Genomic DNA, 144179 nt, shown 5'->3' with positions numbered 1-144179 from the left:
TGACTGTTCCTGAATCTCTTCTCTCTCACTTGTGTTCCAAAAGTCTTCAGTTGTACAAACGCTTCTCCTTACTATTTCTTTTTTTATAGAGAGAAAATAACTTCATCTTCTCATCTTCAATGTTTCTGTTTCTACCGTGCCTCTCAGCACAATGTCCTGCCGAACAAACCAAGCAAATCCTATATCCTCTGAAGTGAATGAAGAGGGATACCACAAAAACTTGTAATTTGATATGTTCCTTCTTGTCACACTTTATTTTCAACTTAAAGATTAAAATCTCTTTGCTATATGTCTTGGAATATAAATAGCTGCCACATATCATACTTTTAAGTTTGTGTACCATACTAGATAACAATTTTTATAAAAATGTTTTCTGAAAAAGGATTCTTAAGCTTTTTCTAAATATTAACTGGATTTCTCTCGACACTCTCAAAATTCAGGCAGGCAGATGGACTATATTTGTTTTCTAGGGCTACTATTACAGAGTACCCCAGATTGGATGGCTTAAACAACAAACTTTGTTCTCTCCTAATTCTGCAGGCTAGAGTTCCCAGATCAGGCTAGAGTTCCAACCCTGAAAGGGTTGCTTTCTCCGGAGGCCCCGCTCCTTGACTCGTAGTCTATCATCTCGCAATGTCCTCACAAGGCCTTCCCTCTGTGCGTCCCGATCTCCTCTGCATTTAAGGACACCGATCACATTGGATTAGGGCCTACCCTAATGATCTTGTTTGAACTTAACTCTCTCTTTAAAGACCCCATCTTCAGACACAGTCACATTTTGAGGTAAGGAAGCTAAGATTTCAATATATGAATTTTGCAGGGCCATAATTCATCCCTTAACAAGGACTGTTCTTTCTGTTGCAGTAGAAGATGAATGCCAGGTGTTCAGGAACTAAGTGACTTCTGAGCAATCTAAGGAACACAGATAAACCTCTAACTGATAACCTGTACTAAGGATTTTTTTAAGTCATTCTTAGGAGAAGACCTTAAAATTTCAGAGTTGGTATTAGAGAACAAGAAAGCAATGCTCTTCTTTGTCTTTAATTTAAAGATATAAATGATGGATATATGCCAAACTTATAAATATGCTTCATGGTATCTAAGTTAGCTATTTCCATAGCTGGTCTAAATATTGACACAACAGTATTATAGGTATTTTGTGTGTGTATTTTGACAATTGTATTGATATATAATTTACATACTACAAAGTTCACCAATCTAAAGTGTACAATTATCACGAGTACAATCATGTAGAAAAGGATTCTGCACTCTGTTGATTGATTATAATCTCTATGATATCTCTGCAAGATTGACATCATTGGCATTTATAGATGAGGACATGAAGTTTAGAAATGGAAATAATTTTCTCAGATTCTCCCAGCTAATAAGTAGAAGAGTTGGTCATTCAAACCTAGGTTTATGTGGGTCTAAAACCTAGGCCCTCTATACCATACCACTCAGCTTGCCCTTCCCCATTTTACCATAGGTAATATTTTCTCATTGTATGGAAATCAAAGAGCACAGCTAAAGAAAAAGAAAATAAGAATCATTGGTAATCCTTACCCAGAGTTCACCATCTATAATCATTTTGATATATATTCTTACAGTTGTTTTTCCATTCATGTGTTTCAAGCACATATGACTTCATATAAACAAACTCATTGTGTCTTTATTTATTTCAAATAAAATTAAGTGTATTTCTGATCTTCAACCTACAAGGTTGTCCAGAGATCCTTGTAAGTATTGAGGCTCCTGACTTTCCTTGAAGTCAAAGAGAAAATTGAGAGGCTTAACCACTACTTGCAGAGTTGAGAAGGCCTTTGCCCTTCTACCCACTGTGGTATCCTTCATCGTTGTCTGTTGTCCAGCAGATCAGGAGGACAGGAGCTGTACTATTTCAGAGTCTGGAAGAGCACTGAGAGCTCTGCTCCAGTGGGAGGCTCATCACCCGTGTAAGCTTCCTTCTGAGGTCTTGCCACCACCAAAGGGTAGGTGGCTCAGCGGTAAAGAATCGGTCTACCAGTGCAGGAGACAAGGGTTCGATCCCTCTGTTGGAAAAATCCCCTGGAGAAGAAATGGCAACCCACTCCAGTATTCTTACCTGGGAAATCCCATGGTCAGAGAGGCCTGGCAGGCTACAGTCCATGGGGTCCCACAGAGGCGGACACAGCTTGGTGACTGAACAACGGTAAGAACACACAGTCCATGAAGCATGGGCCCGAGTCCTCCGCTCTCTGTGCACCCGACTCCCCTTTAAGGACTTTCCTTTATCTGCCTGTCACTCTTGCTCCTGCAATTCCTTCTTCCATTGTGTAATCCCGTTTACGCCAGTTTAGAAAAAACAGGATCTGGAAATGAAATATTTTCAGTTTACAACTCCCTTTAGAAAAAGGAGAGAATAAAGGATTTGGCTACTGAAAAAAATTTATTTGTTATGATTATTATTTATAAAATCAGGATCATATTCTACCTGCTGTTTTTATCCAGTATGACAATCTTTATAGTTTTTAATTGGATTTTTTTATTATTGAGCTTTAAGAATTCCTTGTATATGTTGGATACTAGTCCTTTATCAAATATGTGTTTTACAATTGTTTTCTTCTATTTTGTCTTTTATTTCTTAAGTGTCTTCTGTAGAACAGGAGTTTTAAATTTTAATAGAATCCAATATATCAGTTTTGGTCTTACAGCCAAAATCTCAGTCTCTCAACCCAAGGTCTTAGAGATTTTCTCCATTTTCTTCTAGAAGATTCATAGTTTTTCACTTTACATTTAAATCTATCACCCACTTTGAGTTAAATTTTGTTAAAGTGTTAGGTCTGTATCTAGTTTCTAGTGTCACTTATTGAAAATACTGTTCTTTCTCCTTTGAATGGCCTCTGAGCCCTTGTCGCAGATCAGTTAGACTTTGTGTGATAGGTATTTGGCTATACTCTGTGGGTCTATTTCTGGGCTCTTTATTCTGCTTCTTTGATCTATGTGTCTATTTTTTTCACTGGTACCATGCTGTCTTGATTATGGTAGCTATCTAGTAAGTCTTAAAATTGGGCAGTTTAAGTCTCTGTTCTTTTCCAATATGGTGTTGGTTATTCTAGGTCTTTTCCTTTTTGATATACATGTTAGAATCTGTTGATATTTACAAAACAGTTGCTAGGATTTTGATTGGGTTTACATTACATCTACAGATGAATTTGGGAAGATTGACATCTCTGGCCAAGACTGTCACTGACTCAAGGGAGTTGGTTGATGAATGCCCAAGTTTTCCCACTACTCAAGTGTGACATCTCTGTGCATTTTCCAGAGAGCCTCCTAGAGGTCCCCAACAGGTTCAAGCACTGGTTTCCCACAGTGAATACTAAAGTGAGTAGCTATTCCCATCTCCAGGGGATCTTCCCGACTCAGGGATTGAACACAGATCTCCTGCATTGCAGGCAGATCCTTTACCATCTGAACCACCAAGGAAGCTCCCAACTTCTCATTAAAGCATCTGTTATTAAATATCTTCCCTTCCCTGCTCACTCCCCCACTAGAGTTTCCTGTGTCAAAATAAGATACTTTTCCTCAAAATATCTTCTTAGGGTTTGTTTCTGAGGGATATAAACTATGACAGACCCATGGTAACACCTGTACACTAAAAGGCATGTTCAAGTAAGTCAACTCCATTTCCTACATGTACCTAGTTTTCAAAGCGGCATCAGACCTAATCAATTTAGATAGAAATCACTTAGTCAGATGACTTAATTCCTACCCCGGGTGCTCAAATTTATTCTTTAAGAAATAGAAAACAAGTGCCCTCTGTTCTCTCTCTAGAAGGAAAAAGAGGATAAAGATGAAACACATTTAATTTCAACAAGCACGCATGTGTTAGAAAATCTACCTCAAAATAGCTAAAATGATAAAATATATGTAGCTATTTTAAAGCTAGAAAATTTGGATTTGCCTCAGGCAGCTTTTAGCTCCTAGGGTTTTATGGCTCACTAGCTTCAGGTTAAAAAATTAGAATTTTAAAGTATGTTGTAGTTTTAGTCTCTGCCCATCTTTTATAGTTTTGTAGTATAAGGGTTTGGGGGAGGTGGGATACAGGAGGAGGGATAAAGTTAGGGAGGGAGGAATGAAATGTACCAAGGAAGCTGGTCCAACTATCTGTCTTGATTTTTAACAGCCTTCAAAGCAAGTCATGCATGCTGAGCACTGCAGAAACACCAGATGCTTGTTGGGGAAAAAAGTCTTCTGGGAATGCACTCCTTGAGGGGAGAAAATGGCTTCATAAAGAATGATGCAAACACTGTACATTGCCCTGCCAGCAACTTCTCTCTTTATTTGCAATTGTAGAATGAAATCTCCCCTACACCAAAGCCTCAGTCAGCTGCAAAAACAATGTGTTGTAATATGATATTTATTTTTGCTGAAATGGAGCCACAGCCCTGCTATTCCAGATTCTGCAGCCTTGCAAAAGCGTCCAGAGAGCCTTCACTGACCTTGGGAAAGGGCAGAGGCTAATGAAACATCCTTGCTTTTGCAATTTAATTTTTCTTCAAGAATACAAGCCAGAGCTAGATGATTTTCCAGCCAGCTTTTGAAGTGAAAAACAAAAATGAATTAATTAAGATTATCAGACAGCCGTTACAAAATGTAATATCAGCCCTTTATTATGATATAGTATCAGCCAATATTTGCTTCACTTTCCCTGGGAGGAATCGGATTGGAGCTGCAGATCATGGAAGAAGTCATACTTTGTTGTCTCAATGAACATTCAAGCAATTTAAATCTAGTCTCCCAGAGACCTGACATCATAAAAGGAAATTATGTTCAGGTCTTCTAATCTAAGGAAACATTACCTCAACACTGTTCAACTCAGCCACTATCATGATTTTCTCTTTCCCTGAAGCACCAAACGTTATGGCAGAGACATTATTGTTTCACCACCTAATATTTCCTTAATTCTAAGATCTACTGCCACAGAACACTTGAATTATGTTGTTCTTTGGAAGGTCATCAAGGACCTCACCCTCTCCGATCCAGTAAGCATTTTTCAGTCCTGAGGGCTGCACCGTTGGACACTGCTTACCTGCTCCTCCTTTCCTACTGAAGCCTGTTCCCTTGACAGTGGTGGGCACGGTGATTCTTTCCCCTGGGCATCCTCCCAGGTCTCCCTTGTGGTCATTCTTCAAAGGCTGTTTCTTCCAGCCTCCTGTTCTTTATATTCAATAAGCATCCATTCTCATATTTTCTAGCTATCACCTCCCTGATGGCTGGGGCTTCAGCAGCAATCTTGAGTGCTGAGGTCCCTTGAGGATGGAGTCCCCCAGTGTCGGATGCTGAAGAGCACTTTAGAAGGAACTTGACTCCCCCGGTGACTCTGTTGGCTGTGACATATTCGTTCAGCCTTGCACTTCCTGATTTTTTCTACATGCTAAAATAAACTCTATGTGTTTAAGGCATTGTTATCTCAGATTTTCTCTATATGCCACAGAATCTTAATTTAGGTAATAAAAAATGGGTATAATAATGCTTCTCACAAAGTCAGTGTGAGGTTGACTCGGTTGTAATATAGGTCATGTGCTTAGCCAGGCAGAGCCCTATGCAGCTGAAACACTGTAAGTATTATAAACCCTGTGCATGCACTCCCAATTTCATAATGACCATACCACAGAGCCTTAAGCACATTCAGAACAAATCCCTACCAAACCCAACTCCGCTTCCTGATTACTTTATTCTTTGGTTTATGACTTCACTAATCTCTTGCTGTAAATCAAGGTTGCAATTTGATTCTCCTTATTCTTTCCCTCCTAATGTAGAATTAGTTGCTAAATCTTATTGATCTAGTCCTTCAAATTTTCTCCAATTAATTTCCTCATTTTTCTATTTCTGCTGAAAACTCCCTAGTTGAAGCTTTTTATTATCACCTACCCAAACCATTGCAATTGTCATTTCAATTGTTTCCCCACTTCTCACCTATCTTCCTATGGAAGATAAGTTATCTTGTGGAAACCCTAGATGAATCTTCCAAAAACAGCACTCTAATCTTATTACTCTTCTGATTAAAAACCAGAGTGGCTTGTCATTGCCCACTGAATTAGGCAGCTCATTCCTCAGCCTGGCACTTGAGACCCCAACCTATCTTCTGATCCTATCCTCCATCTCCCTCCATGCTCATCAATCAAGACTCTTTGATTTGCCTTCTGCTTTCTTAATGCTGTTTCTTCACTTCACTTCACTCACCGAGAATGTCCTCTTCCACTTCACTCCCTACATTTCAATACCTTAGCAAACTTTCAAAGCTTTATAGAAATAGTCAATCCTGGATGTCCTCCTTCCAAAACAGATGTGATTTTTCCTTTACTCAAAGCACTTTGTATCTCTCAAACGGTATGATGGCCCTATTGCTTTTTTAGCAGTGATTCTCAAAGTTTAGAGAGCATAATAATCACATGGAAGAATTGTGAAAATCGATTTCTGTGCCTGCCTCCCAGAGATCTGGACTCAGAAGGTCTCGGGGGGAGTCTGAGAACTTGCATTTCTAACAAAGTCCTGGGTGATGCTGCTTTCTAGTTCTCCTTCCATATTTGTAAACTTCTTGAGATCAGACAATATGGTTTATTCTAATCGTGTATTTCCTGAGGCTCCCAGCAATTGTAGATAGTTAATAACTTTATGTAAATGGAATCAAATAGAACAAGAAACCAAGTTTCTATTTTCAAAGTTGGCACTGTTCAGAGTTACATCAATTTCTGGTATCCATCATTCAGATAGAACACATGTAAGTGCTTTTGCTGAGAGCATAGCCAAATTCTTCCTAGTCTTTGCTGTTGATCTTGGTCTGGGCAAGTGCCCTCATAGCATATGCTTGGAGGAATGTTAGGTTTTTAAGGCAATGACATGACAAGGGTTCGGGAAAGCAGTAGTTGAAGGGCTCCCTCAAAGGAATAGGATGACAGGAGTTCAACGGTTGGGAAATTAAGTATGAAGGTTGCCATGGTAAAGTAACAGCAGATTTCAAATCTATAATTGTACCTGGAGAGAAGCATGTTAAAGACTCCTCCATATACTTTTGTCCCTGCTTATGCTTTTAATGCTTCAAAAGTTAGTCACTCTGCATTCAAGTTGTGCTTCTAATTGCCTTTACTATTATTAGAATGTTATTGAGAACCAACACAATTTTTCTAAAAGGAAATTAATTACACCTTTTCTTGGTTTAGAAATGTGGGCGACTGGGTATTTTGGCAAATTCATGTCCTGTTTTCCTCTTCTATGTAGATAACAGACTGACAATCTCCTTCTGCTTGTCTATTCAGTTATCCAGTAAGGGTATTTTTTTGGGGGGTGGAGGTGAGAGGAAATTTTGCATATGGAAAGTATTTTTGAAATGACAAGAAAATAAAGAACAAGTCAGCCAAAGAAACAAAAACACCACAGTCATCCCCCAGAGGCCTTCATTCTTAGCTTTTAATATTTCATGTCATATTTCTCATGAAATAAACCCTACAGAAAAAACAAAGAATGGAGACCATTACAAGAAAGTGTTTATATCAAAGAAGGATATTTTTTTATTTTAAAGAGGCAATTCAGTTATACCCAGATGGAACATTAAAAAAAAAGTCGCATTTATGCATCATCATTTTCCAACAACCGAACAGATGGTGCCTTTTCGTTTGTGCTGGGTGCCGACAGCCAGTGCATTCAGCAGCCGTCCGCCCCACCCTTACCATGAGTCCAAGTTTACATGGAAGAAGACGGGATGGTTGAGTTAACTCAGAGACCCCTAAAACTGCTGTGCCTGGAGCCCTGACTTTACTGTTTTATAATATTTCCCTCTTCAAGGAAGCAGATGGGATAGCCAGACCATGACTTTTATCTCCTGTTCTTGAGCAAGGTGCCCCAAGGCTTCCTGCTTCTTCCCAGAGACAGGCCACAGATCTACAGTGCTGGAGAGAAGCAGACAACATCTGCAGACCTAATGTTAAAAGCTCTTGTTTGTTTAAATGTCCTATTTCTTTGTTATTTATGCTTCTAGTAATTTTAGGGAGATGCTTGCTTATCCTTTCTTGTCTCAATGAGGTTACATGGAAGAAGACGTTGTTGGTTGAGTGGCCGTTAAGGATCTATATGCCCTAAGTGAAAAAAAAAAAAGAGTGACAATACATCATCACCACCACCACCCTCACCTGACTGTTGGAATGGTTTGCCTGAGCATAGTAGTAGAAATTCTGCTTCCTCTAGAGAAATTACTATGGGCTTTGCGAGGCTGGGGGTGTGGGACCTAGGAAAATCTCACTCAGGTAAAAAAAGTGAAAATCGCTCAGGTGTGTCTGACTCTTTGGGATCCCATAGACTATACAATCCATGGAGTTCTCCAGGCCAGAATACTGGAGTGGGTAGCCTATCCCTTCTCCAGGGAATCTTCCTGACCCAGGAATCAAACTGGGATCTTCTGCATTGCAGGTGGATTCTTTACCAACTGAGCTATGAGGGAAGCACTCAGGGAAGGCACCTGAGAAGGACTTATAGTTTAACTAAAGGGAAAATCAAATTGTCTGCCTGCCTATCTTGTGTTGTCCCACGATTACTGCCTCACTGAGATAAAATAAATCTGGTCAGAGAGCAGAGAATCCTGAATTTTTGGCATACCCTTGGACCCTAAGGCATTTCACAGACTAGCATTTATTTAATCACTTTAATCCTTGGCTTCCTAAGTGACAGGCACTTATCACTTTCAACATTTCAGGACTATGTTAACCTCTGTTGTCTCCTGCCCCCAGATGTTAAGGTAGCGTTGCCAGTCCTTTGAAAAACTCTTATCTTCCTATTCTTCAGCCCTTCTGGTGTCCATACCTTTGGCCCTGTGGCTTTCCAGTGTCTTCCTTCCAGAGGCTGAGCTTGCTCCCCTGCGCTTTGACTGATTTCATCCGTGTTACCTGGCCTTAGCCAATAGAATATGAGCAAATGTGACTCAAGCAGAGGCTTGAAAAGGAGCTTCTTCCTTTCCACTGTGGTTTGTGTCTCTGCTGTCTTCAGAAACATATGCCCAGGCTATCTTGCTGGAGAATGAGAGCTGTATGGAGCAGGCCTGAGTTGTTACATTTGTCTCAGTTAGAGACAATTGAGATCAATCAAGGGCCGACTGACTCCCATACTAATCTTATATCTTTTAATCCATGGTCTAGTTCTTTTTTTATCACAATGTCATTCTCCAGTTTGCTCACTCCTTTCCACCTCCACAGTCACTGCCCTAGTTTAAAGTATCTGTGCTAGGGACTCTTAGAAGCAGCCCCACTTCCCCTCACCGTTCCCAACAAGGCTGTTTCCACTCAGCAGCCAAGGGATCTTTTAAAAACCCATTTCAGAGGGTGTTATTCCCCTAGACAAAACTTTTGATTGTTGCTGTTATTCAGTCTTTCAGTCAGGTCTGACTCTTTGTGACCCCATGCACTGCAGCACACCAGGCTTCCCAGCCATTCATCATCTTCTGGAGCTTGCTCAAACTCATGCCCATTGAGTCCATGATGTCATCCAACAATCTCATCCTCTGTTGTCTCCTCCTCCTGCCTTCAATCTTTCCCAGCATCAGGGTCTTTTCCAATGAGTCAGCTCTTCTCATCAGATGGCCAAAGTATTGGAGTTTCAGCCTCAGCATCAGTCCTTCCAATGAATGTTCAGGATTGATTTCCTTTACTATTGACTGGATTGATCTCCTTGCAGTCCAAGGGGCTCCCAAGAGTCTTCTCCAACACCACAGGTCAAAAGCATCAATTCTTTAGTGCTCAGCCTTCTGTATGGTCCAGCTCTCACATCCATACATGACGACTAGAAAAACCATAGCTTTGACTATATGTACCTTTTCTGGCAAAGTAAGGTCTCTTCTTTTTAATATGCTGTCTATCTTTGTCATAGTTTTTCTTCCAAGAAGCAAGCATCTTTTAATTTCATGGCTGCAGTCACCATCTGCAGTGATCTTGGAGCCCAAGAAAATAAAGTCTGTCATTGTTTCCACTGTTTCCCCATCTATTGGCTATTAAGTGATGGGACCAGGTGCCATGATCTTTGTTTTTTGAATGTTGAGTTTTAAGCCAGCTTTTTCACTCTCCCCTTTCACCTTCATCAAGAGCCTTTTTAGTTCCTCTTTGCTTTCTGCCATAAGGGTGGTGTCATCTGCTTTTCTGAGGTTATTGATATTTCTCCCGACAATCTTGATTCTAGCTTGTGATTGATCCAGCTTGGTATTTTGCACAAAGTACTCTGTGTATAAGCTAAATAGTCAGGGTGACAATATACAGTCTTAATGTACTCCTTTCCCAGTTTGGAAACAGTCCATTGTTCCATGTCTGGTTACAACTGTTGCTTCTTGACCTGCATACAGGTTTCTCAGGGGCCAGGTAAGGTGGCCTAGTATTCCCATCTCTTGAAGAATTTGCTACAGTCTGTTATGATTCACATAGTCAAAAGCTTTCGCATAGTCAATGAAGCAGAAGTAGGTGTTTTTCTGGAATTCTCTTGCTTTTTCTACGATCCAATGGATGTTGGCAATTTGATCTCTGGTTCCTCTGCCTTTTCTAAATCCAGATTGTACATCTGGAAGTTCTCAGTTTATGTACTGTTGAAGTCTGACTTTGAGAATTTTGAGCATTACTTTGCTAGCATGTGAGATGAGTGCAATTTTGCTATAGTTTGAACATTGCCTTTCTTTGGGATTGGAATGAAAACTCACCTTTTCTAGTCTTGCGGCCACTGCTGAATTTTCCAAATTTGCTGGGCTATTGAGTGCAGCACTTTAACAGCATCATCTTAAGATCTGAAATAGCTCAGCTGGAATTCCATCATCTCCACTAGCTTTGTTCATAGTGATGCTTCCTAAGGCCCACTTGACTTCTCACTCCAAGATGTCTGACTTTAGGTGAGTGATCACACCATCATGAGTATCTGGGTCATGAAGATCTTTTTTGAAAAGTTCTTCTGTATATTCTTGCCACCTCTTCTTAATATCTTCTGCTTCTGTTAAGTCCATACCATTTCTGTCCTTTATTGTGCCCATCTTTGCATGAAATGTTCCCTTGGCATGCCTAATTTTCTTGAAGAGATCTCTAGTCTTTCCCATTCTATTGTTTTCCTCTGTTTCTTTGCATTGATCTCTGAGGAAGGCTTTCTTATCTCTCCTTGCTATTCTTTGGAACTCTGCATTCAAATGGGTATATCTTTCCTTTTCTCCTTTGCCTTTTGCTTCTCTCCTTTTCTTAGCTATTTGCAAGGTCTCCTCCGAGAGCCAGTTTGCCTTTTTGAATTTCTTTTTCTTGGGGATGGTCATGGTCACTGCCTCCTGTACAATATCATGAACCTCTATTCATAGTTCTTTAGGCTCTCTGTCTATCAGATCTAATCCCTTGAATCTATTTGTCACTTCCACTGTTGAATCATAAGGGATTTGATTTAGGTCATACCTGAATGGCCTAGTGGTTTTCCCTACTTTCTTCAATTTAACTCTGAATTTTGCAATAAGGTGTTCATGATCTAGCCACAGCCAACTTGTGGTGGTGTTTTTGTTGGCTGTATAGAGCTTCTCCATCTTCAACTGCAAAGAATATAATCAGTCTGATTTTGGTATTGACCGTCTGGTGATGTCCACGATGTTCTTAGGATAAAATCCAATATGTTAGCACAATTCTCAAGACTGGCATACCATTCTTGCTCATCTGAGTTTATAAAACACTGTTCCATCCTTTTACTATAATCTATTCTACTGACCTGTTCTTTTTGTCCTCACATGAGCCCAGCCCCTTTCGTCTCCGAGCCTGTGCCTGTACTGCTCCCTCCGGAATGCCCTTTCCTTAGCAACACGAGTCACCGCGCTGTCCATCAGTTTGTGCTTAAACATCTCCTCCTCCCAGAGATCCTCACTGTCCTTTATCAACAAGCCTCTCCCAAGTTGCAGTCAGCCCATTTAGGTAGTTTCTTTCATAACATTAATCACCATCTATAATTATCCTCTTTATGTATTTGATTCTTTGTTGGCTGCCTTCTTAGAAAGTATATTTCTCATACACAAGAATTTGATGTTCTTATTTTCACTGATATCCCAGCATCTCACCTATAACCAGTATGTGTGTATGAGAGGTTAAAACTGGAGAACTCTTACACATGCACACACACACACATACACAGTATACAAGTAATAATTATTTGTGTTTCTATGTTAATGAGTCCTTTAACTTCACACAGCATGTAATGCATATGTGGAACACACATAGGCAATGTATACATATGTGTATAATGCACATATACATGCAACGTCTTTTTTTTTTTAACTACACACACAAACACAATTTACTCTTCAGAATCTTATGTTACATAAAAATACAAGTTGACCATTTTTTTTATAGCAACAGATATAAGCCCACCTCATTCTTCAGGTTGCACAGTATTCCTCTGTACCATGGATGAACCACAATTTATTTATGCAGTGTGAGCTAGTACTGAGATTATTCCCATTTCAGTGATGAGAAAACAGAGGCTGAGGGAAGTCATTTGCTGAAGCAGCCTGTGTTGGACATGGGGTCTGAACCTCGGCGGCAGAATGGGGCGGCACTGGCCTGGCCCAGCACTCCTAAGGCAGAACACAGTTGGAGGCAAGTTTGGGGGCAGCGTCAGCTCCTGCTGCTCTTCACTTCTTTGTGGCTTTCTGTCCACAATCGTCTCTCCAATCTATCCATTGCTAGTGGTTTCCTGCTGGTTCTCACTCAAGCAGATCTGGGTTGTGGGCTGAAACTCTCCATTTCTAACAATCTCTCAGGTGAATCTGGTGCTACCAGCCCACAGGCCACACTTTGGGTATATGAAATGGTCTGTAATCTCTAAAGCCCACATAAACTCAGGTGAATGTGAACTTTGAGTGTTAGTGAAGTGCCTGATTGAATGGAAGTTATGGTGACAGGCATTATGGGGGAAGAACCCTACGACATAGCCCTCATCCACAAAGACTTAAGAATTTAGTTACTGAAAATGAAACATGTGTTGCAAAAACAAATTTTCAGCGCAAGGAAGAATGAGATAAGTGCCAAAGGAATAGACTTTAATTAGAAACCAGTTATGAGGAAAAGGAAAAAACACTCTACTTTGTGAAGACCATTGAATTTTTGGCATCTACTAATGCTTACTGAATATCAATTTTGTTGCTAAAACTTTATTCCTTCATTTTAGTGGGTATAGAATTAGCGTTCTCCCAGAAGTCATTGACAACTGTTTTGAACTTCTGCTTGCTGATCTCTTAGCTAAGATCCACATCATCATAAGGCAAAGAAGCTATCTTAGGTTGAGCTTGAGATGAGGATTCTTACTTAGGGAGAGCACTAAGGAGGAAACTGACCGAATGAGGAGAGCAGGGCAAAGCCAGGCAGGAGTGGGACGGGGATGTGGTCTCATCTGTAGCCTCAACCTGCGCCCCTGGGAGCTCTGGGGCATGAAGAGCACTAAGAGACATGCCACTTTAAGTCAGGGGACCACCCTTCACTACCCCAATGTCACTCAAGCCTTGGGATGGATTGCCCTGGGTCATGTGGCATCACTGGGTGGGGCACCTCCCATCAGGGCTTTCAGTAAGAATTTGCAGGCCCTGGGGCCCCTGCACTGAGGTTCACTGACCTCCTGACTTTCCCCGATGTCCTCAATCTTTGTAAATATGTGCTTCATGCTCAGATGTCTGCCTTCCGCGTTGGTCACTCTTCCTTCAGCTTGAAGGCTGCTAAAACACCCACTCACCATGGTCTTAGCACATGTAAGTCTTAGGTTGTGGTAGCACATGGAATAATGGTTACTCGAAGATGTTAAGTACTAATCCCTGTAAACTGCTAGTCTTACAAGGAAAAGGATCTTTACAGATATGATTGTTCAGGATCTTGACATGGATGATTATGTAGATTATTCAGGTGAGCCTTAAATGCACTGGTGTGTCGTTATAAGACAAGCAGAAGGAAATTTGACCCTGTAAAGACGGAGGCAGAGATCAATGTGGCCTTAAGCCAAGGAGCGCCTGCAGCCACCAGCAGCTGGAATGGCACCTCTGTAAGGTCCATGGCTCTGCCAACGCCCCGATTTCAGACTTATAACCTCCAGACCAGTGAGACAATAAAACGCTATGGTTTTAAGTCACCCAACTATCGTAATTTATTATAGAAACCATAGAAAAGTATTGCAACTGGAATTACCTTTTTCTGGTATTACCCGTCCCCCCAACACATGCTCCAACAGAACGATACCTCTCTGCAGCTCAGGTGCCGCCTTTCCAGGTAAACTTCTAGACCTCTCTTCTCACCACCTCCAGGCCCCAGTCTGAGTAAACACACCTCCTCTGTCTCCCACAACTTCTTTCTTTTTTTAAAAAAATTATTTATTTATTTGGTTGCACCAGGTCTTAGTTGTAGCATGCAGAAACATCTATCTTTGTTATGGCATGTGGGATTTTTTTAAATTTGTGGCATGTGAACTCTTAGCTGCAGTTTCTGAGGTTTAGTTCCCCAGCCAGGGATGGAACAGCCGGCTCCCTGCATTGGGAGCACAGTCTCAGCCACTGGACCACCAGGGAAGTCCCTCCCACAATTCTTTGAACAATCCTCTCTCATCGCTTTTGCCCTATTATTTTCCCCCCTATTCTCTTGTATGAATATTCCTAAGTCAATCTGCCTGTTAAGTTTTGAATCCCCAAGGGCCTGATTAATTTTTATATTTTTTAGGTTAGATACCACACTGAGTGCAAAGGGGCATCTTAGCAAGTGTTTGTTTCCTGGCATGAGGAGAGGTAGATGCTGCTGCTCTGGGGCTCAAGGGGAGATCTGAGGGTCCCCAAGGCCTCACATGACTGGCCAGAGCTGCCTGTACGTGGGTGGGTGGCAGCTGCCCTGTGAACCTGCCCGTCCCCAGCTCAGCCTGCTTGGAAGCTTCCCGAGGCCTCTGACCTGGGGCTCCCCTCAGCTTTGCACCTACAGAGGCTGTGTTTATTTTCTGCCGTGGTCTTTCTATAGTCTCCTCCTCTGCCCGTTTTCCTTCTCCCGCCTCGGAAACAACCGTGACTTACAACCACAAACGCGGATCCCCTTTCCCATTGTTTTTAGGAGCTTCACAGTTTCCCTCATTATCACCTTTGGTTTAAAACAGGCGTTCTCCTGCAGTGTTTGATCTCTCAGAGCCAAGCTACGGAGCACAAAGCATGTGACATTTCAATAAACTGGGCGTCATCTCAGAGTTCTGGCAGTCTAGTTGTTCTGAAGGGGTAGTGCATATATATGGAATCTGCAAAATTAGGAGCTGGGTTTCAGTCAAAGGGATGATGCTAGAGTTTTTTTAGTTCTTCTACAAATTCAGTGCCCAACTCAGACTTCCTGGACAGTGTTTGCAGTCAGATTTAACAGTCCCTCCTAAAACTTGATAGTTTTCCATTAACCTCCAAGGAAGGTAGGGAGATATTTTGTCTCTCTCTCTCTCTCTCTTTTTTTTTTTTTTAAATATTAGGTAGAAGTCTTCCAGAGACTTCCTAGGTGATTTAGCAGTATAGAATCCACTTGCAATGCAGGAGACATAGGAGACTCAAGTTCGATCCCTGGGTCAGGAATATCCCCTGAAAAAGGAAATGGCAACCCACTCCAGTATTCTTGCATGGGAAACTCCATGGACAGAGGAATCTGTTGGGCTACAGTCCATAGGGTCATAAAAGAGCTGGACATGGCTTAGTGACTAACAACAACAGCAAAAGAGGGCTTCCAAGGTAAGGGTTTTGCTGCTGTGTTTTCTCCCCTTTATGCTGTTTAGAAGTCACCATAAGGTTGCAATAATGGAACCTGGTTGCTGGGGGAAGGTGCAATAATTTATTCACAATTATTTGAATTTGTTATTCAAATAACAAATATTTGTTAACTGTTGCTGTGTTACAGTTCAGTTCAATTCAGTTGCACAGTCGTGTCCGACTGTTTGCAACGCCATGGACTGCTGCACACCAGGCCTCCCTGACCATTGTGAACACCTGGAGTTTACTCAAACTCATGTCCATCGAGTTAGTGATGTTATCCAACCATCTCATTCTCTATCATCTTCTTCTCCTCCTGCCTTCAATCTTTCCCAGCATCAGGGTCTTTTCTAATGAGTCAGTTCTTCGTATTAGGTGGCCAAATTATTGGAGTTTCAGCTTCAACATCAGTCCCCCTGATGAATATTCAGGACTGATTTCCTTTAGGATGGACTGGTTGGATCTCCTTACAGTCTAAGGGACTCTAAAGAATCTTCTCTAACACCACAGTTCAAAAGATCAATTGTTCGATGCTCAGCTTTCTTTATAGTCCAAATCTCACATCTGTACATGATTACTGGAAAAACCATAGCCTTGACTAGACAGACCTTTGTTGGCAAACTAATGTCTCTGCTTTTTAATATGCTATCTAGGTTGGTCATAACTTTTCTTCCAAGGAGCAAGCATCTTTTAATTTCATGGCTGCAGTCACCATCTGCAGTCATTTTGGAGCCCCCCAAAATAAAGTCTGTCACTGTTTCCCCATCTATTTGCCATGAACTAATGGGACCAGATGCCATGATCTTCATTTTCTGAATGTTGAGTTTTAAGCCAACTTTTTCACTCTGCTCTTTCACTTTCATCAAGAGTCTCTTTAGTTCTTCACTTTCTGCCATAAGGGTGGTGTCATTTGCATATCTAAGGTTATTGATATTTCTCCCGGCAATCTTGATTCCAGCTTGTGCTTCATCCAGCCCAGCGTTTCTCATGATGTACTCTGCATGTAAGTTAAATAAGCAGGGTGACAATATACAGCCTTGACGTACTCCTTTGTCAAATTGCAACCAGTCTGTTGTTCTGTGTCCAGTTCTAACTGTTGCTTCCTGACCTGCATACAGATTTCTCAAGAAGCAGGTTTTGCTGTGATCCACACAGTCAAAGACTTTGGCATAGTCAATGAAGCAGAAGTAGACATTTTTCTGGAACTCTCTTGCTTTTTTGATGATCCAATAGATATTAGCAATTTGATCTCTGGTTCCTCTGCCTTTTCTAAATCCAGCTTGAACATCTGGAATTTCACAGTGCACATACTGATGAAGCCTGGCTTGGAGAATTTTGAGCATTACTTTGCTAGCGTGTGAGATGAGTGCAATTGTGTGGTAGTTTGAGCATTCTTTGGGATTGCCTTTCTTAGGGATTGGAATGAAAACTGACCTTTTCCAGTCCTGTGGCCACTGCTGAGTTTTCCAAATTTGCTGACATATTGAGTGCAGCACTTTCGCAGCATCATCTTTTAGAATTTGAAATAGCTCAACTAGAATTCCATCACCTCCACTAGCTTTGTTCCTTGTGATGCTTCCTAACGCCCACTTGGCTTCACATTCCAGGATGTCTGGCTCTAGGTGCATGATCACACCACCATGATTATCTGGGTCATGAAGATCTTTTTTGAAAAGTTCTTCTGTGTATTCTTGCCCCCTCTTCTTAATAGCTTCTGCTTCTGTTAGGTCCCTACCATTTCTGTCCTTTATTGAGTCCATCTTTGCATGAAATGTTCCCTTGGTATCTCTAATTTTCTTGAGGAGCTCTCTAGTCTTTCCCATTCTATTATTTTCCTCTATTTCTTTGCACTTATCACTGGGGAAGGCTTTCTTATCTCTCCTTGCTATTCTTTGGAACTCTGCATTCAGATGGGTATATCTTTCCTCTTCTCCTTTGCCTTTCACTTCTGTTCTTTTCACAGCTATTTGTGAGGCCTCCTCAGACAACCATTTTGCCTTTTTGAATTTCTTTTTCTTGGGGATGGTCTTGATCTCTGTCTCCTGTACAATGTCACGAACTTCTGTCCCTAGTTCTTCAGGCACTCTGTCTAACAGATCTAATCCCTTGAATTTATTTGTCACTTCCACTGTATAATCATAAGGGATTTGACTTAGTCCTATCTGAATGGTCTAGTGGTTTTCTCTACTTTCTTCAATTTAAGTCTGAATTTGGCAATAAGGAGTTCATAGTCTGTACCACAGTCAGCTCCCAGTCTTGTTTTTGCTGATTGTATAGAACTTTTCCATCTTTGGCTGCAAAGAATATAATCAATCTGGTTTTGGCATTGACCATCTGGTGATGTCCATGTGTAGAGTCTTCTCTTGTGTTGCTGGAAGAGGGTGTTTGCTATGTTAGAAACTCTCCCCAGTCCTAGCAGCTTAAAACAACAAGCATATACTGTTTCACAAAGTTTCTGAGAATCAGGGGTTATTCGGGCTCAGGGTCTCTCGTGAAGTTCCTGTCAAAATGTTGTTTGGGACTGTAACTGAGTAGGACGCTATGGGCCTTCCTGGGACAGATCCACCCCCTTATCCTTTGCTGTAGCTCCTCTCTGAAGCACCAAGATCATAGTGCGTGCATGTGTGCTAAGTTGCTTCAATGTCTGACCGACCCCATGGACTGCAGCCTATGAGGCTCCTTTGTCTGTAGCACTCTCCCAGCAAGACTGCTTGTGTGGGTTGCCGCGCTCTCCTCTAGGGGAACATCCCAACTCAGGGACCAAACCTATGTCTCTTTACAGTCTCCCTGCACTGGCAGGCAGGTTATTTACCGGGAAGTGCACCCAGATAGTCATATCTCATGCATACTTCCTAAGTTTTTCAGATGCTAAAACCACCACCACGTGGAAGAAATTAACTACTTGAAGATCATTAGCACTTAGCCCCCAGACCTCCGGGGGCCTAAGGATTAACAATGTTAATTACCCAGTTGCCTCACCATCAACCAGAGAATTGAGCACGAGCTGATCACACACCTGGTGGTGCCCCTCCCTCACCTGGCCTTTAAAAATGCTTTCCTGAAGCCTTTCCAAGAGTTCAGAGATTTGAGGGACATGACCACCCATTTAACCTTGCATTGCATGGCCCTGTAATAAATCTTTCTCTGCTCCAAACCCCAGTGTTTTACTGTTTGGCCTCACTGTGCACCAGGCACGTGAACTTGTGGTTGATAGCAGGATACTGCAGCCTTCAGAAGGAGCTGGGGGATCCGCTTTCAGGAGGCTGACTCCTGTGCCCCTGGGCTGGAGGCCTCAGTTTCTGGTCACGAAGCCCTCTCTACAGGGATGCTTGAGTGCCCTCATGACCTGCCAGCTGCCTTCTACTCCTAGAGCTGGTGATCCCAGAGGAAACAGGGAAGAAGTCACAGGCCTTTGACAAGCTCGTCTTACAAGTTACACACTAGCACTTCAGCCTTATTTTGTTCCTTGGCAGTGAGTCACTAAATGTTCACTAAAATGGAAGAGAATTAGGCTTCACCTACTGGAGGGAGCATCAAAGAATTTAAACCACCAGAGTAGTTTCCTTCCAGTAGCTCCAGAGAAGGCAAACAAGTCCTTGTTACCCTGTGGATAAAATACCAGTATGTGAATAAAATACCAGTATGTGAATGTCCTACTGAGAGGTTGCAAGGGGTAAAAAGTCTTACATCATAATCATGGAAATAGTGAAAAAAAGTCATACTTATGAGAATAAGAGTAGGGGGTACCACCGGCTTCAGTTTAGGGCTTTCTGTTTAACATACTCAATATGAACTAGCTATCTTGCTAAGTCCTTCAATTCAGCAATTCAATATCAGGTGCCATGATGAATGAAATCAAATCCTTACCTTCAAGGATAAGATACAGATACAGATGGAACAGTGCTATCCCAGCTAAACTGTTCCAGCCAAAGTAAGCCAGAGGGAATTCCAACAGACCCACAGAGGCATGAGGGAGCCCAGCAGAAACCAGCAGAACCACCCAGCTCAGATCTGCCGAACTGAATGTGAGACACTAATATTTATTGTTGCACACCACAGAGCTGGTGTGATTTTTGTTACACAAAAATAGTAACTGATACAAGTTTATAGTGTCAAAAAAGAGACAAATACAAAGGCAAACTTTGCAGTGCAACATGATGCATGTCATATGTGAAGATTTAACAGGGTACTCTGGAAGAGTGAGAAGGCAGTGCCTCAATCTGCCTCAGAGCAGTCAGGGTGGTGGAAGACTTCAGCTCATGCCTGAATGAAGTCCTCAGCATGAGCAGGTGTTTTCCAGAGTGGGTTGGGAGATTGAGGTAGGTGCAGGGGACGCACATTTTTTTCGGAAAACTTAAGCATCTTAGTAAGCTAGGGAGCAATAATGATAAATGAGTCCTAATTCTTGGCAGTCATTGGGTCATGAATAACTTTCTATGTCCTGTCGAAAACCTTCTTCTTTATCTCAAAGGTAACCGTTGAAGGATTGAAGGTACATAACATAAACAGATTGATGGTTTTTTAAGTTCACTCTGGGAGTGATATGAACCCAAGCAACTATCCCTTGGGGGAGGCTAGTCTTGAATAAGTGATCTTCCAGATATGGCCACAGATAAGAAGAGGGCAAGAGAAGGGAGATATTAGGAAGTGGTGTAAACAAGACTTGGCAACAGACTTAATGAGGGAGTGAGTGGTACCTGGCTTCAGTCCCAAGGCAGAAAACTTTGTGAGGGGGAGTGGTAAGTATTTCATTGTGGGTCATGACAAATTTGAAATGTCTGTGGGTGAGCTGGGAGGAGGTGTTTAGTAGGCAGGCAGATATGTGATTTGGAGCTTCAGAAGAGAAGCCCCAGTTTTAAACATCTGCCTCGAGGCTGTAGCTGAAGCTTTTACAGGGAATGTTGGCTTTATGTAGAGTGAGAAGCAAACCAAATTTAGTACATTAGGGAAACATCAACTCCTAAAAGATGGCAGAGGAAGAGAACATTCAGACACTAAGAAAAGAGAAAGGAGACTGAGAAGGTTCAGAAGAATGTGGTTTCTTAAAACAGAAAGATTGAGTTTTGAAGTCAGAGGTCAAAAGTATCAAGTATTCCAGAGAGGCTGGAGCATTGCAAAGTTTTTTTTCTTGGTTTTGTATCCAGAAACTAGGCTGAATTTCATGGTGTTTCTGCCCAAGAGTTGAATTGAAGTTCAGGAAGGGTCAGAGATATACTGCAGAGAGTAGGCAAGAAAATGGAGACAACAATGGTTGTTAACTATTCCTTAGTAGAAGATCAACCCGTGGTCTCTTGGCCTCAACTTTGACTGCAGCCATGGCTGGGTAGATAGTCCTGTATGGTCTTTTCGAGCAGGCGTTATCTTGCCTCTAGTTTGTACTTGGAGTATTCCCTTCTGTCCAGGGCTTTTCCAATGCCATGTTCACCAGTGAGAGCTTGCTCAGTACAAGCAATCTTAGAAGGATTGGGGAATTAACACCTCTGTGGGGGAATCAATCACACCCATGTGAATGTGAATTAATGAATTAAAGGCTTCTGCTTGCATTATTCATAATTCAAGACATGGAAAAAATCCTAAGTATTCATCAGCAGATGACTACATTAAAAACTGTATTTATGCATAATGGAATATTATTCAGCTATAAAAAGAAGAAAATCCTGTCAATTGTGACAACATGACTAAACTTTGAGGGCATTATGTTAAATGAAATAAGCCAGATAGGAGAAGACGAATACTATGTGATCTCATCTATATGTGGGACCTGAAAAAAGCTGAATTAACAGAAACAGAGAACAGAATAGTGGTTGTCAGGAGCTCCAGGTGAGGGTAATCAGGAGGTCTGGTCAAAGGGTCCATCTTGCCAGTTATAAAATGAATATATTCTGGGGATATAATATTCAGCATGGTGACTATAGTTAATAATACTGCATATATGTTTGAAAGTTGCTAAGAAAGTAAATTTTAAATGTTCTTACACACACACAAAATTTTAATTATGTGAGATGATGGATGTGTTAGTTAACTTTATTGTGATAATCAGTTTGCAATATGACCACATATCAAATATCACCTTGTACACTTCAAACTTACAAAATGTTGTATGCTAATTATATCTCAGTAAAGTAGGAAGAAAAGAAAAGAAAAAGCATTGCTACTGCCTCTCCTCTTTAGAGTGGAGGATTCTGAGAGGCATTCTGTAAACTTTTCAGAGGTGCCCATGGGACTGAGCTCCATTGTTGAGAGTGGTGATGTTGACAACACATACTTGTATCGGATTTTCTTCCATACCAAATCCCTCATTCCTGCTCGCTGGGATGACCTCCCAAGTCCCTGACTCAGGCTCTGTTTTGGGAGAATCTAAATTAAAAAATAAATCTTTTAGACTAAAGATTTAAGGTGAATTTATAGATATAAAAATAAATTGGGACTTTCCTGGTGGCTCAGATGGTAAAGCGTCTGCCTACAATGTGGGAGACCCGGGTTCAATCCCTGGATTGGGAAGATCTCCTGGAGAAGGAAATGGCAACCCACTCCAGCACTCTTGCCTGGAAAATCCCATGGACAGAGGAGCCTGGTAGTCTACAGTCCATGGGGTCGCAGAGTCGGACAGGACTGAGTGACTTCAACCTCACTTTCATAGATAGAAATAGGTACTCACTGCACTGCACCCTCTTTCCTTAAAGCTCCTGCCGCCTAGGTGGCCATGTTTGCATCATGTGATCTAACTCCCCAGTATTGGCTAAGTGGAGCAAGAGCAAGCATGTGACTTAGCTCAACCAATTCAAATGTAGATGAGTCAGCAACCTATGGTGCTACTTGTTGTAAACATAAGAGAGAAGGTAAACAGATCCCTTGTTTTGCGAATCTTACTACAAAGACTTAGAGAACACAGCACCAAGTGATGAGGGCAGAAGCTGAAGGGTCAAGATGCAGGTTGGTCCCTGGCAGCAACCTTCAGTTCAGCCGCTTGGCCATGTCTGACTCTTTGAGACCCTGTTTACTGCAGCGTGCCAGGCTTGCCTGTGGTTCACCACCTCCTGGAGGTTGCTCAAACTCATGTCCGTTGAGTTGGTGATGCCATCCTCTGTCATCCCTTCTCCTCCTGCCTTTAATCTTTCCCAGCATCAGGGCCATTTCCAATGAGTCAACTCTTATCAGGTAGCCTAAGTATCAGAACTTCAGCCTCAGCATCAGTCCTTCCAATGAATATTCAGGGTTGATTTCCTTTAGGATTGACTGGTTTGATCTCCTTGCAGTCCAAGGGACTCTCAAGAGTCTTCTCCAACACCACAGTTCAAAAGCATCAATTCTTCAGCACTCAGTCTTGTTTATGGTCCAACTTTCTCTATACATGACTATAGCTGTGACTATATGGATCTTTTTCAGTAAAGTGATGTCTCTTCTTTATAATACACTGTCTATGTTCGTCAGAACTTTTCTTCCAAGGAGAAAGCATCTTTTAATTTCATGGCTGAAGTCACTGTCAGCAGTAATCTTGGAGTCCCCAAAAATAAAATCTGTCACAGTTCTCATTGTTTTCTCATCTATTTGCCATGAAGTAATGGGACTGGATGATAAGACCTTAGTTTTTTCAATGTTGAGTTTTAAGCCAGCTTTTTCACTCACCTCTTTCACCTTCATCAGGGACCTCTTTAGTTCCTCTTTGCTTTCTGCCATAAGGGTGGTGTCATCTGCACATCTGAGGTTATTGACATTTCTCCCCACAATCTTGATTCCAGCTTGTACTTCATCCAGCCCAACATTTCACATGATGTACTCTGCATATAAGTTAAATAAGTAGGGTGACAACATACAGCCTTGATGTACTCCTTTTCCAATTTTGAACCAGTCCATTGTTCCATGTCTGGTTCTAATTGTTGTTTCTTGACCTGCATACAGGTTTCTCAGGAGGCAGATCAGGTGGTCTGGTATTCCCATCTCTTGAAGAATTTTCCACAGTTTGCTGTGGTCCACACAGTCTAAGGCTTTAGCAAAGACAGTGCAGCAGAATTAGATATTTTTCTGGAACTCTCTTGCTTTTTTGATGACCCAGTGGATGTTGGTAATTTGATCTCTGGTTCCTCTGCCTTTTCTAAATCCAGCTTAAACACCTGTAAGTTCTCAGTTCTCGTACTGTTGAAGCCTGGTTTGGAGGATTTTGAGCATTACCTTGCTAGCATGTGAAATGAGTGCAATTGTACAGTAGTTTGAAGATTCTTTGGCACTGCCCTTCTTTGGAATTGGAATGAAATCTGACCTTTTTCAGCCCTGTGGCCACTGTTGAGTTTTCCAAATTTGCTGGCATATTGAACACAGCACTTTCACAGCATCATCTTTTAGGATTTGAAATAGCTCATCTGGAATTTCATCACCTCCACTAGCTTTATTCATAGTGATGCTTCCTAAGGTCCACATGAGTTCAAATTCCAGGGTGTCTGGTATACCATCATGATTATCTGGATTATGATGATCTTTTTGTATAGTTCTGTGCATTCTTGCCATCTCTTCTTAATATCTTCTGCTTCTGTTAGGTCCTTACCTTTTCTGTCCTTTATTGTACCCATCTTTGGATGAAATGGTCCCTTGGTATCTCTAATTTTCTTGAAGAAATCTCTAGTCTTTCCCATTCTGTTGTTTTCCTCTATTTCTTTGCACTGATCACTGAGGAAGGCTTTCTTATCTCTCCTTGCTATTCTTTGGAACTCTGCATTCAGATGGGTGTATCTTTCCTTTTCTTGCAGCAACATTATGAGAGAGCAGTAACAACAGACAGAAGGGGAACTTCCACAGAGCTCATAACTATGCTCCTTCTGAAATTTCAGTTTTCGTCTTATAATAAAAGGTAAAATCATGATAGTAGAAAGGAAAGGAAAAGGGTAGGCCAGAAGGTGTTCATTTATATTTAAAAGACCCTTACAGCTGGAGGAAGAGCCAGATGCATTTGGGGGCTGCATTTTGTTGTTTTTATAACTGTTTGGAGACTTCTTGTTGAGGTATATAAAATACGTCCCCCAAATTGCACACATATCATGTACAGCTCAGTGAATTTGTGTAAACTGAATCATGCATGTAACCAGCATTGATATCAAGACACAGGACATTATTAATGCCCCAGAAACTTCCCTGTGTCCTGGCTAAGTTATTAACCCTTCACCCCAAGGGTAATTACTATTCCAAACTTGAACTCTGTGGATTGATTTTTTTCTTTTTAAAATTTATATACATAAACTCAAGTAAAGTGTTCTTCAGACAGAAAAGAAGCATATGGTTACCAAAGGGAAAGTGGGAGGAGGGATAAATTGGGAATTTGGGATTAATGTATACATTCTACTATATATAAAATAAACAACAAAGACCTACAGTGTGGTACAGGAGCTATAGTCAAGATAGCCTATCTTTTGACAGCCTGTGATGAGAAGTATCTGAAAAAAAAACATAATATATATTTATATAAATATATATTGTGATTCATATAAATGAACCACTTTGCAGTACACTTGAAAATAACACCTGAAACTAACATGGCTTTGTAAATCTAATATGCTTCAATAACATGTTTTTGATAAAAATGTTCTCTATACTTGGCTTCTTTCATACTGCATTGAATTAGTAAGGTGCACGCATATTGCTTTAGCATGTAGTTGTTATCAGTAGTTTGTACATTCCTATTGCTGTAAGAGTTCCATGTGTAAACAACCATCATAGATTTCCTCATTCTACAGTTGATGGGCATTTGGGTAAATCCCACTTTGGGTCTATAGTGAGTACTTCTGTTATGAATATTCTGGTACATGTTTTTGATCAATGAAGGTACAGTACATATCTGATGGGTAGATATCCAGGAATGGAATGACTAAATCATAGTGTTTTCCTGTGTTTGCTTATATTTAACTTTTGTAAACATGGTTGTTCCTCTTTATTCCCAGTGGATTTGTTTCAGGACCATGGGATACCAAAACCTGTGGGTGCTCAAGCCCCTTACTGAGAGATTTGTGTTTGGTTGAACCTGCAAATGCAGAATCCTGGATATGGAGGGCCAAATGTACTGCCAAATTGTTTTCTAGAGTGGTTGTACCAATTGACACTGCCACCTACGTGCATGAAAGTTCTAGCAGGACCATTTGTTTTCATTGGCACCAGTCCAGGAATTTGTATGATTTTACCTTGTGTTCCCAAGGACTTCATACAAGTGAGACCAGGCAGAGAACTGTATTATCCAGAGTTGGGGCTTCATTATCAGAGAAGGGCAGGAAATTATAGATATTAACACAAGAGTGGAGAGCATTGTATACCAAGCATCTTGGTGACATTAGGAAGTTGAACTTACTGAGAAAGAGCAGAGGAGGAGCAGCTAAAAGTTTAGATGAATTTGAAGGGCATGAGCAGATACATAAGAACATAAGACAGTGAAGTGTAAAGTTTTGGGTCAGAGATGAATTTTTCTCTGCTTTGGAGTGATATTAGGTGAGACTGAGGATGAAAGCCACTTTGCAGTGTAGAAGCTTATATTCAAGGTCACGTTGACGGCTGTGAGCACAAAGGTAGAGACGGACCAAGGACTGCGGGTGAGGTTATTTTCAGAAGATGCGAGAGAAGCGGCAACAGGGACCTGAGTCTATAATCAGCCCCTGTCCTCTAATCCTTCAGGTAATAGTATTGCCTAAAAGTTCTCTTTCATATTTCTTTCTTATTCCCTTTTGACTAGTTACATCATTCTCTGCCCCCACCCCCTCAATTTCTTCTCTGCTCTCATTTTGCCAGAATCACTCAGCTTTATCTTCTTTGATGCCACTTTTCCTTATCTCCCTCCTCATGCTAAGCTTCCTGGCCCTTTGTCTCTGGGTCTTCAGGACTCAAAAACAAGCCTTCCTTGTTACTTTTCTGCTACCATCCAAAACCTTTGATCCACTACCAATATTTAGAACTTGATTTTTTTCCCCCATCTATTCTTCAGTTTGGTCCTCCAAACTATTTCTGTTGGTCCTCCAAATTATAGTAAAACAGAAGCTTTAAAGACATCATCTTATATTATTTTTGCTTTTTTTTTTTTTAGCAGTGGAAGCTTTTTCAAACAAAATCTCACTGTGACCCTAATTATAAAGCAGGGAAATAGGGAGTTGCTGCTATGATGTGAATGACGACCCCTATAACTGAGCAGTATACAACACACAGAACTGTATGCAATACACATCAGATTCTTCTTAAACATACCTTCCAATACTCTCACTACAGCCACGGAAGTGGTGAGCAATGTCATGCAGGTTTCAACCAGTTTCACACAAAGACAGACAGTACCCACCTCAACTTCACCTCTCACTTCTGCCTGGAATTCTCTGACCCTCTAGTGTGGGACATCCTTGATAAGAACCTCTTTGACATTCAAGAGCATCACTAAGAAGTACAAGGGAGTTGATGCTCTGCCCTGTGGCTACCCTTGACCAAAGGGAGATGAAAGCTGATGGGCAAATCTCTCCTTCTTGCCCTAAGAAGATGGCCCTGATGTGCATTTCACAGGGCTTCTCAGCTTCCCCATGGAAATCAAACATCCAGGTGCCTGTACTTGGCTAGTTGGTATGCATTCTGGCATTTGCTTCCCTTCCTTTGCTATTCACTCTCCTATCCCTTTTTCCTGCTCTCTCGAATCACACTCCCAGATAAACTACTTAGACTTCTGCATCAATCTCAGCTTTGTTTTCTGAGGAATCAGCCTGGAATGCCCCTGATTCAGCCCCTAGAGTTTGGGGGAAAGCATTTCCAAGGCACTCCGTGTTTCTTCTTGGTTTGAAATCACTGCTCTGGAATAATAATTATATTGAGATAGTTGGTAGGGATATCTTGACTGTTGTTCTCAGAGCTGAGCAGGTTCTCCATATTTAAGGTGCAGAAATGAAATTCTGGAGGCTAGGAATTCCAGTGGACCATTGCCATGGTCAAATTGACAGGTATGGAAGATAAAGTGGATTTTCAGTGGAGACAGATAAAAGCTTTAGCCTCCTGGAGAATATCATTGGTTTAGGCGCGAGTTTTGCCTTTAATAGCAAATGAAGATATGGGTTTAGGTCTCTTGGGCTTTTTCTTCCCCCAGCCTCTGAAAGTCTAAAAACACACACCCTTAGCACTTGTCTCATCTTTCCTAAACTGGTGGTTGTCACAGTTCCCTCAGAGAAGTAAGACAGTGTCTTGGAAGGCAGCAGTCACCTCCCACACCCCCACTCCCCTAGACACTCAGGATACATCTTGTGTGTACTTAAGCTGTCTCTGACACACATAATTTCTTTTTCATCCCTGAGTAATCAGTCTTTTTTATCCTCTTAGCAAAGAGAAGAGTATATTTTTGTACATAAAAGACTGGGAGGAAAGGAAAATTAAAGAAAGCACCATCCTCCTGAGAAATTTCAGTGTAAATTCTCACAAAATAGCAACAAATAAAAGATGACAGGAAAAACTACGGAAGTTTCTAGAATAAGGGTATTTGCCAGGTGCTGGCCAAGGATCCAATTCTATTTTGAACATTTTAAAGTGTTTTCTTTCCAGTTCTGGTGTGTAGGGGTTAATGACGGTGCTGAAACCCTATTGCTTTGAATAGGAGGGATTAGTTTCATTATTTCAGGATTAAGGTCAGTCTTACCGACTGGCTGCAACATCCTGTCAGCAGTGCCTGGAACTACAGTCATTCTGCTCCGGGTTCTCAAATCTTCCCTTGGGCAGCTACATGCTGAGTCCTCTGTTATTATTATTATTATTTTTAATATGATTAAAGGGGGAAAATGGGACTTCCCTGTAGCTCAGAGGGTAAAGAATCTGCCTGCAAGCAGGAGACCCGGGTTCAATCCCTGGTTAGGATGATACTCTGAAGAAGGGAATGGCAACCCACTCCAGTACTCTTGCCTGGAGAATGCCACGGACAGAGGTCCCTGGCAGGCCACAGTCCGTGGGGTCACACAGAGTCAGATACGACTGAGCGACTTACACTACTACTACCACTAAAGGGGAGGGATACTGCATGGACCTACCCTAGGTTACACAGAGGGTCTGCCCTGAACTTCTGTTTCTCTGTGAGAATAAGGATGCAGAGGAGGAAAGGAAAATTCCATACACGTCATAGACAGATGGCCAAGACAGCCGTGTTCACTTCTCTCTGTATCCACACCCTTTGTGGTGTGACTTTAATCTTTTCCTAATAAGAAATGTATTTCCCTATCTCTTGAATCTGAATTGGTCTTGTCACTTGCTTTCGCTAATAGAAAGTAGAAGCAATGAGCCTAGGTCTCAAGAGAGTTTGCCTGCTTCCACCCTTTTTCTTAGAGGAAAACAATAGAATGGGAAAGACTAGAGAGCTCTTCAAGAAAATTTGGGATACCAAGGGAAAACTTCATGTAAAGATGGGCAGAATAAAGGATAGAAATAGTATGCACCTAACAGAAGCAGAAGATATTAAGAAGAGGTGACAAGAATACACAGGAGAACTGTACAAAAAAGATCTTCACAACCCAGATTATCACGATGGTGTGATCACTCACTTAGAGCCAGACATCCTGGAATGTGAAGTCAAGTGGGCCTTAGGAAGCATCACAAGGAACAAAGCTAGTGGAGGTGATGGAATTCCAGTTGAGCTATTTCAAATCCTAAAAGATGATGCTGTGAAAGTGCTGCATTCAATATGCCAGCAAATTTGGAAAACTCAGCAGTGGCCACAGGACTGGAAAAGGTCAGTTTCCATTCCAATCCCAAAGAAAGGCAATGCCAAAGAATGTTCAAACTACCACACAATTGCCCTCATCTCACACACTAGCAAAGTAAAGCTCAAAATTCTCCACACCAGGCTTCAACAGTATGTGAACTGTGAACTTCCAGATGTTCAAGCTGGATTTAGAAAAGGCAGAGGAGCCAGAGATCAAATTGCCAGCATCCGTTGGGTCATCAAAAAGCAGGAGAGTTCCAGAAAAGCATCTACTTCTGCTTTATTGACTATGCCAAAGCCTTTGACTGTGTGGATCACAATAAACTGTGGGAAATTCTTCAAGAGATGGGAATACCAGACCACCTGATCTGTCTCCTGAGAAATCCCTATGCGTGTCAGGAAGCAACAGTTAGAACTGGACATGGAGCAACAGACTGGTTCCAGTTTGGGAAAGGAGTAGTCAACGCTATATATTGTCACCCTGCTTATATGCAGAGTACATCATGAGAAACGCTGGGCTGGATGAAGCACAAGCTGGAATCAAGATTGCTGGGAGAAACATCAATAACCTCAGATATGCAGTTCACACCACCCTTATGGCAGAAAAAGAAAAAGTGAAAGTGAAGCCACTCAGTCATGTCCGACTCTTTGCGGCCCCATGGACTGTAGCCTACCAGGCCCCTCTGTCCATGGAATTTTCCAGGCAAGAGTACTGGAGTGGGTTGCCATTCCCTTCTCCAGGGGATCTTCCTGACCCAGGGATTGAACCTGGGTCTCTCGCACTGCAGGCCAGACACTTTACCATCTGAGCCACCAGGGAAGCCCCTATGGCAGAAAGGGAAGAACTAAAGCGCCTCTTGATGAAAGTGAAAAAGGAGAGTGAAAAAGCTGAATTAAAACTCAACATTCAGAAAACAAAGGTCATGGCATCTGGTTCCATCACTTCATGGCAAATAGATGGGGAAAGAATGGAAACAGTGACAGACTATATTTTTTGGGCTCCAAAATCACTGCAGATGGTGACTGCAGCCATGAAATTAAAAGATGTTTGCTCCTTGGAAGAAAAGTTATGACCAACCTAGACAGCATATTAAAAAGCAGAGGCATTACTTTGCCAATGAAGGTCTGTGTAGTCAAAGGTATGATTTTTCCAGGAGTCATGTATGGATGTGAGAGTTGGACTATAAAGAAAGCTGAGCACTGAAGAATTGATGCTTTTGAACTGTGTTGTTGGAGAAGACTCTTGAGAGTCCCTTGGACTGCAAGGAGATCCAATCAGTCCATCCTAAAGGAGATCAGTCCTGAATATTCATTGGAAGGACTGATGCTGAACCTCCAGTATTTTGGCCACCTGATATGAAGAACTGACTCATTGCAAAAAAGACCCTGATGCTGGGAAAGATTGAAGGCAGGAGGAGAAGGGGATGACAGAGGATGAGATGGTTGGATATCATACTGACTCAATGGACCTGAGTTTGAGTAAATTCTGGGAGTTGGTGATGGACAGCCTGGCGTGCTGCAGTCCGTGGGGTCGCAAAGAGTCGGACACAACTGAGTGACTGAACTGAACTGTGTTTCTTGGACTTATACGATTTTGCCATGGGAACAAATCCTGATTGATGTGGAGAAATGAGAGACCACAGAGAGAAAAGGGGAGCAGCCTCAGCAGTCAGCTGCCAATTCGCCCAGCTGACCTGCCATTGACTATAGCTATGATAACTATAGTTACCATTTTTTTAAAAAGAGCATCTTCTCTCCCACTTCCTGCACTCTTTACCTCCTTCAGTGTTTTACACTTCTCTGGCACACTTACCATTGGATATACTTCATATTTAGGGGTTGACTTATCTGAACAGACAAACCCTCCAGCTTGAATGTGTGTGTGTGTGTACTCAACTGCTTCAGTCGTGTCCCACTCTGTGTGACCCCATGGGCTGTAGCCCGCCAGGCTCCTCTGCCCATGGGATTCTCCAGGCAAGAATACTGGAGTGGGCTGCCATACCCTCTTACAGGGGTTCTTCCCAACCCAGGGATCAAACCCATGTCTCCTATGTCTCTTGCATTGGTGGGTGGATTCTTTACCACTGAGCCAGTTGGTAAGGATTATCTTCTAGGCCTGTCTACAGCTTTGGAGGCACACATCTGGCTAGAATCATGCCTACATCACTTATCAACTTTAACAAAGTAAGTCTGGTTCAGGTAATGTATTAATTTCTTCTGTAAAATGGGGCTAACAGTGTCAAGGTTACAGAATTTTTAAGAGAGTTTAATGAGTCATCATAAATGAGGCACTTCACACAGCACCTGGCATGTATTAGCTGATCAGAAGTATGAATTTTGGTCCATTTTTCTCATTTTCTAGTGTGGCTGTCAACGGGCTCACAAATGAGTGCCACAAAGCCTGCGGCGAGGTGGTCAGAGCAGAGGCCTGTGTGGAAGGAGAACCAGAAGAGAGAGGCAGACAAGAGGAAAGGGCTCTGTCGCTGGGACCAGGACCACCTTTATCCCTTCTAGTGTTTTTGTAGAGGATTTAGGTCTTGCAGTATTCTGCCTTGCCCCAATAATTGTATTTCTATCGTACTTCCTGAGTTGGTGCATTACCCAGATCTGATTCATCCCTGGGGAATACGTCTTTCTTTAGCCAAAAGGAGCTGACTGCATTAGAGCTGAGGCTAGACAAGCTCAATTATCCAAGGAAATACACTTCAGAATGAATTATGTGTTGGATCTTAAAGCAGGATGCCCATGTCCTACTCTTCATGTATCCCGTATGACATTTTAATTATTCAAACAATGTGGAAATGCACTCACTTCACTAAAAACAGATGGAGTTGGGAAAAGAATTTTCTAACACAGCCCATACATCAACCCCTTAGCTGCTTTGACATACATGGTATGTTTATTTTCTGCATCTTTGAGCATCCTCTCTACTACCTAATTTTAAGGCATAAATGTGTTGCTAGAGTTGGTCCTTAGAATAACTTCCCTGAGCATCTGGGTATCCTAGAACCTGTTCTAAGACTTGGGGAGAAGCTAAAGAACTGCAAACATTTCCTGAGGATGATGAGTTTGTCATCACTGGTTTTACTTCTGAACTGCTCTCACCTAACCTCCGGAAATACCGGTGAAATGACCTGGCAGTCAACCAAGGTGATCAGGACGAATTCACCGGCATCGTCTCTGAGGGGCAGGAGAGGGAAGCAGCGGAGGTGGCAGAAGTAAGGAGATGACGGTTGTGCTGGTGACAGCTGCGGAGGAGGAGACAAGGGCTGGGCGGTGACTGGGGAGGGAGAGGTGGGAAGGGAGGTGTTAGCTAGGATGGTTCAGAGGCGGCAGAGGTAGCGGCGAGGTCAAGGTGCTGGTAGTCAAAGCAGTGGTGGTGGCGGAGCTAGAAGGGTACAGGTAATGAAGGAGGTGATGGTGGCAGAGACAGTAACGGGGGTAAAAGTGGTGACATCAAAAGAATTGAAAACACATGTCTGCACAAAAACCTGAGCATGAATGTTCAGAGCCTCATAACTGATAAGAGTCCAAAAGTAAAAACAACGCACATGTCCAGCAATGGATGAATGGATAAACAAAATGTTTTCCATACAATAGATATTATTTGGCCTTAAAAAGGAAAACTCTGATACATGCTACAACATGGATGAAATCTTGAAAACATGATGCTGAATAAAAGAAGCCAGTCACAAAGGACCACATATTGTACCATTCCATTTATAGGAAATGTTCAGAATAGGCAAATCTATAGACAGATCTTAAATCAGTGGTTGCCTATGGCTGAGGGAAGAGAAATGGGAATGACTACTAACTAATAGGTATGGAGTTTCTTTGGGGGATGATAAAAATTTTCTAAAATTAGATTGCACAACTGTGAATATACTAAAAACTATTGGATTATACAAATATTGAATATATTGGCTTCCCTGATGGATCAGATGGTAAAGAATCTGTCAGCAATGTGGGAAACCCAAGTTTGATCCCTGGATTGGGGAGATCCCCTGGAGAAGGAAATGGCAAACTACTCCAGTATTCTCGTCTGGAGAATTCCATGGACAGAGGAGCCTGGCGGGCTACAGTCCACGGGGTGGCCAAGAGTCGGACACGACTGAGCAACTAGCACTTTCACTTTCACACTGGAGTATACATTTTAAATGGGTGAATTTTATGATACACCAATAAAGCTGTTAAATAAACTGGAGGCAGTAGTGGTGGTGGTCGTGGCAGGCTCAGTTTGGTGGGGTGATACTGGAGAGAAGGAAGATGAGAGTTGATTGACACCTAATATACCTCAATCCATGTACAGCCAAGTCTGAGTACTACAGAGTTTTTCTATGGATTTTTTTTTTCCTTTGTGCCTTCTGGTTGAATTACATTCCCCCCATGGCCAACACTGAATCTATGCATAAGAATTTGTGAAACAGATTATAAAAATCAAGCCACGTTTCAATTGCCATTGGATCATGTGTAGAAGGGACACCTTTGCTTTTCCCATATGGTGTCCTTAGCAGGCAGAACTGACTTCTTAGGAGTGATGGGACTGTAGCCAGATTTCTTCTTCTCATGTGAGTACAAACTCAGACAGGGTCCATGAAGAAATTAAAGCAGACATCTGGGGTCTATAAGTTTTAATAATTTTAAACTAGCTACAAAATGTCAATCACATCACAAACTGACAGAGGAGACAGAAGGAATTTAATATTACATGCCGTAATGATATTTATCTCATAGTTTATCTATATTTCATTCATTTACATTATTTTTTTTAAAGGTTTCTTTATCAGCTACTAAATATCTCAGCAATTTGGTGTGCATAGCTCTAGATTAAGCAACAGAGAATTGTACTGATAACAAACCACAGGGGAAATAGTGATTAATAAGAGTCAGCCTTATAAAATTTACATCTCCACACTGTTTCACAGCAAGGTTGCTTTCTCCAAAACACAGTCTTCAAAAGCAGCAAACAAACTCTATATTACATCCATTGGACATAATTTCAGTCAAACGTGTGTTTTGCTGGAAATGATTAAATGGTGAGTATGTCAAACCCATCTTTTTTTAAAATTACTTTTTTTTAAAAAAGGATGATCATGGTTGATAAGTTTAAATATTGACAGAAAGAAAGTGACACCACTGCAGTTTTGCTGGTATAACTTAATCTTGACAGTGCCTCAATACTGAGCATGCTTTGTTGCTGTTTTCTGTTGTTGCTGTTGTTGTGTATGTGTTTCCTCATCAGTATGCTACTGTCATGGAAAGATTTTGTTTAAGTAGGAATCTAAAAATCTATTTAGTTCTCATGCATAAGTGCATAAATCACATCACTTTGAGTGCAATGCCTGTTATGTGATTCCACGTTGTCTAATCATGAAATCATAAAGACAGACACCAGCCATGAGGAGCAAAGACAGCGGGTTTTGAGTTTCAGAGCCTGATGCCCGAAGAAAGGACCGTGGCAGCAGCTCTGCGGAATGTCACAGTTTTACAAGAACAATACTGTGGATTGAAAGAATCAACAGCACATTGAGCATTCCTAAATTGTTGTCATTCAGCAAACACCACTGAAAAGAGAAAAGGTAAAATGAAACCCGAGACATCTTACATAAAGAGTTAGAGCCACCAAATGACCACTATATACAGCCTTTGGAGAGAAAGAGACCCAGGAAAAACAGAAGACACACAGTATCGTTGGGCTGATGGACGACACAAGACATTCACAATGGGGGCCGGGTGATGTGTGCATGTGTGCAGACCTACTAGGTTATACCATGAGAAAAGCATGAAGGTGCTAATCTTGCCCAACAGCATGTGGAAGAAGACACAGATGGGCCATTTAACCACTCCCCAGCATCTTTGTTGCACGTTGGTTGGCCTCATCAATTCTGGTTTTGTTGGAATCAGCCTGGAAAAAGGGGAAAGAAAAACAACTCAGTTTACCCATTAAAATGCTATTGGACCCCTTCAGGGTCCAGTTCAAACGCCTCTTATTGGGTGAAGGCATCTTGAAACTTTCCTTCTCATCAGAATGACCCATCCCTTCTTCTGTGTCCCCAGAACCATTGGCTGGGCTTGAGCATGATCATAGAAGTTTGATCTCATGACCTAGTTCTCATGACTGTTTCCCCTACCGCAGACTGTTCTTTGTAGGACAGAGGCATATCATTTATCTTTCTCTTCTGGAATGACACCCAATGACTTCTATGGCAGACACTCACATCTGTTAAACTGAGTTATATTCCTGCTATTTGTACAGTTACTAGCATCACTTTGGCCAGGTTACCTAACATTTTGGGGGCTCAGCTTTCTGCGCTGTAAGCTGGGGGCCGTAAAGAACACTGCTGGCGAGCACAGTGCCACTACAATGTCCCACTTATTCAACTTGGACAACATCAAGATAGATATCAACACCGAGGTATATACCGTTACTAGCTCCTTTTTCCAAGTGAGGAAACTAAGCAGAAAGAATTTAGGCAATTTTGTCTAATGTCACAGCACTAATAAATGGGGAAACCAGAGTCAGAAGGCCTGGCGTCAGAGTCCACACTGTAATCACTGTTAGCATCTTACTACTTAGGTTTGCTATGAGGATGAAATGAGTTGCTACACATAATGGTCTTGGAATAATGTTTTGCAAAAATGAAGTGATCAATACATCTTATCTTACAATTACTCTTGTTGGGTGAAAACGTGTTTTGCTTTTGCAATATTAAATATTTTTTAGTCCCATTTCTGAAGATTTACTCCTGTGAGCTTGATAACTGGCTTGTTTTAACAGAGACACACTTACTATCATTTTGTATTTTGACTGACTGCCTCACTGCGTGAGTTCTCTTTTGCTCTACATGCATCATGAAACCCAGGGCTACTACCTGGATATACTTTTGACCTTCAGAAAATGAACTATTCCTAACATCACTGAGGAACATATGAGCCAGCAAGCAGAAGAGAAGACAAAAATTCCTTTCTGGCTGTTGTTTTTGCTCTACTGTGGTTGGCAGTGTTGTATGTCTTTCTCCAGCCTGGGAAGGGGGGAAGGGAACTGAGAGGCAGTGTAGGGAAACTGGGCTGTTTTTATATCAACCAGCACTTAGTCAGTGATTACTGATTTCACATCAACAACTGTGCTTGATGCTTTGTAATCTCCACCAAGTTGTGTCTTCTTTATCCAGTTTAGTTGTGAATTCCCGTGACACTAGAGTTATCGCTATTCAAATAGAAATTTGCCAAGTGAAAGAAAAATATTTCTAGACTGTTCATAACTTTGAATTATCTGGCAATAGCTCCTTACCATCTGTTTGGATAGTTATGAGTTGACTTCAAAACAGATAAGGCAGAACAATAATTTTCCTTGATGGCTTTGATCTATAGACTCATAGTTTTGACCTTTAGGTTTGTAATTTGGAAAATGGGTATTTCTCACCTGTTTTCCCAAACGCTTTAGTATTCCCTCTTTAGCTACAAATACTATCAGAAATAATAACACTTGGATCTAAAGGAAAATTAGAAGCTCAGATCAATGTGAAATGTTCCTTAAGATTGGATTATGCTGATTATTTTTCCAGACTTACGTTTGAGAACTGCTCAAATAAGGAAAAAACATACATTTAAAAACAGACAGCATTTCTGAAGGCAAACATTCTAGGATTTCTTGCATTACGAAGGTACTGGTGAGTCTTCATGTGATGGTACAAGAGGGTGTTTTGAAGTAGAGCATGAGGCTACTCTTTGGATACCCTCAAAGAATCTGGGAGGAGCTAGAACAGACGTATCATCAATGAGCATCTGTGTTGTCCACCTCAATTCTTTCTGAAGTGTATCAAAATTCCAGTCTATACAATACCTGACACCAAAGGAGCCAGATCTTTATTATATTATATAACATATGTGCTTTTAGGAAAAATATCCTGAGATAATCTTCTTTTAGTTGTCTTCCTGGTATTTGGAGAATGCATCTGTGTTTACTCTATTTATATCCTGTAGGACATATTTATGCAATATATCCCATCTCTGTTTTCACATTTCTATTTAGAGAATCCTAAACTCACTAATACACTCAAGATACACTACATAACTTGCCTTTGTGAGGAAACCAAGATGCCGATGCAAAGAACCATAGAAAGAGGTAGAAGGGCTGTTTAGGGGCTGTTCATGCTTCTAAACACTCTGAAATCTCAAATCCAGACCATGGCAAGTAGCTTTTAGAGCACAGCTCAGACTTCCAGAAGAGGATATCTCTAACTTACATGACAGCCTGTTCTGAGCCCAGATTTTAACTGTTCTCTTATTATTTTTCCCCTGGAGAAGGAAATAGCAATCCACTCCAGTATCAGATGAGGAACCAGGTCATGAAGCTGGTGAGCAGGAAAGCCTTGCTGGAACTCAAGATCTTAGTTTTCAAACACCATGCTTCCATACTGATGCGAGAATGTGAGCAATGCTCAATCTTCAGCTTTACTTTTATCCTATTTTAACGTGTGCATCGCATCTTTCACTGACAATTTTAAATCCAAGTTTGAACATTATTGTTTCCTTAGCAACAGTTCCCATAAAGACATGACAGAAACGTGCCCCATTTTAATAGATTTCTAAAAGAATCATACAATTTCAACCTTAGAAGATTGCCTATTTATAAATACCCTAAATCAGAAAATAGGGTTTTTAAAGGGACAAAGTAATTTCTTGACAGTCCATAAGAATGTACTGAAGACTGCATTATTTTGGATTCCCAAAACTTTACTACTAATTGAAGTGATGAGAAAGGATCATGATTGGTGGGGTTGGGTGAGGGTGGTTGTTTGGGTCATCAGAGAATATGGGAGAAATAGAAGATTCTCTTTAGTCCTACAGTATGATTTTAATCCTAGATATGCAGAAGATCTTTGCACACCATTTTCTATGATCGGAAGTAAGAACTTGCAAAAGAAGGTAGAAGTCTACTAATAATCATGTAACATGCATCATTTGGGGCAATGCTGAATTGAAATGGGCTTTATATCAATCATATCCACATTGTTGTTTTGAGGAAAAAAAGGCTAGTTATTTGAAGGCAACTAGACTCTTGCCCCACTTCTTAAGCAATTCAGCATCCAAGGATGAGATAAACTATAATGGCAATTTCCTATCCTCTTGCCTGACTTTTGATAAAACCCTATAGTTGCACAAGTCTTGGCTCTTGTAAACTAGGCCCAGAATGAAAACTTTTCCCCTAAAGAACAGACCTAGAAATGTGAAGTGGTAGATTAAGATGTCACCTGCCTTTCCAGGAAAACTGCTTGCTTAAAGCCCAACTCTGTCAATAAAGATTTGACCCCTCTTTCTTAGTAGAAGTTCTCTTTCTAGGACTCTAATTGAGTTAGAGATACATTATCTCCCTATATCTGTGAGTCAATTGGGTCCTTTGATAGAAAAATGGCTACTTTTCTTTTTCTTTCCCCCAAATCATTTTCCTATTGGAAGGTGGTTCAGCAATTATTTCTTAGTTCATTTTTCTGGGCCATAATGGGTTAGATCCATTTCTGTTGGCTCCAGTACTTTTGGAAAGTCTCAATATTGTTCTAAAAACCTATTGATCTACACAGCTTAAAAGCTTTAGCACATCAAAGGCTCTTACCAACAATAAGCATGTCATGACTTGTGAAGTAGGCAAAGCACAGGTATTTCGTCAACTACACTGACATTTGTGTATATCAATATTGATTAGGCAAAATATTATGCAGTCAAATATCTTTATAAAGTGCATAGAACACAATAGGGAAAAGCGTTCCCTTTATGTCTACTAATTCCTTTCTTAAGTCAGTGGAGGATGCTCAGATACCAAGAAACAGTATTTAGCCTTATGATGCAAGAGAGCACAAAAACCGTCCTTCTACCCCCAACCAAAGTGGAATGAGTTGTTGAAAAGGAACTCAGGGTTTCAGGCTCAAAATTTCAATATCTTCCAAGGAATAAACTCATATCATATAAGATTAGCTAAGTAGAATTGATTATAGATGCACAATTACCATTAAACTCATAATTTGTCTATTTCTCCCTGTTGGTATTTGGATATCTTAAGAAATTATAAGTAATATTTAGGAGTCTATTGATTAGGGAGGGGATGGAATACAAAGACATAGAGACTGTATCAGATTTGCATAGTGTAGAATATTCGGTGTGGGTGCCCCAAATCTTGTTATAAAAGCTTTCCAGTGCTTCTTTCTGTTCCTTCCTAATCTGAAGTCCCCAACCCTACCTTTTACCATTTGACCGTCTCTCCTCTTTCTGACACTAGGCGGCTCAGTCTGAGTGTGACATCTGGTGTCCTTATATGAACTCAATTTCATTAGATTATGTTTCCTACTTTGAGATCTGGACGTGTGCACTCTTGAACTGGAAATGGAATATGGGCCTTTTTGAACTATCATTTAAGCTTCCGCACTTATAAAATCAAAGCTCCTATTCATCTTATGGCTAACCTGAAATAACTGTTCTTCCCTCCATTTCCTGATTCTATCCCTACATCATCTCTGACAAGCTCACCAACCTTCAAGACTCGATCCAAATTCAACTTTTTGGGTGAGATTTCCCCATTCCCTGACCCTTGAAATCTTTCCCCATCTAACCTGACTTAGCATTTGATGTGCAACTTTCTTGACAAATTATATTTTCATCTGGATGCTCACTGCCTCCCATAAGCTGTGAGTTTCTTGGAGTGGAGGTGGTGTCTTTCTCATCTTAATATGTCTTTTGAGGCCTAGCACAATGCCTGTAGTAAAGGTGACCCTGAGGAATATCTGCTAGAGTAAATTCTACCCTATTATTTACTTATCTGTTGCTGTATTTCTGAGTCGGAAAATTAAGGGGAAGATGTCTATCTACCAGGACCTGAATCCAAAGTCACGGTTTGCGGGTCTTGTTATGCCCTCCATGCTTCCTCGGTGGTTATTTCAGAGAAGGTGATGAGCAACAGAAACCTGCTGACTGCCCCGTGCTCACCTTCTCCATGATCCTGTCGATCTGGCGGTTCTGTGTATCAATCTCATTGCCCATATCCAGGGCCATATGACGGAGGTTTCCAATGATGCCGCTCACCTGCTCCAGGTTTTCATCCATTTCATTTTCTCGGGCATCATTTGTTACCCTGAGCATCAAAGAAGAGGTTTTAGAAGATAAGAAAAACTCAAATGCCCAGGACCTAAAGCTTAGTGAAAATCTATTGATCTCCAGGTATCAATCTGGTCCTTTTAAAATCTCTATTCAATATGAGAACATTTTAGCTTTTGTAGATAGGAAAATAATTTGTAAATGCATTATTGAACACTTAAATTTCTACTTTTAAAGAAGGCATATTAAGCAGATTAATATATCTACTTCTCTCAATTCTACAAACATATCATTTCCTCCCTTTATGATTATCCCAATTTTCATGTTTTAAGGCTAAAATCATTTTAGTTGGGAGGATTCCAGGTCAGAGAATGAAGGAGGAACCAGTTAGAAACTGTATTTTTCTTTCTGAAATGTCAATCAAAATCTCCAAGACTCAAACTTATAAGAAAAGCTATTGCACTAAGTCAGAGAGTTTCTCCACTCATCTACTTCTCCATTTGGGACCAACGTTAATGGGAAGAGTAATGAGAATAACAGTCTGCCCCTTAATCCTATTTGCTCCCAAAAACTCCAAAGGGAGCTACTTTTTCAAGATGACTTTTACTTGCTCAGGTTTCAATGCTATGTGGTTTTTAGTGACATTGTGAATTGGTGATTTCAAGGAAGAAACTGTGATAAAATATTGTTTCAGCCTAAGTAAGGAGGGAGGAATTGGCTCTCAAAATGCCTTACCCAAAGGGAGTTCCCATTTTTTTCATAACTCAGCTTGAAAGTTAAGAAGGCCCTTTTTTTTTCCTTAAAAAAACTTTTAATTGACATTTATTTATATATCATTTTTATTAATAGTTACTATATAGCCACAGTTCACCCCCTGCACTGTATGGATCCATGCACTGCTCAAACTGTCTTTAAGAAAGAACTCATTTTTTTAAGAAAGAAAGAAAGAACTCATCGCCCAGTTGCAAGGAGTGTGGTCAGCTGACAGCTTCTCACTGTTCATTCCTTTAGGTCTGCCTTTGAGCTGAGGTCATGTTCTTCTCAAGGTGGCCCAGCCAATGACAAAACAAGACTTTTTACAAAGACTTAGTAATTTCTACCTACCATGGAATCCCTCCAATGAGCAACTTTGCTGTGGAGTTCCCAATGAATTGGTCGATTGTTTGTCAGCTCTGCTTGATGGTCTGACAGCCTTCCCCAGTCTTACTTCCCCCCTTTCCCTTCCCAGTGTTACTCTCTAATAAACCTTTTGCACTCTCTCTCATGCTTGGCACCTGCTTTTGACCCAGTTGATGGACAAGGGCACATACAGCACTAACTCTTTATCGTAAATGGTAAATACTTATTTCAAAATGTCTGAGTTTTCCCCATCTCAGATGGCGACGGGCTAAAATTTGCTCACAGGGGTTAAAACCCATCCCTCACGGTAAATCCCAATGTAGACTGCTCCTGTAGGATTTTTAAAGCAATCTAGGCCAGGTAAAGTTAAAGGAGAACTTCCCAGGTTTCATATGTAGAAAAGAAATTTATATAAATGATTGTTAGCAGTTACGACTTACCTCTGGTTCCATAGTTCTCAGCCTTCTTTTCATATTAAAATCTGAGGGGCTCTAGAAACTACTGACACCTGGATCTCACTTCTAGAGATTCTGATTCTGATTCAGTTGGTATGGAGTAAGCCCAGGCACCTCAACCTCTGCCCACAGCCATAACTACTGCTGGGTTCTGGTGACAGTTCTCTCCTGTCCCTTTAGGATTCTTCCTGCCATTGCTAGTTCACAGATGTTTCACCATTCCTTATTATTGACCCTGCCTCCATCTCTGTACATAGTTTCATAAATTCTGCCCGATCAAAGTCATGGAGTGAAACACTTGCTGACTGCCACACTGGTGCTGGATGTGGTCACGAGGCGGGCTTTGTCCAGTGAAATGTGGGCAAAGGCTTGATAAGTGCTTGCGTATGGGAACCTGCCCCTTGGTGCTGCCACCACCATGCAAGAACCATGGGCTTTCCAGGGGAGAGGTTGCGTAGAAGAGAAGGGACGCCTCATACCCACGGCCCCAGCCAACCACCAGACAAGGAAGCACTGCTGTCTTAGATCATCTTGCGCCCACTGGCATGTAGTGAGCGAGCCCAGGAGATGCTCTCAGAAGATCTGCTCAGTCAACACAGAGATTCAGAAGTTAAAAAAAATGGTGTTTTTTCTCTTTTTTTGGCAGCACCACTAGACTTGTGAGTTCTTAGTTCTCTGAGCAGGGATTGAACCCAGAGCATGATGGTGAAAGCACTGAGTCCTCACCACTGGCCTGCCAGGGAACTTCCCAGTGCTGTTTTAAGAACCACTCAGGTTGGAGGGGTTTGTCACTCAAAAGTAAGCAACTGCTACAGTGCCAGCTGCACGAGGCTCACCTGCGGATGAAGCCACCACTGATGGCCATCTGCTCCCGTTCATCAACCACGCGAGCAGGCTGGCTGGCCACAACTCCATCCTGATTATTGCCCCAGGCTTTTTTGTAAGCATCACTTGATTTAAGCCTATGCAAAAAAGAGGGTGAGTGACAAGCAAAAGGGGCGGCGCATCAAGCTCACAACAATCATTACCTCTTCAAGCTCAGAACCGAACCAAGCGAATGAGTTTTAATTCGAGGCATTAGAGAATACCGATATATCATAATCCAGACCCCAACAGTTGGCCACCACCAAGCCTCAGCTACTCAGGATTTCATTTTTGTTAGTTTAGTTGGATTTAAGACAAGGATTAACGTAGTTGGAGGACATTCAATTCTATTTCAATGACATGGTTATATTTTGAGACACAAAACACAGAAAAAAACATACTGGCAGACAGACACAAAACAGACTGCCAAGTAGAGTGTGTATATCACACCACAGCAACACACTGTCATCAAGAAAAACATCCTGGACCAAGTTTTTACACACCATCATGCAAAGATTCCCGTTTTAATTGTTTTCCCCCAATGCATGTGCAGAACCAGGCATTCTCACTCTGCGTGGAGAACATATAGGATTGGTGGCTGGCCAAGGGTGATGGTCTTTGAGTTGCCTCTAGAGTGATTTGAATTAGATAATATATCGGTACTTCCAAACAGTCACCATACATCCAGAGTCGATGTACAAACCTTTGTCCACAGAGACAAAAAGTAAAAGAGGCATAGTGAAATGAATGCAGGAAAATAGAAGAGAGAACAAGCCATCTAGCACCAAAAAGGGAAACCCCTCTACATCTTCTTCATGCACCAGCTACAGGCATGAGTAGAAAGTGAAGCATTCTCATTTAAGCCAAACTACTCCAGAAGTTGACCATTCTCAAAAAAGGCACTAGCAGGACAGTAATAGCCTTCATGAGGATTTGAAACGCAGGTTCAATAGCTTCTTTGTTGGACTGAGGGGCAGGATGGGAGTGGTTACAGCCGCCTACTTCAAACTATCCTGGGATGTGGTAGGGGAAAGTGGTCTGGAACTGGTGTGGTCTCTGTGGGCCATATTTCACTGAGCTGCCTTGGAGAGAGACTTAAAATCCAGGCATACCTACTGTGCCCAATAGACACGTGTGCAGCATATTTTGGTGGGTGTGTTGTAACTGAGCAATCAAAGATGTTTTTATGTTCTTTGCATAGTAGAAACCACACGCTTTTTAGTCCAAGAACAGAACTTCTTTTGGTCCCTTTTTCACATTTTCTATTTTCTATTATATGACACCAGAATTTAACCTTTTTTTTTTTCTTTCTTTTACTGGAGGACCATAGCCATCTATTAAAACTGGCACTAAGACTAATACTTGCAGATTAGGGACCAAGAAACCCTGGAGACAAATTGGAAAATTGTACAGATGGAATTTCAGCAACTCCCACATCTAATGTATAATGCCACAGCCTTCAAGCAGTCAGAATTCACTGCTCTAAAGAGCCAGGGCCACTTAGTGGGACAGGATCCAAAAATGAATTTAATAGAGTTTAGAGTATGGCTTTGTTTTTGTTATTTTCCAAATCCCCATCCCCTCCCTCCTCACATTAACAGAAGTTATATGGACCTTGTGATGCTTTCTGCTATGTAAAATGTCTGGTGTACCATCTTTGGCAGTCAAGGGAGTGGGAAAGTTTGCGTTTCTGAACGAAGGCGAATCACTGCACCCACAATGCTGCACATAGACTCACATAACTGCAGGACATCTACCATAGTCCCTCGAAACATGCCGAGACAGGGCGAAGCCCTCCGAGAGTGCAGGGCGCCACCAGCCACTGCGCTGTGACACATGGTTTTTAAAGCATTATTTACACACAATAGGGAACACTTCAGTCAAGCTTTGAAGCTCAGTTAGGGTCTCTTGTGTAATAAGGAATTAGGGCCAACTGGTAGGTGGAATTCCCAGGGGTCATGATTTTATCTGAGCATTAGAATCTGTCACAGGGAGGGAGGGGGGCCTGCCTCCACCCTTTGTCCACACACAATTGGTGGACAGGAAAATATGTCTATGAAATTCATCACAAAATACGTAGACATGTCACCTGGGGGCAAGTGGCCACTGAAAATGATGAACAGTTAAATCCTGACTAACTGGAATGCTTGGGAATGCTATTTTGGTGAATTATAGGACTTTCTTAACACAGTGGGCCATGGAGGTAAATTTAGTTTCAAGAGTGATGGCTGACTATCTGTTAGATTCTTGAGCCACTTTCCTGCCTTAGAGTTTTAGCATTCCTTGGTTTTGGTTTCTTTTGATATGTCTGATGGCCTTTCCCCTGCAGCTCAGCTTTCGTTGCTTGGTCCACTTGAATGTGGAACTTATAGAAGGAAGACTGAGTGAGAGAATGCAAACTGCCTAGACTGACCTTTAGAGAAACACTTTTAAGTCCTTGATGGGATTTTTCCCTGTTTACTTATCTCGTTTTGCTAAAAGTTGAAAGGAACAAAAATATACATATACTTGAAGGTTCCAGTTAGCTAGATTCCAGTTAGTCAGGTTTTACTGTAGATCATTCTTAAAAAAAAAAAATAAAGAAAAAAAACACTTAAATTTATTTGCAAATTGAGCCCCTCCCCTCCTAAACAGGAAGTGGGATATTTTAAATCAGCCTCAAAGTTTAAAGGATGTGAATGGTCATATAATCAGCTAGAAATGACGTTGATTTCTATTCTAAAAGCTAGGATCAGGAGAGCTTTTAGAAAAAGGCTTCTGTCCAAAGGGAAGTAGGAGGGGTGAGGGGGATCGGGTAATGGGTTTAATTTTCCAAATGCATGTTGGACAATCCGCTCATGCATTTTTTTCCACTGCTAGTCAAATAAGACTACCTTCCAGAACACTTATTTTCAGGTTCCTTCTGTTGCAAACCTTTATAACCACATGTCACATTTCTGCTACATTCCAAAAAAGCGTTGCAGAACCTTAACAGTTGAATGTTTTGTGATGTCGTGCATGCAAAATCTACACATTTCAACATTTCGGCCAGTGTACGGGGGATCTTCCAAAAGGAAGAATTGGAGAGGGATGGGTCCAATTTGGCTAAGGCGTGAGCACTTCTTGCTGAAGGACTCATTGCCTCTGCGTTGGGTGCACCTGCAGCATCTATGGTCTAACCGCTGACCAGATTTGGTAACTGGTGGGCAGTTGAAAGGGTGAATCTCTGTCTTACTCTCTAACTTATGGAATGCTTGTTTGGGCCAAATTACCTGTTTCTTTTGCTTCTGAAAAATCAAACCTTGATACATATGTGTATCTCAACTTCCAAACTTACCCCCAGTCTTTTCTAAATCTGCAATTTTGGTTTTGGGGATTTAGAGAACATAAAATTCCCTGGGTGGTGCCTCTCTTTCTTGAGGTTAGTTTCTGTCTTGAGGTACACTTTCTGGAAAATGTTGAAACGTTCATCAATAAAAGTTGCTGACAGTGAAGCTTTCACTGTAGTATGCCTGATTTTTAATGCATCAACAGTTAACTCCCACTAATATCATCTATGCTATGAGATGAATGCATTAGATACGGTATTGATCTGTTCTGCATGCCACATACTCATCCTGCCTTTGCACCCAGCAGGAATGAGCTTGTCAAGGCTTGGAGATGGGCCTTGGGAAACCAAAGCTTCAGGCAGGCAGGCAGCACCTACTTGTTACAGGGACACACACAAAGCCCGCAGAATTTTCCTAGATCCGTCAAATTCTTTTCTGCTTCTTTCATGTCCTTATTGATTTGGTCCATCCCTTCCTCAATGCGTTCCAGTTGTTCTGATTAAACACAAGTATTTTATCCCCACAGAATGAAGCGGATGGAAAAGGACAAAGAAAAAAAAGACAAAACTTCAGACATTGACATTAAAAAAAAAAAAAAAGAAAGAAAGAAAACTGGACGCCACAGATTAGAGCTGGTACCCAGTACCTACTTGTTACAAGGACATATGAAAAGGCCACAGCATTTCCCTAAATCTTTTAAATTTTTCTCAGCCTCCTTCATGTCTTGGTTGATATGGTTCATGCCTTCTTCGACACGATCGAGTTGTTCTGGTTAGGACAAAGGGATGACAGTGTGGAATGAATTTTTTGGGGGTTTTCAACAGAACATGAGAAATGAAACGGAATTTGAAAAAGAGGAAGAGCTATTACAATGCATTGTCTGAGGAGATGCATTGCTAGAATCGGCTGTCGATGCCCTATGCAGCCAGGGGTGGAACGAAATGAACAAAAGTGATGCTCATATAGTTTACAGCTCAGACATGATGGGATGGGGTAGGTAAGCCTGCTTGATTCTGAATGTCCAGGAAATCAGCACAGCATGTTCACTTATTCAGACACCAGTGAAACCCAAGAGAAAGAAAATAGGGTGTTAGTTTACGTTTTAGGTGTTCAAATGCAATGGTACTAGAGAAAGTGTCTGCTTCAACTTTAAAACATCTCTCTCTTTTGGTTTTTAGCATCCTCAACCAGCTAAGGATAGAAAATAATCCACTTTCTCCTTTGGGAAAAATAACAACAATAGTGGTAATTAGCAATAGGTACCATATCTTTTTTCCCCCTGGCGGTGGCTGTCTAGCCAAAGGCAGGCCATAGGCAGTTTTTGGTTTTGAATACTCAATTCATAGAAGCTGTTAAGAAAAGCAATATCAGCACAGCAACATTACAGGTACTGGAACATTAAATTCCTGGAGAAAGGTGACGGATTGGAACATGAAACAGTACTAAGTCATCACTGCCAGGAAAGCTGACCTTAGACAGTATCGTAACATATAGATTGATGGCCATAAAAACAAACCATATTTCTAGCTTACCAGGGTTAATTAATCAACTTGATTAATTTTTCAAAAGTGGTGTCATTAAATTGAGTAAACTATAAGTTCCATGAAGTGATTTTTAAAACAGCTTTTATGACAATTAGAGCTTTCCAGGTAGCTCAGTGGCAAAAAATCTGACTGCCAATGCAGGAGATGAGGGTTCCATCTCTCGGTCGGGAAGATCCCATGGAGGAGGAAATGGCAACCCACTCCAGTATTCTTGCCTGAAAAATCCCATGGACAGAGGAGCCTGGTGGGCTACAGTCCATGGGGTCACAAAAAGTCAGATGCAGCATAGATTGAGCACATAAAACCATTAAAGCAGCAGTGGGATGTCCTGGCTGTCTATTTACAAAACCTAATTACATTTCTATTCCTCTTTTCAACTATATTTTCATACATGCATGCCTATGCCTCTGGGAAGAAAGGCATGATTAGAATAAAACTGGTAAATACTTTCCTGTATAAAAGGGCATAAATAGTTACTTAAAAACAATTTCACATTGAACTGTCAATCCAAACTGGAGAGACTGTCTGTCCATTTGGAAAATAAGAAGCTATTGTGTTGTCCTTTGTGGGGCTGAGGAACAGAATTCAGCTTATTAGGAATCTGCTGTCTCTGCTCTGCTTATCAAGAGACAGGGGAAAACAAAATGTTTATCCAGTATCTGATAGCCACAGGAAATAACAGTGCAGTGCTGGCAAACCTTTGCTGAATAAATGTAGGTATAATCATATTTTTAAGAAAATTTTTGAAGGGGCTTAAAAAAATGGATGACAACTCTTTACATTCCAGAGAAATTTGTACTTTTCCAAACACTTCATCCCAGTTTCCTTAAGGAATGCAATAAATTAGTCTGTAGATCAAAATAACTATCAAATGAGGGGTTGGTTCTGGGAAGAGAAGCCCAGTATCTTCAAAATACATTAAGAGCAGACAGAATAGGGATGACAACCCCCAACTGAGGAATTGCTGGTCTGAGGTGGACTGAAGCACATATCTGCTTTCAGTTCAGTTCAGCCACTCAGTCGTGTACGACTCTTTGCGACCCTATGAACTGCAGTACGCCAGACTTCCCTGACCATCACCAACTTCCAGAGCTCACACAAACTCATGTCCATAGATGTGGTGATGCTATTCAACCATCTCATCCTCTGTTGTCCCCTTCTCCTCCTGCCTTCAATCTTTCCCAGCATCACAGTCTTTTCCACTGAGTCAGTTCTTCACATCAGGTGGCCAAAGTACTGGAGTTTCAGCTTCAGCATCAGTCCTTCCAATGAATATTCAGGACTGATTTCCTTTAGGAGCAACTGGTTGGATCTCTCTGCAGTCCAAGGAACTCTCAAGAGTCTTCTCCAACACCACAGTTCAAAATCAACAATTCTTCCATGCTCAGCTTTCTTTATAGTCCAACTCTCACATCCATACATGATTACTGGAAAAACCATAGTTTTGACCAGACAGACCATTGTTGGCAAAGTAATGTTTCTGCTTTTTAATATGCTTTCTAGGTTGGTCATAGCTTTTCTTCCAAGGAGCAAGCATCTTTTAATTTCATGACTGCAGTCACCATCTGCAGCCATTGTGGAGCCCCCCAAAATATAGTCTCTCACTGTTTCCATTGTTTCCCCATCTATTTGGCATGAACTAATGGGACCAAATGCCATATTCTTAGTTTTCTGAATGTTGAGTTTTAAGCCAAGTTTTTCACTCTCTTCTTTCACTTTCATCAAGAGGCTCTTTAGTTCTTCTTCGCTTTCTGCCATAAGGGTGGTGTCATCTGCATATCTGAGGTTACTGATATTTCTCCCGGCAATCTTGATTCTAGCTTGTGCTTCATTAAGTCCAACGTTTCTCATGATGTACTCTACATATAAGTTAAATAAGCAGGGTGACAATATACAGCCTTTACATACTTTCCTGATTTGGAACCAGTCTGTTGTTCCATGTCCAGTTCTAACTGTTGCTTCCTGACCTGCATACAGATATCTCAAGAGGCAAGTCAGGTGTTCTGGTATTCCCATCTCTTTCAGAATTTTCCACAGTTTATTGTGATCCACACAGTCAAAGGCTTTGACATAGTTAATAAAGCAGAAGTAGATGTTTTTCTGGTATTCTCTTGCTTTTTTGATGATGCAGCAGATGTTGACAATTTGATCTCTGGTTCCTCTGCCTTTTCTAAAACCAGCTTGAACATCTGGAAGTTCATGGTTCATGTACTGTTGAAGCCTGGCTTGAAGAATTTTGAGCATTACTTTGCTAGAGTGTGAGATGAGTGCAATTGTGTGATAGTTTGAACATTCTATGGCATTGCCTTTCTTTGGGATTGGAATGAAAACTGACCTTTTTCAGTCCTGTGGCCACTGCCTAGTTTTCCAAATTTGCTGGCATATTGAGTGCATCGCTTTCACAGCATCATCTTTTAGTATTTAAAAGAGCTCAACTGGAATTCCATCACCTCCACTGGCTTTGCTTGTAGTAATACTTCCTAAGGCCCACTTGACTTTGCATTCCAGGATGTCTAGCTCTATGTGAGTGATCACACAATCGTGGTTATTTGGGTCATGAAGATCATTTTTGTATAGTTCTGTGTATTCTTGCCCCCTCTTCTTAATATCTTCTGCTTCTGTTAGGTCCATACCACTTCTGTCCTTTACTGTGCCCATCTTTGCATGAAATGTTCCCTTGGTATCTCTAATTTTCTTGAAGAGCTCTCTAGTATTTCCCATTCTGTTGTTTTCCTCTATTTCTTTGCATTGATCACTGAGGAAGGCTTTCTTATCTCTCCTTGCTATTCTTTGGAACTCTGCATTCAAATGGGTGTATCTTTCCTTTTCTCCTTTGCCTTTTGCTTCTCTCCTTTTCTCAGCTATTTGCAAGGCCTCCTCAGACAGGCATTTTGTCTTTTTGAATTTCTTTTTCTTGGGGATGGTCTTGATCCCTACCTCCGGTACAATATCATGAACCTCTGTCCATAGTTCATCAGGTACTCTGTCTATCAGATCTAATCCCTTGAATCTATTTGTCGCTTCCACTGTATAATCGTAAGGGATTTGATTTAGGTCATACCTGAATGGTCTAGTGGTTTTCCCTACTTTCTTCAACTTAAGTCTGAATCTGGCAATAAGGAGTTCATCATCTGTGCCACAGTCAGCTCCCAGTCTTCTTTTTGCTGACTGTATAGAGCTTCTCCATCTTTGGCTGCAAATCAATCTGATTTCGGTGTTGACCATCTGGTGATGTCCATGTGTAGAGTCTTCTCTTGTGTTGTTGGAAGAGGGTGTTGCTATGACCAGTGTGTTCTCTTGGCAGAAGTCTGTTAGCCTTTGCCCTGCTTTGTTTTGTACTCCCAGGTCAAATTTGCCTGTTACTCCAGCTATCTCTTGACTCCCTACTTTTGCATTCCAGTCCCCTACAATGAAAAGGACATCTTTTTTGGGTGTTAGTTCTTGAAGGCCTTGTAGGTCTTCATAGTACCACTCAACTTCAGCTTCTTCAGCATTACTGGTCAGGGCATAGACTTGGATTACTGTGATACTGAATGGTTTGCCTTGGAAACTAACAGAGATCATTCTGTCAGTTTTGAGATTGCATCCAAGCACAGTATTTTGGACTCTTTTGTTGACTATGAGGGCTACTCCATTTCCTCTAAGGGATTCTTGCCCACAGTAGTAGATATAATGGTCATCTGAGTTAAATTCACCCATTCCAGTCTATTTTAGTTCACTGATTCCTAAAATGTCAATGTTCACACTTGCCATCTCCTGTTTGACCACTTTTAATTTCCCTTGATTCATGGAACTAACATTCCAGGTTCCTATGCAATATTGCTCTTTACAGCACTGGAATTTACTTCCATCGCCAGTCACATCCACAATTGGGTATTGCTTTGGCTCCGGCTCCATCTCTTCCTTCTTTCTGGAGTTATTTCTCCACTGTTGCATATTAGGCACCTACTCACCTGGGGAGTTCATCTTTCAGTGTCCTATCTTTTTGCCTTTTCATACTGTTCATGGGGTTCCCAAGGCAAGACTACTGGGGTGGTTTGCCACTCCCTTCTCCAGTGGACCATGTTTTGTCAGAAGTCTTCATCATGACCCATCTGTTTTGGGTGGCCCTACACGGCATGCCTCATTATACATGCAGGTGTTTTGTGGAAGATGAAAGTGGTTTCTGTGGTGAGATTTCATCTCCTAGAATTATCAAAGTAAAGGTTTCTCTTGATGTGTTCACTGTGGGTGGCATTAATTGTAAAGAATGATTTGAAATACTGGTTTCTACATTGCTTCAAAAATCTGAAGTCTCTCAAGTTCACTTGAGTGATCTTGGCTGAATCTTAGTTGCTCTCATTGAACTTGTAAAAGAGTAGCTGAGCATCCCTCCTCTGGGGGCGCTCCACTTCCACCAGCCTTCTGGGTTGCTCTGGAGCTCCACATTCTCCCCTTGTCCCTGAAAGTCTGCCGTCATCAGAGAGGGGCTGAAATGGTCCAGCAGAGTGCTTGAAACCAAGAGGACTGTGGGGAGGTAGGCCCACATTCCCGTATCTTGATATAGAGGGCAAACATGCTGGGCTCAACTAATAAGGTGACACATGCACAGGTTATGGCATGTGACATATGTTCAGGTGTTTGCCCTTCCTAAGGAATTTCTCAAGTTAATATTTTCAGCAAAATATTAACTTTCTGACATCTCAGGAGCCCCACTCACTGTGTCTCTAGGGATTAGAAAATAACATAAATAAAAGTAAATTGGTGCCCAAGTGTTAGATTTCTGAACCAGAGAATTCAAATTAAAATATACAAACAGGCACGGTCAAATCCCTATTTCTGAGAGTGGGCTTCTGCCAGGGGTTCCAGCTTGGACAGCAAAGATTACAGCAAGGTGGAATTCTTGAGCCCTTTCAGAACAGCTGATTGTGAAAACCATTTTATATCAACCAATATTGGCTGAATGTATCATTATACACAATGTAAGTCAAATCCTGAAAAAACATCATGGAGGAATTTTGTCACATATTCTAATGATAACATTCTTTCCTTTTCTTGTCCCCTCTTAGAATGTGAATGCTATGAAGTCAGGGACTTTTGCCTGTTTTCTTCAGTGCCATGGCACATAGTGGGTACCCCAAATAATATCAATCTTTAGAGTGTAATTGAGTTATGTTTGTGAATATGTTTGGAGTATAGGGACTTAACAGCACTTCAATGATTTCTGTGAAGATATTTCTCAGGAAATGCTTGAAAGCAATCAATATCCTCATTCCATTCTGACATGGACAACATCTCAGAGACTGATGCAATGCAGTATTCAGGCTTGACTGCTCCTTACCTCCTTAAACTTACTTTCTGACTGTTCTCTGTTTATTCTTGGAGACCGGGAGGGAAATGACATTTTGGACTGGGAAGGTGTTCCAGTACATCACACTATATGTTGGGGCAAGAGATTGTTCTTTCTTGTTTCTGCCATGATATTTGGATGACTGGTTATTTGTGATGGATACACCAATGGCAGGATGCTTAGGGATCTAAGTTTAGATATCGTTTCTACTAATAGCTCAGTTGGTAATGAATCTGCCTGCAATGCAGGAGACCCCGGTTAAATTACTGGGTTGGGAAGACCTGCTGGAGAAGGGATAGGCTATCCATTCCAGTTTTCTTGGGCTTTCCTTGTGGCTCAGCTGGTGAAGGATCTGCCTGCAATGCAGGAGATCTGGGTTTGATCCCTGGGTTGGGAAGATCCCCTGGAGAAGGGAAAGGATACCCACTCCAGTATTCTGGCCTGGAGAAATCCATGGACTGTATAGTCCATGGGGTCGCAAAGAATCAGACACGACTGAATGACTTTTGCTTTCTACTAATATTACTTATGTAAAGCAGCATGGGGCCATTAGAATCTTCAATCTAGTAAAAAAAAAAAATAGAAGAATAGCAAGACCCAATGTATAAGCCTTCATGAGTATATCCAGTTACAGATGCTGAGTACATGATTTTAATTTTCCTGAGCACTGATGAACATATGGTAATTAATTTAAATAAATTTAAATAGTAATTTGACTAGTGGCTACCATATTGGACAATAGCAGCTTTAGTCATTCATAAGAGAGATTGGTGAGGGGACTTTAGCAAGAAGGATGTTTTCATAAATGCTCTCTTGTAGGGCCACGAACCATTTAGAAATGTTGGCAGACTCTCTGGATGACGGCTTACTTTGTCTTTACTCTACCAGGAAGTGGCCAAAGATTTCACTGTCTAGTTTGGAGTTTTTCCCATGGGATTTTCCCAAGAGCCACTTTTTCAGCATCTAAACAAACATATAACCCAGCAAAAACCAACAGAGGGGACAAGAGATATGGAAGTGAAAGTTTAAATCCTCCCACATTAGAGGTAACGGTATATCAGGGGGGTTTCTCTTGTAGAACAGAAAAATCCCAGGACGCAGTACATTTCCAGGGCCAGCTGTCATGCTCAGCGTTCCATGGCCTCCTGATACCTGAGTACAAAACAAGAATCCCATAAGGAATTTCTGAGTTCAAGCACTTAGCAGGACAACCTGGAATGGCTCTTTAGGAGGATGACTGTTTCTTGAGACTTCTGTGCAGCTGAAGGGTAGAAGCAGTCAACACTTTTGGTGTTCAGGCAAAGATAAAATTAGTAGAGCATAAATTGGAGAGAAATTTTAAAGCAGTTATTGATCTAAACAACTAAACACAGCATATACAGCATCCAAATACATGTACAATGGCAGAGAAGATAGTTGTTGACTCATTTAAAAAGCTCCTGACCTCTTACAGTATAAATGGAACATATACCACTTAAGAACAGGCAGAAGCCACCTACTTTTGAAGGTTTACAGTTGTGTGTTTCTTATCAATATCAATTATCCATCATGCATCTGGTAAAACCCAGGTTATCCTAGGAAATATGTTCAACTAAGAACTTAGCTGTGTGGCTATAACTGAAATGTTTTAGCTGAAAACATTGACTGTCTTGCAGGGAATATCTGTACTTTTGCTTTGTTTCTCTGAAAATAATATAAAGATATTCTTGGGAATCAATTATGTTTAAGAATAATTTATTTTTGCATTTGTTTGGAGATTTTGGTAAATTTTGTCTCTAGATTTTCTTCATCAAAGTACAATGTAATTTGTAACTCAATATCTTACTTTTTCTTTTACTTCAGATTTATATGTATTATTTTTCATGTCTTTATGTCAAAGTTTTATAGTTAGGGGCAAAATGGCATTATCCTGAACCTTTTTCAAATCTTTCTTTATATTGGAATGCTTCTTTTCTACCCCCTTCATATGCAAATCATTAACTAAAGAGCATTAATAAGGTAGAACTCTATATTTCTTGAGTGTATATGTATCAATTTAGCACTGGAAATGAAGTACCACTCTTCTTTATGGGCACATGTTGCCTAATTAAATACAATTTAAAAAAAAAAGCAGTGACAGTGCACCCTGAGTTTCAAAGTCTGGGACATTGTTATACATATCAAATCAGCAAGTCTTAAAATTTATAGCAAATTCATTTGAGGAGTTCTGAAGACTGCTATAGCTATTGTAATCCCTTCAAAATACAACTCTACTAGACTTCATTATTTTTGTATTAATTTTGCAATTTATATCTTTTTAAATGGGGAGGGCAAGTGTTGGGATTGATGTTCATTGTTTTTTTAAAAAAACTTTTCTCTTGATTTTTAAAAACTGGTTAGTGTATGTGTGTTTGAAAGTTTTAATACAAATAAATAGTATAGAGACAAATGTCTTTAATGACAGCCATGAGGCTATACTGAGATTTCCTCCCAAGAGGGGCCCTTCACTTAGCTGACACCTCCAGCTGTCGCTCTGTGATCTCCCATATTTACATGGAGGCCACGTCCTCGCTGGGATGCTCCTAGCCAATGACTGGGCGTGACTTACTGGCGAGGAGGCAAATCTGCCCAGCATGGGGTTGCCTCGCTGGATCGTCTTTGCTCCTGGCTGCACATCAGTCTGGCTGAGACTTTCTCAGAGCAGCACTGCAGTGTGAGATTCCTGCCCAATCCTCCGTCCACCCCGTCCCCTCTGAAAAGTGTCAGGCTGACATCACAGAAGGCTCTTCCTGCCTACTCCCGCTCTTCTCCTCTTCACCAATGTACTTCTAACTGATTCCTAGCAGTTGTTTCTCAGAGGACCCCTGAGAGTAGTTCAGTCCCTCCCAGCCTCTGCCCCAACTCCTCAGAGGTCAGTAAATAAAGATTTATATTATATATTGCAATGGTTGCAGACACTTTATGCAGAATTTCTTTCATGGCCATACCATAGTTGATGTGGTTGGCCTATTCACCGCCAGACACTTAGGCTGTTTCCAGTTTTACACTATTATAGGTAAGGCATGTATTATTTTTCTTCACAGATTTGTCAATGAATATCTGCAGCATCTAATTCTAAGAGTGAAATATCTTGGTCGAAAGATGGGTGCACATCAAAATGTGTGTATATTATCAAATCACTCTTAAACGTTTGTATCAATCAACAATGCCCACATGTAGGTTTAGGGTTTCTGTTTTCCTGATATATTCACAGTATTGATTATTATCAGTTAAAACAAGTTGTGCCAATCAGCTAAACAGTGGCATCTTATTACTGTTGTTGGGTAAACCATAGTTTCATAGGTCTACATGTAAGCTGATGATTTACATATTAAGGCAATTTTCCTCTCAATTTGAGGTTTATTCCTGGAGTTTGTTTACGATGTTCCATGTTTTAAATAAATGTTACCTTTTCATCTTTGACATTTAAAAATTTCTCATGATTGCTGAGAGTTTTCTAATGCCGACATTAAATACAAATAAACAGAAAATATTTCAGCCAAATCTGTTTGTTATGATAAGAATTTAGAATGGAATCAGGTAACTAACTTCTAGCTAGAATTAAAGCATCACTGAATGACTAGACGAATAAGTCAAAGGGAAAAATGTTAGTACTCCCTTCTAGATTCCACCATAGACTATAAAGATGCTATACTAAAGTGCTGGTACTTTGATTTTCACTGCCTCTATTTTTATAATTAAATGAAAAAGTTCCAATATTTTAAGTGGTTCAATTTTCCATTTTCCAATGATTTCCCTCAGTTTATGTCCTGTTTAAAAAAGCTTCTAGTTATTTAAGGAACTGTCATAATGACTTATAAATCAAAACTGCCAGATGCTGAATTAAGATGGTCAAAATAAATGGGCAATGTGGTACACGATTCTCTCATTCTATCTAGGAATTATTAGAAGAACACCAAATTTATGGGAAAGATTGGGACTAAGGGGGAGAATCCCCAAACTGTCCAAAATATTTAAAAAATCCAAACAAATGACTTTTGCCTTCACAATTATTTTACCCCAACACATATAACAGGGAGTATAGTACCATTTATTTAACCATGAAGACATTTCTATACATATACCAATTTCTTTGAGAGAAAAAGGAACAAAAAAATAAGATGAAAACTAGAACTTTTACACTTATATATGTGCATAACACATGCAATGACCACCTGTGGAAGCACAAATCATTTTTAAATGCATTTTTCAGAGGAGGAATTGTTCTTACTGAAGAAATCTGAACTTACCTCCTTGTTCATCCAACATAACCAAAGTCCTGATACCAGCATCTTTACTCTACATTCCAATAATGGTAGCAAAGTGGAAAAAGAGTTAGAGAGAGAGAAAAGAGAGAAAGAGAAATCAGTAAGGGACAATTGGCCCTAGAAATGGAAAATGAAGAAGGATCAAAGGGAAAAGAGGAAGGAAATATGGTGAAGAATTTTAGGGGCTGGGGAGGGACTCAAAGGAGTGGGCCACTTATGGACTTGATCCATCAGTGATTCTCAGATAGAAGACGGGGATACAGCTCACTCTCTAAGGGGCAGGACTGGGTTGGGGCTTGACATGCACTTGGAATACACATGTATAATATCATACCGTGATTTTATGTCTGGAAAATAAAAATGCCTATAGTTTTGGTAACACCAACCACAGAAAGAAAAGTCTTTCAAAATCTTTGAGACTAAATCTTCTCTGGCTTGATATATCAGAAAGTTTCCATCAGTGAACTGGGGAAGGGTGGTCCACTGGGAAGATGTGTGTGGAATCTTGTGTGGGAGGTGGGGTGAGATTTTTAGGGTTATCAAAAAAGATGACTGCATCACAAAGGTTGAGAAATACAGCTCAAAAGGAAATTTAAGCTTCCATTTATTTTTCTCTATGGAGAGGTTTTCAGCAAGATTTAGAAAAGGGATTGAAAGATGAGAGATAAGGGCTTTTTCTAATGAAATCTAAAATTCTGCACAACAACGTAGTGTGAGAAAATAATTCATCCACAAGTTTTACTGCAGTTTTTCAGGTCAGGAGAAGTCTATAAAAGGAACTCACACTTCACTCCTTATGATCTCAATATGTCCAACAGCCCTGAACTATTTGGTGGAGGGAAGTGGGAGTTGGTGGAGGGTAGGAAAAGGAGCAGAGATATCTGTATTGCTCATACTTAGGAATCATCACTTCCAGGAATTCTAACTGGTTAATAAAGGCCTTCCATTTCACAGGGTGACTGTTCATAGGTATTAAATGGTACTGCTTACAGTTTGGATTAATTGGTTTTCCAAGGAACGCTCATGACAGCCCTGAGAATAAATTCTAAAATAACACAGCTCTCATGGCTCCTTTTATTTTCTACTGGCTTACAGTAAACTTAGAGAGGGAGAGAGATGTTATTGGAGGTCAACAGAAGGTTTGGGTTGTTGTTGTTGCTTGAATAGTTCTTCAATGATTCAATACCAATAGTGCTTAAAAAAATTAAAACAATGAAAATTATTTCTGTGAGCTTTTATAAGCTCACCATTTCAGCAAATGTGTGCAGTTAACTCTCCCAGACAGAAAAGTCTATTTTGCTTTAAAAAAAAAAAAAATTGAATGAAAGATTCTTTAAAATGCTATATAATTTTCACAAGGTTCAAATACCTGATTTCATATATCTCATAATGGCCCCTTTTGCCCCCATCCTTATATGGCCCCTTCCCTTTTCTCACTGGCAACCACTAGTTTGTTCTCTGTATCTGTGAATCTGCTTCTTTTTTGTTCTAGTCACTAGCTTGTTGTGTTTTTTAGATTCCACATAAAAGTAATATCATACAGTATTTGTCGTTCTCTGTCTTATTTCACTCAGCATAATACCCTCCAAGTCCATTCATGTTGCTGCAAATGGCAAAATGTCATTCTTTTTTATGACGAATAGTATTCCATTATGTGTGTGTGTGTGTGTATATATATATATATATATATATATATATATGTATATATATATATACCATAGCTTCTTTATCCATTTATCTGTTGATGGACACTTAGGTCATTTCCATACCTTGGCAACTGTAAATAATGCTGCTATGAACACTGGGGTGCATGCATCTTTCTGAATTAGTGTTTGAACACATTTTGATACACTTTAGCTGCAAATTCAGGATATAGTTTTGACAGTGATAGCTCAGCGTGACTTCAAGAGTCATTGACAGCACAGATTCTGTAGCTAGACTCTGCCCTGGAATCCTGGTGATTTTCTTTCCTCGCTACAAGTCCTTGGGCAAGAGTCTTAATTGTTCTGGGCCTCAGTTCTCTCATTTGTAATATAGTGATCATAATAGTTCCTATCTTACTGAGTTGTTACTTGGATTCAATGAATTAATAGTCAGTACATGCTAGAACAGTGCATGGCCTATAGTTAGCATTACAATCGGGTTACTAAAATAAACACCTTCACAAACTGCATCTATAGCAGGATATCTGGGCAAACTAAAGTACCATCGTTACCAACTACTGTAGGAAACTTCTAGATCACTGCTTCTCAAACTCTGATATGCATATGAATCCCCTGCACAGGAAACATCTTGTTAAAATACAGATCCTGATTCAGTAGGACTGGCAAGAACATTTTGCATTTTGAACAAGCTCATTGATGCTGGCTGGTGCAAGCACGTACACTGAGCAGCAAGATTCTAGACCCTAGAAGATACTTCAAAACCTTGTTCTTCAATGTGCTATAAGTGGAAACTCATCTACACTAGCCTGAACTTTAAACAGGGGTTTCCCTTGTAACTCAGTTGGTAAAGAATCTGCCTGCAGTGCAGGAGACCTGGGTTCAATTCCTGGGTTGGGAAGATCCCTTGTAGAATGAAATGGCAACCCACTCCAGTATTCTTGCCTGGAGAATCCCATGGACAGAGGAGCCTGGCAGACTACTTTAATTTCTGTGCCCTTTTTCTGAAAATTTTAGCCATTGCTTATGAGAAGAAATTTTAAGAAGCAGACAGCTCATCCAAACATACAGATGTGATAATGCAAGTTCTGGTGAGGACAGGGTCATCTTAGGAAGCATCTTCTTTTGTCAGGACCCAACTCAAGGTCATATATGAGATCTCTGTTCCATTCTATTGGGAACAGAGGGTGGGCAACAGATGAGTGATTTCAGTTTACTCAACCTAGCTCTCAGCTGCTGACCCTTTTTACTCTACTCATTTATTTTATATGAAGCCCTGCAAGTATAATTTCCTCTTTGTTCAATTTGGCGCTCAATATTTCAGTGCTGGAATGATTCACTGAACAATCCAGATTTGCCCCAATTTGGGAGGACAGAAGTGGTGAGCACAGATCAGAAAGTCAAGAATGCTGGACCGAGTTAGCTCAGCCACCAACTGAGACTGGGGAACAGTCACTTGACCTTTCTAGATGCTTCCCCATGTTTTCCTTTAAAAAAGAAAATTAATTAACTTATTTTAATTGGAGGGTAATTACTTCACAATATTGTGGTGGTTTTTGCCATGCATCGACATGAGTCAGCCACGGCGCACATGTGTCCCCCGATCCTGAAGCCCTCTCCCACCTCCCACCCCACCCCATCCCTCTGGGTTGTCCCAGAGCACGGGCTTTGAGTGCCCTGTTTCATGCATGAAATTTGCACTGGTCTAGATGCTTCCCCATGTTTCAGATAAGAACAGAGATGCTAAATAAAACTGGGAAGTTCCTAGGTTGGTTCATTCACTCATTTGTTCATTTACTAAATGGTTATTAAGCCTAAACCTAACCCTAACCCTAACCCTAACCCTAACCCTAACCCTAACCCTAACCCTATTAAGCTTCTACTCTGCCCCTGGAACTAAGGTAAGGGCCAGACAAATACACGGCTGAGAAGACAAGTATTATGTTTTAATAGCAAGGAGGGAGAAAAGGTGGTTCTATATTTGTCTTAGTCCAATTCTTGGTTCTTGTTTGAGATTCCTGGGAAACCTGTCTACCCAATAACAGGGGGAGTTGGAGATGTCAGGGACTTTTTTTCATTTCCTTTTATTTAACTTTAGTTCTGTCTTATTTTTTTCTTGCTGATGAACTAAGACAATGTTTATAGAACATTTTATAGTCTTTCTGTTGTCATCCTGAAATGCTTTCTCCAAAGTCCAATATACCTGAACTAAAATTAGGCCAGTCCAGGCATTCTTTCAACCACTAGAGTTCCAAAACACCCTCCCATCTGTCTACCTGAAAAGAAGTGTGCAGCCTGATTTTCCCCCTTTGGTAGAAAGTATGGCATAATAAAGACATAGCTTTAGAATACTTACTTTCTTCTTGTGGCCAAAGTGTTTCAAAAGATAAGTTGGAATGAAAAGAAAAGATGCTAAAACACCCATCAACGTTGGGGAGCCCTCAGTAACCACCACTGCATGAAGCTTTGTGTGGGGCTTTAGGATCAGCCTGCCCTGTAGCAGCTTGGCTTTTCCTGGCTTAGTTTCATGGCCCAAGGCATTAACATGTAGACACCATTTCCTGCAGTTAGTATTATGACTCTCCCTCTAGAATTCACTGTCCTCTCCTTTGCATTCCTAAGACAGGTGTAGTCTTGACTTTGGAGAACTGTTTTCCTGCATGATATCCATTTTTATCTTCTACCCCCAGAGTCAGGCATTCCGTAAATACTTGTTGAAATGCATCCATCAAAACAGACAGTTCCCAAATCCAGCCTAAGAACCAAGTGCTATGTGATTTCCAATCTTTTTAAGTGTATACAGTATTCAGCTTTTCTGAACTTTCTCCACTGACCTCCATGTGACTTTACATTGTCCTTGATAGGCTCACGGTAGCTTCTATTAAAAAGTAAGCCTCCATGCTTCCACTCTGTTACACCCTGAAGTCCACGAGGAATGGCACAAAGTCCTATATTCCACTGAAAGTGGAACTGCTTACCTTGGGGAGACTTCACAAGTTGTGTAACCTTTCCTGTCTTTAAGATGGAATTTCAATAACCATTCAGCTCAATTCAAATTATACGGCACTGATGTACTTTGGGATCATGGGCAAGATCCTGGTACTTCAATACTCGAATTTTCCTAATGATTTCTGTCCTTGATGAATATTTAATGATGATTCTCTTTAAAGAGAATTTCCTTCTTGATTGAAAAGCAGGGTATCATCTGACTAGCCAATGCCCTAGACATAAGGGGTGTCTGACCATCAATATAAAATAACCCAGGAGGATATAAGAGCAATCAATCTAGTCTCATTATGCCTTGCTCATAACTTCCTAAGGATCGAAAGTCTAATAGCCTCCTCTCTCTCATTAGAGGTAGGAGATAGAATCCATCTGCTTCATCCCCTGATCTAAGATGCAGCTTTATGCTTGATGCAGAGACACTTAGGAGAAACAAAAATGTATGATTTGAGAATCCTACTTCAATCAATAGAGCTTTTGAGATGTTTTCCTCCAGAATAAATTAGAGAATTAGAGCAGATGCTTCTTTTCCAAGACTGGCCAACACTGCCTACAATTTAAGAAGACACACAAAAGAGAAGTGTGCGCAGTCCAAAGACTCAGGTTGGGGAGGGGCGGGGGGAAAGGTGTGTTGGATACATTTCTCTATCACTTGTCATGTTCTAGGTAGTGTTCCAACGTTGCACAGGTGGGCAAACTGGTGATAGTTTCTGTAGATTAGAAATTTGCTTCACACGTGCATACACACAAATGAAATGAAATATGAGCTTGGAGGCCACAGTTGAAGGTCATACAGATGTATCATGATACCTCAAGATAATGACATCAGCTGACTTCCAAGCTACCTTCCTTCCAGTCACCGTGATAGCTCATGTGGGGATGTTACTCAGATTTATTCCTTTCACTTGTTCTCATGACAGGTTGAGGGGCAACACGTTTATTCAAGAAAGCCTTGCCAGCACTCTTAGTATATCTGCTTCCTTCTTGGTCCTCAAGTATTTCCACATGAGAGGTGTTCCCAGGATGGAGCAAAGAAAACATTTCTCTTCATTAAGAGAGCAAAGGTTGCCTCCTTGTGTGCCTGCCGGGGGCCCTTGGCTGGCCTGCCTTCCTGTGGGACCAATTTTTGTTACACCGCAGACTCACACTATCATTTCTCATGAGAGCAGACTTTGTTGGGCAGCCCGCCCCCACCCTCCGGGGGGTCGTCCGAGCTCGTGGTTGCTACCTTCTCCTTCCCCTTCCTGTGACAATTCACATTTAGCTTTATTTCATTCTTAGCTGAGAAGCTGAAACTGCAGAAATAAGGGGAAAGGATGGCTTCTATAGTGTGAGAGATGGCTGCCCTTCCCTTTCGCCTTATAAAATTTATCTTTTCCTCCTTTCATGTCATTGCAGAAGCAATTAACAGCAGCACGAGGCCAGTAGGCTCATTTAATCATTCTGCTAGAAAACCCCCAAGATCTCTGAAGATGATGACCACACATGAATTCATACGTTGATAAGCATTTTCAAAGCATAGCTAAAACAGCAACTCACTGAATAAAAACGATTAGACTTGTTTTATTCAGTTAAGATAAATATAGCTCATCCCATTCTTTTTCCACTTCATCTCTCCCAGTGGACAAGTTCAATTAATCCATTTATTCTTCCTGGTTGACTGCTGCTCTCCCAAATTGGAATAAGTGGAGTTTATTGCAAATGCCCTTTTGATTCCATTATTGCTATCTGCCCTATTTTACCCATTTAAAAATAGGCAAGGATTCATTAACCATGCCTTGCAAATGAATGTTCAGTCCAGAGTCAGGAATGAAAAAAGAGCTTCTATATTTATATGACTAGACTTAATGCTTCCTTTTATTAAGGAATTCTCCTATTATTTCATGAATTTTAGTGCCTGACTCTAAATCTAACAATTTTTGAAAATATGATGCCTCTATGGAGACATATTTTTAAAAGTCATATGTGTGGCTAAAGTCAGAACAGAAAACCAAGATTAGATGCAATTTAGAGGCATCAAAATCAGTACAAATGAAGATTTTTATGTGGATAATTCTTTTGTATATTAAAAAAATATCACTCTGATATATTTTTGAGATTTTTTGGAAACCTCAAAATCTCAAAAATTTACTTGGAAATACTATTTTCCTCTGCTTTCCAGACTTAGCTTGGGCTGGAGGGAGAGTGAATACTTTGATGTCTACTTGGCAGCTTAAATACAGCATCTCCTTCATTATGTGGCTTTCTGGTACCTACGTTCACACTGAAATCAAAGGGACAGTGGCCAAGGGAAAGACAAAGGGCTTAGGCAAAGAATACGTCAGCCAAAGAGAATGTTCATCTTAAAATATGGTCACTCCTTACCTCTTCAACCAGTTGTAGCATACGACGGGTGCTTTCCAGAGACTAAGACAAAAAAAAACACATAAATATTATGAGTGCAGGATCCAGAGGTCAAGGAAAATCAGAAAACTTTCTTCACTTGGGAAACACACAGGGCCATTATCACATGTTCTTTGAAGTTTGTAACAGAAACATAATTTCAATCTCTTTCTTATCAGACTTTCTACATAATAAGATTCCTTAAAGCAATTACATTAAAGCTGATTGTCATAAAATCAGAACCATATGAAGCTGATCTTGATATCAAAGACAAAGTAATCTGGAAAAGATAATTCTGCATGTGGAGGAGTCATGAAAAATTATCTCAAACACTCAGAAGACTAATTTGGTTTCCCTGGATGAAGAATATTGAATTTTAAAGACATTGTTTTTCATGAATTGAGATGAATCTAACATCAAGTTTCTTATAAAGCTCCTAGAAACACAATTGGAAGTTCTTATCAGTACAAATTAAGTTGTTGCCCTACGGTGGAAAAAAAATCAAGCGTGTTTGAAATGACTAGCCTACAGGAGACAGTTATAATTATCTCCGTCCTGAGATAAGAAAAAATGAATTCTGCACTGGTCCCTTGGGCATAGTGTGGTCACTTTTTTCTCAGTTCTTTTGAAATTATAGAATTCAGCAACGAGTGTGATTTCTCAAAAGCTGTGCTTTTAAGTGACAAACTTATTTGGAAGAGTTTTCAGGAACATGAAGCATGTTCATTTTCTGGGAAGAACTGTCAGCAGGCTGCTTTTTGAAATAGAAGAGCTGTAAGCAGTGGTGTGCTGGTAAATGCCTAACAGTAGGCTCACCAGAAAAAAAAAAAGTGTGTTATTTTAATGATATAAAGGATGGATATAAATGATATAAAGATGCTATTTATATAATAGCATAAAACTTACCACTAATAATAAAATACATAATACTCTTCATTGAAAATTCCATATAGCCAATGGATTTTCCCAGAAAGTTTTGTTTATTTTGCTTAACTCTTATGTCCACAGCTAAGGAGGCAGACAACAAGCACAGCTCTGGCATGAACACTGGTTGATATTTTCATTTACATTAATAAATAAAAGCAAAGTGAAGGAAGATGTATGTTGCAATTCTATTCATTTGTCAATGATGCAAGTGGCTTCTCTGTTGAAGACAATCATAGTTTTCAAATACTGGAAGATTTTCTCAGTTCTTTTGTGTGTGTGTGTATTTTACAGTGTAATGGCTGTGGATGTTCATACTTCAAAATTTAATCTGTTATTAATGTTTTTCCACTTTCTTAAGTCTAGAGGATTAGTAAAACAATAGGTCAAGTCCTGATTTGTAGTGTTTGCAGATTCCATGGTCTAAATATCTTTTCCCTCTCTGATTTCTAAGTTCCCCATGGTGTCACTTGGGAAGTGACACTTGGGAACTTGGGAAGGTTCAACGATCACTGCTGGTGGACCATATCCACACACTATAGATACTGCACATGGCAGGAACTTTGAAAGCATAGATCATAGTAAAATCATTAGGATGCGATGAGATTTAAGTATTTATTAACTTCAATTTTAACAGAATCTATTTAATTTCAGCTTATATAATTCAATTTTAATAGAAGCTTGCAAAGTTCTGGACAATGTAACAACCAGCTTTCAGAAGTGAACCATCTCCTGCACAACGCTGGCTGTAAGACATCCACAGGCGCTGCTGTTCTCAGAGGATCTGGACTTCCCTAGATTCCTACAAGTTGGGAGTTTGGGCTCAGTCACTGATCTGCATGTAAGTTTTATAACCAACCCATTCCTGTCTGCAGAGGCCTTAGGTATATAGGAAATGAACGTTTCTTCTTCTGAAACACGAGAAGAAGCTCTTTCCCCACCTCAGCCTCACTAAAACAGACTACGTGGCTGCCCATCTCTTGCTTGCTTCCCGGGGCTGGGTTCTGTCACCTCATCGGCCAGCTGGTCAGCTCTCCGCTGCATCTCCTCCAGCTCATTGCGCATGTCCGCGTCCTCAGCCATGGTAGCGGTGTGGGCGGGCGGGGCGCCTGGGTCGGGGCGTCAGGGACGGGTTGGCCACGGAACCTGGAAAGAAGCAGGTTTGGCCATATGAGTGTTTCCACGTATACACGCTGTTGTGCCCAACTAGGGGAAGCTCTAAATGGTCCACACTCTGTCTCCATGCCTCAGCAATCTTCTGAGTTGGAAGCGGTACTCAGACAGGAGGGCAGAGAATTACGCTTCCTCTCCAAAAGCCATGTGCGAGCCTCGCTGCCTACTTACAGCGGAGCTAGATACTTGAGTACCCATGAAGCATCCTGAAAGATGCACACCACCCACGTTTGGAAGGGAGGGATGTGGCTCCGGGTTAGAATTCATTTAACCTTGCATTTGTTTATTTTTATTTTATTCTTATCAGCCTTATTGAGGCATAATTGGCATACAATAAATCCCACATCTTTGAAATATACAATTTGAGACATCTTGATACATACTCCCAAGGAAACCATGATCGCAATTAAGAATATAAACATATCCATCACCCCCAGAAGTTTCCTCTCAGGCCTCTTATAATCCTACCCACCCACTCACTCCATCACACAGTACCCTGTGTCCCCCCCTCCCTCCCGGTGCTAAGAGAACAGCTTATCTGCCTGCTGTCACTATAAATTAGTTTGCATTTCCTAGAATTTTATACAAATGGAATGATACAGCATGGACTTTTATTTGAGTAGTATTCTATTGTATTTAGAAGCAAAAGGCAGAAAATCTTTAGTCTCTTTCAGTTATTATCACAGATTGTTGGAAGGGCTTATATGGGGGGTGCATAGGAATTTTTCCGAAGAAGAATGGGTCCTTGGTGGTGAAACGTGACCTGTGCATTTTCCTGGCTATGCTCTTGAAATCCTGTATGGTGCAAATTACAGGCAACCAGACTGCTCCCCCCCAGCCGATCGGCCCCTTCCTTCCCCTTCCCAGCTCTTCCTCCATGTTAATCACCAGGGTAAGTTCTCATGATACCATGCAGAGTTGTAAATGCTTTGCATTTTAGCACAGGTCATCATTTTAGAAAGTAGGGATCTAGGAAACAGAAATCGGAAGCAATTTTTATACCAAACCACTCCTGAACCTTGAGATGAGCAGAAACAAAATTCCCACGATCCTCTGTGGCTGGGATCTGCTCTCCAGGATAAAGTGGTGACCTAGTGGCAACGCCGAGTACATCGTGGGTTGTAGCTGTGATGTCGGAAAGGCCTAGGTGGACTGTTGGCTCTGGCACTCAGCTGCTGGGTAACTCTGGGCAAGTGTATCAATGTCTCTGAGCCCCAGCTTCCTCAACAGGGCACATAATACCAGTCTCCTTGGCTTCTGGGGAGGGGCATATATATTATAGGAAGTTCTGATCAACCTCATTTGTAAGGATGTGGGAGCTTAATAATCAGAAAGGCTTGCACTTTCAGGATAAACCTGCAGCCTTTGCCAAAAGTAGAACCAAGCTAGTGCTTCTTAATTAGCTTTCTTTTACTGATAGGTGGGCAGAAGGCATGTTGCTGCAGTGCTGAGCACCCATGGAAGCCTGAAACCCGGGAACCAGCAGAGGGCCTGAGTCTCCAGTCTCCAAGCAGCACCTCTCAAAGGATTTCCACGTGGAGACAAACACAAGCGCCTTCGCCCCTGCTCTCATTTTGGTATTTCTGCTACCTTGGTGGAACTTCTTTCCAGTCTACGCAAGAAACCTACCTTCCCTTTGAATAGGCCAGTTTGTTAGAATGCAGAGGTCTGTGTGCTTTCAGATCTGTAGCATTGCTGCTGTTTCCCACTCCTCTAATCTGCTTGCTTATGGATGAGCCCTGTCTCTCTCAGTTACACACACACACACACACAGGTCTCATGTGTTTCCTTGGCAATCTCCTCTTAAAGCTGCTATTCTCAGCACTTGAAGAACAGCTGCAGGGACCACTATGCTCAAGCTCATGGTCACCTTTAGGGATATGGCGAATGGGCAGTTGGCACAGTGGCAGCAAAACCATGTGATAGACACCTTTTCTTTTTTTTAAAATCACTTTCACAATCCCCCTTCCCTAGGTGCTCCCAGCCCTTGTCTCACTCTAAAGAGTGTGGGTATGTCTGTGATTGGGGGGTTGGTGCATCTGACAGACCTTAGATGCACAGTATTTCAAAGCTGAGATAGCAGTGTCCACTCTCCTGGTAAGAATAGGGGGGATGAAAGCATGGCATGAACCTCCAGATCTTCTGTTGGGATGTTTATTGTTGGTATTTGATAAATTGCCCCCCCCTACATCCCAAACCCATGCATATTAGATTCAAAGAGACAGCACCAGAAGAAGCATAATGATACCGACTAGCAGTAATTTCAGTAGCTTAAAGAATGTTAATGGTGAAGTGGCATTTATTATCCGGGTGACATACAACACTTCACTCAGATTAGCATATAACCTCCATTTTGGGTGTTGCCCGAGTTGGTAGTGTGGCCTCAGCCAGCAAAGCCTGTTTAGTCAGTGAGGAAATTAGAAGCAGAGCCTCTCAAATCTGTTCCCCAGGGCTCTGATATAAAGCCTCTCTCCCAGTCCATTAAAAGCCAAACAGTATCCTATTAATTAGCTCAAATCACTAGCGTTTATCAAAGGGTCTGGTCCCTCGTAGGTGTTCAATTCACATTGAATGACTTGTTGAATGAATGAATGGACTGTTCTGACACCCCTAGGTGGCAACTGATGCTTTCAAGATGGCGATTTTCCAGATGTGGTCCAGGGCGGTACCTCTAAAACTTCAATGGACATCAGACTCACCACAAACCTTGTTGAAACAAATCGCTGGCTCTCACTCTCAGAGATTCGGAGTCAGATAGTCTGAGGGAGGGTCTCAGATTCTGGATTTCTAACAAGCGTCCTGGAGATGCTGGTGGTGTTGGTCCACAGAACGCACTTGGAGGCGCTCTGCTCCTCAGAACACTCCCCCGGAATGTTACTAAGTGTCCCCAGGTGGGGTGGGCAAGGCCCTGTGGTTGTTTAGAGCTGGAGAAACAGTGGGCTCAAATAGGGGCTTCTGGAAATCATGCTCAAATCCAGATCGCTGCCTGCTTTTATTCTGACTGTGAGTGAAGGGTGGTTTTTACATTTTAAGATGGTCAAAAAGACTCAAAGCAGAAAAATATTTTGTATATTTCACGTGTCAGGGTCCACAAACAAAGCTTTGCTGGAGCGCTTCCACACTCATTTGCTTCCCTGTCCTCCATGGGCCTTTTAGGTCACTTTGGCAGAGCTGAGTGGTTGGCAGAGACAACAGGGCCCTCAAAGGTGAAAGTGTTTACTCTCTGGTCTTGTACGGAAAACAACTGCTAATCCCCAGGCTAAATAAAGTTAAACAGAAGTCCTCAGATCAGTTCTTGTCCATGGGCACCATATATTTGCCATAGATGGATACCGTGTGTGTGTGTGTGTGTTTCTGTTTGTATTTGTAGAATTCCCTCTACCTGGAGCTTCCTGTGATGGGGTTTGTGCCTCCAGGACCACATTTTAAAACAAGAAATCGTGCATGGAGTAAAATATTAATATGAAAGTGAATTTGCCTTTGATAGAGTTTTGGGACTGCAAGTCAGAAACATGTGTGATTAACCTGGGATGGGTGCACAGCCCTCATAAAGACTCCTAGCTTTCATGACCAGCTGCAGACCGAGGTTCCTAGCCTCAGCTGCAGCACTGATTTGCGTCAGACAGAGATGTCTTGAGGATTTGCCGCTGTTGAGGTGCTCAGTAGAGAGTGGGCTGGCTGCAGTTACCCACTGACTTTAAATGTAGTTTGAAACGCCCTCATTCTCCTTCTGCATGCAAGTCTGTTTGAGACCCGCGCTGGACATGGGACAGGTGGGCTTTGGAGAAAACCTTTCTCTGTCACGAAGTGGCTTACTTACTTACGTGAGTTAGGTTAAGACTGGACTCAAATATGGGGTTAGGACTCAAGAAGCGCGGGTGAGTATGGGTATGTAGATGTGTGGCTTTGATGTACAAGGTTGACAGAGACGTGGATGGCCATTATGCTGGGAACACCAGCTATCAGTCCAAGTGCCAAAGGGCAGGAATGTCATGGAGAAAGTGTAAGGGAGTGTACCCTGAGCTAACATCTATTTCTCTTCATATTTCACACTTTAATAAAAAAGAAAAAAACCTACATACACCAGTACCCATTGGCTGAATTATTTCCAAAAGCTGAATCCAACATCTTTGTGTCTCCTCACACTGCTAATCGTTTGAACGAAGCTTCTATAGGACACGTCTCTCTCCTTCTGCAGCTCCTGCCAGGCCAGAATACTGGCGTGGGTAGCCTTTCCATTCTCCAGGGGATCTCCCCAACCCAGGGATCGAGCCCCAGTCTCCGGCACTGCAGGCGGATGCTTTACCCACTGAGTCACAGGGTGCCTGTTATCTATTTAATATGCAGCAGTGTGTATCTGTTCATCTCAAATTCATAATTTATTCCTCTCCCCCTATCCCTTTGGTAACTATTCGCTTGTTTTCTATGTCTGTGAGTCTGCTTCTGTTTTTTAAAATAAGTTTCTTTGTATCATTTTCTTTTAGGTTCCACATATAAGTGATATCATAGGATGTTTGTCTCTGTCTGACTTACCGCACTTACTGTGATCATCTCTAAGCCCATCCATGTTGCTGCAAATGACATTATTTCACTCTTTTTTATGGCTTGAGTAATATTCCATATATATGTGTGTGTATATATATATGAACATTATATACAGTATATATATATATATATATATATATATATGAATGTTGGAATGCAGTTAACTTTTCAAATTAAGAATTTTTTTCTTTTCTGAGTATATGCCCAGTGGTGGGATTGCTGGATCATATGGTAACTCTAGTTTTAGATTTTTAAGGAACCTGGGCTTCCCTTGTGGCTCAGTTGGTAAAGAATTCACCTGCAAAGCAGGAGGCCTGGGTTCGATCCCTGGGTTGGGAAGATCCCCTGGAGAAGGGAAAGGCTACTCACTCCAGTATTCTGGCCTGGAGAATTCCATGGACTGTATAGTCCATGAGGTTGCAAAGAGTCAGACATGACTGAGCAACTTTCACTCACTCACACTCACTGACAGGTATATCTCACATATATTCCAACTTTTGATATTATTTATCACCTCTACTTATGTTTTCAATCTTCTTTTTTCCCTTACCTTTATTCTTATTTTACCTCTTTTCTTCCTAAAATGTCTTACTGCACTGTTCCTTTTATATCTTCTTGATAAAAGATTCATTTTACGTTTTTTCTTATTTTTGGTACAGTATACTGCTTATTGCTATAAATTGTCCTGTGTGTTATTATGGCCCTTTCCTATATGTTTTGACACATAGAATGGTCTTTGCTATTTATTTCTAAATAGTTTCAGATCTCAGTTCTAATTTCTTTTATAACTCACGAGTTATTTGAAAATTTGATTTTAAAATTTAAATTAAATTATTTTTGGTAATTTCTAATTTTACTTTCATTATGATCAATGAAGATGATCCAAACAATTCTTGCTTTTTGAAATCTGCTGAGATTTTCTTTGTACCCTAACATATGGTCAATTTCTGAGAATGTTTAATTTGTGTTTGAAAAGAAGGTCTATTCCATATTTGACACTATCTAGCTACCTACTCCCATCAGATGGAACTGAAAAGGAAGGTGTGTTATTTGAACTCTCTGAAATCCTTAGTCAACTTGATGTATTGATTCCTGTGTATTCACATTCTCCATAGAAGCTATTGCTTTACTCTTTTCTTCTTATGTTTTGGCCCATTTTTGCTTTTTCTGTTTTGCAGCTGTGTTATCAGACATATAGACCCTGCCCAATGGCTGCATTTTCATGGTGGATTGCAGCTCTTATCAATGTGAAAGAATAGTATTGTACCTGTGTACCCCATTTCATTATGTTATTTATGTTGCACAACTTAGGTCAAACTCAAAGGAGGGAATATATATCTTAGCCTATCTGTTTCATCTTCAACAAACCATAAATAAACCCAGAGGGCTACAACAACAACAAGCCAGTATCACACATCCAAGTTGTGGCTCATGACTCAGAATCTACCAGTGGGGCAGCCCTCTGTCACTCTGGGCTTTTCTCCTCCCCTCCAGAAGGGGTCAGTACTTGGATGTGGTTGGAGGCAGGGCTCTCTTCCCAACTGTATAAGAATGTGATCAAGGATGGGCCCAGTGCTATTATTTACCCAGTTGAAATTTCTCCTTGAGCTTAATGCAGCTATAAGATCTAAAGTGCTCATTCTAAGAGAATGGTGAGCACAGTTATTGCTGCTGAGACAAGTCTCTAAGATTCCTCAAGCACAGTGGGAGCATTATTTATTCTGAGTTATCTGAATTAAGCCTAGGTTTGAAGCAGCATTTCTTGATTAAGATAAATCAACCGCAATTATCCAAAATTTTATGTCACATAACTCTTTGTCAAAATATTAGATGTAATAATAGTCATTTATTTAGAATTTAATAAGTGATAGAAATCAGGCCAGGAACTTTACATTAAACTTTATATGCGGTTTATAATAGGGTCCCCCAAACCTTTGCTACTCCAAGTGTGGTCCCCAGACCAGCAGCATCAGCTTTGCCTGAGAGCTTGAAGATACAGAATCTCAGGCTCCGCCCAGACCTAGAGAATCAGATCATCTGCCATAGAAGATGGCAAACGTTTCATCTGCATGAAACGTTTGAGACGTGCTACCCTAAACACACCATCTTCACATTAAGCATGGATGATGTGCCAGCTGATAACCAACCAAGATCAGAGCACTGCAGTGGAAGAGACCGAGAGCCCCAGCTCTGGAGCCTGACCCTGCCTGTCCCTCCATGCAGACTGGATGCATCACTTCACTCTGCTCCGTCTATACAACCTGCATATAATCCAGCAGCATTTGCTTCCCAAGAAGCTTAAAGCTCCATGGGGCCATGGCTCTAAATGTCTCACGATAGAGTCCTTTCCTTGGAGGTGGACAAACTGGCTGATTTCAATGAGATTAAGTTATTCAGAAAGCCCAGAGAAGATGCTTACAAGAAAAAGTGCACTGGAGACTTCATCTTCCCCAAACAATAGAGTCTGTAAAGACTAAGACTTATTGTTTAAGATCACTAGAACTCAAAAAAGAAAATGTTGGGGATTTTGAATATTGGAGACTCTATGGATGGTCCTGATAAATTCTTCCTCTTCTTCAGAAAATGATGATAATGCAAATGCATGTCTTAATGCTAAACTCAGGACCAGAGCAAAGAATAACTTCAGCAGATGACAGGCAACAAGATTCTGTTTGCAGTTCTATTGTTAAAAATGGCCATTTGTTAAATCTGCTGGGTCCATGGCTCTATAAGTTCTTCAAAGTGTGGACTACATTTGGCTCCCTGTTACTCTGTTTGGAACATTCTTGTGCATGAAATTTAACCTCTTTTCACTATTGGTTTTAATAAATGTCTTAGTTAAATGAAAAGAGTATCTTTCAAATATAAAGAATAAGTAGCTCATGAATGAACTGACTTACTATCTTACGTCCATTTTATGTCTATTATATGGTTCACAGATAAGTCACAAGTGACTTAGGGCTTCTCAGTAGCACAGTCTGAGTTCTCCTTGCATCTAAAACATTTTAGTTGCTTATTGAAATACAAATTCCCAGTCACACCAGCTATGGAACAGGATCTATGAAGGTGGGGCTGGCATATGCATTTTAAAATGTGTATCATTTTAAAAGTCTTTACTGAACTTGTTATAATATTGCTTCTATTTTACATTTTGTTATTTTGCCCCCGAGCCATGTGGGGTTAGCTCCCTGACCCGGGATTGACTTGCACTCCCACTGGAAGGCAAGATATTAACCGCTACCAGGTCTCAGAATCTGTATTTCTGACAAAACCACAGGTCCTTTTTATGCATCCAGAATGGGAGGATCCATGTGCAGTATCATGTAAGACTGAAGGGTCCTGCAAGTACTCAATGGTCTGACAGTTCTATGATAAAACCATCTAGAAATGCAAGTATATGGCTGTCCAGCGTTTCACAGGTCATCTTGATCTGAAACAGCAGTCTTCGCTTCTCCCCACCGTGTTCTCATTTGATAGCATAGTATGTGCTGGGTTAGATACCATGAATACACTCCTTATAGGAGAATTTGACTTAAGAGCCATCTCAAGTGACAAATATTTCAACCAGCTTGCAGAAGTGTCATTGTGTCCCTTAGTGTTTCTGAAGGATGGCACTGACTACCATCAGAGCCCAGTTCTTTTTAAGCTTAGTTTATTTATCTTCCAAACCGTTGCATCCCACACTATTCCTAAATGTGACTCTATATTTGTATGTCTGGTTATATGAATACAGTCCTGATCTGGTTTCCTTTGATAAGGGAAGTCTAACTTTCCAAATGAGCCCCTTCCTGGCCTATTCTGGAATTAATGACATCAAGGCTGACAGGCGGATTTGGCTTGGTTTTTGTTTTTTTAGGGACCTGGGTCAGGGGTGGCCTGGCATTTCAATGCAGCCAGCTTTGGCATCTCTTAATTGCAACAAGGCAGCCAGCCACAACCAACACTGATTATGCCTAAATTTCCCCTTTTCAAAAATGCCAATGTTTCCTTTCTCTGTTTTGCAAATGTGGTCAGATGGGTATTTAGCAATGAGGTTTGTATTATGCAACAGTTTCTGACTGTTTACGTGGGAGCCACACTGGGAGGAATCACTGACCAGGAGAGAGGGAAAGGCAGAACTGAATCTCATCTCATTCACCCTGATCATGGTCAGAGCAAACCTCAGGAACTGGCTGGTCCATTTAACCAGTATTTGCCGAGTGCTCAGGTTAGTGCAGCACGCCCAGCCTGCAGCTGGAGAGGAATGGCTTCCTCTAAAGGGTGGCTGTAGGAGCTTAAGCTGGAAGTCTTTGCTTTCAGGTCTCCTCCTCCATCTTGCCTTCAGAAGGAACTGATGAAAATGTTTGTATTACAAGGTATCCGGCTTGGTTTCCAAGGGAAGGATAATATCCACATAAGACTAATACTTGGCCACATGAAAAACAAAATGTCCTAAATAAAACGATCTCACTCAGGAGCATATGAACAAACAGAAGCCAGGACCAGGCAGAAACACCTTTATTCTCATTGGAACAAACTCTTCTTGTGTCCACATGACTAATCAGCAGTGAGAAGGAAGCCGTGCTATGTTCTGTCTCCTGACACCTTGCCTTCAGTTGCAGATGCTTTTGGGGCTCTGCTTGCCTCCCTGTGACTTCCAGTCATTGTTTCCCTGTGGTCACCCCTATTTCTGTCTGTTTCACTCCTGACTCATGCATGTGACCATCTTCATAGAGCCGCCCTAATGTGGCTTCACCTGATCTGCTTGATCAGCTGCAAGTCCCCAGGTCCCTCTGGGCAGACCCACAGCTGGCAACCTGCTGGCACAGGAGTACAGAAGCCCAGCTTTTTTTTTTGTCCAAAAGCAAGAGGCATTCTGAACTCAGTGGACGCTCCGCAAGTTCGCTCAGGGTCGCACCTGGAGAACTTGCCTGCCGTTGTCCCACTGCCAGGCTTCCTTTCCCTGGAATCAAGGAGCCCAAAACCAAGTGGTATCTGTCAAAATTCACACTCATCACTTTGTGGTTAACTTGAAGTTGGGAGGAGTACAAGGGGGTCAAGAGCTTTGAAATCATATTATACTAAGGATGAAGGAAGGCACGAGGGTGTTTAGCTGGGAGAGAAGAAAGCAGAACAAAACGTGATGGTTACAAGGAAGAAATGTGATGATGGTCTTGGTGAACCCCAGAGGCCCACCTTCCTGAAACAGCTCTTCCAAGTGCTTCAGTACTCTTCATCTGGGATCTACTGGGAGGCTTGCTAATTAACATACTGGATGTTAGGGATGCTTTTTCATTGGTGAATAAGTGTTCAATATATAGAACTGGCTAGAAATATAGGCACTAATATCCCACATAATATAAAGTGTGTGTGTATATGCATGCATACTTGCACACATACATACTCACTCAGTCCAGACCTGTGCCATTGGCCTAAGGTTGGAATTTGGTCTTTGATTCTGTTATGGTTAGGTAATTCCCTTGCCCACAGACTCTCACCTGAAGAGCTTGCAAAAACAGCTTGTTGAGGTAGTAAGTAACTCTCGAATAGGATCTGATATTTTGTATTTGTAAGAGACTCCCAGGTGATACTGCTACTGACGGTTCAGGGAACATACTTTGAGAATTACTGATCTGGTCTGATTACAAGGTCACATGAATCCTTCCACTAGAATGTTTGGCAACCTCCTGGATTAAGCTTTTCAGGCAAGGTACTTACTGGAGTGTCTAGAAGAACAGAAAGTTGGGATATGCACTGGTAGAACAGGTTGTCCATCTAGGGTTGTGTCTTTTTTCTGATAATATTTGTATGAAGAGAACACTTCATCCTGAATCTTGTCTTCTAACATAATATCTAGTTTCAAAGTCATGTCAGAAGAGACCCACAAGCTCTAACTATTGGAGGCTGTGACTATCTACGAACTAATTGTCAGAAGACAATGAGCGATGGGCTCCAAGGAACAAAACCACCAGCACTGGGGGGAAGTCATAGGAAAAGAGAGTTTGGCTCAATAAAAGGACCTTGGAGCCTAAGGTCTGAGTTTGACATCTGGGATGGATTGAACTCCTTTTCTTGGAAATACTCAGCGAAAAGGTGGTGGCCCATGGTGGATGGATTCTGGAGAGAGGGAGAGGACACTGGATTAGGCAATGTGTAAAATTTCTTTTCAAATCTGCATTCTTTGACTCTATAAGGGAAGTGAAGGTGAATTTATGGTAGTGATGCTGCAAGGCCAGGTCCTTCTCCAGAGTGGGGTCTTTGTGGCCATGGCAACTGGGAGTCACTGATCAGCAACACCATCTGCTTCTCTGTGTTAAAGGATACGAGGTGGGTAGAAACCAGGAAAATATTTCCTAAGTGCTCGAGCTCCCAGGAAGGAGCTGTTTCATTAGCAAAGTCCACTTTATGGAGGTGAGAGAACCCCAAATTCCTACCTAATGGTTATTTCTTAGTTTTGTTGATAATCTCCTATCAAACAACATAGGCATTTTCTCCTGGACTAAATAATTTTCACCTCTGATAGGTAATATATTTTTTTGTTGGCCTTATATAAGAGCTCTGTCCCTTCTTGAAGCAGCCAGCATCTTCAAACTCAAGCCCACTCCAAGCACACCCATTACGGACCAACCTACTAGGCAATTAAACTAAGAAACTCATGGAAAATTACTTGTTCTAGAAATGAATTCACTTCAGGGTTTCTTTAAATAGCAAAGCTCCTGGCTTACAGTCTAGCATTTTCCAGATCATTAAGTACTTGACAGAGAGAGTGTGAACAAAAAATAAAAAAGTCTGGCCAGAGCATCAGGGATCTCAGCTAAATGCAGAAGGACTCCAAGAGATGGTAAAGTGTCTCTGATGTGATTGTGTAAGTCTCTGGTTCCCAAAGACTGATTTGTAGTATGAGATTTACTCAAATCTCCAGGTGCTTAGAACAAGTCACTAGAGCATAAATCTGGTTTCTTCAATGACTTGATTTGGCATTCCCTAACATTAATATGGACTTCCCAGCTGACTCAGTGGTAAAGGATCCACCTATAATGCAGGAGATGCAGGTTCGATTCCTGGGTTGGGAAGATCCCCTGCAGTAGGTCATGGCAACCCACTCCAGTATTCTTGCCTGGGAAATCCCATGGACAGAGGAGCCTGTTGGACTACAGTTCATGGGATTGTGAAAGGGTCAGATGTGACTTAGTGACTAAACAACACAACACAACAACAACATTAATATGGAGTGGGTATAAAAAGCACTTTGGATTAAATCTTGTGGGTAGAGGTCCTGGGAGTTTTTTTGCAGATACTGAGAACATCAGAGAGAAAGAAGCTTCCTGTGCCCAAGTACTAAGATATTCATGCTGGATTAAGTCCCCACTCAACGTATTTCCAATGTTCGCTTCTATCATTGAATCTGTGTCTGATCATGGATAAATCCAATGCAAAATTCCAAAAAGTTAAAACCACAACTCTCATGAAAATATAGAGTAAAAATATGACAAATATTTGTTTAGGGACTTCCCCGGAGGTCCAGTGGTTAAGATTTTGTACTTCCAGTGCAGGAGGTGTGGGTTTGATCCCTGGTCAGGGAACTAAGATTCCATATGTTGTATAGCATGGACATAAATAAATAAATAAATATCATAGCTTAATAAGCAATTTTCTAAAAATCCATTTGCTTTCAGGTTTAAAAAACAGATTTACTTAATTCATTAGTGAGGGAACAACTAGATGAAAAAGCTTGTTCACAAATAATTCATATATAATGAGACTGGATTGAGATTGCTAAATTAGATACAAGCTGGTTTATATCTTATAGGGCAGTAAAACCGTAACTTTTATACTAAACAGAAATCATTTAAATCTTTGGCACACAAAAATCTCCAAGCTGATCTTCACAGGGTCTGGAGACCTATCTGAAGTTAATAGAAAGTCATACAAAGAGAAGTAAGTAATCCTTGGGTGAGTCCCTTAGACTTGTATCCAATTTCTTGTCTCATTTCCAAGTTTTGGATATTTTTCTTATTGAATAGGTGAGTTATGCCATGGGCACTATGCCATGAAATCTGTAGCTGCCACCGGATGAATTTCTTTTGCTTTGGAAGGTGGAGTGCTTTCTCCCGGTGTACTTAGTGAAAAGGAGTGGTTTTTTTTAAGCTTCTCAGATCTGAGGTAGGTGGGGAGGCACATTTGTCTCCTATAGAACTTTAAAAAAAATCCAGATGTCTGTCTCATCGGAGCAATCTGATGAGAATCTCTGAGAATGGATCTAGATAGGAAGATATATTAACTCTGTCTGGGTGATTCTAACTGCAGGAAGTTTGAGAGCCACTGAACTACCTAGAATCGACATATATGTGTGTATGTCTATAAATAAGTTTACCTTTCAGTTAGAGTATAGTGATATATATCATCCTGTTTTTTCTTTTATTAATTATAGTTTGAAAACTTTCAGTAATCATTAAATGTTTCTCGGATATCATTTTAAAAGACTATATACTGTGCTTCATCATATAAATGTGCTATGATTCATTGGATCTAACCCTAGACATTTAATGTTCTTTACTTTTTCTCTTTTCCTGTTATAAGTTAGACTGTCATGAACATATTTACATAGAAACTTTATCTACTTCTTGGATTATTTCCTGATAATGGATTTCTGGGAGTGGGTTTACAGGTCAAAATAAATAAATAAATGTTTCACAGACACTTGAGACTTATTACCAAAATTGCTTCCTATAAAGTCTTATCAATGTATACTCTTAAACTGATGATCTCTTCGATTTTTTATTTACAAGCTATTTAAATATTCTAATAACAGTCAAATATTCATTTTCTTTCAGTCTTTCTCAGTGGTTATTTTTAACTTTTTAATCCAGCTTAAATTTATGTTAGAGTATGTATAGAAACAGTTAAAACTCTAATTTCATATGTTTTCCAAACAATCCCTTTTCTCAACATTCTTTGTGGAATAATTCATTCTTTCTCTATTAATTTATATAAAATAAAATATGTAGGTTAGTTAACTGTGCTTTGTAATGGGTGATAGACTCACAGATATTCATGAAGGTTTAAACTACTAACAAACTATTTTGACTGTATTCTTGTCTCAATTCTAACCATCACTATTTCTTAGAGATACTGAGTTCTGGTTTTAACGCTCACTCAGAGAACTCTTAGGTGTTGAAAAGCAACTCAAATCTCATCCTTCCTAAGATGGCTTTAATCTGTCTGCAAGCAGCTTGTAGCTTTGCCAATAACAGGCCTGCCTAAATCCATCTGTTCTACTTTAAATATTCTCCCTCTGTAATGTTGGTTATACTCTTACATTACCTATGAAGAAAGGTTTTTCTATGTAATGTCTCTGATTGACTTATTACCAATTCTGAATTTAGTGGGATCCCTTTTCATATATTTCTGTTTACATATATTTATTTTTAATATTATTTCTATAATAATTATAGCCTTGTTGTTCTGTGCATAATAGCCTTACTTAAAATAATTAAATGAAGACAAAATCTATCAAAGTCATATCACATAAAAGAAAAGGAGCCCAGAATTTTTAATTATGCTCAAGAACACAGAAACATTTCTGATGACTGCAGGACATGAATCTCTCCTTCCTATTCCTTAAAATTCCTCTGTTAAATCATAAGAAAGGTAGACTTCCCTACTCAGTCTTTTCCTTTTTTTTTACTTTTTATTTTGTATTGGGGTATAGCCGGTTAACAATGTTATAATAGTTTCAGGTGAAACTATATAGTGAAAGGATTCAGCCATATCTATACAGGCATCCACTTTCCCCCAAACTCCCCTCCCATCCAGGCTGCCACGTGACATTTCCCACTCAATTTTTTAATGAGCTGCACTTCATTAGCATTATCACTCTCTGTTAGCTTTGCTGAGTCTGAGACACCTTCACTATGCATCTCCTATTTCCAGACATCGTAACAGAGCCCTAGTGACTGTGTATTACAAAGAGGAAGAGCTGACCTCAGCGTACTTCCATTCCCTTGAGAAGGCAGAGGAAACTGTGTGTGTGTGTGTGTCAATCGTATGATACTGTTTCAGAAACTGAGACTAGCTTACCCTAACTCATCGACCCTCCCCACCCAGCCTCTATCCTGATCAAGGAGTTACTCGCTCCTCTGAAAGATACACGAAAGACAGTTGCTGAGATTAAAGGTGTCATCTGTGGCCAGGGGAACAAGTATCACTTAGAGGTGCTTCCCAGCACCAAAAAGTCCTGGTGAGACCATCCAGCATTTGGAAACCTGGCAGGGTGGTGCTCATGGTCATTGCATTAACCCGAGGGCCCCTGGGGATGTGTGATCTGGCAAACTCAACCCAGCAAACTTCCAGGTCTCTTCCTTGCCGTAGGACGTGGGCTTCTCTGAGATCACTTCAGGGACCCTTAGTTGGCAGATGTCTGGGCTGAGGAGTCCCACCACGTCTCAGCCATCCCCTCACTTCAAATGAAGAAACAGTAGGAAACCCAGACCCCTGCTGTGGCTGAGTTCAAGGAGGAAGCTGAACAAACTGTGCCGAGATCAGTGAGGCTCAGAGCAGGCTGCACCTGTTTGGGGAGAAGCTCCTGAGGCTCTGGGCCTCCCCCGTGCATGAGAAAACTCCCCCCAGCAATGCAGCTCTGAGCAGAAGGCATCTTGCCTTAAAGACACGTCATCTGTCCCCTGGAGGGTTCTGAATGCTGCGCTCTTCACCCACTTCGACCCCAAGCCTCCCACCCTGCGTCTCCTCCTTCACTCAAGGGTTAGTCACACAGTCGTGCCCGACTCTGTGCAATCCCATGGACTGCAGCCCACCAGGTTCCTCTGTCCATGGGACTCTCCAGGCAAGAATACTGGAGTAGGTTGCCATGCCCTCCTCCAGGGGATCTTCCCAACCCAGGGATTGAACCTGCGTCTCCTGCGTTGCAGGCAGATTCTTTACCACTGAGCCTCCAGGGAAGCCTCTCACAGTGCTTATAAAACCAGTCGCTCAGGGTGGGGCCGGTTGCTCAAAACAAGCCCTGACTTTGTAGGAACTTCAAAGTTGGACTCCACATGTACACACTGCTACATTCAAAATGGATAACCAACAGGGAACTACTGTGTAGCACAGGGAACTCTGCACAATGTTAGGTGGCAGTCTGGATGGGAGGGGAGTTTGGGGGAGAAGGGATACATGTGTATGCATGGCTGAGTCCCTTTGCTGTTGACCTGAAACTATCACAACACTGTTCACTGGCTATATTCCAGTGTAAAACAGAAGAAAAAAAAAAAAAAAAAGCTGGACTCTCCTCCATAGGGGCCCCACAAGTTCTGGGCAGAACGTCACCTCTATACTGGTGACAAAGGGAGAACGAAGGTGGTCCTGGGCTGACTCCTCCCAGGAGCCAACCCTGAGCCAAGAATCTGTGTACAGACTCTCCTGAGGAAGAGTCTCAGCAGAGACCTGGGAGAGAACAGAGGGAAGTAGGCTGAAGAAGAGGAAGACGTCATGCAAGACAGGCTCATCCCGCAGGGAGCCCCCAAGTGTAAAACCAGCATGAGATTATGTGCTGCCTCGAGGCCAGGGAGCTGGGCTTTCGGACTTCCACCCCAGTTAGTCATGGGCGAAAGCCTCTGCTTGGACGAGGGGCGCGAAGTCTCTGCAGGCATTTCTGAGACTCTGACTGAGTGAGCTTCGCGGGGCTGTACGCGGGCAGCTCTTTGTATGGCAGGAGGCGGGGGCTGCCTGCAGCAGCAGAAGCTGCAGACACTTGGTGAGGAGCTGGTGAAAGGGATCCAGGATCTCATGGCGGGCCCACAGTGCCTGCGGGAGGAGCCTCTGGGGATGCATCTTCCAGCAGCCCCAGGCAGAGCAGTACCCCAGAACCAGGGAGAAGTCATCTGGCCAAAAGCAGGTGGGACGCCATCTGTGGGCTCTGTGGGAGCACGAAGCGCATCCTGCTTAGGGATCCCTGCCAGTCAGCGGGGGGAAAGCCTGGCCAGCTCCCCCTGAGCCTGCCTGCCTGGGCCCTCTGCAGTGTCCACACCTTTCCTCCAGCGCCGGGCTGTGCATGATCACCAGAACTTCAGTGTCATTAGACTGAATATGCAGCCGTCAATCTGCGTTAGTAACACAAACACACCTTTGTAGCTGTTACTGAATGACAGCCCAAATGGAAATGGTTCTGCATATAAAAATGTCTTCAATCCTCATCCCTCTGAGAAGGGCAACAATGCTCATCAGTTCTGTTAACACATCCAGGACCCTTGGCTGCTCAGCCATTCATTCCAAGGCCCTAATAATGAGGCAAGGGTCACTGAGCACCGAGCATCTATCTGCCCAGCAGTGCTGAGACGCAGGGTAATAACCAACTCTGTGAGGAGGGTGCTTTTACTGCCTCCATTTTACTGATAGGGAACCAAGGAACAGAGGGGTTGAGTGAATGGCCCAGGGTTCCATAGCTGGAAAGCAGCAGAGTTGAGATTTGAAGCCAGAGAGTCTGAATCGAGAGTCTTTCCCCTTGACCACTGGGTTACAGCCTTGGGGACCAACAGTTCTAAGAGCTGCGCTAAGTAGCTCCAGGATGAGAAGAAGCCAGACTTCCATCAGGATTTGGCCCAAGGCCTGGTAAGTGAGTTCTTCTTTAAGAGTTAAATCCAGCTTGGGCGCTCATCTATTCTTCTCCCAGTCCACAGGTGAGAAGTGAGACGTAATAGGGTAAAGGGAGGTGATGCAGTTCTTTACTCTTGGTGCCTCCTTCTTGGTCCGTGTTCTTTCTATCCACCTTGTTATCTCATTCAGGCTCCTCAGCTATACTGGAGTGGGGTGCCATTTCCTTCTCCAGGGGATCTTCCTGACCCAGGCATCAAACCCTGGTCTCCTGCATTGCAGGCAGATTCTTTACTGATCGAGCCAGGGAAGCCCTTTTTTCCTCAGAAACAGTAACTAAAAACAGTGAACACTGACTAGGTCCTCAGTATAATACATACCAGGTGTTTTGCTAGGCATTCCACATGCATTATTTCCTTCAATCCTAGTTATATAGGAGGCTATTTTTAATCTTCATTTTTTTTCCAGATAGAAAGCCTGGGCTTTAGGAAGGTTTAAATATTTTGGCCAGGGTCACACAACTGGCAAGTGACCAAAACCTAAACCTCTTTAATTCTAGAATTAGTTGTTTTAATTGGTGTCAATAAAAATTATCCCAAATTTGGAAATAAAGGAGAATGATCACCTCCTTTTCTATCAGACTGGAGAATTGTCTAACCTTATAGAGGAATGTTTCTTTGTTTGGCTTACTATTTTTTTCTCTTTCTCTTTTAGCAGCTTTATGAGGCATAATTGATATAAAATATATGTACATATTTAAACTGTACTGTCACATGTACATTGCCCATGAAACCAGCACCATGATCAAGGTTATGACTATATTCATCACCCCCCAAATTTTTACTATTTCCTCTTAATTAGAGAACAGACTATCAAGTTAAATGGCACTTTATAGACAACTGAGCAAATGAATTTTTTGTCCAATAGAGATACAAATGGTTTCTCTTTAGTAGAAAAGATAATCCCAAATATTACAGTTTTATTGCCCTATAACACATTAATCAGTTTTATACTTAACTGAAAGCATTTATTCTAACATCCCTTTCCTGACTGTTTATATAAATCTTTGTTCCTCAAATGCTCTGTGAATGTGTTTTCCCAGCCTACCGGTTCTCACTAATGACATAAATGAACCTTTAGAATATACTTACTATGGGCTGAGAGGACAGTCACGCTTTAACTCTTTGGACACTACTGAGTTTGCAAGTGTGATTTGAGAATGTGTTGATGTATCCCTGTGTCGCCAGACAGTAAGTTAAGGCACCTGTTTTCTTATCCACTTAAGTATGGTAGAACTCCAGATGGTTCTAGAAGGTCATGGAAGCCATGGCAGAAACAAGGCTTACATTTGTATTTGGCATGTGCTGGTGGAATAATCTGGCAGACACAAGAGTACTGAGAATGCGTGCCTTGAGTCTCCAGGTTCCTCTTCCTTCCGTTCCTCCAGGTTTGAGATTTCTTTTTCTGGTAGCTGCACAAATACCTAAAATTTCCATAAATTCACTTTCTAGGAGGCAGGGATTACAGGCAAATGAGCTTTTCTGGGCCCACTGTTCAATTCACTAGAACCTCAAAGGGATGTGATGGGAAATGAAAGATTTCATGAATAACAAAACGGAAACAGAAAAGCCACCCAGGAAAAGGTTGGCCTGCTTTAATCACAAGTGCAAACATAGATCCTTTCAAATCGACTTATGTGTACCTTTTTGGAGGTGGCGGCAGGTTTGTTTAACATTTTCCAAAGAATCTGTCTCATACTTATTAATCATTGCTCCCTCGGGAGCAAGCTTGATGAAAATGCTTACCTACTTTTACTGTAATCCTCCAAATCCCTGTGATTTCGCTTGCCACAATATCAACTCTAGACTCTGCCCTGCCTTCTTTATTGGGTCAGCTTCTGCCCAGCCTTCAGAATTCAGCACAAGTGGTATCTCTGGGAGGAGGCTGGTAGCCTGGGCCAAGGCCCTCTCTGACTCCTGTGTGCCCTTAGATGTCCTGTCCTAGTATTTCTCACTTCATGTTGCACTGGCCTCTCTATGTCACCGACATCTCCACTACCCTCTCGTGGGTCCTCAAAAGCCACCCTTTGAGGGAGGCTAGCACAGAGAAAACAAGTGCCTGATTTTGAGGACCAGGGCCAGAGCTCAGCCTTCCTTGGAACAGTCTTGTTGACTGAGGCTGGGCTCGCACCCTTGAGCAGGCACTCACATACATGTTGCTTGTTTCCTGCTGCTTTTGGGCACCAGTCTTCCTTTGGCCACTGAAGGCAATATGTCCTTAATTAATTTGAGTATGTTAATATTTATTGGAGAATCCAATGAGCAAGTTAAGAAATCACACACACACACATTATCTGACCTCTGTCATAGACGGTGGAGGGACTGTGAGTGACACAGAGACCACTCTTGGCCATCAGGTGTCACTTTTGTAGGGCCTGACTAATGTGCCCAGAAAAGGTAGCGCAGCCATATTTTCCAGGGACTCTGGTTCTAATGAAACCAGTTGGAAGGCCATCAAAGTTCCCAGAACATGAAATTATGACTCTCTACCTTGCACCCTTCTACTCACTTAGACTCAGCCAGCTCTTTCAGAAATGCCTCTGGGCACCAGAACTGCTCTTGTACTTGCTGTTCAGTCGCTCTGTTGTATCTGATTCTTTGCAACCCCATGGAAAGTAGCACACCAGGCTTCCCTGTCCTTCACTATCTCCCAGAGTTTGCTCAAACTCCTATCCTTTGAGTCGATGATGCCACAGACTTCGGTTAAAAAAATAAGTTTTAAAAATAAGTGGTTTTCTGAAGAAAGTGAGTTCCCAAATGAAGAAAATTTCCTTTTAAAATGTAACTATAGAATCAGAGATCTCAAAAAGTTCTTGAAAGTTGAGGTCAGTTTTGTTTTCTTTTTGGAGAAGGGTGTTGGCTAAAGCAGTGCTAGTTGGAGTGTGATCTAGGGCTGGCAGCATCGCAGCTCTAGGGAGCTCGCTGGGAATACAAATTCATGAGGCACACCCCAGGCCAGCTGAACTGGAGTCTCTAAGCACGCAGCCCCCAAAATTATGTTTTCATAAGCTCTCCAGGTGATCCTGAGGGTCACTAGATTAGCAAACTCAAAACTCTCCACAGGATCAGTGGTCTTCCTTGGGGAGCAAATCAATCCATTCTATAGAGCTCTCAGAACACCAGAGCTTCTAAAAATGTAGCTGAGTGAAAATCACCAGAAGAGCTTGTTAAACAGAGATTCCTGGGCTTCAACCAGGGAGATTCTAGTCCAGTGGGTTTGGGGTGCGGCTTATGAACTTGCCTTTCTCTCAGGCTGCCCAGTGGTTCTGCCGGTCCCTGGACCACACTTTGAGTAGCAAGGGCGGACATCCCGAAGCCATGAGCTGATCATACACGGCTACAAAAGCCACACTCCACGCAGTCAGCACATAATGACGCCCTGGCAACCACGAGGAGGGTTTTGATTTTTCCCTTGTAAGAAATACAGTGAAACAAAAAACAGCATAGAAGGTTTTGGAGCAGGTTCCTTTCTGTAGCTTCAAAAAGCAAAACCTTTGTGCAATTTTTTTCTTTCACCTCTTTTGATGAGGACAGTCCCTTAAATATCAGTAACCAGAGGCTGCTGGGAGTGGGTCTCATAAACTGCACATCTCAGGGCTTCCCAGCTGAGCCCCTCCCCAAGGAAAGGAATAAATAAATGAATGAATAACTACAGAAATCACACGTATATATACACACACACACTATGTAATACTGTATAACTAATAATGAATAACAACCTCCACATCTCACAGTAATGCCTGGTTATCAGAGAGCCTGAATATACATAATAAATAATTATTTATAATTATTGCTTAATTATTGCTTCTGGAGATCATTGTTGACTTTCTTTTTTATACTTTTCTTTACATACTTTTTCTGCAATTAAAATTAATTGCTTTTATAACCAGAAGAAACACTATAAAAAAATGATATGCATTAAACGAGTGAAAGTGTTAACAACTGAACTGGATGAGGTGCTGGGTTGGCTGTGGAGTATTATATGGGTCCTCATGGGTCTCCTTATCCTTAGAGCCAAGCATATATCTTATTGGCTTCTGAACATGTATACACATGTATGAGTTTGCTCACTCCTATGCAGTCTATCAGGAAGAAAAACATCTTAGGCTTCATTACCCATGTGCATGGGCGCCAGATGATTGATTAGATGGGGTGACTTCTATACCTCCTTGTATCCATGCAATCACTAGATGAACAAACCCAGGCTGGCCTAGTGGATTATAAGATAGACCATGTGAAACAGAGATAAGTCATCTCGGCTAAGACTACTCTAGACCAACTAGCTGACCTAGAACTGACCATAGAGTGAGCCCAACCAAGGGCAGAAAAACTGCCCAACTGAACTCAACCCAAACTACTGACTTAGAATCATGAGCTAAGTAAATGGTGTTGAAGCCACTAAGTTTGAGGGGGCTATTTGTTACCCAGCAAAAGCTAACTGATACACTGGGTATACCTTGAGTTTACTATAATGCCATCATCCTCTCTCCATACCCAGAAATCATTGTTTTTTTTAAACTCTTCTATGTTAGGAGTATTACAGATAGTGGTACTATCAGGATGAGTAAGTAGCAGGCAGCAAGTAGAGCAGAAATAAAGTGTGCTTGGAAGGCACATCAGTAACGGAAGATGCTGTCTTCATATCCTTAATAAAAGAAAATAGGCCAAGAGGAGAAAAAGAAGCCTGACTTAATATAAATTTTTCATATGGCATTTCAGGAACAACCAGCCATTCTATTCTTAACCTTTTCCTCTATTGAAGCTGAAATGTATTTCCAGTTAAACATTTAGCTTGGTCTGAAAGGCAATACTGAAGTTGCGGGCCAGGACAGGAAGAATGGAGTTGGGAAGATAAAATGTGATAATCTCCATAGCAACTCTGTTATCATTTCCCTATCTCATAAGTGAAGAAAATGAGGAACAGGAAGATTAAATAACTTCCCCCAGATCTGAGGCTGGAACACCCGCCATTTAACCCTTACAGTAGATGGCAGCCACATGCTAGGACAGTGCCTAGGATGTGGCAGATGGTCAACAAATACTGTGTGGGACTGATCATGTGAGCCCTAATAGGATGTTGCACTGGGCCTGGTGAGCAGCTTCTGGAGAATGAATACTCATGATGAGTATTGATCGACTTGCCTCTTTTATCCCCACCTTTCTCTTTATAAGGACACTTTTAGCATATCTATTCTTTATGGATTTCAAAGAGCCCATGAAATTCTTTATGGTTTAAAAAGTGGTGATTTGGTAGGAAGTTCAGGAGACTTGTCTGGAAAGTGAGTTTTCCTTGCACACATACTTTTCACTCAAGTTCAGTGAGTGCTGTGGATGACAGCTGGGGGACTGGTAGAGATTCTGGGCATGGTGGGTAGGAAAAGCATCCCCCTAGACACACCTGCCATTGTCAAGGTGGTTTGCCTCTTTCCTCTCGTCTCTATGGTTCAGCCAAACATTAAAATTTATTGGGTCTAGCTGATCATCCAATCTTCACTAAAAACCTTGCAAACATGAACTGTTTTCCCTCTCAATAAATTGGTCTGTCATTTCACCTCTCTCCTTCCACCTACTGTGTGCACCCCACAAACACGGACAGATGTGCACAGAACACACATCACATGCCCACCACCCACTTTTTTTTTTGCTCTCAATCAGGAAAATTCAAGTAAGACTCTATCTGTGAAATATAACTGCTCAGAATCAGTTCAGAATCAACATGCCCCTAGTGAAAGCCCTAGAATTCTGCATTTTCCCAGCAGGCTTCAGACGGAAGTGGAATTAGCACAGTCAAGTGCAAGATGAATTCCAATGAGCTCCACGAAATAAAGCCAAACCTCGAGGATACTCATTACCTGGGCTGAAGGGCATGAAGCTTTGAAGTCTCAGATGTAGGTAAAGCCAAGTTTAAAATTTCAGTCATGATGTGAATGAATATACTTCTATTCCTTGTCAAATTTGGAAGCAGGAAGATGATTTTACATGGGGACAAGAGAGGACAAGAAAAAAGACAGCTTATGGTTTACATGTGCTTCTGCGGCTTCAAATAGGCTGCAGTGGTAAGTAAGCAAATAGACTTATTCATGAGTCTTTTTAATTATAAATTCATTTAAAAAAAAAGTACCAAGCACCAGCTGTGTGGGAATTGTCAGTGCTGTGCGTGCAAATGATAAACAGCATAGCATTCCTGTCACCAAGAAGTCTGTAGCCGAGTCCAGATGCAAGAACGGGCATCTGGAGACATAACTCTGGGTGAGGACCTGGCAGTACTCAGAAACCCACCCATCTAGGAAATAATACTTTCTTTCGACTCGCAAATTTAAGAGAATATTCATTCTCCTGAAACATAGCTAAACTAAGTTTTCACAATCATAAACTTCCTTTGTGTAACCAAACTCTTGACATAAAAATGAAAGCCAGATTCACTTTCTTAAGTCAGCAAGACGGAGCACAAGGATGCGTTTTGAATGGTCCAGATTCTTTCATTCTGACCACCGGTTTGAGTTACTGAAAGCAGTGTCCTCCCCGCTCCTATCTCCCTAACATTAAAGACCTGCTGAATTTTCCCAAGTGCATACTCAAGAGTTGAGAAAGCCAGTCGAAAGTGAGAAAATAAGGAGACTTCCTGTGAAAAGGATACTTAATGTCAAATAGAGAGAACCAAACCTTACCATACATCTCTGCTCTCCTTCCCCTATCTCACTCCCAACTCACTTTCCTGGTATAAGTTTACCCAAGATTTCACAGGCACACTCCCTGATGGGGTCCCCTTCCCCAAACAGGCCATGCCCCATTTTAAACAGTCTCATAACACTCCATACATTTGATAGTTCCATTTCAAATACTGCAGTGGTTTTAAGTATAGACTCCAAAATCAGCCCTCCTCAGTTCAAATCCTGGCTCTGCCACTTTCTGGCTGTGTCCTTTTAGGCGAGTTGTTTAACCTCACTGTGCCTCAGTTTTTCTTATCTGTAGAATGGGGTTAAGAGTAGTTCCTACCTCACAGGCTTTTTTTGAAGACCAAATGAGTTAATATTTATGAAAATGATTAATTAGAATAGTGCCTGGCAGGTGGTAAATACTAAATAAGTGTTCATTTAATACATAAACATAATGGAATGAGTTGTTTAATATATTCCTTTCAAATATACATTCCAACTTACTGTTTTTTATCACTGAGGTGAATTACCGTGGTACTAGATATCCAATGCACATGGGTAGAGTAAGGAAGGCATTACTACTTCTATTGTTACTATTAGTGTTGATACCTAACATTTATGGAATATTTGCTCTGTATCTGGCAGTGTAGTCAAAACTTTATAGGCATTATCTGATGTAATCTTTACAATAAATCTTAGAATAGATATTAATACTCATTTTTCAGATGAGGAAACTGAGGCTCAGAGGTTACTAAACAATTTGCCCAAGGTAACATAGCCAGGAAGCGCTGATTCAGTCCCAGGGGGCCTGAGGAGTATGCCAGGTCCTGGCTCATTTGAGAAGTTTGCATGATAGTGACTGGGAACTAAGGCAAAGAGATGAGGGCAGTATGGTGGGCATGGAGGTGTGCCCCTCAGGTTCCTGCTGTGACTGGGGTCAGGGTACCACACACACACACCCCTCAAGGATGGGCTAGATTCAGTGATGTGCTTCTACAGTGAGCATACGGAAAGGCAAAACGGTGACTCTGCAGGGAGAGACTTGCCAAGCACTGCCCTGGGCAAGTGGGCTTCCCCAGGGGCTTAGCAGTAAAGAATCCACCTGCAAAGCGGGAGGCACAGGAGATGAAGGTTCAATTCCTGTGTCAGAAGGATCCCTTGGAGGAGGGCATGGCAACCCGCTCCAGTACTCTTGCCTGGAGATCCCATGGACTGAGGAGCCTGGTGGGCTGCAGTCCAGGGGGCCGCACAGAGTCAGAGACGACTGAAGCGACCGAGTTTGCATGCGTGGGCCTTGGGCAAATTCTGCAGTAGAGCTCACCAGTGATACTACGTGGATTTACCGTCCCTCCTGCCAGGAGGGGATGAGCAGGATGCTTCACTTCTGCCATGTTCTTTCCAATAACCCACAACTCAAGTCTAATGCTAAGAGCAACAGCAGAAAAACCCAGATTGGGGGACATTCTACCAGGTACAGGGCAATGCTCCTCAAGACTACCAACGTTTATAAAAATCAAAGAAAGATGGAGAAACTGCCACAGATCGGAGGACGTGGGGGAGACGTAACACCTAAGTGCAGTGTGGTACCGGCTTAGATCCTGAACCAGGAAAAGAGCGTTAATGAAAAAGCTGGTAGGAGCCAGATAAAATCTGGACTTCCATAAATAGCAACGTCAGTTTCTTAGTTGTGACAAATGTACCATGTGTCAAATGTAAAATGTGAAAATGTAAGGTGTTAACAGTGGAAGAAATTGGATGGGCAGTGTAATAGCCTTGCTATGTGTCTGTAGACCTAAAATCATTCCTAAATAAAAAGTTTATTTTAAAATGCTTCCAGAAATTGTGACTTGATTGCTCTAAGATATGGCCTGAGCTTTGGAATTTTTATAAGAGCTACGGGAATTCTGATGTGCAGACAAGTTTTAGACACCACTGATCCACACTTTTAGGAGTTGAGCAGTAAAGCTACTTCCTTTTAGGTAAAGTCAAAGGGGCAGCTGTCTTAAGGTGACTCTATACCTGAGCTACTGCTTCCTCCTCTGGGATCTCAGTTCAGTTGTTCAGTCGTGTCCAACCCCATGGACTGCAGCACGCCAGGCCTCCCTGTCCATCACCAACTCCCGGAGTTTACTCAAACTCATGTCCATTGAATTGGTGATGCCATTCAACCATCTCATCCTCTGTTGTCCCCTTCTCCTCCCACCTTTAATCTTTCCTAGCATCAGGTTCTTTTCAAATGAGTCAGTTCTTGGAGTTTCAGCTTCAGCATCAGTCCTTCCAATGAATATTCAGAACTGATTTCCTTTAGGAGGGACTGGTTGGATCTCCTTTCAGTCTAAGGGACTCTCAAGAGTCTTCTCCAACACCACAGCTCAAAAGCATCAATTCTTTGACGCTCAGCTTTCTTTATGGTCCAACTCTCTCATCCATACATGACTACTGGAAAGACCAAAGTGATGTCTCTGTTTTTTAATATGATGTCTAGATTGGTCAGAACTTTTCTTCCAAGGAGCAAGCGTCTTTTAATTTCATGGCTGCAATCACCATCTGTAGTGAGTTTGGAGCCCCACAAAATAAAGTCTGTCACTATTCCCCTTGCTTCCCCATCTATTTCCCATGAAGTGATGGGACCAGATGCCATGATCTTAGTTTTCTGAATGTTGAGCTTTAAGCCAACTTTTTCACTCTCCTCTTTCACTTTCATCAAGAGGTTCTTTAGTTCTTCTTCACTTTCTGCCATAAGGGTGGTGTCATCTGCATATCTGAGGTTATTGATATTTCTCCTGGAAATTTTGATTCCAGCTTGTGCTTCCTCTAGCCCAGCATTTCTCATGATGTACTCTGCATATAAGTTAAATAAGCAGGGTGACAATATACAGCTTGATGTACTCCTTTTCCTATTTGGAACCAGTCTGTTGTTCCATGTCCAGTTCTAACTGTTGTCTCCTGACCTGCCTACAGATGTCTCAAGAGGCAGGTCAGGTGTTCTGGTATTCCCATCTCTTTAAGAATTTTCCAGTTTATGGTGATCCACACAGTCAAAGGCTCAGTGCAGGGGTTCTTTCTGAAATAACACTCCTTGCAAATGTACTCTCATATTTAGTCTCAGAAACAGAATCATATCTCTTTGATAGGAGATTCTAATGTACTGGTTAGGTGGACCTAATCCTAGTTATGCTGGCTAAATCCTAGTTATGCTGGGAGGTATTCAGACCTCCCTTTGTAGAACCAAACTAAAATGGAGTTGCTGTTGTCAGGGACGAAATCAAGATAGTCAAAACAGGCATGCAAAGGAAACATAACAGCCTTACAGGACTTTACAGCTCTTCTTAGAAATCAGCAGAGGACACCAGCCAATCCCCAAACTAGTTCTGTTCCCGTAAGCTCTAGATTTCCTTGTGATCCTGACTCAGCTGCCCTGATCCAAATAAGAACAATCACTGGGCAATCGATCAGCTGAAAAAGCCAAATAACTTCTGTATCGATCCCATAAATCCCTCAGTCTGTGAGCAACTTAGAACTCTTTGCTCCTGGAGTCTTGAGCTTCCCAGTTCACAGGTCAAAAGCCTTGCAGTAAACTCATCCTTCTGCTTTGTTTTATTCAGAGGGTAGAGCTTGTTTTATGACACCATCCAGCATGCCAGAAATTTATTCCTGAGGAACTGAGTGAATGGAACATCGGGGAATCAATTAAGTGGCTAGTGAGAGTTGACTATTTAAAGGCTTTTTTGAAGAGAACCCGTTGACAATGAGAAGTTCCTCCTGTAACAGACCTCCCATATTAGTTCACTTAATTTATTTATATTTGGTTCCAATGTGTTCAGACAGCAGGGCACTTTATGGCCTGGTCACCTCACTCCCTCACTCAGGTGAGTCGTGGCTACCCTAACGGGTGCTGGAGGTGCCTTGCCTAGATCCCAATTACTCTGTACTGGAAGGTGTACCAGTCCTCAGAGGCCAAGCTTGCTGTGCTTACAGTTTACACCTTGACTTCTCCTGAGCCCTGCCCCTGGCTCAGGGGCCACCCCATCCTGAGACGCCTGGGAGTCCTGCCCTGCACTCCAGGCTGCCCAGTGACTGGCTGATACAAGCTACCTCCTTGCCTCAAGGCAGGATGAACTGTGATGCCACGTGCCCTCCGGAGCTCAGAACCAGGCTGAGGCTAGTCCCCAGCTGAGATGGCATCCTTGCTCAGCTCTTTTCCCTTCCCCATCTTGCTCTCCTCACACGCTTGCAGGCTGACCTGAGAATCCCTCCTCTTCAAATCACTTGCACTTGAGTTCTGTTACAACCAGGGAACCAGACTTATATCTGCCCACTCCCGCTCCAAGTGGTGGCTGGGGGACAGCAGTTAGGGTCCTCCCACCCCGATGATGCTCACCAGCCACGGTCCGTCTCCCTGGGAACCCCTAGTACAGCTCTCACTGGATCTCAATTTCTGCATCCACAGCCACACTCAGGAGACGCAGTTGTCTCCTACTGGGCTCACTATTTCCACTCTTGTTTCACCTCAATCCAGACTGATGATGGAAAAAGATAAAGCCCCTCTGTGGAACCCTCCAGAGGCTTCCAGTGCTCTTCCACCAAAAGCCGGACCCTCCTCAAGGCTCTGCAGCCCTGGCTGACCTGGCACTTCCCAACCCCCGGCCTCACCCCACAGCCCTTTCTTCTCCAACAGCTTTGACCCCTTGCTGCTGAAAACACGGCCCCTGGCTCCTGCCTCAGGGCTTTGAACCACCACCCTGAAACACCCCCCCACCAGGGCTGGTGCCTCTGCCTCTGGGGCCGGACTGCCATCCACCCTCAGAGAGGCCCGCGCTGACCCCTCTCTCATTTCCACGCTCTCTGAATCTCCTGCTTAGCCCCTGTGCCATCGGATGCCGTTTTTGATCTGCCTGCTTGTTGAATGCCTGCCTCTTCCTGCTAAAACGTTATCCGCCCCTGCCTATCTTGCCTGATCCTTCGCCCTGTTCGCCTAGAGGAGCGCTAGGCACCTAATATGCTCAGAAGTGCGCGGACGGAGGGAAGCTGAGTCCACGGAGCTTGGTGCTCCAACATCGCGTCGAGGGGATCTAAGCCCACCGACGACCTCTGAGGCCCAGGAGGCGTTACCACACAGCCTGTAAATCACAGAAAAAGAGGCCACCCTTGCGCGGCGATGGCACTCCTCTGCCAGACTGCCCGCTCGAGGTCTGTTCCAGTCCCCATCTCTCTGGCCACGTCCTCACTGCTCTTCCAGGCTCGGGGCGCCCCAGCTTTGGTGGGACTCACGTATCGAGGGCCCACAGCCCACACAGCCCACCCCTCTCGAGCAGGGTGAGCAGCCCTAGATCTCTTGCTCAGCTTCACGGAGGCTTAGCGAGGCCGCGGGGCGTCCTCCCCACCCACAACAGCTGCTTCGCAGAGGCGTCTCCACAGCTCGCGCCAGGGACCTCAGCGCCTGCCGTGACTGCTGGCTCCACGCTGTGACTGAAGCCTTTGCATCAGTCCCCAGGGCTGCTAATGGCGAACACGGAAAGGCATTCCTCCGGAGCCCCCCGCCTGCTCTTCCAGGGCTCCGCAGGCCTTGCCTCTTTTGGAACAACGACTCTGGACTGAGGCAATCAAGGTCAGAAAAACGCATGCGGGCCCCAACTCAGGCTGGCAGGCAGGCTGCAAAGAACCAAATTACCCAGTTCAGAGCGAGAGCGAGCTGCTGAGAAAGGGTTGTTTGGGAGGCTGCTGATGGACGTGGGTCTGGGTGTCCTCAGGAGAGGAGCCTGTGGACAGCTGAAGAGCTGCAGGTGATGGAGCTGGCCTTTCCGCAGTGTGGGGGCAGGATTCTAAGACAACACTTCCCTGGTGGCACATTCCAAGACTTCACTTTACAATGCAGGGTCCACATGCCTTATTGCCAAAAAGCCAAAACATAAAACAGAAGTGATTATTGTAACAAATTCATTAAAAACTTTAAAAATGGTCCACCTCAGGGGGGAAAAAAAAGACAGTGCAGAAGATTCCACCATAAGCTGTGTGTAATCACCTCCCATTGGGCACTGAGTGTGGGCATTTGTGAATGTGATAGGATAACACATAACCCGGTGATTAGGTTATGTCAAAGGAAAAGGTAAAGGGATTCCGCAGAGGTAATTAAGGTCCTTAATTAGTCGATTTTGAGATCACCTGGGGGTGGGCCTGACCTAATCAGGTGAAAGTCCTTAACCCAGGGAGTTGGTTGGCCCTTCCTGAAGAAATTCTCCCACTGGCCTTGAAGAAGTAAACTGCAGCTTTCTGAAAGGGCCTGTGAGGGGGCTTGCAAGGAACTGAAAATGGCTCCTGGTGGCCGGCCAGCCAGGGAACGGGGCCTCAGTCCTTCAGCCCAAGGAACTGAATCCTGCCAACCACCCAAACATGCCTGGAAGAGGCTCTCAGGAGGGTGCAGCCAGTTGACCCTGGACAGCAGCCAGTGAGGCCCCAGGCAGAGAGCCCAGCTACCCAGCGTCCAGACCCAGGATCCACGGGACCATGAGATACTCTATGCCACCCAGCGCCCAGACCCAGGACCCACAGGACCGTGAGATGCTCTATGCCACCCAGGGCCCAGACCCAGGACCCACGGGACCATGAGATGCTCTATGCCACCCAGCGCCCAGACCCAGGACCCATGGAACCATGAGATGCTCTATGCCACCCAGCGCCCAGACCCAGGACCCACGGGACCATGAGATGCTCTATGCCACCCAGCGCCCAGACCCAGGACCCATGGAACCGTGAGATGCTCTATGCCACCCAGAGCCCAGACCCAGGACCCACGGGACCATGAGATGCTCTATGCCACCCAGCGCCCAGACCCAGGACCCATGGAACCATTAGATGCTCTATGCCACCCAGCGCCCAGACCTACCAGGACCCAAGGGACCTGTGAGACATTCTATGCCACTAAGTTTGCGGTAATAACGTTACACAGCAATAGATAAGGACTACAGCTGGGTTTCAGAGAGGCTGTTGTGGGTTTGCAGGCTGCCTCCCCCAGACCAGAGGGCTTCTGCTCCCTCATCTCCCCCAACACCTCTACTTAGGGAGGGCTCACGGGTACTGCAGTGTAGCATGGAGGCTCTACTCGTAACAAAAGTCCCAAAGTGTCCTTACTTGTGAGTGAGGGGATTGAATCAAAGGCTTCTCAACATTTTCTCCAGCTCAACATTCCATGATTCTACGATGGAACCCCACCCTTGGGGGCACCACGTTGAGTGGTTCAGAAGCAACTAGATGGGATTCAAACTAGGCCTGAATGACCCAAGGTGCCCTAGCTTTCATCTCCATATCTCCATTAAAGCACTTTAGAGTATGTCATTTAAATGGGTTCCGTGAACCCATGGCATGAAATTTACATTCATTGATCTCTACCAGGGCATTTTTCCATCAGAGACCCTCCCTCCCCCCAGTTTGGGTTCTTTCAGGTCCAACTTTATCTTGTTTTTGTCCGGTGAGGGGTGGAGAGTTTTAGCCATTCACCAATACTGGCCTCAGAGCAGCACTGATGCGCTATCAATAATGTTTCAAAATGACAGTAAGGCCCCCATGAAGTCAGATATGCGGGTTCTAAAATGGAGTTGTGCACCATCATTATGCACCCCACATGCTCCCCTTCCTATTTTTTTTTGCCACCTGGAGGCTGACGTTCTGTGCCGATTGCTGCAGCATCCTTCCTGGGACTGCGAGAGCTGCCACCTCCCTCCCACTCCCCGGCTGGCAGGCTGGAATGAGTTATTCCCTCTCTTGGTCCTTACCCCATGCCATTTTATTTTTCAAATGTTAACAACGATAAAGTGGGACTTACATTTTCGTTTGACGCTTAAAAACAAACCGTTTGATTCTATCTGCTTGGGGCCCATGGGTGCAATCAGTCTTAAGATCACAAGATGCCACAGAGAGATGGTCCTTTGACTCCTTCAGCAGGAAAATGGAAGCAGCAGGACCAGACAAAGAGCCTAACAGATGCTGGGTGGGGAGCACAGATCACGGGTGGGTGTGGGCTGGAGAAGGTTTAAGGACCCAGGGATTCAAAGATGTAATGAGCTTAGAGAGAGTGGTCACAGGGCCCAGGGTAGGCGGGCCTGGGAGATGAGAGGCACAGCCCACTGCCCTGAGAGAGGGGTTACCTGGATGAGAATGTTAGCTCTGCCACTGTCAAGCCAAGAGACTAAGGTAATTTACTTACCTTAAATTACTTACTGAACCTCAGTTTTCTCAACTGCTAAATGAGACTAATAATACCTTGTAGCTTATCATGGGAATCAAATGAGATGATGTATGCAAAAAGTTTAGTGACTAGCACAGAGATGCTAAATAATGGTACCCGGTTGGAATGCAGTGAATACATGTTGAATAAATGAAGGGTTGTAATATCTATGTGCCAAAGCTGGAGACAGCTGTGATGCTTGGGGTGTCTGGGGATGACAGTTTGCAGAATTGTAGCAGTCATTCTTGATGCTCTGCCTACATCACCTTGGTACTCTCCTCTCCCTTATATTCTAAGAGCCTCTATGACAAGCACTGATGTGCCTTAGGGGATTTCTGCATTCTCAGGAGTAAGCTTGGCATCTTGCAGGGCTGTGGTGCAAGTGTCACTTAGCCACTTAAGGATGGGAGTTGGTACATAAATACCCCCAGTTTCCATGCCCTTCAGATGGGGCAATTCAGGCATATTGTACGCTCCCTCTGAGAGAGGTTCTGCCAGGACTGAACCTTTGCAGGTGGTACTCTGCTCTCTGATGCCCCTTGTATTGGCTTCCTTCCCATTTGAGCTAGCCTCCCTGCACACCACCCTGCTTCCTAGGATCACCTCCCAAATAGAGAACTACATCCTTCTCTCGGGCTCTGCTTCTAGGAGGACACTACCTAAGAAAGCATTTCAATTAAAACAGAACATTCCAATGAAAACATTTAGAAGCCTGTGCATTTTCCTTTTTCTTTCTTTTTTTTCACTTTGGGGGTTCAGTAAACTAAAGCTGCTGCAAGACTGAACAAGTGGACAGCTCTTCTGCCTGGGGTCTTATCCTTAGGAGCCTGCCGTCTGCCATCTGAAGTGGTTTCAGAAAATGAACAGCCAGGTTTCAGAATACTCTTGGCAAGTGCCTGACCAGAAAGTGGGGTGAGCCTGCTAATCTGCAGAAGAGCTAAGATGAAGTTTCTGGTGGGGCTGCTGCGAGGTCCCGATGCAGGTATCTGGCTTGTTTTCCGTGACGCAGCAGCACCGCTGAAAAGCCTTCAGGGTTTTTTCCACTGCCTCCTCCCTCGGGTTCCCATTTCCAAAGCCCTCATTGGATAGTGGGTTGGCTGAGGGTTGCTTCTACCGTTATGGGGAGCTTTTGCAATTAGAGGACAAAGCAGAGTTTTCTCATATAGAGGAGACTTCTGCAAGGACAAAGAAAAAACTTCAAATACAAATTCACTGAGACAAGCCCGAGTGAAATTTCAGATAAAGGAACATCATCACAAAACAGTAAGAAACTGATGTTTTTCTCCAGTTGGGCCACAGAAATGCTTACTCATTCTCAATGTTCAGAGCAGAAAATTTTCCCTTTGCCTCCTGAATTGACTAGACATCTGGGTCTGTGACTTCTTGGCCACCTTGGAGGGATGCAGTAAAAGGTTACAGGTGCCTTCTTGACCCAAGGATATCGAAGCTTAGATCGAGGGCTCCGACTCTGGCTGAGGAAGGGACTGAGGCCTACAGGGTGGCAGGGTCATCATCAGGCATTCCCAAGTTCCCTGCTTTGAAGAAATGAGGAGAAGCCCCTAGATGGACGGGCAGAGCCTAGAGCCCAGCCTGCGGCGATGGAGGGGTTTCTGTGACTTATGCTCCCAAGATTGGTGGGGGCTGTGGTTGACAGTTTTATAAAAATGGCTGAAATAATTCCTCTTTTGTATCTACAATCTTGGGCGGGCCCTCCCCCACTCACTGTATATTTGGCCACGTGACTTACTTTGGCCAATGGGATGATAGTGAGTGTGGCCTCAATGAACCTGAGAAATGCAAAACATGGCGGCCTGCCCCCTCATGCTGGTTTTGGATGATATGTGGTCCAGTCACTCCTATTGCCCCAGCCAAGAGCCAGGACCCACCACCATTCACAGAAGTGAAGGCATCATGGACCAACAGGACTCCAGCCAATCTACTAGCTGAAAAAGAAACCACTCAGGTCACCCACAGACCCATAAGCAATCAGAAATGATTGCTGTTTCAAACTACTAAGTCTTAAGGTAAATTGTTTCATAACAAAGACTAACTGCTTCAGAGTCTCCCGGCTGTCACGGGTGCCTAGATGGCATGTAGACCCCCCTTGCTCCCTCCATCAGCCTCCTCCCACCCCATCAAACCCTGATGAGCCACCAGAAGAAATCTTAGGATGTTTTCATATTACTTTAAAGCTGTTGAAAATATCTCAGAATAGTTTATTCTCAGTACCACTTTGAAATTTTGGTAGTTTTTGGACCAAACATTGTTACTTAATACTTAAAAGATTATATATTGCTATCCCACAATTTAAATATTTTGATACTTGGAGAAGGAGATGGCAACCCACTCCAGTATTCTTGCCTGGGAAATCCCATAGACAGAGAAGCCTGGAAGGCTACAGTCCATGGGGTCGCAAGAGACAGACACAACTTGGTGACTAAATCACCACCACCAAAGATATATCTGGATACTTTTGCTTAACATAATGTGTTGGAGAATTATTTGTCTTATCATGTGAATCAGTAACTCATTATTTTCTAGTCCCAGATATATCACATTCTCCAGTTGGTGGACATTTGCTTCTTTCTAGCTTTTAACTCAAATGGATAAGCTTGCTATGAACATTTTTTTTTCCCAAATCTATTATGTGGATATATGGTTCATTTCATTTCATATTATCTCTTGGATAAAACCTTTAGGAGTGACACTTCTAGACCCACACATATACAGTGAATTGATAATTCACCTTTATTGTGGTATAATTGAAGTATACCAAACTTCACTAGTTTGGGCATATATATACACTCCTGATCATAATAAATATTCCCATCATTTTCCTGTGTATCCTGTAAGTATCTGTAATCCATTTACATTTAAACACCCCATCATAGGAACACATGATTTGCTTTCTGACACTATAGTTTGCATTTTGTAGACTTTCATATAAATGAAATAACACAATATGTGTTCTAAAAAAAAAAATATTTTGATAGCTATACTTTAGTTGATTTCCTATGAAATCCTAAGTATTTCATTTTATACATTAAAATATGTCACCCTGCAAAGGGATCCAAAGACTTCCTTAGATTTCCAGGAGGGTCAGTGGGAAAAAAAAAAAAAAGCTAACTCTATTCAGATTAAAAATCAAAAACAAAAAAACTTGGTTGGCCTATTTAATACAAGCAATCTAGTCTCCAAATACTGACATCACTTATGAAGACTAGGAAAAGATAACCCAGGAAGCTTCTAGCTGTGTCTGATTCCGACAGGATCATAGAACCACCAAGAAAACCACAACTTTTAGGTAGTAGAAACAAACGCAAATGCCCTTACGGGCGGGGAAGAAAATAGATGTGTGAAATTGAAGCAGGTTTATAAAGACATTTAGTGCTAGGCTCTGTGGCAAATTCAAACAGAAATACTCTGTGTTAAGGCACTCAGATTTAAAGTGTTTGCAAACTCAGCACTGGCCCAATAAAGCAAGTCTGTGGACAGTATTAAGCCTAGAGGTCATTAGCTTGTTAACCATGGATTAAAAGCAAAACCAGCCATCTGATCAGTCCTTTTCCTTGAGCTGGCACTGTCATCAACTTAAGTAGGTAGCTGATGTTTCCCAGGGCAGTCAAATTTCTGATGCCTCAGTTTGCATAGCCACAAAATGGTTACTTTTTAAATAAATCACTTTCCTTTCGAAAGCAGTCATGAAGTTAAAAAATTAGGTCATATCATGGGAAGCAATTTGTAAAAAAAAAAAATAGTCTTTAAATATTGATCTTGGTTTGGTTTGGTTCAGCCACTAAGTTGTGTACGACTCTTGCGACCCCATGGACTGCAGCTTGCTAGGCTTCTCTGTCCCTGGGATTCTCCAGGTTTGGTAAGTGACCTGGTAAAAATTAAGTCTGTGCACATAGGACACACTGTGGCTTATCATACCAACCCTGAGCCTGGTTCTCCCCTCAAATGAATTGTGTGGTTCCAGCACATAAAACATAATCTTGCATCATGTTCACACCCACCATCAATTGATACAAGCTGGGCACCTGGCCCAAGCTGCACCAGCCAGAGCTGCTCTGAGACCTTTTAACATGGGGTATAGACAATAGAAGGCAGTCTGTTTTCAATAGTGGATGTGCAGGGAGCACAAACTAGTCGCCCATGTGTCTGCTATACGGAGGGAGGACCTGACTTTTTAAGGAGAGAAAGTGCAGTCAGTGTACAGAAGGAAGCACAGACAAGAGGCAGCAGGGGAGCCTTGGAGGTGCTTAAACACTAGGTTTGCGTTGTTCCGGAATTCCAGCAACCTCTCTGTCCTTCTCATGGTTTGACTGTTCAACATTTACTCAGATTCTTTGAGCAACCATTCATCTCCATTTTTGCCTAAATAACTTATATTTGGGCTTTTCTGTCATGTGCAAAACCCAAATAGACACAAACAATATAGAATCATTTTAGGATGCTCTACCTGGCAGCTCAGAATCCAAGTGTTCCTCAAATGCTTTTATAAATGTTGGGTCACCATTTGAAGTCTGAGATCTCTGAGGGGAAGAGCAGACTGAGACGTCTCCTGAGTGGAGAGGAATTTGAAAGAGCTGAGGCAGGAGTGGCAAGGAAGAACAGGGCAGGAGAGGAGCACTGAACTGTGTCAGGGGTCCTGCTTAATGCTCACCCTGTGACTTGGTAAATAATTTAGCTCTGGGCCTGGTCATTTGTCACTTTTTTAAATGCCATTTGTACGTTCTGCCCTAGCTCAAACCTATGGTTCTATGTGAGCTGAGGAAAGAAATCACACAGACTCTAATGTGAGCCGTCAGGATACTTTTCCTAAGGACAGTTGGTGCTCTGATCCAGAGCAGAAAACAAAACATTGCAGGATGAGTGGGAAAGGTCAGGTCCCCTTCTTGCACCTGCAGCAGTTTATTGAGGCGCCCAAAGCAAAGGCATGGAGAGTGCTTTATTCTTTGCACAGTGGGTACTGTTTCCTCTCTGGTATCCTTCAGAGGCTGCAGGCTGGAACTACTAGTTCCAGGGGCTAGTAGGAAAGAAAAAGAAGGGGCTACTCTGTCATTTGGCGAGATGTTAAATTTCTCTAAGTTTGGGGAGGGAGAATCTGAGAGCCAGAGATTGTTGCAGGGGGAAAAAGGTAACAAAAGAGCCCTACATTCCCCACCTACGACCCCTGTCTTCATTCTGTCGACATTGGTCTTTCTCATCCTGCAAACTCATTCTGATGGGCAATAGCATCCATATATTACTAACTAGGTCAGAAGAGTGAGTGGAGACTTCTAACCAGGGGCCCAGGACAGGACTTCTCTCTCTAAATACCTAGTCACAGCTTTTGTGTGGCAGAGAACAGGGGAAATGCCTCATCCTCATCAGACCCAGTTCAAGATCAGTGTGAAAACTTGAAGGACCTACTAAAGGCTATTGGTTCTCAAACTGCAGCATGTATCAGAATCACCTGAAGGTGAAGAAACAAGAAGACTCTTGCCCCATCCCTAAAGTTTCAGACTTAGTGGGATGGGATGGGGCCTGAGAACTGCATTTCTAACAAACTCGGGGGACGCTGATGTTGCTGGTGCAGAGATGACAGTTTGAGAGCCAATGTCCCAGAGTAAAGAGCCATTGACTGTGGAGGGTCAGCAGTATTGCGCTCGGGATCTGAAAACTCGTTTCCTCTCTTATTAGCTATGTGGAAGGAGGATGCATTCTCTGCCTCTCAGACGCGTTAATTCCTCCCTTGTCCCTTAAAATGGGAACCTTCACTCTTCGGGAAGATAGTTTCCACCACATTCCCTCCACGTCTTCCTTTATGTGCTCTTCCAACACCCAACTTACATGCTTTGTAAGATGGGAAACAGGCAGTGAGCAAGTAGAGCTCAGTTCTCCATTTGGCTTTTCATTTTCTTATCCATAGAGAGGTTACATTTTGTGCTCCTCCAAGCTCCAAAACTTCTGAGGCACGCTCTGCATCTTGGGAGGGATGAGGGGGAAGGCAGGACCCAAGGTACTCTTGCTGTGCCTGACTACATTTATCTCTGAAGCCCTTCCTCCTTTCGTGGGTCTCAGTTTGCAAGAATTCCCCCAAAATGTGAGGTCGCAGCTGCATAGAGAATTGCCTTGGGAGCATTTTCCAACTTTGGAGGGAAATCATTCTGTGAATGTAGGTTGGAGCATACATTTTGCAGTTCTATTATATATTTGATTTTATATTTATTGGTTTTCATGAATAAAGGTAAAAAAGGTTTTGATGAGGTGACACATGTAGAAATCTTGTATCTGGAGCTGGCTGCAAGAGAGTCTGTGTTTGAACCTCTCTGCCTATATATTATGTGCACATACAAAAATACACATGCTCACATACAATATTTAATAAGGAGCCCAATGGTCCCCAACAAAAAACATTAACACTCAATACAACATGAAGTCAACAGACGTAGCTTCAGCAACAGTTCACTAACTTACAGCAATTTTTTTTTCTTAAGCTAAAGCAGAGCAGGGAATCTTACATATCATCTCTTTCTAACTCCTCAAGGGTCTTAACACCCAAGGCCTTAAGCAAGAGGGGACCAGTGCTTTGATAAAGCATAGCCCAAGTTTCTTCATTTCCAAAAGCTATCCTGAGACTCACAAAGCCATTCCCAAAGCAGAGGTGCTATTCAAAAGCATTTGAAAATTCCTTCCACAAATAGGAAAACCAAAGACTGTTGGCATGTTTTCCCATTTTACCGTGCAAGCTGCTGAAGCTAAAAGAATAATGTGGTGGTGTGAGCTGTTGTTTCTGTAAGCAACACCAGCACTACAAAGAAGAACAGAAGCACACGGCCTTTATGTGGCCTGCAGGAAAGAACACTGCACATCTGGCGCCGCAAATGGCGGAGAGTGGAACACGATGACGGCAGTTCCTTCTTTCCCTGGGGGAGGGAACAATGCTTCACAAGCTCAGCGTCACATAGCATCACAAGACGCATGCATGGCAGCCACCGCTTTCTTCATACAGATGTGAAAACTGAGGCTCCGTCCAAGCTGGGTAAGTTGGTCAGAGTGATATAACTGAAGTGGCAGAGATGGGCTAGGCATGCAGCCCTCTGACACTTGATTCAGCGCTTGTTGAGTTTCTCCAGGTACTGTGCATCACCATATCCCACCTGAACTTTTTCGTCCAGAGGACAGAATTCCTTGGGTTTTGCTGCCTCATGTTCTGTACATCAGAGCACATTTTCTAAAAGAAGATCTCAATGTATTGTGTGTGACTCATGAGAAAAATTCATGAGGTGGTAGGGAAAAACATGGGCTTTGCAATCAGAGAGACAAAAATTCCAAAGGCTTTTAAGGTTGCCATGGAAATTAAATGAGATAACGTATGCCAAGGCCTAGTACAGTGTACTGTGGGCATTCAACAAGGCAGTTACTTTTTTCTTGTGGTCAGTAAGTGGTACCTTCACTCTCGGCTGGAGAAAGTAGGGCCCAGAGTAACTGACCAGTGCTTTTAGACTTGTTTCAAGAGAAGGACTGGCAGGGCCGGGGTAAGAAAGAATGTCAAGTTGCTCAGTCGTGTCTGATTCTTTGCGACCCTGTGGACTGTAGCCTACCAGGCTCCTCCATCCATGGGATCCTCCAGGCAAGAATACTGGAGTGGGTTACCATTTCCTTCTCCAGGGGATCTTCCCAGCCCAGGGATCCAACCCGGGTCTCCTGCATTGGAGGCAGACGCTTTAACCTCTGAGCCACCGGGGAAGCCTGGGCGGGGTAGGGGGATGCAAAACTCAGTGCTCGGTTGGTAATGGCTTTTTCTTAATGATTGTTGCTGCTTAGTTGCTAAGTCGTGTCCACCGTCTTGCAACCCCATGGACTGTAGCCTGACAGGTTTCTCAGTCCATGGGATTCTCCAGGCAAGAATACTGGAGTGTGCTGCCATTTCCTTCTCCAGGGGACCTTCCCCACTTAGAGATCAAACCTGAGTCCCGCACTGGCAGGTGGATTGTTTGCCACTGAGCCATCAGGGAAGTCCTTTCTTAATGATAAATGGGAGTAATTTACCACATCATGTCTCAGTTTATTTTTCTCTCCTAGGCAAGAGGACACTGGATATTTGAAAGGACAAGTTAGAAATTATTGTTTGGAAGACATTTTCTCGGAAGTTAACTCAACATGGACAGTTCGTATACACCAGGCCACCACTCTATCACAGGAGCGAGCAAATACGTGGCCTCAAAAGCAAGAGTGGGCTGAAGCCACCAATCTGTCTCCACTGACTATATGTCTCAGTAAACATGCAGAGAGAGGCAGCAAAAATATCCTTTCTATCCTAATGAAAAGTAAAGAATTTTAACAGCTCATATATGTTAAACAGCTTGGCTATATATGTGAAATTGGCCTAAATCACTCATAGGCAATATTCTTCATGTTCTTCAGTGATTCTTCATATCTGAATATAAACCTGTTTTCAGTAATGTTTTTCTTGAAACTCTTCTGACTCTTCATTAGCATTTTAACCCTTGACTCACAGGTGATAAAACCGCAGGTCAGAAAAATTAATTATTTGCCAAACTTTGGCAGCTAGTTGGGATGAACAAACGTAATTCTCTAGGACATAATTTTATTCAACATTTAGGGTGAATCTGCATCTCCAAGTTGTTCTGATCATAATATCTGATCAATAAAAGAAGAATTACTTACAGCGGTAGTGTTCTCTGCAAAGGGGTAGCTGGCATCCTCATTCACTCATCCTTTTCCTGTATACCTGGTGTGTGACAGGAGCTGTTACAAGTACTGAGGATTCAAAGATGGTGAAGACACTGCCCTTGCTCCCAAAGACCTTTATAGTCCGTTAAGGTAGAGAAATGCACAAGCACAGAATTAGAAAGCAATGTGATGAATCTTATAAGGAAGATGGGAGCATTGCTTATTGGTAAGGAGACGTAGATTCTGAAAAGCAAGAGCTGGGAGATCACTACATTCTTCTGTTTGTTCCTGAATCTCTGAAACTTGTCTAATGACAGGGGGTTTTCAGAGGAGGGGAATGGATTGGCTTGGGAGGTACTGTCACCTTAAAGACGTTGTTTTTCTCAGTCACTCTTTTCTGGCATTGTGCCATGAATTTTATAGTTGGGACTAGGTTTTCTGGCCTAGGAAATACTATGTTTCTTGAAGCCTGACCTATTCTCCCCATGAGTGGTGGGGAATGGTCTATATAGGGGGAGATTGGGGTACTGTAATATAATAGGAATATAAAGGAAATTTAGTGATATCTTAATTTGATGCCACACAAACAGAGACACATTTGCACACAGGCATATCTTAGATATTTACTAAGTTCCTAGATGCCTGAGGATGGTACTTAATTTACATTCTGCTTATGATAACCTTTCCACGGACACTGATTGCTGTGTAGAAACTTTCAATCAGGTGCATATTTTGGACAGAGCCAAGTGCTTTTCTAAGTTGGGTTAATGTCCTTGAGTCTAAAACGGAGTCTATGTGAAATGTGTCTTCTAAAAGAAAAATACATCAAGAAGGGATGCCCAGCAAAAATACACTGAAGGCAGAATCATATATGTTTTATTCACTGCTCTATCTTCACTAACCAGTACTGTTTTCCTGGGACATGACAGATGTTCAATAATATTTGTTGAATTATTTAGTGAAGAGTGTTATAATGACAACTGATTTATGTTTGAGGAATACAGGGATAGTCACTCTGAAATTGGAAAAAGTTCATATATTCAGCAACTTCTCAAGCATAAATCAGGAACACTATATTGCTTTCTAGTATTATAATGAAGTTATAATGGACTTACTTTCCTTTGAAAATGAAAAAATTCACTATTGCATATTGAAAACTTTTGCCAGTGTTCTTCCCAGCAGACTCACTGGCATTTATTTCCCTCTGCTTTCTGTTTATGCTGCAGTGTGATTTGCCTCTAACTAGCTGTCAGACCAACCTCAGCAAAATTTAAGAAATATACTGCTTCACAATTTGTCAGTCACTATTCTTTGAAACTGTACAGAACATGAATAAAAGAGACCAGCAATTTGGCTTGAGGTTCTCCATGGAAAGGGAATTCTGCTCAACTTGCAGGACTCTCTAAGCTGCACTGAGAGACTTCTCTAGAATAGAGATGAGGCAGGAGCACAGGGAAACTCTGGTCTCGGGGGGCAGCTAAGAGGCTTTTGTTTTCTTACATGTTATCAGTACAGGACAGAAACCACTCACTCAAGCCTGTAGGCATAAAAAATCATCTCCCAAGTTAAAAATCTATAATTAGGGTCATTTGGATATAGAAAATGATGGGGAAACTGGGACAAGATAGGCATTTTGTTGAATCTAGAACCATTCCAGAAGGAAAATAACCTTTTCTTCAAGTATGAAATGGACCATTTTGGAAAATGAGGCAAGCGAACAGAAAGTGCAGTCTCAAATTTAGATATGAGAATTAGCCATCTCTGGGTAATATAATACAACAGTTGCTCAGTTGTGTCTGACTCTTGCTAGCCCACCAGACTCCTCTGTCCATGGAATTCTCCAGGCAACAATACTGGAGTGGGTGGCCATTCCCTTCTCCAGGGGATCTTCCCAACCTAGGGATCAAACCTGGGTCTCCCACATTGCAGGCAGGTTTTTACCATCTGAGCCTCCAGGGAAGCCCCTTTCAGTAACAGGAACCAAATAAAATCAGTAACAAAAACCCAACAATAGAATAAAAGATAAGTAGGTTGTTTTAATTTTCCCTTCACAGGGATTATACTTCAGCTTCCTTTACTAACTAAGAGGATCAAATTTATTTTTCAAAACCACAGAAAGTAATTCATAAACCTAGCGCAGCTGTCATTCAGCACCAATCCAGTCTGAGCATTGTTAATTCACTTTGAGTTCCTCCAGAATGGTTGTTAAGCATTTAAAAGGAAGCACTAACACTTAAATAGGATTTTTCCCCATCTCTTTTTGGGGATACAGATTTGTTCTTCTCATTACTGAATCGCTGCTGAAACTAACCTCTGTGAGTCAGTAGTAAGAAAATCAGTTAGCATCTCCTCTTGTAATATCATGCTTTACTTTGAAGGAAAGATGCTGAAGTCTGCAGTAAGAATGAGGTTATAGCAACAAGGGGAACAAGGCTTTCTGGAACTTGTGAATTTAATCCATACGTGACTATGAATTTAATTAACATATATTGTACCACCAGCTGTAACCTCTGAACTTTACATCTCATAGCCTTTAAAGCTTCCTTCTCTCCTAGTCCCTCATCCTTGAAACATTTTTGTAATGTTATTTCACTACCTTCTCCCCATCCTCCAAATTTTATTAGTTTTTGAGCTAGCTACTTAAATCATGTAATTCAGTTCATATGAAAATGTTGCTTTTTAAGTACTTATGATCTCACAGACTCTATAAAAAGCTTCTGTCTTCCCTTTTCTAAGAGGTAAGAGAGAAAGAAGAATGAGGATATAACAGCTAATAAATTGCTTTAAATCAGACAGAAGACATGATCAAAAGGGAAGAAAGAAAACTTTAAAAACAGTTAATTGGGTTGAAAGAAGAATTATAAAAGGTTTAGGCTGGTTGAAGAAAACAGTCTGTGCCAGACAGCAATAAATCTGATTGAGAAGGAGGGGAGATCCCCCAAAGCAGAGATGACTCAGATTAGGGCTTTGAGAAAAAAGTCAGGATTTCTTAAGTCTGACCAGAAAGTCCTCAGAAAGATGCTGTCAAAGAAATTATTGAGGGGAAAAAAAGAGAGAGAAACACTGAGGAGCAGAGGGGCGGTGGATATAATTAATCTTACACTGAGAGAGGCAGTCAGGTCAGTTACTGCAGCAGTATGAAGCAGTAACCTCTGAGGCCACCAGGTAAACCATCTCAGACTCACCACCTGGACTTCTCACCACTGATTTCATTAACTTCATTAATATGGTAAGGATATGGAAAACATTCATTCAATTCTGTCATTCAGCAGATGAAGAAACTGAGTTCCAAGTGGAACTTAGTTCCACCATTCAGTAGTGGTTGAATGATTTATTTAAAGAAAATAAAAAGCAATTGCTTTGGGGCTAAATCCAGGTCTCCTGGCTCCTGATCAGCAAGCATCCTCGCCATCATGCTCTGCCATCAATCTGAAAGGGGAAAGATACTGCAAACAAACAAAAAATCGTGTGTATTCTGTGCCCTATTTGGTCAACATGAAAAATGGAGATGATGCAAGAGGTCGCAGAGTGTATAGCTTAGACTGAAATCACACGGACTGCATTTAAACCCTGGCTCTGCTCTGTCATGTTAGGCAAGTCATTCAGCCTTTCTTTGCCTCAGTTTCCTCTTCTGTAAAACGGAAACAATAGAGGCACCCTGATTACAGGACTTGTGATGAGGATTCAGTCAGCTAGCACAGGTAAAAGCTTTTAGAATCAGAGGTTCACTCTTCTCCCTCACAGACCCATTCTGGTTAATCACAGCGTTGGATATCTCTACTCTCAGATTTATGGCTTACTAAATGTTATTTAATATCATATATGAACTGACTATGGTTTGCATCATTTATTTAGACATTAGAAACTGCTTGGAGTTTTATATTGGGTGAAGTGCTTTGAGATCCTTGTGAAGAAAATTATGTAGAAACAAGTAGCTATTATCATTACAGCAATGACAGTAACTCTGGAGAGTTCAAAGTGCAGACAGCATTCTCTGGAAATTTCTCTGAAGCGTCTTTCGTCTTGTAAGATTACTTTATAAAAAACTCTCCACTCACCATGTTCTGCTTCCCCAGTGCTCTGTCCTATCTCCTCCCTTTTACTTAATAACTTGGAAGGCCCTCCGCACTCAGTTTAATAACCATCAGTCTGACCTTCTAAAGCATCAAACGTCACTATCTGCAATTTGGCCCCAGGGAGTCAACTTGGAAATCAACATGTTATCCTAAGGATGTTTCTCCTGCCAGTGTTTTGGTGAAGAACAGATGAGGATAGTCCCTTGACACTTCACAGCGAGAATTGAAATAGCAACAAGATCTATGTCTGCAACTGCCATTTATTCCTCCACATGAAGCCAGGGACTATTTTGGGTTCAGCAGTTCCTTCAGAATTTTGAATTGTGAAGCTCTGCTGTGAGAATAGCAAGCACAAGATTAAAAACAAAATGGGTATAGCTCAGACCTCAAGCCAGCCCTGGAGTGAGAGTAATCAGCAAAATTCAGCTAGGATGCTAGGATGGAAGGGAAAGAAATATGATACACTGCCCACCTTACCTCAGTTTTCCAAACTTTTATCTTAGCATCTTTTATTCCTTCCTTTCTTTTTTCTCCAGTTTTAGCCACTGAGAACTGGTTCTATGTATCATGCTGCCTGAAACATGAATAGAAAACCTGGCCTCTTTCCCCATCTATCCAGTTAGTGTATTTGACAATGCAGAATACTCAGAGAGTCCATAAGACTGTTCCACACATTTATTATTCAAGTGTACCTTCTGGATACCTCTCATCCCCAGATTTCTGACCCGATTCTCAACCATCTTGGTAGACACTCATCTTGAATAATTTGTTCCAGTAAGTAATTAAAATTTGAAACCTATAGTTAACTTCTGGATAGGATTTAGAAGCCCATGCCTATACTGTAGGATGATCTTTCTTAAAATTTATTATTTTTTGAGATATCTGGTTTCCTTTATTTTTTTATTGGAGGAAAACTGCTTTACAATATTATGTTGATTTCTGCTGTACAACAGTGCAAATCAGCCATCATTACACATATTTCCCCTTCCTCTTGATCCTCCCTCCCCTCCCGCCATCCCACCAACTCCAGGCCATCACAGAGCACCAGGCGGCTCCCCGCGTTACACAACCACTTCCCGGCTATCCATTTTACACACGGTAGTGTGTATATGTTGATGCTCCTCTCTCCATTTGTCCCTCTCTCCCCTTCTCCTGCAAGCCCATTCTCTATATCTGAGTCTGCATTCCCTCCATGCAGGGTGATCTTAACAGATGACTAAATGAGGACTGGTTATTATTTTTTAAATTTATCATCCTTTATGATGACACTTTGCTACTGTCTATTTCTGAGAGAATGCAAATTTAATTCCATTCAGTCAACAGCAATTGCAAAGTGCTAAAAAAAGACATGGCTACTTGGTACATCAGCTTCTGCTCAGAAATCATCTTCAAAGGATAAAGCATTAACTCCTCAGTAGCATTCAAGGCCTTTCACAGATGGCTCTAACTCACTGTTCTAGCATATTCCCCTTTACAAGCTTCCCACTCCACCCAAATAGATGGGCATTTTTAGGGTTTGCTGACCATAACTTGAGCTTGTTTAACTTGTAGTTCTACCTATGCTGTAACTTTTACTTGGCAGACTTCCCCCCACCTCTCTCCAACCTCCAAAAGCCAGCTCAGGTTCTGTTTCTTCTCTCAGACCTTTCTAGTCCACTGAAATATTGTCTTAAGAATTTTCATTCCTTACTTTTGGTCACATTGACTTAGCAAATAATTATATACTCCCTCATGATTTTCCTTCTACTGTTTTATTTTTTTCTTTCTGGTATTTACAAATGTTTGTTGTTTATTGTTTTCATTAAGAGTACAAGATGTTAAGCTTATTGAGATCAAAAACCATATAAGCATGAGATTTCATATCTTCAGTGGGGTTCATTTATGTATCTGGTGCTCACTGATTGATCAATATCTTTCAATCAGGTTTGTCTCTGCTGACAAGGGATGACATTGCAGAAATGTACCTAGCACTGAGGCTGAAAACACCAATTTTCTTCCCTTTTAGAGCTGTAAATTAGTTCCATGATGTGAGAAAAATAGTTTATTCATAGTGCATCATATAAAAAGCAGATTCATCTAGTTTTAATCCTTCATGTCTTCTTTCTCAACTTCTCTCTCATTTCTCCTAATCATCAACACCTACATGATCTGCTGAAGGGCTGCCTGCTACAAGAAGAGGTGCTACTGGCAGACACCTCAGTCTTCTGGCTGATGGTCAATACTTAAGACTTTAGAAGTGTCTGTATATAATCTAATTCAGGGGCAGTTTGTGCTGTGTTTGTGCATGTGTGGTCATGCATGTTTAACAAAGTGAAAATAAAATAGTGAATTCTTGGGAGATTTTACCATGGAGAGGTTAATAAGATTACAAATTGCTTCATGTTCTGAATGCCAAGGTGGTAAAGCAGAAAATTCCAGCAAGAAAACAGGCAGGTACCATTGAAAGGTCTGTGTTAATATTTCCTGGCAAGTCTTTATATCCATCTGCTTCTGCCTCTTCTCACTGTATTGCCCTGGGTTTTTTAAATTTAAAACTTAAGACAGGAAATATCTTGATTTTTTTCCCCTGAAGCCTGTCAATAATGTAAATGTTAAAATTCATGTTTCAATTACGTTTCTGTTTAACTTCTCAGTAAGCCATTAGCTCCATAATTGTGCACATCAACACTTCCTCCCAGATCTGTGCCCTTTGCCAGCTTCACTGCAGTCCTCTACCTCTGCCCCACCGTCCCAGTCTTCCACTAGCAAACAAACCCAGCAGTAATTACTAATGACCAAGCACGTAATTCCAGAAGTGTTGAGCTTTTTCATTTGTCGCAACGACGCAGAGAGCTGTCTGGACATGCAGCATGAAGTCAAAGCATTTTTAAAGATTCCTAGCCATCTTGTCTCCCCTCCCCCCATCACTAAAACACAGTTGTTTATTTCATCTGTAGACTGCAGAGTTATAAAATTCATCTATGCAGTTACATACACTTAAATAATAATTTTACATTTGTATCCAACAGCAGTTGAATATATACTTACATAGAACCACATAGTTATTCATAAAAAAATGTAAAACAGTAGGAAATAAATAGCCAGGAATGAAAGTACTTTCTCTATGTGGATAGGGCATTTGAGCACCTCTACCATATAAATGATTGGACTTAATGACTAATTAGCTCCAATATAAGATCTTATTTTAAGGCTTTTCAAGGGATCATGCTAACATTTATTTAATGTATGGTATCTACATTCTTACATATGATAATGTTACTCTTATTTAACAACTACTTAGTGAGCACAGTTTTGCTCCTGGTCGTTTTATATTGATTTTTGTCTATACCAAATGGCTGGAAGTATCCCTGTAACAATTTTTGTTCACTCAGAGGCTCAAAATGTCAGAATAGAAAATAGTTAAAGTACTTATCACTGCCTCAGCAAAATCCCGCAGTGCTGTAAAGGAAACCGCAGTAGATCTTTAGGTCAGAGTCCAGTTTCAGTCTAACACCACGGTCCTTCCATCTGCATCACACTGAAGGACGCAGTTGGATTCTTCTGAGGAAAACCAGTCTTAATGTTGTCAAAATCAGGAAATTATCCTGAGATAACCAATGTCCATAGGAAACACTTCCTCTCATTCTGAAACCACGGCCAAAGAGGTCAAATCTATACCCTACAAGACCCATAATATTTCTTAGAGATGTATTTTTATGGGTATGTGCTTGTGTTCATGCTTAATTACAAAGATGAAGGAGAGGAAGAGGGATTCACTATTGAAGTTGATTCTGCTCAGTTCAACTACCCCCATGTTTTTTTAATCAAATAGATACATGTCAAAATATATAACACTCCTATAAACAGATCGTGTTGGCATCTTCATATATACCCTAACCATGACCACCTAGGATCTGTAGACAGATCTAGTCTGTGTAATAAATAAGTAAATAAAACCCATGATTTCATACTGGAAGATAAGTACAGATCTTAAAAAATGTGTTTGTTTTCTACCTTAAAAAGGCGGGGGTAAGGAGTGGGAGAGGGTAACACAGAAAATGTTCACAAATGGACTTTTCTGAAGCTATGCAGGAGCTAAGGATGGGAACTGGTAATTGCCCGCAGAGGGGTCCGGTAGGCAGGATTTATTTTTTCCTTTTAACTTACTATGCCTGCTCTATTAGGGATATCCGAGAGACCGGAGTCTCAGAGAGGCGGTTTGGCCTGCAGCGCTGAAACCTCTAGCCCAGGCCAGGCGTCTCTGCCCCAGGTAGATGCGGCGCTGGGGCCGGACCGCTATCCGCGGTGCTGAAAGGTCGCGGGCGCCAGCGCAGGCCCCTGCTGTTGCTGTCCAGGGTGCTGAGCGCCGGCCGCCGCAGTCCCGGAGGCGAGCCCGAGCCCCCGCCCCCGCCAGTCTTCCGCAGAGCCCTCCCACCCAGCACTACCCGCCCGCCTTCCGCCAGCCTGCTGTTGACGTGGAGCAGGCGGCATAAATCAAGTCTGTGGGGCATGGAGGCTGCTGTGGCGGCTGCAGCTCAGCTTGCCCGGGGCGGGAACTCCCCTTTCTTTCGCCTCCCAGCGCCCACACCCTGCCTTCTACCTAATTCTTCCCTGGATAATAGCACCCTAACGACAGCAGTCAGGATAATAAGGTCTACAGATCTTATTGATCTACAGAAGGAAAAAACAAACAAACAAAAAGCAAACAGCAGCCTAAACATCTCTGAAAACTGCATCGCAAAATGGAAGAGACAGAGGGTCCCACTACTGTTTCAAAAGAGTAAGTTATTCCGTACGTATTCTTGCGCTTCCACCCCATCGCTCCATCTGCACTATCCCCATTCACCCCTTCCCCAAGCAGCTCACCTCGAAAATACTTTATAAAGCCCTAGGCGGGAGTCCAGCCGGACGCGCACACACGGAATACCGCACCCTGGGTGCACGAATTCTTGTATTTGCCCACGCTCACTTGCTCTGCCCAGCTGTGGTCCCTTCTGGGTGTGCAGCCAGCCAGTGCCAGAACCACGACCTGGGGAGGGGGTCTCCTTACCTTGCCTTCTCCAGAGGGTGGTGTTCGCCCGGCCCCTGCAGGTTCCAAGTGTGGAGGAGCCGCGGAGCAGGGAGGGAAGGAAAGACAGCGCCTGACCTCCCCGAGGTTTTGTCTTCAATGCAACGTGAGCTCTGCCCTCATCAAAGATGGCCGTCCCTTTTGACGTCAGCAGCTTTTAATAGCTGTCTCCTGGAGGGGCGGGGAGGAAGTGTGTTGCGGGGAGGGCGGGGGGAGGACGCGGGCGGAGGTGGGAGGGGCGGAGCCGCGAGGTACTGAGCGCTTGACTCAGCTCCCAGCTCGCTTTACTGCAAAGCTTTGTATTTTAGTCTTTTATAGACACCCGAACGGGACTATTCTTATGATTCCACTTTAACACCCGGGAACGGGCAAATTCATTTATCTCGCGACTGGTCTTCTGATATTGTTTTGTTTGTATAGGTGTGTGTCTGTATGTATATGTGTTATATACATGGAATATATGCGATTATATGTATACAAAAATTTTCCCCTGCTGAGCTGAGTCTTTGGTTGAGTCATGAAACGGAAGGGGAAGGCAGAGGAGGAGTAAGGGGGTGGGGGATTTCAGCTGCAACTTGCTTTTTCTAAAAAAGCTGGTCCGAAGGGGCATCCCTGTCAACCCCCACCAGCTCCATATATGGTCAGGCTACGTGGGTTGCTATTTTTATGAGTGATTTCTTCATTTTATCAAAGTAGCATCGAGGGCTTGGAGTTCACATTAATGTGGTCAGTTGCGGAGAGAGACTAGTACACGTTATTTTAAAGTACGTCAGAGCAATCACCACTGAGAGATTTCAAACGAGTTGGGGGACAGGGTAGGGAATGGTAGGTAGTTAACCCAACCAGCGTGGGTTTGCTGAGTTCAAGGCTTGGAGCTGAGAGTTCTTTGAGGAGGGCAAAATAGATGACGCTGTTTGGGTTTGAATTTGCAATCGGAGCCTAGGGTTTTATGCTGAACTTCTTAGGAATAGTCCGCAGAGGCGCTGTATATGCCTTATAGGATCGACTAGGCTTCTGGGGAGCGGGTAGTATGCGGACAGCTGCAGGTTCAAGGACTGCTGGGACGCTGCAAAATTCTGCTGGTTCATTCAGTGCGCAAACCCTGGGTACCAGACGAGGCTGGCCTTCCGATGCTCAAAACAGGACGTGGGCGAGAGAAGCTAGTAGTGCTGGTCATAGGAGAGATCAAGAAGAATAATCATAAAGCAGTAATCTTGGCCTTTGTTGTGTGCTTAGGCGCCAAGAAGGGGAGGAGCGGTGGAGGGCGCTTATGCAAATAGTCCCGCGGTGGCTGCCTCTCGGATGATTCATAGGTGTTGGGGAGGCTGTCTCGGGGCTCTCCGCGGGGAGGGCAAGCTGGGGAGCGCGTGGGAGGGGGACCTCGGCTGAGGAACTGTTTGTACTTTTCCGGGAAGGATGAGATTAGAAGTCGTGCCTCGCAGTGTTAAAATTTGATGGCCTCTTTTAGGCGATGGAAAATCCTTGTCTGGGGTTGGGTGGGGGACAACATATAACTTCCACCCCCGAGACCCCGCAACACACAACCCCGCTCTGAGGCATGAGAACCAGCTTAGGTTTTTAATGCACAAGGAGAGAGAGAGAATGAATCCCAGGAAACAAAGGAGAGAAGCAGAGTTGTAAAGGGAACATTTATACCGAATAGAACTGTAAGAATTTAATAAACAATACCGTTAATTGAAATAAGTGGATGCTATTGTCTCTTTAAAGACTTCTTCACCAAAGGGTATTTTGAAATCTTAATGTTTTCAACAATAATTAACAAATAGTGTTTGGGTTTTTATTAAATCTGGATTCTGAGAACAAGACGTGTTGCTGAAATGTGTTTGCTTCATTAAACATTTAAGATTCTTATACAGTTAAGAAGATTCTTATCTGCCTGGTCCTCAGATACTTGGAAATGAAACTCCTAGTTACAACTGTCACCTTCATTGTAGAGCAAGCTGGTATGGGGCTGGGAGAAGTGAAGTGAATGCACTGCTGTCACAGCAAAACGCTTTATGATCAGGATTCTTTTCCTCTAAGTTTGACTTTTTTTTTTAGCCCGCAAAAGTTGAGGGGTTGGGGAGCCTGCAGTGGGAAGAAATGAAATATGTGTATGGCCCTCAGTCTGAAAGTCATTCAGGCAGAAAATTTTGTGCAGGAATGGAGGAGGTGGGGGATTTTCCAGGTTAAAAAAATAGTGAGACTGGAAAAGTACCCACGTCAGTGATGAAGGCTCACCCTGCAGCCGGCAGCTCTGTGGCAGTCACAAGGGAGGACTGACTTGGTATTCTGAATTTTCTACTGCGGATGTCCCACACTGACATCTTTAAGAATTACACACTGAGCAGGGAGTCAGGCTGATTCAAAGCGTCACAGAAAACACCTCAAGCTCTCCAGGGTTATGCTGGGTGGAGGCAGCACTTCCCATTCTCTTGTGCTTCTGTTAAAAATGATGCTGCTTGGATGTTCTTCATTTTGTACTGAGAAAAGAATAAATCTAGAAAACGTAAACATTGGATAAATATAAGTCTATTCAGGAAGAACAGGCCTCTCTAAATGCATTTTAATATGATAATGAGATTTCCCCCCTAGGGTTTTCTCCTTGCTTGATTAAAAAAAAAATCCGTAGTCATCCTTGCCAGTAGGGAACCAGCATATTTATGTAATTCAGGATCCATAAAGGCCTAAGCCATACAGAGAAGGAAAGTGATGGGAAATTTGCTCTGAAATGATTCAGCTGCCTTTGAGTTATTTCTACAAAGATCCAACATGTAGAGTAACGAATGCTTAGGAACTCATTTGATGAGTAATGAGAAAATTACCTGCTCTGCTGGATGGATATTTACACTATGCTAATTTAGTCTCTGAAGCTTTTTCTGGTACACCATGCGCCAAAGTATCCTGGTTTGCAGTAACTCCAGATGTAAGATATTTAGTTTATATCTCCCAGGTAAGGTACAAGATACAAACTTCCCTGGTGGCTCAGATGGTAATGCATCTGCTTGCAATGCAGGAGACCTGGGTTTGATCGCTGGGTCAGGAAGATCCCCTGGAGAAGGCAATGGCACCCCACTCCAGTACTGTTGCTTGGAAAATTCCGTGGACGGAGGAGCCTGGTGGGCTACAGTCCATGGATTCGCAGAGTCAGACACGACTGAGTGACTTCACTCTCACTGTCTCTCACAAAGAATAATTATAAAAAAGTTTTTATAATATGTTATAAGGTCTTTCCAAAGTCAGTTTGCAAGTAGTTTAGAACTAGCCCAGCTCAGAACCCTCTTCTCCGAGATCATACCTATGAACAATATTTCAAAATATTGTGAGTGCACAAGAATACACAATTTGACAGATCAACCATTTTAATTCCTTGGTTTCCTTTCTATGTGGCTTACTTGCCGTTTTTTCTTTATACATTTTTCCCGCTCTGACCCCAACCCCTGCCCCATTTATAGACAATTACTTAATAGTACCTGGGGAAAACATAAATGCTCTAAATCTAAACTCATTGTTCCCTGAAACCTCTAAGGCAGAGACATATCTTGTAAGAGGTAGAAGGAGGACTAAGGATATTGGTTTCTGTTTCTGGCTTGCTGTGTTGGAAAAAAAAATAAGGCTGCACCTCAAAATTTCAAATAACACTTCATTCCTCACTAAGAACAACATTGTAGGATGGAAGGAGAAGTACTTAGCAGCCAGATGTTGAGTGCTTCCAAACTCCTCGTCCTTAATGCATCAAAATTGTAGGGTCTCTTTTGTACATGAATGCATCCTAGGATGCTCTCCAATACTGAGATATGAAGGTGGTCAAGCAGGGAGGAAGGACCCTGTGACAGGGACAAAAGGAAGGAGAAAATAGTAGCTGAAATTAGCAAATTTTCAAAGGGTTATTTGAAAGTGATCACAATATTCCTTTAGTAAGTCTTTCAAGAATTTTATTAGGTATTTTATAAATTTATTAGGTATTAATAATTTTATTATTAATATATTATAAAATAAATTTATTATTTAGGTATTAAATAACTTTTATAAACTTATTATTTATAAAATTATTTAATTTTAATAAATTAATAAATTTGTTTATTTTATAAAAATTTTATAAATTTATTATTTACAAAAAATAAATTTTATTTATAAATTATTTTATCTGTAACCTCTCTGTACCTTGGTCCTCTCAAGGGTTAAATGGGGACAATAATTATAACCAACTCACAAGGAAATTGTGAAGTAATGATTCAGTAAATCTCTCAATTTGATGAGACTTTTAACTTTTCCTCTAAGTAGTGACATAACTCTGCTTTAATATGAAGTGTTGATTTTTTTCATTAGCTGCTAATGAAATATGTATCAATTAATGACTCTGGTTTCTTCACCTGTATTGGTTCATTCATTTACTCAACATTTACTTGCCATATGCTTGACACTGGAATATATTGGGATTTTAGTAAAACAGAGGGGGGAATTGAGGGTTAGAGAGGTTAAGTAATCTAACCATAGCTAATAAATGATACAGCTGGAATTTGTGCTTTGGTATAGACTGGAATCATTGTGGTTTAGTACAGTACTCTGCCAGGCCCATTGAACTTACTCCATCAGTAAGTTCCCCAGAGAAACAGAACCAATAGATAATGGATATATATATAGAGAGACATACATTCTCTCTCCCCCATACTACCCTCCTCCTTCTTGCTCTTTAATATGTATGTGTGTGTATATATATCTGTACTCTGTACATATATGTATGTATGTGTGTATATATATATATATATATATATGCAAAGACATTTACTGTAAGAAATTGCCCCACATGATGATGGAGTCTGACAAGTCTCAAGACCTGCAGGGTGAGTCAACAAGCTGGAGATCAAAGACACCAAGCCAATGATGGTGTAGTTCTAGACCAAAAGCCAGCAGGCTCAAGATTCACGGAGAACCATTGTTTCAGTGTGAATCTGAAGACAAGGAAAAGCCAGTATCCCAGTGTAAAGGAAGCCAAGCAAGAGGAATTCTGTTACTTGGGGGAGAATCAGCCTTTTTGTTCTACTCAGGGCTTTAGCTGATTGGATGAGGCCCACCACGTTAGGGAGGGCAATCTACTTCATCAGTCTATTGATTTAAATGTTAGTTTCATCCAAAGACACTCTCAGAGAAATGTTTGACCAGATATCTGGGTACCCTGTGGCTCAGTCAAGTTGACATAAAAAATTAGCCCCCATACCCTTCCTTTTCAGGTAACATCAACATATTATGGTTTCTGTATGACTAATTTCTTTAGCAGCTTTAAGGTTCCATCTGCTAATGGGCTTACCAGGTGGCACCGGTGGTGAAGGAGCCATGTGCCAATGCAAGAGACCTATGAGATACCAGTTAGATCCCTAGGTTTTGGAAGATCCCCTGGAGGAGGGCATGGCAGCCCAATCCAGTATTCTTGCCTGGAGAATCCCATGGACATAGGAGCCTAGCGGACTACAGTCCATAGTGTCGCAAAGAGTTGGACATGATTGAAGCGACTTTGCATGCATGCATGCATGCTGCTAATGGGATGAGTCATCATGGTGTGAACCTATGGATCACTGACCATAGGTTTGGTTGGGATGAATTTCAAGACAAGATCTAGGCTGGAAAGATGATTACTTGGAATAAGCAGAAGAAATGCAGTCCAAATAAAAGAATGCCAAGTACAATCAAGGAGGGAATTCAGAGCTCAATATCTAATAAGGAGCATAAATAAAAATTGGGTCAGAAGAAACACTCAAAATATACTTGAGAGAGTCAGCCAGAAGTCAGAACAGAATGTCAATATCACTGTCAGCTACTGTTTTTGAGGGGATGATATGAGATCTTCAATAAGAATTGATTCCAAGAGCCAGGAACTCTGGCAGTGAAAATCAGGTTGGGATGGGTTGGTTTGAATAATTCAGGATATGGCTGGGATGGAGCAAGGCTCTCAGGGTCGTTCTGTTAGTGCTGGCCATGAATAGCAGTGCAGTTCTGCCAGCTAACAGGTACCAGGCTGGGCAAGGCACTCTAATATCTCAGCAGATAGCATCAATGATCTATTGCTCATATCCAACGGACTTTCCATCTTTTTTAACCTCTGACTTCACTTGACGATTTGTACAACTCATTCCATGTCCTAAAGTGCTCTCTCATGTGTTCTCATCTGTTTCTACCTTCTCTGTTGACTGCTCATTTTCTGCAGCATTTGGGGTGAAGAGTAAAATTGTGGTGTCTCACATGTTAAGCTGGACATTTCCCTGAGCCCTGCACATATACCCATGGAACATGTCCTGATTCTACATCATGAAAACTTTAATACTCTAAGCCAAAGAGAAGAATATTGAACGGTTCACATTTGTACAAATTGTAAAGCACTGTCACACATGTGATCTCTTTTTATTCTCACAATTCTCTGAGGTATGGGCTTCCCTGATTTCTTGGGTGATAAAGGATCCACCTGCAATGCAGGAGACTCTGTTTCGATTCCTGGGTTGGGAAGATCACCTGGAGAAGGAGATGACCACAAATTCCAGTATGCTTGCTTGGAGAATTCCATGGCCAGAGGAGCCTGGTGAGCTACAGTTCATGGGGTCACAAAGAGTCAGACACAACTAACTCTTTCACTTTATATTCCAAGCCCCACCTTCCTTCATGATCTTCAAAAACATATTCTTAGCTTCTTACTGAATACCCTGTCATCTGAAGAGTCAAAGGTATTTCGAACATATTTACGCATCAACTGATTGCTTCCACCCTCTTCCTCTTAAATCCTTTTTATAAAATTCTTTTCTTTAAAGAGGATAATATGAGGTATTTATCTGGTCTAGTCTTACATCTGATGCATATTCCTATTCAGTTCATTTCAGTTCAGTCGCTCAGTCATGTCCGACTCTCCGCAACCCCATGAATCACAGCACACCAGGCCTCCCTGTCCATGACCAACTCCCAGAGTCTCTTCAAACTCATGTCCATCGAGTTGGTGATGCCATCCAACCATCTCATCCTCTGTCATCCCCTTCTCCTCCTGCCCTCAATCTTTCCAAGCCTCAGGGTCTTTTCAAATGAGTCAGCTCTTCGCATCACGTGGCCAAAGTACTGGAGTTTCAGCTTCAGCATCAGACCATCCACTGAACATCCAGGACTGATCTCCTCTAGGATGGACTGGTTGGATCTCCTTGCAGTCCAAGGGACTCTCAAGAGTGTTCTCCAACATCACAGTTCAAAAGCATCAATTTTTTGGCACTCAGGTTTCTTCACAGTTCAACTCTCACATCCATACACGACCACTGGAAAAACCATAGCCTTGAATAGATGAACCTTTGTTGACAAAGTAATGTCTCTGCTTTTTAATATGCTATCTAGGTTGGCCATAAATTTCCTTCCAAGGAGTAAGAGTCTTTTAATTTCATGGCTAAAATCACCATCTGCAGTGAATTTGGAGCTCCCAAAAATAAAGTCTGACACTGTTTCCACTGTTTCCCCAACTATTTCCCATGAAGTGATGGGACTGGATGCCATGATCTTAGTTTTCTGACTGTTGAGCTTTAAGCCAACTTTTTCACTCTCCTCTTTCACTTTCATCAAGAGGCTTTTTAGTTCCTCTACACTTTCAGCCATAAGGGTGGTGTCATCTGCATATCTGAGGTTATTGATATTTTTTTCTGGCAATCTTGATTCCAGCTTGTGCTTCTTCCAGTCCAGTGCATCTCATGATGTACTCTGCATATAAGTTAAATAAGTAGCGTGACAATATACAACCTTGACGTACCCCTTTTCCTATCTGGAACCAGTCTGTTGTTCCATGTCCAATTCTAACTGTTGCTTCCTGACCTGCATATAGTTTTCTCAAGAGGCAGGTCAGGTGGTTTGGTAATCCCATATCTTTCAGAATTTTCCACAGTTTATTGTGATCCACACAGTCAAAAGCTTTGTCATAGTCAATAAAGCAGAAATAGATGTTTTTCTGGAACTCTCTTGCTTTTTTGATGATCCAGCGGATGTTGGCAATTTGATCTCTGGTTCCTCTGCTTTTTCTAAAACCAGCTTGAACGTCTGGAAGTTCATGGTTCACGTATTGCTGAAGCCTGGCTTGGAGAATTTTGAGCATTACGTTACTAGCGTGTGAGATGAGTGCAATTGTGCAGTAGTTTGAGCATTCTTTGGCATTGCGTTTCTTTGAGATTGGAATGAAAACTGACTTTTTCCAGTCCTGTGGCCACTGCTGAGTTTTCCAAATTTGCTGGCATATTGAGTGCAGCACTTTCACAGCATCATCTTTTAGGATTTGAAATAGCTCAACTGGAATTTCATCACCTCTACTAACTTTGTTTGTAGTGATCCTTTCTAAGGCCCACTTGACTTCATATTCCAGGATGTCTGACCCTAGGTGAGTGATCACACCGCCATGATTATCTGGGTCATGAAGGTCTTTTTTGTACAGTTCTTCTGTGTATTCTTGCCACCTCTTCTTAATATCTTCTGCTTCTGTTAGGTCCATGCCATTTCTGTCCTTTATCAAACCCATCTTTGCATGAAATGTTCCCCTGGTATTTCTAATTTTCATGAAGAGATCACTCGTCTTTCACATTCTGTTGTTTTCCTCTATTTCTTCGCATTGGTTGCTGAGGAAGGCTTTCTTATCTCTCCTTGCTATTCTTTGGAACTCTGAATTCAGATGGAAATATCTTTCCTTTTCTCCTTTGCTTTTCACAACTATTTGTAAGGCCTCCTTAGATAACCATTTGGCCTCTTTGCATTTCTTTTCCATGGGGATGGTCTTGATCCCTGTCTCCTGTACAGTGTCACGAACCTCCGTCCATAGTTAATCAGGCACTTTGTCTATCAGATCTAGTACCTTAAATCTTTTCCTCACTTCCACTGTATAGTCATAAGGGATTTGATTTAGGTCATACCTGAATGATCTAGTGGTTTTCCCTACTTCCTTCAATTTAAGTCTGAATTTGGCAATAAGAAGTTCATGATCTGAGAGCCACAGTCAGCTCCTGTCTTGTTTTTGCTGACCGTATAGAGCTTCTCCATCTTTGGCTGCAAAGAATGTAATCAGTCTTGACCATCTGGTGATGTCCATGTATAGAGTCTTCTCTTGTGTTGTTGGAAGAGGGTGTTTGCTATGACCAGTGTGTTCTCTTGACCAAACTCTATTAGCCTTTGCCCTGTTTCATTCCGTACTCCAAGGCTAAATTTGCCTGTTACTCCAGGTGTTTCTTGACTTCCTACTTTTGTGTTCCAGTCTCCTATAATGAAATGGAAATCTTTTTTGGGTGTTAGTTCTAAAAGGTCTTGTAGGTCTTCATAGAACCGTTCAACCTCAGTTTCTTCAGCGCTACTGGTTGTGGCATAGACTTGGATTATTGTGATATTGAATGGTTTGCCTTGGAAACTAACAGAGATCATTCTGTCATTTTTGAGATTGATTTACAATTATTGAGTACTCGCTTTTAGGCATTGTGATGTGTGCTTTACATGTATGATAGCTAAAGGTGAACAGTGTTGGATTTGTGATTCCTGAAGAAGATTTAGCTTCGGGACCAGGGAGCAGGCTTGATCACTCTAGAGTTTTTGTGTAGCAGAACTTTATTAAAGTATGAACGGGGACAGAGAAAGCTTCTTACACAGACATCAGAAGGGGTAGGGAGAGTGCCCCTCTTGCTAGTCTAAGCAAGGGAGTTCTATACTTTTTTAATTAGTTATTAAATAAATAGAAAGAATGTCTCAAGGTTGTCAAGATCTGTGGAGACCCACTGTCATAATTTACATCTTAAGATAACAGGATTAGCCAGAATGTTTTCAGAAAGGAGAAATTGTCCTTAACAGGATACACTGTTGTTATATAATCCTTAGTACAGAGTTTAAACTGAATTGTTTGTTGTGTAATCATCAGTTACAGGCTTAAAGAAAGGAACTTATGTGACTAAGACTAAGGAATGCAGAGAGAGAGAGAGAGAAAAAAAAAATGTTCGTCGTTTCCTGCTCCTTGAGAATTCCAGACCCCTTTCTCCTTCTTGAGGGCTCTGGACCCCTTTCTTCTCCTTGGGGACCTCGGGCTTCTTATCAATCTGCCTAGGAATTGACTCTTTCATCCCCCCTTTTCTTTTAGGAGAATTATGTTGCCAAGAGAATGGGCGTCATTTTCATTCCATAACTACTTCCTGGTGTTGAGAGGCATCATCCCTAAATTGTTAAGGCAACATATTTTCCTAACCCTCATATCGGGGGTCTCTGATCCAGGAGCCCCAAGTAATAGTTGGAGGAGGCTGTGGCACTTCTAGGAGCCTAGACAACCGTTTGTAACTTAAAAGACTTCAGACAGTTAGAAACAAACCCCATTGTACAGTTACAGATGTAAGGCAAAATAGTCATTAAGCCAAGTTAAAACATAATCAAAATTAAAAGTCACATTATGTCCATAGTTACATCAGCCCATCTTAGGATTGTTAGATGTCATCAGATCAAGAAGAGGCATCACATATGATTGTTGTTGGTGAAGGTATTCTCAGAGTTGAAGAAAGTCCTTTTCTTGAAGTGGAGAAACCCACCTTGGGAAGCCTTCAGTTGATGAGGAGGTCGAAAAGCTGAATGCTGAGTCACATAGTTAATTCTAAGGCTTCAGGATATATGACAATATCTGAGCACAAAAACTGTCTGCCATAGAAATAGTCCCTTCTTAGGGGCAGTTCGAGCCCTCATTAAAGCCATGGGTGAAACTTTAAACTAACTGTCTTGTGTTTCCAGAGTTAGCTTGTGCAGATGCCTCTTAATAATGTCATTAGCCTTTTCAACTTTTTCTGAAGATTGGGGTCCCCAGGAACAGTGTGATATTCTATTCCTCAAGCTTTTGACACCCCTTGAGTTATAGCAGCTTTAAAGGTGGAGTATTGTTGCTCTGAATTTTAGAGTTTAAGATCCCACTTACATCATGAGACGTCAGTACAGTAAGATTTTGCCCATTCATTAACCTTGGGCTTTAGTGAATACTGCTTTTGCTATGAAAATAGTTGAGGGTTATTGAACTTAATAATAATAGGAACAGCATTTTGTGCTCGACCCATAGTTTTTCCATCAGCCCACACTTGAGGATTTACATTTTGTTCAATTAATGGGAGAGAAAGAGCAGGCTCCATGTTCATGAAAACAGAGGCCTAGACCTTGTTCAGTATATCTCTCCCCAGAAGGGGTGAGGGAGACTCCGGCAGGAATAGAAACTTGTGAGAAAATTAGTACAGAGTCCCAGTTGCAGCTTAAAGGATGACTGAAAAAATAACACTTGGCTCCTGCAGAGAGTCCCATTACAGTAATGTGTCAGGAGGAAAGCGGGCCAGGGGCTTCAGGGAGGACAGAGAAATTTGCCCCAGTGTCCAAAAGGAAATCGACTAGATTGGCCCCCCACCGTTATTAACACCTGGGTTTCCTCAGATGTTATTAGAACAGGGGCTTGTGGGGGGACCCTTGTGCATCTTCAGTCCTGATTATTCTGAGTCTGACCCCTGGGGCCTAGGCCTCAGAGGGCTGTCTCTTCTCCAGTGTGGTCCTTTACAGACTGGACATGGAGCCGGGAGCGGCTTCAATGCCTGAGGGCAATCTCGCTTGAGGTGCCCCTCCTTTCCACAGGAATAACGGGTCTGTCCCCTTTCCCCTGGGTCCCTCTGGGCATTTTTCTCTTCAGGCTGATTCTTAGCAGTTTTCACAGCCATCACTAGAGAATGGGCCTTGTCTTTGGTTCTTTTCTATTGTCAATTATCCTCCTCATATTCTCTGCTGTAATATATTGTCTGAGCCAGATTAACAGTTTTTCTAAAGACTGATTTGGTCCAAATGCCTGTTTTAGTAACTTACGGCAGATATTCAGTGCTGACTGAGTGAGAAATTCGGAATCAATGTCAGTAAACTTGTGGAGAGCCTCCCATAGTCTATCTAAGAATTTACCAGGAGTTTCCTTCTCTCCCTGTTCTACGTCAGCCAGCTTAGCATAGTTTAAAGTCTTAGTGTGTGCTTGCTTAAGTCCTTTAAGAATACATCCAGCAAAGCGGTTCTGTTATTGGAACTGCTTGGCTCCCAGTAGGAAGGAGGTCTATTTCCCCTTGTATCATGTTCAAGCCATTCATCTCCAAAAGTAGCAGCTTCCCCCAAAACTCAAGTTTTTGAGTTGGGAATCAGTGTCTGTCCCAAGACATGTGTTCCGCCTCTCCAAGTAGCATCATAAAGTAAAGTCAGTCCTATAAAGCCTGCTGTGTACCCTTTGGATCCTCTAAATAGTCTCAACCACAATTGGGACTTTGAGTTTCTACCTAGACTGAGGCACCCCCTCCTGGAAGGGTGCCCTGATTCTCATCCTGTTAAGTTGGGAACCCCAGATATAGGGGCAAAATAAGAGGACAGGAGGGAGCTGAAGGTTTCACACCCAAATCTACACACTTAGGACATAAGTCTGGCATGTCTCACGGAGAGATAGAGCAACACATATGGCACTTCTACTCATTTCCCTTGTTTTCTACAGAACCGATCTAATTGTGAAACAGTATTATTGTTGAGACCCTTCAACAGCAGGTTAGTGTTCCCGATCTTCCAAAGGATACTGTGACAATTCAGCATCACATAAGAAGATCAGGAGTGTCTTTTTTAAATTCTGGGGATTAAACTTATCCCAGTTTTTAAAAAACATTTTAAAGGAGTGATTATAGAACTGTTAACTCCCATCTGTAAGAGAGAAAAAAGTGGCATCCACAGCTGTGGCTTCTTTTCACCAGAGGCATCCCTCCCTGCTCTTGATGGGAGTATAGACAGACTCTCCACTGAAGGTTTCCTTCCCTGGTCGGACTTTCTGTCCCTTACTGACGCAGGTGCCTTACTTGTCCCTCCTGGTTCTATTACCGAGGTCTGGTGGAGATGCACCAGGGGTAGAGCTGATGGCATCCCAGATTGATGTCCAGTTCCTCACCATTAAGAACTTTGTCTGGTTTTTGCCCCTTTTCCTCTGATGCCACCCGGGGTGGAGCAGAGTAGCCTTGTGGAATGTTTCCCAAGCTAGGACTCCTAGGGAAAGCATCCGTGTTCCACGTGCCTATGCACTTTCCTCAGTACAGTCCTGATTGCAGTAGAAGCGGTGAGTCAGAGCCACATCAGTGTATGTGATGGTGAAAGGGTTGGCCAGCGAGGGAAAAGTGATTTTTGTCCTCAAGCTACTAGGACCAATCCTTCCAGTTCATTTCCATGGATTCCACAGAAAGAATATCTAGGGAGTTGAGACCGAAGTCATCAGAGAGCCTCCTCTGGTCTGCTAAGAGCTAGCACTACCAAAGGAAGAAGCCCATTTCGCTTCCAATCTGACCAAGTCCTGCAATTCACGGTCTGGGTCCTCAAAAGTCTCATAGTCACCAGCAGTGCTTTTATCCACATAGATAGGAGGCACAGCCATGACAAAGGCTCACTTTCAGGTCACTGGCCACTGAGGCAGGCAACCACGAGAGTGACCTCCAGCCTGAGAGACGTTCCTGGAGCTAGAGCTCTGCCTAGTTCCCACACATGCTGCTGGAGCTAGAGCTCCACCTTCCCCCAGATGTACTCCTAGTGACTTTCTAGCCAAGCTTGCCTATCTAGCAAGGCTAAGCACTTCACCCATGGGGTCTAATAGAAGTACACAATAACAGCATGGATCACAAGTCTATGATTCAACAGATTATGTTAGTAGTTCTAATTCCCCATGCAATCATGAAATGGTCAAAGAGGCCAGGAAAAGGTGACTGAGAAAAGAAGGTTCGTTCTACATGCTTTGCCCATCTCTGGCTGCTCCCCTTGCAGGGATGTTGGGTGTCTCTTGGCATTGGTAGGTCAATATAAACCCCCAACAAGGTTTCCCTTTCTGGGGCTACCTTCAGTCATTACGTGGCACTGTGAAACTGCAGAGCAGGGTTCATCACTTGCTTTGCGCAGGGCATGTCATTCATTCACACAAGAAGCAGAAAACGTGTATACTGAGAAAGCAGAGAGGCTAGAGCTCTTAGTGTTCTTATCTTCTCCTGAAGATCCCGGACAGCTCCCAAGATGATAGTTTATGGTGAACGGTGTCAGGTTCATGATCTCCGAAGAAGATGATTTAGCTTCAGAAACAAGGACCAGGCTTGATCACTCAAGAACTTTTGTATAGCAGAGTTTTATTAAAGTGACAGAGAAAACTTCTGACATAGACATCAGAAGGGGGATGGAGAATGCCCCCCTCACCAGTCTAAGCAAGGGAGTTCTATACTTTTTAAATTAGTTATTAAATAAATCAAGAGTGTCTCAAGGTTGTAAAGATCTTAGGAGACCCACTCCCATAATTTACATTTTAAGATAACAGGATTAGCCAGAATGTTTTCAGAAAGGAGAAACTGTCCTCAAGCATTGTTGTATAATCCTTAGTCCAGAGTTTAAACTGAATTGTTTATTGTATAATCATCAGTTCAGGTCTTAAGGAAAAAAATGTTTTATGTGACTAAGACTAAGGAATGGAGAGAGAGAGAAAGAGAGAGAGAGAGAGAGAGAGAGAGAGAGAGAGATGTTTGTCCTTTCTTCCTCCTTGAGAATTCCAGACCCCTATCTCTGCTTTGAGAGCCCCCGACCCCTCTCTCTTCCTTGGGGACCCCAGACTTCTTATTAACCTGCCTAGGAATTGACTCTCTCATGTATAAGCACATTAAATCCTCACAGCAACCCCCTGGGAATACAGTTATTGGCCCATTTCAGATGTAGAAACTGAACTGAGACAAATAAGTGACATGGCTAGAAATTGGCTTAGCTGAGATTTGCCCTGTCTGACAATACAGCCATGCTTCTCACCCCTGCATTATAACTCCGCTTCATAAAGATCCTGTGCTAGAGTGCTTCTTAAGCTTTGATAGTCAGTGGTCTTGAGGAGGAGCTTGAAATTCTATCAAGCCCCCAAGTAGTGTCATTGCTGCTGATCCATGGATAACACTTCAAATAGTAAGACTCTGATTAGTTTGGCCAAGTGGTAGTCCAGCTTGTACTTGAACACCTGCAGTTGTACGGGACTCACTGCCATTTCAGAAAGGCAAGGCTTTTCATACACAGATGGCTCTAATCACTGTGAGACTTCCCTTTTTGCATTTTATTGCTCAGAGTGGCCCAACTCCGGATTTCTTGGGGCAGCACAGTAGAGACTCACACACCAAATGGCCTGTGCTTATACCCTGGCTCTGCTCTCAACTGAGTGACTTTGGACAAGTTATTCAGCTGTTTTTTCTCAGCTTCCTCATTTTAAAAATTAAAGTATCATTGACCCACACTACTATGTTAGTTCTAAGCACATAACGTAATGATTCAGTATTTCTATACATTAAGCAATGATCATCATGACAAGTCTAGTTACCATCTGTCACCAAAGTTATTACAATATTATTGACTGTATTCCTCATGCTATACATTTATTTTGTACTATAATCCCCATGACTCGTTTATTTTGAAACTGGAACTTTGTACCTCTTAATCTCCTTCACCCACCTCCCTCTGACAACCACCTGTTTGTTGTCTGTATCTATGAATTTGTTTCTGTTTTATTATGTTTGTTCATTTCTTTTGTTTTTAGATCCCTCATATAAGTAAAATTATACAGTATTTGTCTTTCTATAATTTATTTCACTTGGCAAAATGCCCTCCAGGTCTAGCCATGTTGGTACAAATGATAAGATTTTATTTTTTAATGGCTGAGTAATGTTCCATTGTATATATGTATAAAATATTAATATATATGTGTATCATACCTTCTTCATTCATTTATCCATCAATGGACACACTTTTGTTGCTTCCATATCTTGGCTGTTGTAAATAATGCTACTATGAACACAGGGATGCATATATCTTTTCAAATTATTGTTTTTATTTTATTCAGGAAAATATCCAAGAGTGGAATTGATGGGTTGTATGGTAGTTTTATTTTTAATTTTTTGAGGAGACTCCATAGTGTTTTCCATAGTTGCTTTACCAATTTGCATTTTCATCAACAGAAAAATAGGGTTCCCTTTTTCCCACATCTTTGCCAATATTGCTATTTATTGTCTTTTTTATAATAACCATTCTAACAGGTGTGAGATGATATCTCTGTGGTTTTGATTTGCTTTTCCCTGATGATTAGTGATGTTGAACATTTTTTCATGTGCCTGTTGCCACCTCTATGTCTTCTTTAGAAACATGTTTATTCAAGTCCTCTTTCCATTCTTAGTTGCATTGTTTGTTTTTTGATGTTGAGTTGTATGAGTTTTTAAAAATATATTTTGGATATTTGCCCCTTATCAGATATGTCATATACAAATATCTTCTCCCCTTCAGTAGACTGCCATTTTGTTTTGTTGATGGTTTCATTTGCTATGCAAAAGTAGTTTAGTTTGATGTAGTTCCATTTGTTTATTTTTGCTTTTGTTGCCCTTGCATAAGGAGACATACCTCCAAAAATAATGCTGAGACCAAAGAGCATACTTAGGTGCTTAATTAACAATATCACAAGATGTCTTGTTTACTAAAGTAATACTCAGACGCATCTTAGTATTCTCCTTTTCTGGCTTTTCTTCATCTTCTCAACTCTCCGGACTCAGGTCAAGACCTTTCCTCCTCTCTATACACTCATTTCTTGGTGATTTTATCTGATTCTTCACAGCTGGCACTAGTGGTAAAGAACCTTCCTGGCAATGCAGGGCACTTAAGAGACACAGATTTGACCCCTGGGTCGGGAAGATCCCTTGCAGAAAGAAATGACAACCCACTCCAGTATTCTTGTCTGGAGAATCCCATGGACAGAGGAGGCTGGCGGTCTACAGTCCATAGGATCGCACAGAGTCAGACACGACTGAAGTGGCTTAGCACACAGCACACATAGCACATAGAACCTAAAGTAGCATTTATCTATTAACGCTCTCATACTTACATATTTAGTCTTATTTATCTCTTGAACCCCAGCTTGTACTCCACACATGCACTTAAATAAAAAGTAAATGTGGATTTATAACCTAGCATGAAGAATTTTTGATTTTTAACTCCAAAATGACTCCTCTCCCTTTGTTCCCTATGTTATAAATGGCAATACATTCACCTATTTTCTCAGGAAGAAGATGAAAAATCTTATTTCACTCATCTCTTTCACATGTCTGTCTAACCCGTAAGCAAATGTTCTATTGTCAATACATTTTAAAAATTCAGGGACTACTCAGCTTCCCATAGATCCTATCTTAGTTTAAGCCAACATCATTTCTCAGTGAATGATTCAAAGTAAATTCCTAATTTGTCTCCTAGTCCCTGTTTCTCCACATAGCTGCCACAATAACAGTTTTCAAAGGCAAGTCTTTCTCAAAAATGTTTGATGTTTCCTATCACACTTAGAGCTCTTCTTTTGACCTGTAAGATCACGTTGCTGGCCAGCTCTCTAAATTTCTTTCCCAGGGCTCTCTCTCCACTTCTCTTCATTGTAGTCATATTGGCCTTATTGTTCACTGTACAATCAAACTCACTCCCACCTCAGGACCTTTGCCTTTGCTATTAACTTTACCCAAAACACTACCTGAAACACTTGTTCCCACTCATGTCTCATTTTCTCAACTGCTACTTTTTCAAAGGAACCTTCTTTGAAAATCCAAAGTAGCTGAGCTTGGTTAATCTCCAATTCACTCTCATTCTTTATTTTTTCACTCTGAATTGCTTTTCTTTCTTTCTTTTTTTTTTTTTTTTTAATATTTATTTACTTGGCTGTGCCAGGTCTTGGTTGTGTCACGCAAGTTTAGTTGTGGCATGTGGGATCTAGTCTCCTGACCAGGGATTGAACCCTGGTCCCCTTGCATTGTGATCACCGAGTCTTAGCCTCTGGACCACCAGGGAAATCCCTGAATTGTTTTTCTTTATAACACTTTTCTGCTCTTGACTTTATCTGTTGGTTTGTTTATCTACATCTTATTTTGAAGAGGCAACAATTGTCAATGACATTAGCTTTTCCTTTGCGTAAATTTTTTTGTTTCTAAATAATATGAAGACATTTTTAACTCTTTTTTTAATTTTTAATTTTGGCTGCACTGGGTATTCAGTGCTGCACACAGGTTTTCTCTAGTTGCCTTACGTGGGCTTACTTGCAACCCCACCCCCAATGTGGGATCTTAGTTCCCCAAACAGTGTTCAAACACACATCCCTTGAGCAGGAAGGCGGATTCTTAACTGCTAAGGAAAGGCTCTAACAATGTTAATTCTTGATTTATAAAATAGAATATCATTTGACTTTCTGTTATGATCAATGATAGTCAAGCTCTCTTAGATTTTCCTTTCCCTATTCTTTCAAGATCATGAGTTTTCTTTATACAATCACTTAGCCATTAATATGACTAGGTAAGTATTTTTCACTGACAAGTTAGCACCACACAATGAATATGCTGTTTCTTTTTAATAATTTTCCACTTTCCTTAGGGAAGATTTTAAGAGCTTCTACAGAGGAGAAAAGGATGTTTGCTTACAAAGAAATATGAATCACATCAACATCAGGCTTCTCATCAGTGAATCCAGAAGGTAGGGTCAATGGGATAAGTCTTCAAATGTTGGAAGAAAGATAAAATTTAGTCTGTAAGTCTACATCAAGCCAAAGTGTTCATAAAGAGTAAAGGACAAAATAAAGACCTTTTCAGATATACACAAAATCAGGACGTTTACTTGTGTACTGTCTGTGAAAAACAATTTCACAGCATTGTACCCTAATAAAATATATTCACAAAGGAATCCACAAAATGCAGGTAGACTAAAGATTTAAGAAATATTAGAACTAATGTAGAATTTCTTTCCTAGTATCAAAGCTAGGAAGCAAGTATAGAAGTAAATCAGTGCAAATTATATCATCTAACAAATAGTATAATTTAAAAGATGGTTGATTATGGTATTGGTCTGACAATGGCATTGAAGTTGTTCAGTCATTAAGTCATGTCCAACTCTTTGAGATCCCATGGACTGCAGCACACCAAGCTGCCCTGTCCTTCACCATCTCCCAGAGTTTGCTCAAACTCATGTCCATTGATTCGGTGATGCCATCCATCATCTCATTCTCTGCTGCCCTCTTCTCTTCATGCCTTCTATCTTTCCCAGCATCAGGGTCTTTTCCAGTGAGTCAGCCCTGCACCAGGTGGTCAAAGAAAGTATTGGAACTTCATCTTCAGGATCTAATCCTTCCAGTGAATATTCAGGGTTGATTTCCTTTAGGATTGACTAGTTTGATTTCCTTACAGCCCAAGGACTCTCAAGAGTCTTCTCTGGCATCACAGTTCAAAAGCATCAGTTCTTTGGTGGTCAGACTTCTTTATGGTCCAAATCTCACATCTGTACATGATTACTGGAAAAACCATAGCGTTGACTAGATGGACCTTTGTTGGCAAAATAATGTCTCTGTTTTTGAATACACTGTCTAGGTTTGTCATAGCTTTTCTTCCATGGAGCAAGTGTCTTTTAATTACATGGTGGCAGTCACTGTCCATAGTGATTTTGGAGCCCAAGAAAATAAAATCTGTCACTGTTTCTATTTTTTCCCCCCATCTATTTGCCATGAAGTGATAGGACTGGATGTCATGATTTTAGTTTTTTGAATGTTGAGTTTTGAGCAAGTTTTTCACTCTCCTTTTCACCCTCATCAAGAGGCGCTTCAGTTCCTCTTCAGTTTCTGCCATTAACGTGATATTATCTGCATATCTGAGGTTGTTGATATTTCTCCTGGCAATCTTGATTCCAGCTTGTGAGTCTTCCAGTCCAGCATTTCACATGATGTTCTCCACATTTGAGTTAAATAAGCAGGAAGACAATATACAGCCTTGTTGGACTCCTTTCCCAATTTTGAACCAGTCAGTTGCCCAGTTCTAACTCTTGCTCCTTGACCTGCATACAAGTTTCTCAGGAGACAGATAAGTTGGTCTAGTATTCCCATCTCTTTAAGAATTTTCCACAGCTTTCTTCTAAGAGCAGTAAAAATAAAAAGCCCCTATTTAAAAATACCAGGAAAAGCAAAACTGCAACTTAGATTTTTGGTTCAAATACGAAACAATTCAGAGAAATTTTTGATGGCGCTTAAGGGAATATTTTCCATTTGTTCTTTCTCTTTATTTTCTTGTTATTATGGCGAAGATTTGGTGCCATAGGAATATTTTAAAACATACTATTTTACCTGGTTTTGTAATGGATAATAACTATATAATCATAATGCTTAAGTGCTATTTATTAATTTTCAAAGTTTACAATCAAGGTGTATATCAAGCACAGAAAATATAATTATTTATCTAACAGAATCTAAATATTATACAAAAGTGATGGTAGAACTTTCAGAATGTGACTGTTAAAGGAGATGCTTAAACAGGAAGAGACGAGGTGGAGAGATTTTATTTAATGTACAAGATCCAATTTATCCAATTTTATTTGGCCAAGGGTTAAGAGAATAAAGCTGATAGAAGAAAACAATAAAGCTTAGGGGCAAAGCCGAGATGACAGTGAGGGAAGATGGGGGTTCATGTCTCCCCACACCTAGGATGCTCAGGAGGTGCTGGTAGGGTACCTGTAGTGGAAGGCTGATGGGAGGAGCCCCAGGAGTGACCAGGTACCAGGTAAGGGGGAGTGGGAGAAGGTCTAGGTTGGGGGATCGATGACTGGGGGGCTGCTGGAGGAGGGGGAGCGTAAAAATTGATGCAGCCACTATGGCGATTCCTTAAAAAGTAGAAATAAAACTGCCGTATGACCCAGCGATTCCACTACTGGGCATGTACTCTGAGAAGACCATAATTAAAAAAGACACATGTGCCTCAGTGTTCATAGCAGCACTATTTATAATAACTAGGACAGGGAAGCAACCCAGATGTCCATCGGCAGATGAATGGATAAAGAAGCTGTGGTCCATATAGTCAATGGAATATTAGTAACCATGAAAAGGAATTCATTTTTGTCAGTTCCAGTGAACTGGATGAGCCTGGCCCCTGTTATGCAGCGTGAAGTAAGTCAGAAAGGGAAAACCAAATTTCATATATTAGGACATATCTACGGTATCTAGAAAAACGGTACTGGTGAACCTAATTGCAGGGCAGGAATAGGGAGCAGACGCAGAGAACGGGCTTGGGACGCAGAGGGTAGGGGAGAGGCTGGCCCGAGCTGAGAGAGGAGCGCTGCCGTGCACACACTGCCCTCTGAAGTGGGCGGCGGGCAGCTGCTGCACGTGGGCAGGGGCTCGGCCGCGCTCCGGGACCACTTAGAGGGGCGGGGCGGGTGGGCGCGGGGGAGACGCAGGAGGGAGGGTACCACGTGGACTCGATGCACGCGGCTCTATGGCGGAAGACAACGCAATACGGTCAAGCAATTACCCTCCCATTAAAGTGTTTAAAGGAGAAAGGAAAGGTAATCATATGATTACACATTGAGTTATACATAAAATTAATCAGCAGAAAGCCAAAAATTAACACAAGTAACAAAATTTAGGTGTTGGAATAAGGGAGAAAGGGCCAATTAGATCATGTTCTAACCTTTAATAAGAAAGAGTTAATACATATTATTTAAAGTTGGTAAATTAAGAAATAGAATTAAATCACTTAAAATTAAGGTTATAAACAGTAAGAGGAACTTATAACTAAAATATTTAAAAACGGTTACTTTGGAGAAGGATAAACACTAAAATGCCTCATTTTATTTTATTTAAAAAATTTTATTGGACTCGCCCGGGAGGTCCGGGCGCGCGAAGCGGGGCCAGGAGGTTTGCAGGTGTGGGTGTAGCGAGTGGCGTAGGGGACAGGGCGCCTGCCGGGTCCACGATGCAGCCCCCGGATGAGGCCACAGTATTTTCCTTATATGATCGGGCCCCGTGGCTGGCGGCGCCGCCGGCCCGGAGCCTGAGAGGATTATGAAAACGTGTCAGGCGAAATGGGGCCAGGGACCCGGGGGGCTGGGAGGTTAGGGGGAGGCAGTTAGGCTAAGGTTTGGGTGTGCTTAGGGTGGTCCCCTGCCGCTCTGCGAGCCCTGGTCGATGATGACGTGACCACTGCGCAATCTGAGTTCTGGGAACTAGGTGATGGAGCGTGTTCTGAGAACGGACTGAGACCGGGAAAAAAAAAATTTATTGAAGCATAATTGGCTTTATATTAGTTTCAGGATATAGCATAGGGATTCAATATTTTTATATACTAATAAATGATCACCACAATAAGTCTAGTTACCATATGTTACCCAACTTGGTTATTATAATACTTTTGACTATATTCCCTATGTTGTGTATTACATCCCCATGACTTACTTATTTTATAACTGTTTGCACCTCTTAATCCTCCTTCCCCTATTTTGTCTATCTTCCCACTCCGCTTCCTCCTGAAACTCACCAGTTTGTTCTCTGTATTTTTGAGTCTGTTTGTGTTTTGTTATATTTGTTTACTTGCCTTTTAGATTCCACATACAGTATTTGTCTTTGTCTGTATGACTTATTTCACTTCGTGTAATACCCTCTATGTCCATAAATGTTGCCACAAATGACAAGATTTCATTCTTTTTTATGGAGAGTTTATTCATTCATCTCTCAGTGAACACTTAGGTTGCTTCCATATCTTGTCTGTTATAAATGCTGCAATGAACATTGGAGTGCATATATATATATTGAATTAGTGTCTTTGTTTTCTTTGGATAAACACCCAGAACTGGAATTGCTGGGTCTGTCTCCTCAGGCAAAGACAACAAAAGCATATGTAAACAAATGAGCCTACATCAAACTAAAAAGCATTTGGACAGCAAAGGAAACCAGTAACAAATGAAAAGACAACCTACTGAAGGGGAGAAAATTTTTGTCAATGATATGAGGAGTTACTATCCAAAAATATACAAAGGACTCATACAACTCAATATAAAACAATTTGATTAAACACTGTACAGGGAACCTAAATAGACAATTTTCCAAAGACATACAGATGTCCAACATGCACATTAAAAGATAATCAGCATTAGATAATCATCAGGCCAATGCAAAGCAAAATCACAATGAAATATCACCTCACCCCTGTCAGTGTGGCTATTTTAAAAAAGTCAAGAAATAGCAAAAGTTAGCAAGGATTTAGAGAAAAGGGAATACTTATGCACTAATGACAAGGGAAGTGATAGTCGCTTAGAGATGTCTGACTCTTTGTGACCCACGGACTGTAGCCTGCCAAGCTCCTATGTCCATGAAATTCTCCAGGTAAGAATACTGAAATAAGGAGCCATTTCCTTCTCCAGAGGATCTTCCCAACCCAGGGATACAACCCTGGTCTCCTGCACTGCAGGCAGATTCTTTACCATCTGAGCCACCAGAAAAGTAAAAATATTATGACGGTTTCTCAAAAAATTAAAAATGGAACTATCATGTGACTCAGCAATTCCACTCCTGGAGGTTTTTTCTTTTTAATGTGACTGCATTACTGTTCTTAAAAAGGGTGGAGATATAAAAATTATTTCAAAACACTCTTAATCAGGCACTCCTGACTTGGGTGGGCTGCAAGGCTCTATCTGAAATGTCTATCTCATAATGCCTTGGCAATTCTAAAACCTTGCTTGTTCAGTCTATCAAAATGGCATCCATTTTTAGAGTGGAGAAGAAAAAAACATTGTTGAACTGCATTTTTAATCTTTTTGTTCTTCTGGGTAATGCTAAACAGAGAGTGTGGATTAAATGTGAGATGGGGGGCTGACATCTGGGTAGGAGCCCTATTGGAGTCCACATTTTAATAATAAAATAGTGATCATAAAAGAGTTACTTTTGGAATGATGTGGTAGTGATTTCCAAAATCTGCTCCTTGACAAAAGCAATAAGAACATTTGCAAAATTTTTCTAAAACTTTTTTTTGCCTCTGGAAATTAGCCAAAGGTTTGCAACAATCTGATTTAAACAATTTATTCAGTAAAAATGGCTGAATCTAGGAAAGAACAGCAAGTTTTGTGGCATTTAACTTTCCTTACTTCCATTCCCCTTTCCATAGCTCTGTAGTACCCTTGCAAACTCCTGAGCTTAGAGGCCAGTGGAGGGAAGCATAATTGGTTTGGAACTTCTCAGAAGCTCCTTCAAGAGAGAGTTGTCATACCTTCCTCCAGGGGATGGATCTTCCTAAACCAAGGATAGAACCCATGTCTCTTGCATCTCCTACATTGGCAGGCAGGTTCTTTATCACTAATGCCACCTGGGAAGCCCCACACAATATTGTAAAGTAATTATCCTCCAATTAAAATAAATAGTTTTTTTTTTTTTTTTAAAAAGAGAGAATTGTCACTATTGGAACTGTTGGAACTGGACATGGAACAACAGACTGGTTCCAAATCGGGAAAGGAGTATGTCAAGGCTGTATATTGTCACCCTGCTTATTTAACTTATACGCAGAGTACATCATGAGAAACGCCAGGCTGGATGAAGCCCAAGTTGGAATCAAGACTGCCGGGAGAAATATCAATAACTTCAGATAAGCAGATGACACCACCCTTATGGCAGAAAGTGAAGAACTAAAGAGGCTCTTGATGAAAGTGAAAGAGGAGAGTGAAAAAGTTGGCTGAAAACTCAACATTCAGAAAACGAAGATCATGGCATCTGGTCCCATCACTTCATGGCAAATAGATGGGGAAGAAACGGAAACAGTGACAGATTTTATTTTTTTGGGTTCCAAAATCACTGCAGATGGTAGTCACCATGAAATTAAAAGATGCTTGCTCCTTGGAATAAAAGCTATGACCAACCTGGACAGCATATTAAAAAGCAGAGACATTACTTTGCCGGCAAAGTCCATCTAGTCAAAGCTGTGGTTTTTCCAGTAGTCATGTATGGATGTGAGAGTTGGACCATAAAGAAAGCTGAGTGCCAAAGAACTGATGCTTTTGAACTGTGGTTCCTTCATTGGAAGGACTGATATTGAAACTGAAACTCCGATACTTTGGCCACCTGATGTGAAGAACTGACTCATTTGAAAAGACCTTGATGCTGGGAAAGATTGAAGGCAGGAGGAGAAGGGGGCAACAGAGAATGAGTTGGTTGGATGGCATCACTGACTCAATGGACCTGAGTTTGAGTAAACTCCGGGAGTTGGTGATGGACAGGGAGGCTTGTTGTGCTGCGATTCATGGGGTCACAAAGAGTCGGACACAACTGAGTGACTGAACTGAACTGACCTGTTTGAAAGTTCCCTGGAAACTCCTGCTCTTAGGGCTTGTCTGTATTTGTCATGCACCAGAATGCAATCAATGTGAATAGTGTTTTTCCCAGGGCATTTGTCAAAAACAGTCAGCAGCAAATGTTTAGCATACCAGCTGACTGAGGCGGTGATAACTGTTGGGGCAAACAAGGCACTAACCAATAAACTTAAAAGGAAATACTAAGAAATGAGATGTCCATAGGATCTTTGAAAAGTGCCTATGATTCCTGGGAATCTAGAAAATCATGCACACACATGGGGCCATGCACACGGCCATGAAAGATCTGATACGGCTCTATTCTCTGTTCTTGAGATGCTACAAAAGCGGGAAGCAAAGGCTAAGGCAGTCTTGTAAACCACTTGCCAGAATGTTGAAACAGTACCACAACACATGGACAGAGCTTCTCAGCAAAGAATGTGCGACTTAGGGTTGAAAGGCATTTAAGGAAATCTATCCATTCATTAGCTGATCACTAAGTTAACTGAGCAGAGATTTTAGGACACATACAGCAAAGAATATAGAATTTATAGAGGTAGCTTGGAAAAGCCACTAAACAAGCAAACAATAGCAGCCACAAATGCTGGGGCTGTGTGTGGCAGAATTTGATTTCCAGAGTTGCCATGTTACACTATTTTGAATGTTCAGTTTTTAAATAAATATTGAGACATGCAAGAAAGTATGACCCATAAATATAAACAGCAGGAAAATCATCAGTAGAAACTATTCCTAAGTACACTCAGGCATTAGGCTAACTGGATAAAATTTTAAGTTAGTGATTAGAGATATGCTGAAGAACTAAACAAATTCTAAAGAAATAAAAAAATTATTAGAAAAATGACATCACATAGAAAATATCAACAAAGAGAGTTGTTATTTTAAAAAATAACCAAACAGAAATGTTGGAATTTAAAAGTATAATAACCAAAATGAAAAATTCACTAGAGGAGCATAATAGTAGATTTGAGCTGGTAGAAGAATTAACCAGCAAATTTAAAGATAGGACAATTAAGATTATTCAGTGAGAAACAGAATAAAGAATGAATAACTGTAGGGTGCTATCATGCATCAGTTCAGTTCAGTTCAGTCACTCAGTTGTGTTCAACTCTTTGTGACCCCACTGACTGCAGCATGCCAGGCTTCCCTGTCCGTCATCAACTCCGGGAGCTTGCTCAAACTCATGTCCATTGAATTGGTGATGCCATCCAACCATCTCATCCTCTGTCATCCCCTTCTCCTCGTGCCTTCTATCTTTCACATCATCAGGGACTTTTCCAATGAGTCAGTTCTTCACATCAGGTGGTCAAAGTATTGGAGTTTCAGCTTCAGCATCAGTCCTTCCAATGAATATTCAGGACTGATTCCCTTTAAGATTGATTGATTTGGTCTCCTTGCAGTTAAAAGGACTCTCATGAGTTTTTCCAACCCCACAGTTCAAAATCATCAACTCTTCAGCACTCAGTTTCTCTATAGTCCAACTCTCACACCCATACCTGACTACTGGAAAAACCATGGCTTTGACTAGATGGACTTTGTCAGCAAAGTAATGTCTCTGCTTTTTAATATGCTGTCTAGGTTGGTCATAGCTTTTCTTCCAAGGAGCAAGCATCTTTTAATTTCATGGTTGCAGCTACCACCTGCAGTGATTTTTGAGCCCAAGAAGTTAAAGTCTGTCGCTGTTTCCCCATCTATTTGCCATGAAGTGATGGGACCAGATGCCATGATCTTCATTTTTGAATGCTGAATTTTAAGCCAGCTTTTTCATTCTCCTCTTTAACTTTCATCAAGAGGCTCTTTAGTTCCTCTTTGCTTTTTGCCATAAGGGTGGTGTCCCCTACATGTCTGAGGTTACTGATCTTTCTCCCAGGAATTTTGATTTTAGCTTGTGCTTCATCCAGCCTGGTATTCCCATGATGTACTCTGCATATAAGTTAAATAAGTAGGGTGACAATATATAGCCTTTATGTACTCCTTTTCCAATTTGGAACCAGTCTGTTCTATATCTGGTTCTAACTGTTGCTTCTTGACCTGCACACAGATTTCTCATGAGGCAGGTCAGGTGGTCTGGTATTTCCATCTCTAAGAATTTTCCAGTTTGTTGTGATCCACACAGTCAAGGGCTTTAATGTAGCCAATGAATCATAAGAAGATGTTTTTCTGGAATTCTCTTGCTTTTTCTGATTCAGCAGATGTTGGCAATTTGATCTCTGGTTCCTCTGGCTTTTTTAAATCCAGCTTGAACATCTGGAAGTTCTTGGTTCATGTACTGTTGAAGCCTGGCTTGGAGAATTTTGAGTATTACTTTGCTAGCTTGCGAGGTAAGTGCAATTGTGTGGTAGTTTGAACATTCTTTGGCCTTGCCTTTCTTTGGGATTAGATTGAAAACTGACCTTTTCCAGTCCTGTGGCCACTGCTGTGTTTTTCAAATTTGCTAGCATATTGAGTGCAGCACTTTCACAGCATCATCTTTTAGGATTTGAAATAGTTCAGCTGGAATTCCACCACCTCCACTAGCTTTGTTCGTAGTGATGCTTCCTAAGGCCCATTTGACTTTGCTC

General features: G+C 41.8%; 1 protein-coding gene and 2 non-coding genes across 4 annotated transcripts; 2 read left to right on the top strand and 1 right to left on the bottom strand.

Moving 5' to 3' along the window:
- Window positions 1-34068: 34068 nt before the first annotated feature.
- On the bottom strand, window positions 34069-116535 carry SNAP25 (synaptosome associated protein 25). 2 transcript variants are annotated; one of them, XM_065920860.1, is made up of 8 exons: window positions 116416-116535; window positions 66416-66550; window positions 64463-64504; window positions 57417-57465; window positions 46926-47043; window positions 42940-43065; window positions 40422-40566; window positions 34069-35349 (listed from the first exon to the last, which is right to left on the bottom strand). In XM_065920860.1, exons 2-8 carry the CDS (start codon window positions 66485-66487, stop codon window positions 35281-35283), a joined length of 621 nt encoding a protein of 206 aa, XP_065776932.1. In that variant the 5' UTR covers window positions 66488-66550; window positions 116416-116535; the 3' UTR covers window positions 34069-35280. The 2 variants fall into 2 exon arrangements, with proteins under 2 accessions (XP_065776932.1, XP_065776933.1); XM_065920861.1 differs by lacking the exon at window positions 46926-47043 and adding an exon at window positions 46653-46770.
- A 21692-nt stretch (window positions 116536-138227) lies between these two features.
- On the top strand, window positions 138228-138372 carry LOC136162288 (small Cajal body-specific RNA 17). The gene has a single exon (XR_010662092.1). It is a non-coding gene; the product is annotated as a small Cajal body-specific RNA 17 (non-coding RNA).
- Window positions 138373-138448: 76 nt separating this feature from the next.
- On the top strand, window positions 138449-138531 carry LOC136162247 (small Cajal body-specific RNA 18). Its single transcript, XR_010662056.1, has one exon. It is a non-coding gene; the product is annotated as a small Cajal body-specific RNA 18 (non-coding RNA).
- The last annotated feature ends 5648 nt before the right edge of the window (window positions 138532-144179 follow it).

This window comes from Muntiacus reevesi, chromosome 2 (genome assembly GCF_963930625.1).
Source record: "Muntiacus reevesi chromosome 2, mMunRee1.1, whole genome shotgun sequence".
Classification (NCBI taxonomy): Eukaryota; Metazoa; Chordata; class Mammalia; order Artiodactyla; family Cervidae; genus Muntiacus; species Muntiacus reevesi.
The sequence above is the reverse complement of the archived record's forward strand: the minus strand, read 5'-3'. Positions and strand labels throughout refer to the sequence as shown.

Bases quoted from the DNA above. Each gene is read 5' to 3' on its own strand.
- SNAP25 (XM_065920860.1), bottom strand. From the start codon at position 66,487: ATGGCTGAGGACGCGGACATGCGCAATGAGCTGGAGGAGATGCAGCGG. The intron at 64,505-66,415 runs GTGACAGAACCC...TTTTTGTCTTAG, and splicing joins CTGACCAGCTGGCCGATGAG to TCTCTGGAAAGCACCCGTCG. The intron at 43,066-46,925 runs GTAGGTACTGGG...TTTTTTGCATAG, and splicing joins TTCATATGTCCTTGTAACAA to GCTTAAATCAAGTGATGCTT.